Source organism: Carassius carassius, chromosome 30 (genome assembly GCF_963082965.1).
Source record: "Carassius carassius chromosome 30, fCarCar2.1, whole genome shotgun sequence".
NCBI lineage: Eukaryota > Metazoa > Chordata > Actinopteri > Cypriniformes > Cyprinidae > Carassius > Carassius carassius.
Window position 1 is genome coordinate 15,090,445 of NC_081784.1, and position 121,896 is coordinate 15,212,340.

At 36.3% G+C, this 121,896-nt stretch overlaps 3 protein-coding genes and 2 long non-coding RNA genes across 8 annotated transcripts; 3 read left to right on the plus strand and 2 right to left on the minus strand.

The window, feature by feature from the left end:
- Positions 1-5,338: 5,338 nt before the first annotated feature.
- Positions 5,339-17,205, minus strand: LOC132110728 (uncharacterized). Of its 2 annotated transcripts, none has more exons than XR_009424675.1 (6): positions 17,137-17,205; positions 9,405-9,599; positions 9,153-9,267; positions 7,436-8,001; positions 7,324-7,401; positions 5,339-5,658 (listed from the first exon to the last, which is right to left on the minus strand). It is a non-coding gene; the product is annotated as an uncharacterized LOC132110728 (long non-coding RNA). The 2 variants fall into 2 exon arrangements; XR_009424674.1 differs by lacking the exon at positions 17,137-17,205 and adding an exon at positions 10,003-10,136.
- LOC132110727 (mitogen-activated protein kinase kinase kinase 21-like) lies at positions 15,659-33,502 on the plus strand. 2 transcript variants are annotated; one of them, XM_059517569.1, is made up of 11 exons: positions 15,659-17,311; positions 21,668-21,848; positions 22,655-22,803; positions 23,374-23,549; positions 24,706-24,946; positions 25,193-25,315; positions 25,709-25,813; positions 26,294-26,444; positions 26,611-26,705; positions 28,239-28,931; positions 30,888-33,502. In XM_059517569.1, exons 1-11 carry the CDS (start codon positions 16,549-16,551, stop codon positions 31,271-31,273), a joined length of 3,063 nt encoding a protein of 1,020 aa, XP_059373552.1. In that variant the 5' UTR covers positions 15,659-16,548; the 3' UTR covers positions 31,274-33,502. The 2 variants fall into 2 exon arrangements, with proteins under 2 accessions (XP_059373552.1, XP_059373553.1); XM_059517570.1 differs by lacking the exon at positions 25,709-25,813 and having other exon boundaries at positions 15,661-17,311.
- A 497-nt stretch (positions 33,503-33,999) lies between these two features.
- LOC132111160 (uncharacterized) lies at positions 34,000-35,912 on the plus strand. 2 transcript variants are annotated; one of them, XR_009424744.1, is made up of 3 exons: positions 34,000-34,287; positions 35,271-35,306; positions 35,472-35,912. It is a non-coding gene; the product is annotated as an uncharacterized LOC132111160 (long non-coding RNA). The 2 variants fall into 2 exon arrangements; XR_009424743.1 differs by lacking the exon at positions 34,000-34,287 and having other exon boundaries at positions 34,613-35,306.
- A 1,123-nt stretch (positions 35,913-37,035) lies between these two features.
- On the minus strand, positions 37,036-38,580 carry LOC132111161 (interleukin-22 receptor subunit alpha-2-like). Its single transcript, XM_059518321.1, has 5 exons — positions 38,511-38,580; positions 38,166-38,298; positions 37,875-38,053; positions 37,467-37,636; positions 37,036-37,233 (listed from the first exon to the last, which is right to left on the minus strand). Exons 1-5 carry the CDS (start codon positions 38,578-38,580, stop codon positions 37,084-37,086), a joined length of 702 nt encoding a protein of 233 aa, XP_059374304.1. The 3' UTR covers positions 37,036-37,083.
- A 7,132-nt stretch (positions 38,581-45,712) lies between these two features.
- Positions 45,713-114,625, plus strand: LOC132110729 (DNA primase large subunit-like). The gene is made up of 14 exons (XM_059517571.1): positions 45,713-45,865; positions 46,246-46,397; positions 46,496-46,608; positions 46,946-47,040; positions 47,289-47,409; positions 48,169-48,264; positions 48,652-48,789; positions 70,484-70,551; positions 73,157-73,229; positions 77,920-78,105; positions 101,752-101,878; positions 102,988-103,070; positions 109,455-109,523; positions 114,211-114,625. The coding sequence occupies exons 2-14, from the start codon at positions 46,253-46,255 to the stop codon at positions 114,421-114,423; spliced, it is 1,527 nt and encodes a 508-aa protein (XP_059373554.1). The 5' UTR covers positions 45,713-45,865; positions 46,246-46,252; the 3' UTR covers positions 114,424-114,625.
- The last annotated feature ends 7,271 nt before the right edge of the window (positions 114,626-121,896 follow it).

The following is a 121,896-nucleotide window of genomic DNA, read 5'->3' on the forward strand; positions in this document are numbered from 1 at the left end:
TGTTTCCCATAGTATATATGCACATTTTGCTTTTATCAACTATAGTTCCAGATCCATGAAATTCCTCCGTTCTCATTTTAGTTCTTGGAGGAATTATTGAATAAATTTGTGCTTGCCATACTCAGGGATGTAAAGATCAATTTACAACAATCGTCCATGGGTCAATTAATCATCTCATTAATGGTGAAATATCAGAGGAAAAATATAACGTGCCAAAGAGTGAACACGGCAAATTTTGGTTGTTGTTTTTTTAGTTCATCTAGAGAAAGAACATTTTTCTTGTCACTGCTTTTAATGCATCAGTAACCAGTTCAGAATCCTTGTAGTGCTTGTATGTTAATATATACCAATGACACATCTGGATCACAACACGTTTCAAAACAGCACTGTGCATGTAAAATACTATGTAACATCCCTGACACTTTCTTTAGTCACTTGATGTTACATTACTTAGGCAACAGTATAAAAATAATCAGCGCTGTCAGTGATGGTGTTCATGAAGTGCATGCAAAGTGCAAATGTAAATACTTGTAGCCATCAGATTCCACCATTTAATCTCAGAGATGGACAGTAACAAGCTTGTGCCAACCCTCTATATTGTGAGTAAATCACTCGCATATGCGATTAAATGATGTCTAATATAAGCAGTGGCTAATAAATTCTCAGATTTTACTCGCCAGTGTTTGAGTTGGAGGCTAAGTAAAGGTTTAGCACAGATATATTTTCACTCGCCAAACACTCTCTGACTGAGCGCTTCAGAGTTTCCCTCTCTGTCAAACGGTTTGTTATATTTTTCACTTAATCTCAATGTATGCGCAGCGCACCTGTGTTTGTGTTTTTGTACTTTGGCGTTATTCACACGTTACTCTAGTGTGAAGGCGCACACCTTGCGTCGCTTCCTCTCATGCGCGAACGGCAGTCTCATTGGCTGGTGCTCACTTATTATCGTCCCTGTTTTGATTTCAGCAAATCAGTTCCCGTGAATGGACACAGCCTGATTAATATTCATGAATCCAGCAGCTCGTTCATCCTTAGTGCAGATCAGAAACACTGAATGACAAACAAAGCACCACCACGACACCAGTCCTAAATTCAGTTAAAATGTCTACGCATTCATACATGGTTACCAAGTTAATTATAATTACTAAAGTTCTATCATTAAATAGTGCTTGATAATCCAGATATCAAATTATAATGCTTGACTGACTAATGTTAAGAGTGTACTTTCAGGTATTTAAAAAGCTGTGCCATTTTAAAAACATATACAGCATGAGTGTGTATGTGTGTGTGTGTATATATATATACAGTATATATATATATTCAGTGATGCGCGGGTTGATCCAAAATGAGCGGGTGCCTGCGGTCACCCGGCTGTTGCCCGCGGTTACGAGTTATCCAAAAATATTTTTAATGATATTCGGGTCGCGGACGGTCGGGTCGTTTGAAATGAAGATGCCAATTAAACCTTTGTAATTAATATAGTACTAGACACAATTTTGAAATACATAGGCCTACACTTTATTGGCTGAATAACTGACGCGAAGATGATGCACGAGCTCAGTCTGCAGGTAGAGATGGAGGCGGCAAGAGAAAAGGTGAAGAGGCTGTTTTTGGTAAAACATGATTTTGACGACTTCATTAAGTTTTGTTTTATAGAAAACTCTTTTTAAAAGATTTTCGTTTTGTATAAATTTTATCTTAATTTTGATCAATGTTTTATCAATCAATTGCCCGTACCTATTTTATCAATAAGAAGCAAATATATAGCAGACAATGTAACAAGGCGCCGGCAGGATCACTTGCATTGCATGTGAACTGGAGGGCGCCGAAACTCAGCTTGTGCCTCACAGATTTGAGAAATATAGGCTATATATTACATAAAGCTTGAAATGTCTACTTTTAAACGAAAATATTAAAACCAAAATTACTCTCTGATTATGTAGGCTAATCCATATGAAATGTGCATTTCTCTCTGGCATGGCGGGTTCCGCATCGTCAACTTCATCTTTGCAGCAACACAGAAAACACCAGTTTATTACTAAAAAAGTAATGAAAGAGAAAGAGAAATAAAAGATAAATGCGCTCTCCGCTCACGAGCTCTGATCGGAACAAACCCAAACCTCACTGTCTGCTGAACAGAAACATCAAAATAGACATAGCCAGACTTGACTATTTTAGAACAAATTATGAGCTTATTGACGATTTTTTTTATAATTCTTGACAAAATTAGAATATAAGGATTTGTTTTTTTGCCTAGTTCCTACGTCTATGGCCAAATGACGCTATGATGAGCATTTACTAGTTTAAAAAAATGCGGGTCAGGAAGCGGGTTGGGTACAATATTTTCTTTTCCTTTTTTTGCGGTCCGAGTTGCGGGCGGGTTAGTTGAAAACGTCGGTCGGGTGCGGGTTATTAATACATTGACCCGCGCATCACTGATATATATATATATATATATATATATATATATATATATATATATATATATATATATATATATATATATATATATATATATATATATAAATATATCAGTCATGCCGAGTAACTAAAAAACTAACTAGCTAATGGCGATTAAATTGCCAAGGTGTCCGTAAAGGGTTGTTTTGCCCACTCTCATAAATCTTTTTTTTTTTTATGGCCATAAACATTTTTTGCCTGGTCATTTGTTTTGTTTGTTTTTTTTTTTTTTTTTGGGGGGGGGATATTTTCCCTTATACTTACATTTGTACACATGGCAGATTTTTAGTTTTTCAAGAAGACATCTGTAATGTACATGACTTGAGGGCTTAGGAGTTGGACCATGCTGGGCTGTTGTGGTCTCATGTGGTCTCCTCCGGAGCCTCGTGGAAGGATGAAGTGGAGTCGTCTTGGCACTTGTCTGTGCTGTGGACCTTGGGTCCTGTGGCAATGGTGGAGCATCTATGCTCTCATACGCCTCTGATGTCCACTGCTGAAAAGAAAGAATTGTTAAGAATTTCAGCAATAACTTTTTACTCTAAATTCCAAATCTGTAAAAGTCACTTATTTGTGATAGAAAATAGATATTAAATATAATAATAAAAATTGGTTGAAAGTAGAAAGAGAAAAAAAGAGGTGATTAGGTGCATTCAGGCTCCAAAATTATCAAAAAAAGATGTGAAACCCTACTAAAGAAAGTTTTAACCCCAGACTTGTGTAGTTATATCTACCACTCAAAGGTTTTGGGTCAGTAAGATATTTAAATGTTTTTAATAGAAGTTTCTTATTTCTCATTTACAACCCGAATTCCGGAAAAGTTGGGACGTTTTTTAAATTTTAATAAAATGAAAACTAAAGGAATTTCAAATCACATGAGCCAATATTTTATTCACAATAGAACATAGATAACGTAGCAAATGTTTAAACTGAGAAATTTTACACTTTAATCCACTTAATTAGCTCATTTAAAATTTAATGCCTGCTACAGGTCTCAAAAAAGTTGGCACGGGGGCAACAAATGGCTAAAAAAGCAAGCAGTTTTGAAAAGATTCAGCTGGGAGAACATCTAGTGATTAATTAAGTTAATTGATATCAGGTCTGTAACATGATTAGCTATAAAAGCTTTGTCTTAGAGAAGCAGAGTCTCTCAGAAGTAAAGATGGGCAGAGGCTCTCCAATCTGTGAAAGACTGCGTAAAAAAATTGTGGAAAACTTTAAAAACAATGTTCCTCAACGTCAAATTGCAAAGGCTTTGCAAATCTCATCATCTACAGTGCATAACATCATCAAAAGATTCAGAGAAACTGGAGAAATCTCTGTGCGTAAGGGACAAGGCCGGAGACCTTTATTAACACAGTCCGCCGTGCCATCAGCAGATGCCAACTAAAGCTCTATCATGCAAAAAGGAAGCCATATGTGAACATGGTCCAAAAGCACCGTCGTGTCCTGTGGGCCAAGGCTCATTTAAAATGGACTATTTCAAAGTGGGATAGTGTTTTATGGTCAGACGAGTCCAAATTTGACATTCTTGATGGAAATCACGGACGCCGTGTCCTCCGGGCTAAAGAGGAGGGAGACCTTCCAGCATGTTGTCAGCGTTCAGTTCAAAAGCCAGCATCTCTGATGGTATGGGGGTGCATAAGTGCATACGGTATGGGCAGCTTGCATGTTTTGGAAGGCTCTGTGAATGCTGAAAGGTATATAAAGGTTTTAGAGCAACATATGCTTCCCTCCAAACAACGTCTATTTCAGGGAAGGCCTTGTTTATTTCAGCAGGACAATGCAAAACCACATACTGCAGCTATAACAACAGCATGGCTTCGTCGTAGAAGAGTCCGGGTGCTAACCTGGCCTGCCTGCAGTCCAGATCTTTCACCTATAGAGGACATTTGGCGCATCATTAAACGAAAAATACGTCAAAGACGACCACGAACTCTTCAGCAGCTGGAAATCTATATAAGGCAAGAATGGGACCAAATTCCAACAGCAAAACTCCAGCAACTCATAGCCTCAATGCCCAGACGTCTTCAAACTGTTTTGAAAAGAAAAGGAGATGCTACACCATGGTAAACATGCCCCGTCCCAACTATTTTGAGACCTGTAGCAGAAATCAAAATTGAAATGAGCTCATTTTGTGCATAAAATTGTAAACTTTCTCAGTTTAAACATTTGCTATGTTATCTATGTTCTATTGTGAATAAAATATTGGCTCATGTGATTTGAAAGTCTTTTAGTTTTCATTTTATTAACATTTAAAAAACGTCCCAACTTTTCCGGAATTCGGGTTGTATTTGATTAAAGTAGAACCAGTAATACTGTGAAATATTTGTACAATTTAAAATAACTGTTTTCTATTTTAATACATTTGAAAATGTAATTTGTGATGGTAAAGCTGAATTTTTAGCAGCCATTACTCCAATCTTCAGTGTCACGTGATGCTTCAGAAACCTTTTGTAACATTATAAATGTCTTTACTGTCACTTTTTATTATTTAAATTCATCCTTGCTGAATAAAAGTATTAATTTCTTAAAAATTTAAATAAAAACTGACCACAAACTTGTGAATAGTAGTTTATTATTAAAATTAACCCATGCAAACAAAAATATGAAACTGAGACTAGCTCATAACTGTTCATTACAAATGTCAAATAATGATCTTTTTAGGGGATACAAGTACTGTACATTATAAAAAAAAAAAAAAAATGCAGATGGACGGTGGATATGAAATATTTAGTGTCTGGTACAAATTTTTTTTGGTACACATTTTCAGAGTTAAATAAGGCAAAGAAGTGAAAGAACACTGCAAATTAATATGATTAATCTGAAATGTTATAGTGTGAAGTGTTATAAATATGCTTTTTTTTCAAAGTTCCGATCAGCTGGGGACAGGGGGCCATTGGCCCTGAGGTTGCACTGGGCGACTGCAATATTCCCGGTGAGCTGTGGGGAAAAATACCATTTGATATTAACTAATATGTTAATTTTCTTACAGACTTTAGGACTATAAACTGTACAGATTCATAAAGTATGTTCTGAACTCCGTGGTGTCTGGACTAGGAGCTGTTTTGGCGGCCGTGAAAAAGGCTTCGGCTCTGGGATGTGGTGGAGTTATGATTCTGACTTAAGGAGGAACCAGCACAATCCACATCCTCCATGTTCATGCCACTGTTACAGCTGGTAAAGTTATCTTTCCTCTCCCTAGAAAGTGCAAGCAAGGTTTAAAAAAAATACTTTTTCCGACTAGAAAAACAGAGAAGGCCTGTTAAAGGAATAGTTAACCCAAAAATGTTCAAACAGCTAATTAAAACATCACAATGATTCACAAGTAATCCACACAACTCCAGTCCATCAGTTAATGTCTTGTGAGCTGTGTGTTTTTAATAAATCCATCATTAAGGCATTTGAACTTTAAACCATCGCTTCTGGACAAAATATGAGTCTATAATCCATAGTAATACTTCCTCCCCCTGTTGTCCTCTCACATCAAAATCCACCAACAGACTTGTTTAGAACTTGTTTTTAACTGTTTTAGCTTGATTTCTGCATATTTCTCTTCTGATTCAGGTTAGACTGATTTTTTGACTGAAAAAAGCATTACGGATAGAGCACTCATACTTTGGCTGGAAGCAACAGTTGGAAGTTTAAAAACGCCTTGGTGGATTTGTTTCTAAAAAACTCACAGCTTTTCACTTTAGGAATTTACATGATGGATTGGAGTCATGTGGATTACTTGGGAGTTATAGCTAGGCATTTATCAGCTGTTTGGACTCTCATTCTCATGGCACCCATTCATTGCAGAGGATTCATTGGTACAGTAGATAAGTGATATAATGCTAAATTTCTCTAAATCTGTAGTGGGGAAGTCATGGCCTAATGGGGTGAGGGTTTGACTCCTAACCCTAAGGTTGTGGGTTTGAGTCTCAGGCCGGCAATACCGTGACTGAGGTAACCCTTGAGCAAGGCACCGAACCCCCAACTGCTCCCTTGGTGCCGCAGCATAAATGGTTGCCCACTGCTCCGGGTGTGTGTTCATGGTGTGTGTGTGTGTGCACTTTGGATGGGTTAAATGCAGAGCATGAATTCTGAGTATGGGTCACTTCACTATTCACTAAATCTCTTCAGATTCTTCAGATCTTCAGGAAGAGTTGATCATGTTTCACAGAGCCTGCTTTGAGTTCTGTATGCTTCCACGCTCAGGATTGCGGTTCCGGAGGAAGATGAGCTCCTGCTGCGGACCAGGCCACAGCCCTCACACACATTCTGTATTTATCTGAATGTAAAAAAGAGTTTTGCTTCTGTTGTATACATTATAAATGCCTTTATTGCCACTTTAGATACGTGTACTTTCTGAATAAACGTATGAATTACTAAAATGTTACTCCAAACGTTACTCTCTTGACGTGTTATATGTAAATAATAAATAAATAGTTTTAGATATATAAAATAGTTTTGCTCTCTTGCCTTTATTACTTTGAAGCTGAGATGTCGTTTGTAGAGCATGATGATCTCATACTCATCCACCATGTGTCAGAGCGTGAGCAGGGTGTCTCGACTGGACAGTACTGCTCTTCTCCAGGCGGGGTCGCTCTTGTGACATATCACTAAACTGGTATCAATAGTTGCTTATGGCCTCGTAAAGCACGGCAGATTGTACTGAGCTTATCTTTAGCTCTATGGGGCTCTAATGAGGATAGCATCTCATCTATTGTTGATATCGAGTCCCTTAGCATGTGATCTTCAACTCTGAGTACACCTCACTGACCGAATTTGCAAGAATCCATCAACATCCACTTTAAGCTCAGCTGGGTCGTTTTCCTCAGTGTGGGAGTTCACATCAATGCCGGAAGAGCTGTTATTGGTCACTTGGGGGCTCAGGTTGGGCATCTCAAGTTCATTGATCCCAAATTCTTTGTATTCCTGAGCAGTGTCAGAACTGATTGGCTCTTTGGCAAGAAGACTGTCTTGATGTTTGGACTTGTCCTGAACAGAGCTCTCTCCTGCAACAGGTGTATCTTCTTTTTCATCACCTGCAGAGGGTTCCTCCACTTCGTGAGGCAAATTGAAGGTGATGACAGGAATTTTAACAGGACAGTATTCTCCCTGGTGGGACTGAGCTGACTCTAAGATGCTCTGTTTGACAGACTCATCCAGTTGAGCTGCCGTCACAGCTCATTGTGACAAGGATCTTAACCGTATCAATCTTGTCCAGGTGGGCCGAGGGACTCGAGTTGTCAACAAGCACCACAGCAATTTCATCTGAGCAATAATTCTCCTAAGGCAATTCTCCATCGTTGCCATCTCGTGTGATTTCTAGAGAGGTATTGTTGTTGTTGGGGTCAGTTGGGGGTTTGTCTTTTTCCTCTATACTGTCTTCTTCATTCACAAGGGAAGGTGGTTGATCATCCTTAGCATTATCCCTGTGGGCTGAAGGAATCTGCTCTCCCTGCAGGAGTGGGGCAGACTGGTCAGTGTTGGGACTGAACACATCCTCAGGGGTGAGTCGCTCCTCCGCCTCTGGCCTAGATCTTTCATCACTCTGACCTGTAAAAGCCAATCAGTATACAAACAGCATGTTTATAATGTCAAATGGACAAATAATTGAATTCAATAGCTACCAGGTGATGAACCCCATATGTTGATGTCACAAACTGATTTTAATGGTTCAACCAAAAATGTTAACATTCTTATGTCGTTACATAAGACTTCAGTTAATCTTTGAAACACAAATTAAGATGTTTACTGAAACTGAACAACTGGTTACTTAAGGTTTCTGATTCTTCATTGAAAGTCCAAGAATCCAAAACTTCCAAGGAGTCAAGGAATAGATTTTACATCTAAACAATGATTGACACACATATAACATTTAGAAAACACAGAAGCTTGAACATGTTTTTGTTCTAACATATGATGCATGCACAAGGCATTTTATAACATTTTTTGATCTTCTACGTTTTGGTGACCAGGACTTTCATTGAATGACAGTCAGTGATTATTATTTTATTTTATTTATTTGGGCTTTTAAAGATTTTTGGGTGAAAAATGAATAAAACACCAAACCAAAGTAAATTTGATCTGATCAGTTCTTAGTTTTTTATAAAATTACATTATTTTTTAATATATAAACTTAATATGTCATATATAACATTTTCTAAAGCATGTCTCTGTGTTTTAGATGCAGTCAGAGACTCACAATGTAAGCTTGGGCTTTCTGACAAAGTTGTCTGACAGTTTTTTTTGAGAGGTCCTGGCAGGATGTCACACTCAGCATGCATGCAACTGAGGCAAGATAGAAAGTAGTTAAGTTATTCCTCAGTTCATATGCAAGGCTCTGTGACAGAAACCTACAGTGATATATATGCAAAGCATGTTCCAAGAATTGTGAGGATCCCTTGCACTGCAGTGAAACCAGGCCATTTATATAATTAAAGCTGGTACCTATATTCTTCAGCTCATCAGATTTTGGTCACTCCTTCACAGTTTTTTAAAGCAGAGTAACAAAAAAATAATAATAAGTATGCAAAAATATTACACATAACAAAATCCACTGCAAGATTTGTGTAAAGCAGTTATGCTGCTTATGTGTTACTGTTATACTAATTACTATTGACATATTTGTGACATTCTGTAAAGATACATATTTTGCCGTTAGTGTAAATAATTATGGTACATAGTTTCATAAAAATATTACTCACTCCAATCAGTCCAGGGTCTGTTTCAGGCTGTTTCACTGTGACTTTTATTACTGAACTTGGCCTGTTTTTGGTCAATACAGATATGGCAACACTGTCAGGAACTGTGCTGCTCTTCCTGTAGATTAAAATGATTCAGACTTTAGCCTGGTCACAATACATCAAAATACTTTTGGCAGTTGAGTACACATGATTTAAGGACACTGTAAAATAACAATAAAATCTATAAATGGCACAAATGATTTTGGATCTTACCGATGGAAGACAGGAATTAGATGCATTGCTTTTCTTGTCTACACATTTCCTAATGTGAGGCACACTATTCTGGGCTATAATGTCGCCCTGATCAAACATCAGATGGAGGTGATAATTTACCATCTTAATGACAATGAAGAAAACTGTCACTGAGGTGCAGTAGATGCTGAGGGTAGTAGTGGTGGGTGGAAGAGCCTGACGAAGGAAGGGGCAAATTTAAGATAGATAAATCAGCTATAAATATAATTTTAGATGTGTGGGTTTGTTATTATTATAATTACCATCTCTTTTTTGTAATTTCTTGACCACTGACATATATGCATATTCTTTACTGTAAATGCAAAACAGTGCTTTGACACATGCATGCATTCTTCTGTACAGGTAATGATCGCATGGCAGCGTTCATCACCTGTACAGAAGAAAAATGCGACATTGCTAGCACCAAACAAACACCAAAATTGATTTAATATGCAATACATTTAACGCGTGAATCAATTTGATCTCTTCAGAGAAAAATTTTGAGTAAGGTTTCTGCAGCTGAATGATTCATATTTGCAAAACACATATTATCGGCGGTCTGCGGCATTGTATCACTCACCAAATGAAGAGATAATGAAAGCATGAGTAAAAACATCCATAAATACAGGTGATATGAATTGCTGAATTTATTCTGCAATAGATCATGATACCATCCGCCGGTCAGTGAAGCACAGACTCCCTGACGTAGCGTTTGCACAGCTTGAGAGCCCATTTTTGCAGCAATGGTCGCAACAGATATATCATGCTGTAAGCTGCAAATTAACACCGCTGCCGTCCTCGACTCGACGCCCCTGCGCGCGATTACATATTTGCAGAAGCTGCAATCTACATCCTTCCTCGAAGCCATTTAATTTTCTTTTTCATCGTCCACGCCTTGGTTGCCTATTTCCAAGCATAAGGGGATTCATTTTGTGCGGTGAAAGGCGCCTAGCAGCATCCTCCTGTCCAGTGTTGGGAAGGTTACTTTGGAAATGTAATAGGTTACAGATTACAAGTTACCCTGTTTAAAATGTAATAGTAGTGTAACTTTTTCAATTACTTTATTAAAGTAATGTAACTAATTACTTTTGAGTACTTTTTGATTACTTTTCTAAATTTGTGAAAATTAAAGAATAATAAATAAAAGCATATACATCAACTTAAATACAGTTATCTAATAAGCATGTGACGTATTCTGTGTAATAAACTCCTGAAACATTGGTGTTTTTTTTAAACTGCTGTCTCTGTATATGATGATAGTTTTCTCAAAATAAGTAAAATGCACATGAAGTGACACAGAGCAGTTCAAGAAATTATGTTTATGTGTTTGTGTACTCCTATATTGAGGCAGCAGAGGTTGAAAACACTGCGAGCTTCAGTAGGCCTATGTGTAGTAAATGAAACCATGTCTTTGCCATTAATTTACAGGAGGGGCGGACTGGGAATAAAAATCAGACTGGAAAATTCAAACTCATACAAACAAATTCAAATGGACAAAACTATTTTTTGTATGGACCTGACATAAAAAAGGTTTAAATCTTTAATTTGGGGACATGCAAAATAATTAAAAGTTCTCTCCTGAACTGCACCTTCACTTCCATTTTTCTCTTCAGTCTCTTTATTTTGTCCTGTTATCCATCTCTCTCGTGACTTTAATACTCAAGATTGAACAAAACTATACTTTACGATACAATACTACAATATCTTTACAGAAAAATCCTAATACTGTACACAAGTCATGTTTTTCCCTTACAAAAAATTACCATGCTTTTATTAGCCTATATAAAAGTAAAATAACCTTGTTTTTTTTTTTTGCAAATGGATTTGTATTTATTTTTAAATAAATACATTTGTAAAATAATTTTACATTTTTGGTTATCACAGTTAAACAATAGTAACCATTTTCTCTGGATTTATAGTTAAATATTAAAATTTTAATTTTCGTAAGGGTTGTGTTGTTGTCTGTCCGTAGCTCCCCCTAAACCTATAAAAAATCAGATTTTTTTTTCAGCTAAATTACTACTGTAACATTACAACTGATAATAATGATGTCCTTTATATAGTATTTTGAGTGATGACTGATGAGCAACGTGCTGCTGCTTGATTAAATAAATAAAAAAACAAAGACAAAAAACCATCTTTACAGATGAAACTGACCCGAAACCCTGAACAGTAGTTCTGCTTCTCTGCTCCAGCTGTGCGCTTCCACACTCCATCAGAGTTATCACTCTATTCTCTCTCTCTCTCTCTCTCTCTCTCTCTCTCTCTCTCTCTCTCACTCACTCACTCACTCACTCTCTCTCTCTCTCTCTCTCTCTCTCGCGTTGATTACTCGGAGTCTGATCCAAACTGTTTGGCGGAGGCGCGGAGAGCGCGCGAGTCATGACTAACAATTCATGACTTATTAGAGATTTAATTATCAAATGGCGGATTCGCAAATGATCGCTTTAGTACATTCGGCAGGCAATTATACAATAATGATATTAAATAGTGGGGTAAAATCGGCTGCCAAGCCACCGGGAATTGTCCCGGTTCTCCCGGTGTCCAGTCCGCGCCTGATTTCCACAGACACGCAGAATGTGCAAGTCATATATTGCATTTTTGGGGCTTAATATTCACAGACACTAGTCGATGTCATGTTTTGATTCAAGTGTACTGACCTACTTTTGATTTAGTCATCCAAAATGTGGCATATTCCGTCCGCGTTAGGCATTCCGTTTTTATGACTGGATTCTACGAACCAGACTGTGTTTCCGCATCCCGGAAATTATTAGGGCGGTATGTCTCAGAATAGTCAGTGCAATTTGGGAAAGAAATCAGTTAAATCTTTATGTGGATGTGTGTAACTATTCAAATGTAATCCCCTTTGTAATCGTAAAAAATTTCATAAGTAACTGTAATTTAATTACTCATTTTTTCTTAGTAACTGTAACTAATTACAGTTACAATAATTTTGTAATTAAATTACGTAACGCCGTTACATGTAACTAGTTACTCCCCAACACTGCTCCTGTCCTGCTCCAGCTTCACATAAGCGGAGAGGAGAGAGAGGAGAGTGGAAAGGACTGATTCACAGTGAAGCTCTGCTGCTGACCGCGACGCGCGCCCCTCCACTGGTGCCAACTCTCGTGAGACAACTAAGCAACCGCAGCTTCAAAACCAAGCACAATATTAGTTAATCATTTATTATCATCAATATTATTCATCAATTATTTATTACCAATAAATGATCCTGCAACATATTAAAATTATATATATATATATATATATATATATATATATATATATATATATATATATATATATATATATATATATATATATATATATATATAAATAAATCAGCAATCAAAGTGGGATGGCTTGCACTATCCACTCTTCTCTAATCGCCTGAGAAAAATGGCATTGGAGAATTGTAAAAGGAGAAAAAGACAAAAGCTTTAATGGGGAGCTGTGACATAGGGTGGGGACACATCCTGTTTTTTTTTTTTTTAAATGGTATTAGTTGTGGATTTAATGTTTTGGTTACACATCGCAATATGTCACAGAAATCTGAAATGCAAAAAAAGTCCCACATTAGGGCAATTCACTATAGCCACATTTTTATAGCCAAAGTAAATATATTCAAACCACATGTAACAACTGTTATTATCATTATGAGCCTACTTCTTTTTCATTATAGCCTGTGGTAATGAAAACATAAAAAAAACCACTGTAAAAAAATATTAATAAATAAATGAATTACCTTATAAAGAAAGGTCCCTCCTCTAATAAGGCTGATGATACATGGGGCAACTTTCTGAGCAATTTTGCCTGGCAACTTTTTTTGAGCAATGTTTCTTGGGCACTTTACCATTAAGAAATGGTAACAAATTTTTATATGGATACTTTAGATCAGGGGTTTTCAAACTGTGGGTCGCGACCCACTTGTGGGTCACAGAATGGAACAAGGTGGGTCGCACAAAGTCACTTGGCTGCAGCTAAATTTGCGTTTCAATGACACACACACACACAGTTCAGTCTAGGGCTGCACGAAAGTGACGAGTGGGAACGGTGCGAGGCCGGTGGAGTGATTGGAATTGAGCGACACCTGCTCGACTCACCAGTCTCGAGAACCACGGAGGAGATCGGAAGGATACAAAAGAGGAGCGTCCGTCTCCCCGGCAACTCACTCCAGCCCACCGCCTCGAGCATCCTCCTTCGCCCTGCTCGATGGCACTGCGGATTCACCTCAGTGCCGAGGGATCTTCGGCACCGCGTCCCTCCTTCCTCCCAGGCTTCGGCACCAGTCTAACACATTAAAAACTTCTCAATCACGGGAAGGAGGAGGCGGGAACCGGGAACCCACTCGTCACAATGATATAGCCCACCAACATTAATAAGGACTGCAATATCCTTAGTGTGATTTTCGAATTGCAATTAAGTCCGCGTGCTTTGCGTGTTTTGAAGCGCGGGCGCGCACGAGTTGTAATAACAGTGAAGGTCTCAGAGCAATGTCATTAAAAGGTTCAATCGGTCCGCATTATTAAAAGAGAAAAACTTGCTCACTTCAATACACTATATTCCGCATGAGATTGCATACACCAGAAAACAAATGTTACGAAAACGGTTTCAGGTAGGCCATGTTCATTCATTTCTATCGTCCGTTTGAGCTCTGTGCACTTTTTTCGTTCGGGAAACGGTTTGTAAAAAGCATTTCACATGTACAGGGTGAGCAGTGCACAAACGCAGGGTTAATTGTAACACTACAAGATTTAAACATTTCCACATAACAAAATGCACAAAAAAATAATGCAATACTCCTTGACGTATCATCTCTTTTTAGAGAAAAATTTGCCAAAGTTCAGAAATCTTTTGAAGATATTGCTGAACATTAATTTAACCATTGCTAAAATAAATTTCTGCCTGAACTTAATGTCATCCAGTTTTTTTTTTTTTTTTGTTTATTTAAAACGAGACACATGTTTATTATTATTTTTTACCTATTTCACAATTATTTTAATCTCCAAACAGTTTTAGATAGTTCTGCTTTGCTTCTTATGCTTTTTCTAAAAAAAGTGTTGGATTGTGCTCCGTTCTCACCGACACACACGGAAGGATCGTGAATGCATTTTCTGCAACAAAACACAGCAGCGCAGATTACAGTTCACTGGAGTGAGCCTGTTTAACGTTTTTATGGACACTACATATTCTAAAGTCTGTAAACAAAAATTAAAACTTAAATATTAATAGTGATTTTTTTTCAGGTGTAGGCCTACTCTAAAATAAAAAGGTTTTTTTTCTTAAATACTTCATTTCTGTCATCAAACTTTTAAGTAAGATTAGGCTTAAAGTAATATCAACCTTTTTTTTTCCTCAAATATTGTGGTGGGTCATGAAATAGATTACACTTGTCTAGGTGGGTCGTGGAATGGAAAAGTTTGGGAACCACTGCTTTAGATCAGTCGTCACCCCTGGGTCTCACCTGATTGCTCTTTGGTGGCAACATTAGCCAAAGTTGCCCGGCAACATTGCTCAAAAAGTTGCCCTGTGTATCATCAGCCTAAGTCTACTATTGCTTGGATTGCCTACAAATTTAAATAAACTAAGTTGTTTGTCAGACTTTTCTAACAATCAATCATGTTTTTTTTTTTAATAAAAAAGTACAGGACAGCTCCTACAACTTTACTAGCCTATATATATATATATATATATATATAGAGAGAGAGAGAGAGAGAGAGAGAGAGAGAGAGAGAGAGAGAGAGAGAGGAGAGAGAGAGACTGACTTAATAAACAACCTTCATTTGTAGCAGGCAAATAACGTTAAAATTATATAAATATAAATGTATAAAATAGAAGTTTATTCAAAAATATTTCTGACACATCTAAAATAAGCATTGTTAGTTAATGATAATATAGGACTAGCCTACTGCATGGTATAGGTAACAAAAATTACACGTATATATGCACGAATATATTAATCATAATGAGATTAGGCATTTGCAATGTGCTTTTGGCAATGCTATTTATGTTTGTTTGTTTATATGTATTTAAGTGTAACATTACAGGTGTAGGCCTTTAAACTATACAAACATGTTTAACAAGACCAATCAGGCGCATACATTTATATTAATCTATTACAAACTGTATGTTATAAAGTGTAGGGTAAAGCAGGCTGATTTACCCATTTGCCTATAAATCTCAAATACTAGCATAACACCGCAGTGTCACGTGAACTCCTGCAAGCAATCCAGTTCCACCTTTTCCTTCTCTCCTCTAGGGTCAGTCGAGTCGGAGGAGCGGACAAGCGATGGCGGTTCTCTCATAGACTTCACCAAGCAAAGTTTTGGCTTCTCTGAAAGGTCTTTGAATCGACGCGAGAGGGGAAAAGCCGTCAATTTTTGGAGTACTGTTGAATGACTGAAAAGCGCACTTGACTGACTCTGCTGCGTTTACTGCTGTGCGCGCGCGAGGTGTCCTTGGCGACGGCCGAATTTTGGGAGCCGCAGTTACTAGTTTGTGAACTTCGGAGAGAGAGCTAGCTAGCTGGCCCGCTCGTGTAAAGTTTTTCAACTAAGTTAGCCAGAGAGTGTCTATGGGTAGGATTTATACATGTAGACGCGCAAGTTAATTAGCAACTTATCTTAGTCAGTGAAATAAATCGTGTGTATATTTAGCTTGATTCATTCGCTTGGGATGAGCAGGTACTTTGCACCTGTAGCCTCACGGGTTGAAAACGCGCTGGAATTTCCCGGTTGGGTATGTTGTTTACCTTTATTTTTTCAAACATTAAATTAGTTTGTACTTCTGGTTGCGCTGAAATCGACAGACTGATAATGTAGCATTTACTCTCAAAAGTCAACTAAAGAATTAGCGTCGCAAATATTACGGCTAATGTTGATGTCCCAGCTTCAGAGACACTTCGCACTCCCAGACTGGTTATCTGGCTTACGTGGAAACAAAGCGATGCGTCTCTTAACCTCTATTAAGCCGGATTTAACCTGATCCAGTAATGATATAAAGTGACCTAGCTGGGGATCTTAGTAACTTTTTTGTGTGCACGTGTCATTGATGAATACGACCACTGGACTAGTTTACTTGGATTTGACATCACGGCACCCTATGGTGCTCCTGCAGGCACCGAGACATGGATGTTCCCCAGGCCGTTTTCCCAAACGGTGAGGGGCGCCTGAGCCTCCAAGACCATGTCTGGACGGAGTCCTCCAGCTCGGGGGCTTGGGCTCACTCTGCTCCCGTGTGTCCCCGCTCGCTCTGGACCGCGGTGTTTGACTACGAGGCCAGCGGGGAGGACGAGCTCAGTCTGCGGCGAGGAGACGTGGTGGAGGTCCTGTCTAAGGACGCAGCCATATCGGGAGACGAAGGCTGGTGGACTGGGAAGATCAACCATCGCGTGGGCATCTTCCCATCTAATTATGTTACTTACCAACCAGTCATTTATAGAGCGGTAGGGGCTCGCAAGAGTGACCCGTCCGCCCCTGTCCGGATACCGTTCTCTGAACTTGTTCTACAAGAAATCATCGGCGTCGGTGGGTTCGGCAAAGTCTACCGGGGGACCTGGAAGGACCAGGAGGTCGCAGTGAAGGCAGCTCGACAGGACCCCGACGAGGACATTAAAGCGACTGCAGACAGTGTTAAACAAGAAGCTAAACTTTTCTCGATGCTTCAACATCCTAATATTATCAGACTAGAGGGGGTGTGTTTGGAGGAACCTAACCTGTGTCTGGTCATGGAGTATGCCCGAGGAGGGACTCTGAACCGCGCTTTGACGGGCAGAAGGATCCCCCCTCATATCCTCGTGAACTGGGCCGTCCAGATCGCCAGAGGCATGCAGTATCTCCATGAGGAGACTGTGGTTCCCATTATTCACCGAGACCTCAAATCCAGCAACAGTAAGAGAATTAATTACTACAAACACACTCATTAATGCCTTCTTATCTTGACCAAGAATTGCAGGTATTTGCTCTACTGTAGAAACACACACGAGGTTGTCACATTGGTATTTCCTTTCGCAATTAGAACGTTAATCATTAATCGTTTACAAAGCTTATCATTAGAACATCAACCTTTTTTCCATATAAGCCTGTATGTGTTTGGATCCTAAAGGAGGGGGCACCACGTGCTCATACTTATAACATGGGTCGTCTAGGAATATTCTGGAAATATTTAATGCCACCTGTGTGTAGTGTAGGGAACTGTGGACTCTTGACTTCTAGCTAAAAGCAATATGATTCTTAAAGGAAACCACTAGCTGGTGAAATCTAAACCCAGAAGTAAAGCTATAAAATTGATGGATGTTCTGAGATTGAATGGAGCCTTTGTAGTTAATGTTAAAGACACTGGATCCTTCCAAGTCCTTCTGGCAACTTATTTGCTCATCTTAGAGTACAACCTAAGTTGCAAGCTTTTAAATATTGAATTAACTTCTATGCTTACACTGTTTCTTAACCCTTCCTGTTGTTGCTTGTACTGTTCTAAATTGTTGTATTACTCATTTCTAAAGCTTTATATAAAAGCAACTGCTAACTGAATAAATGTTAATTTATATTGTAGCAAAATTAATGCATTATCACATTGCTCTGTATATAATGTTGGGTTTAAGTCTGCATGCATAACTGTCCACTCACATAAAGTTATACTATATAATAAATCTCAACAGCCTGATTGTTTTAGGTTATCGTTATATTTAATAAATGTTTAACAAACATACTACATATAACAAATATAGCTTTATGTAAGTATATCGAATGTATTTGTATATTGAAAACCACCTGCGCTTCAACAGTGGATTTGAGTCATGTGCTTTAGCAGAGTTCTCGGCTTAGAGTTGCACAGTCAACAAATGATAAACCACTAGCTATCTTCAAGCTTTTCAAAAGAACTGTAGGAATGATTTCTCCTGTAACCCTGGGCAGGTTGTGAAGTTAAGAGGTTGGAGTTTGAACAGCTGGTGTCCTCCTTGAGAAACTGCCTATCTGCTAACAAGGTTCAGAGAAATCAGATCTGGAAATATGTCTTCATAAAGGAGCACTAAGTCTGAATATAAATATATTATAGTGTTTGAACCCCCCCCCCCCACACATATATATATATATATATATATATATATATATATATATATATATATATATATATATATATATATATATATATATATATATTAGTTAGTATTGTCATGTATAACCTTGTTTTACAGATGTTTATTGAGAGAGTTTCTTTCATGTAAATGGGGATATTTGCCCTTTCTCTAAAAACAATACTATAGCTGCAAGGGATACTGAATGACAATGAGATCGTCCTATCATGTTACCTTATCTTGTACAGATTTGATCAGCTGGTAACATTGACCTGATCATGTAAATCTATGCAGCAGCTTTATTCCATGAATTTATGAACAAGTGGTTTCTATTATACAAGGCCATTCAAAAAGCTCATCAATGCTGCATTTATTTGATACAATACAATTAAAAAGTAATATTGTGAATTTGAAATATTCAAAATGACTTTTTTTGTTTTGTTTTGGTTTTGTTTTAATATATTTTCAAATTTAATTTATTCTTGAAGACAAAGCTGATTTTTCAGCAGCCATTAATTCAGTCTTCAGTGCCAAATGATCCTACAGAAATCATTCTAATCATTTAGATTTGATGCTCAAGAAACATTTCATATCAATAATGTTGAAAAAGTTTTTAAGTAATTTTAAGAATTATTTGATGAATAGAAAATAAAATGTATGCATTTTTGTTTAATAAAAGTGTTAATATTGTTTAAAAAAAAAACTTTGAATGATAGTGCAGTTGTTTTATCGGTCTGCAAATGTGTTAGTTTCTCTGTTAAATTAGCAGAGTATATCCAGAACAATAAAATAGACTGCATACCACTATCAACAATAGACTCAATGTGGCACCCTGCCCCCGTTCAGCATGGCAGTGCTACTGTTAACGCAGCTCAGTTTGTTCATCTCTCCACAGGACTGTGACAAACAACACTGGCAGCTTGCTGACCTTAATTGAAAAAATAACGTGTGTTTGCTCAGTTCTGCACTCAAGACACCCACCCATCGTGAGCTAGACCCTTTCTGCTGTGTTCTTAAGGGGGATTCTTTGCCCATTCAGGTTGCAGTACATTGTTTAGCAGGTTAAAGGTACAGGGTAAACTTTAAGGGAGCCATAAACGGCGAAGTCAAATAGTAGTCTCTCAAAAAGTAAGACATGAAATCAGATTTGGTTTGTGCCCACTCTTGCTTATCTGATTAATGATTATCTTTAAGATATAGCAAATAGTGAGTGAAATGATGTTTTTGTGTTCTAATCTTTTAATGCCTCTCTCAAAGGAATGTCGCTAACGTGGGGGCAGAAGCTTAACATAAGTTTGCACAATGGAATGGTCAAGCACTGGTTGCTAGGTGACTGCCACCCTGAGAAAGCTCCGACTCCTGGGCCTGAAAGGCTTATTTTCATTATTTTTAATCTCCTCAATGGCTGCTGTTTTCTCTCCCAAGACAGGGAGCTTCCCCTGATTGGGGGCAAGGAATATTGCAGCTGCCCCTGCGAAACTCGGCTATGTGCCACACTTCAAAACTAAGTTTTGTCATTTCAGGCACATTAAGTGAAACGTTAAGGAATCTCAAGCATGTGTGCTTTCCAAAATACACGTACACACAAACACACACATACTTGCATTTGTGGTTTATGGGGACTCACCATTGGCGTCATGGTTTTTATACTGTACAAACTGCATTTTCTGTCGCCCTACACCTAAATGTACCCTTACAGAAATCTACTGGCAATTTTTGAATTTCATAAAATACAGTTTTTGGATGTTTTTTTTTTTGTTTTGATTTTTTACCTTTTGTTTTACTAAGACACAGGAAGTGTCCTCGTAAAACATGTTTAAATTGTAGTACCCTTCCCATGTCATTCTACACATCTGTGTCCTCATAAGCCCTATATACCAGCGCACACACACACACTCACTCTCTCTCTCTTTCTCTCTCTGACTGACAGCTTAGAGAACAATGGCCTTGTTTGAAGATAGAGACTCAGAGAGAGACTGTGGCGAACATTCTACAGGCAGTAGTTATTCTCATGATCTAAAGATGATTTTCTGGTCCATAAAACGGACACCATAGAAATCTGAGCAATGAAAAGACGTAAGAAAACTGGGGGCAAATCAGAGCAGGATTGTTTTGAACTGGTGGTACTATATATTACATATTTTGATTCAGGTTCACAGAAAAGAGTGGATTTTCTTTTATTAATAAGACAGCATTCACATCCAACCAACTAGTTTACTGAAACGTATAAGATATTAATGCTGATTGTGTAATAGGTTGTGTAGAGTTATATGTTGTTTACTGTTGTGTTGTTGTTACTTCATGGAAAGCAAACCTAAAAGTGCACAAACCAACAGCTGAGATTAAATTGAAAGCATCAAACAGGTGAAACCTGTTCGAAATGGAATCCCAATTTTTTCATGTTTGTCCCAAAATGTAACATTTGTGAATTTTACCTGAGAACTTTCTCAGAACATTATTTCAAATGTTATATTAACAATTTGAGACAGTTATACTAAATGTCTTACATTACAACAGGTCAACTGTAGTCAAGGCCATTCCTCACCACTGTATGCTGAGTAAAGACTGGGAATGGTAGAAAGTGTTTAATGATGAAATGTGTGGCACTAATAAAAATACTAAGTTACCCCTTCGGGTCATGAAAGGGAGTCAAGGTAAGATTAATCAGACATGTAGTTATCAACTGATGGTCTGCATATTTATTACATTGATTAAATTGGATAAATGTCAAGGACAGAACTGGTGAAAAATAATCCTACTCCTCCAGACCTCAGGACATACCTCACTTCAAAGCAAGCTGGCCTACATTCCCATGTTGTTTGTCATTTGGTACGAGACTGTATTGTAAACTAGAGCGACTTGTATGTCACTCTGAGTTCTTCATGTAGGCCTGTGTCCTTGAAGATTTCACTTCATGATGAAAGAGTAGAAATATGAGCATCCTTTTAGCATTTCTATATTATTGTTCATTGACAAAAAATGCTCAAATGCTAAGGCTCGCACATTGAAAACATTCCCATCATACCTAAAAAGTGGCTGATCTGAACAACCCAGTCACTTCTTTTTTTTGTCTTATTTCAGTTCATTTTGTCACTGCTGACTTTTACAATTAATTTAGAACTAATATAGTACAAATAAATAAAAATTTCCTGTTTTTTTTTTTTTATTTTAGTTTTATTACTTGAAAAAACTGAGAATGATGACATTGGTCGAAAAACCCTGAAGATCACTGACTTTGGCCTGGCCCGTGAGTGGCACAAAACAACCAAAATGAGTGCAGCTGGCACTTATTCCTGGATGGCTCCTGAGGTCATCAAGTGCTCTCTGTTTTCCAAAGGGAGTGATGTCTGGAGGTAAGCTGTTATTATAACTTAATTGCAATGTTGAGCACAAAGCCTGTTATTGTCTTGAATTAGTTACTACAGGTTAGACAATCACTCAGGCGTCATATGCGCACTACCAGCTTTTCAAAAATGCAAGCAGGGTAATTATCCTTCATCATTTGAGCATTTTTAATACATGTATCATATTTTATATAATTACATACTGTATTTTACCCAATGTTTGTGTGCCATGAATGTACATTCACATTAGAAAATTGTGTCTTTTAGCTTGCTAGCTCCAAATTGTATTGGAAGTGTTATAAATCAGTCCCTGGAGAGAATAAGAATCTTTAGGTCAGTTTGAACTAGTACTTGAATTTGAAGACTCAGACTTTTTCAAACGTTCCCACGCCACTTTGGTCAGACATTGCTTTCAGCATGCCAACACACGACTGGTTTCACTTCTCTCTTCTTTCTTTCCTGACATTGCTAGAACATTGTTTTTCCCTTGCTTTGCTTTTTAATTATAATTAGGTTAAGAAGAGAACTCGAGTCATTTTAGAAATATTTGCAATTATGAAAGTATAAATGTATATATTATAAATGTTTTCTTTGGGATCAGTTCGCCTACTTTCATAATAGGAACAGACCATACATGGGAACACAGCTGCACTCAGCGTACAACCTTTTATCAGGGAAAAAGTGCAGAGTGCACCAAAGATGCCAGTCTTGCTAATATTATTGTACATAAGTGCTGTTCATTCAGCCTATTTGTGTGATTAATACCAACCCACACCACACTGACACTTCCTTAATGCATTCTATCCTCTGTCAAGCTATGGAGTCCTCCTTTGGGAATTACTGACTGGAGAGGTTCCTTACCGTGGCATTGACGGTTTGGCAGTTGCCTATGGAGTGGCTGTTAACAAATTAACCCTTCCCATTCCATCTACCTGTCCCGAGCCATTTGCCAGGCTCATGGAGGGTAGGTCTGTTGGTAGTTCACTGATGGTGCTCCTTTGATTATCCAGTGGTTCACTATTTGTTATTAACAAGCTATGGCATTTTTTGATGTTTGAGCACTGATGCCATGGGTTGCTTGTGGGTGTTCACTCTAAAGTTATTAGCAGTCTGCATATCACAGATGATCTATATTTAATTCTAATTTGACTAGTTTTCTTTGTTTTCTTGTCGCTAATGAAGTAACATTCTGCTGTCGTTATAGAGAATACAGCAGTGCTGGTTCATTAAAACATCCAGATGAACAATCTGTTAAAATATAGTTTAAACTGGCTCCTACTGCCAAGGAATTAACATTTGATTGAGAATTTTTTTTTCTGTAATCATGAGCATTAAGCAACGAAACCTGTCATGCCACTGGACATGCCAACATTGCCTAAATCAGCAGTTCTCTATTGAAATGAATGGGATCATGCTACTGTGTGTCGCTGGCGGTGTGAACAGGGTTTAATTGTGAACAAGTCCCACTGCAATCAGCAATGACAGTTAATTGAAATGATAACCTATAGGATTCTAACATATTCTGTGCTCATAGAATGCTGGGACCAGGATCCGCACATCCGTCCGTCCTTTGCTTCCATCTTGGAGCAGCTGACTGCCATAGAGGAGGCTGTGATGGCCACCATGCCGCAGGACTCCTTCCACTCAATGCAGGAGGACTGGAGAGTGGAGATTCAAGAAATGTTTGATGAGCTACGCACTAAAGAAAAGGTCAGTTGATCAAGATTTTGTTTGCTTGTCTATTTCTGAACTTGTTTTACATTATCTTTATAGTTTTGATTTCTATGCCAAACACTGCACAGACTGTTTTGTAATAAGACAGTGGACCTATTTAGTTTTTTTGGTTCAGATTTGAACTTATCCTCTTAAACCCATCTATTACCAATGAAATGTCCTTAAGCGTTTGATAAAGTTAATATGATAAGCTGCTTCCAGTCCTAGCAGCTTGCTGTGTTGAACAGGATTTGCCATTGGTTGATCAAGAATGCTGTTTCCTGCAAGTCAGCTAAAACTTGATGTAGAAACTCTGAATTTTGTTCCACGTACATTCTTGATCAGTGAACTTTTCCACTGCAGTAAGTAAAGTTTTCTCACATAAATATTTTTATTTTTTCGTGATGCGCAAAACTTTTCCTTCCTAGTAAATAAACAAATCGTTAATTCATTAATTAATTGTCTAAATCATTCAAGTGCGTTTCTTGGCAGACTGCCCCAAAGCTTCTTACAGAAGTTATTCATAAGAGATTTGGCAAAACGGCTTTACCCCATGTGGCCGGAAAACTGTTCTGATGAATTCTTAACAATTCTGCCTGCAAGTTTTATATATGTGTATTATTCTGTTCAAAATATTTGGAGAAATAAACTAACTCCACCATGAAAGTGATTGATTTCCATTGCCATATTAAAGTTTAAAGTGTAAGTTACAGATAGTGCTGCTGTTGTGTGAATAACTCACTCACAGGTCTCACATTATAGTCATATATTTATATTTAGTCATGTTTGTGGTGCTCAAGGGTAAACCCAAGAAAAGAAGATTTGAAATGAGCTGTTCAAGGCAGATATGAATCTGAGCTCAGTCCTCCAAGGCCAAAGGAAGTGAAACTGCCATTCATACCATTGATGTTTTTTTTTTAACTTGTAGACACAGTGGAGTCACAACATGAGAACTGTTCAGTTTTGCTTCACTAGGCAGTGATTCAGTATATCAAAAACCTTGGCCATAGTTTGTTTGGTCATGATTTCAAGAAATTGGTCAATCGAAAATGAAATTCTGTTATTATTCCCCACCATTATGTCATGTTTGGATAAACTGTTTATAGATTCTTCACAAAATGTACTTGATCGTGAATGTTCTTCACAATAACAGGAACTCCGTTCACGTGAGGAGGAGCTGACGCGAGCAGCCCTTCAGCAGAAGTCTCAAGAAGAACTGTTGAAGAGGAGGGAACAGCAGCTGGCCGAGCGGGAAATTAATGTGCTTGAGCGTGAGCTCAACATCCTAATATTCCAACTCAACAAGGACAAGCCCAATGTTAAAAAACGAAAGGGCAAGTTCAAACGCAGTCGCCTCAAGCTCAAAGATGGCAACCGCATCAGCTTACCCTCAGGTTAGAGCTCTGTGAATTTGCAGTTTAGCATGAATATTACATTAATGTTTCTCAGTAAAATGTTTATCATGACTGACAGATTTTCTCTCGTAGTATTAGAGTTGTGAAGTAAGTTGATGTTATTGTAAATTGTGTTATTAAATGTTATTGTAAATTGTGGCTGACGAAAATAATTAGTAGAAAATACTAATTAGTTAGTTTAAAGTTTAAATACTAATAAGGGATAACCTTATTTGTGTTCAACAGATTTTCAGCATAAAATCACAGTTCAGGCTTCTCCGACTATGGACAAGAGAAGAAGCCTCAACAGCACCAACTCCAGCCCTCCCAGCAGCCCTACACTGATCCCTCGCCTCAGAGCCATTCAGTGTAAGTGCCCCCTCTTTTCACATATTCATACAGCATCTGCTAGATTGATAATTTCCAATACTTTTTAGATTTTGGGTTAAAAAACCATCAGACATATTGCTGTTTGCATATAGATGTTTAAAGTTTTAGCCATTTAACTTCTTAAAAAAAAAACTGAAAAAGAAACCAACACTTACAACATTTAAACCAACACCATTGTCTTAAATTAATATCAGGATTGGCCCATATCCCTTCTCTGTTTAAATGTTTGCTAGTTTCAATACAGTAAAACAAACTCATGTACACTAATCAATTCACTTGTGAACAGCTCAGTGTGATGAAAAAATCTATCCAGGTCATTGCCATTCTGAATCTTATGTTTGTTGCACGTTTGTAACATTTTCTTCCCATCAGTGAGCCACCCAAGTGACACTAGCCGAAGGGGCAGTATGTTTGTGTATCACCAGGATGTGGATATCACAAGCGAGTGTAAACCTCCTAGTGGGTTTAGGAAGAAAGGCAAGGAAACTGTGGTCCTGTGAGACAAAGCCACCCCATCTAACTGTGTGTTGGTGTGATTCCTGATCACTACTGCTCGGGCTTCACAGCATCTCTGTTTGTTTTGGTGACTTTGGGATACAAATGGTTGTCATAACACATTGCTTGATGCTTTTGAATTTTAACGGTTTGTAATGAGTTTGCTTTGACTGCCTTTGGGGATCATGTATAATTTGGTAGATCTTGAGCTGGTGCTTCAATAGTTTAAGGTCAACCCAATATTCGTCCTGTAGCTCCATTAACAATTTTCAAGAATGATTGTAATGATCTAACACTTGTTCACCAGTGATAATTGACTAAAAAAGCTGTTGCGCTACTCAGCTGTGAAGGACTAATATATTGAATCTCAGTCTGTGTTGTGATAAATTGGGAATGGCAGTTAAGAAATGTTCTGTTAGTATCAGCAATTCTGTTTCATTTTCTATGTATCTTCATCTTTAGTGACCCTGGATGAGAGCAACAGGACATGGGGTCGAAGCACCAATTACAAAACTGAGGAGTTTGAAGATGTTAAGAAAGGGTTTAAGAAGAAGGGCCGCACTTGGGGACCAAGCTCTGTGCAGACCAAGGAAAGAGGAAATTGTGCTGAAAGGTTAGAACTGGTGTTTATTTTTTTGTGACAAAAATATTACCTTTTTCTTGTGTGTGATATAAGCATGTAATGTATGTTACCTTTTTTAACGATTCAGTAAATCTGATGATTCAAACGTGTTCTAATGAGTTATAAATTGTGGGTGTAACTCTCATTTTTTCTTCAGAGTTCGACCTCTTTCAGATGGAAGCAGTCCTTGGTCCACTAGTCTTATGAGGGCCCAGAAATCTGTTCCTTTGGCTGCATTATTTGCAGAGCAGGGTATGTAAAGAAGGCTCATCTTCCATTTATTTTTTCCATATACTCCATTTTCATCGCTGTTTTTTATATCTTATATCTATGTTACAAAGAAATGACATTAATGTTGCTTTATTCGAAATAGCTCCATACCCTCATTCACTATTTCCTAAATTAGTCCACTAATCTAGTCCAGTTGAAGGAGTGAGTGAATCTGAATGCTGAGTGCACCGGAAGGGCTGCTGCTTTTGCAGAATTTGTACTTCCTGTTTAATAATCATTTGAACATTTCTAAAGCACTAAACCTCAACCACATGAGCCAACTCGATAAATATAAATGACACCCAATAGAAGATTTAGAAAAGACTAACCATATATATATATATATATATATATATATAGAGAGAGAGAGAGAGAGAGAGAGAGAAAGAAATGTTGGAAGGGCATGTAACGGAACAGATTTTTAAAATAATAAAAACAATATTAAAAAAGAAATTGGTCCTGTCTGTTGTTCTTTAATTCCAGAAATGATGTCTGTTGACATTTTACGTAGTCATGTCGCCAGAAGTTGAGTAATCACTGTCCTTTCAATTGTGTACATGATATACTAGTTCAAAAGGTCGGGAGCTACAGTAGGGAGCTGATTGAGATGCACCCTGTATGATATTACGCTGTACTCCTATTGGGTCAGCGGTTTGGAAAATGAATGGATGGATGATTCAGCTGCAGGTGCCATCTTCAGGCGAGACGCTGGAATTCATTTGGCACAACCCTCACAGTGCATCTTGTGTTTTGCATTTCTGTAGCCATTAAATGTGTACACCGGTTGTACACTTGTTATTGAGGTGCATTATGGGTTTGACTAAATGCACTCTGTAACATCCCCTATGGTTTCAGACCCCACAAATGGCTGTCCACAAAGTAGTGCTATGTTTAAGGATGTGGGGGAGATTTCAGACACAGCTGCTGTGTCACGGCACCCATTTATGTGCAACCTTCTGCGTTATTTTGGTGGAACACAGTCATTTTCTATCTTCTGACATTTACTACTACTCTGATTTAATTTAATCTCTAATTTAATCTGATTTCTTCTGATTTAACTTTAAATATGCACAATTAATAAATCTGCACTTTTTAGGTTCTACCTCGTTTCTATCTAATGTTGTTTTTCTTTCTCTTTTTTTTATTTTAAAGTTGAAAAACCTTTTTCAAAAGTCTCTTATGATCCTTGAGGCAACATTTATTTGACAAAAATATAGTAAAAATATAGTAAAAAAGTGCTGTTAAGTGTTATTTGAATATACAATATTTTAAAATTTTATTTATTCCTTCTTTATTCCTGGCAAAGCTGAATTTTCAGCAGTCATTACTCCAATCTTTAGTTTTTCACGTGATCCTTCAGAAATTATTCTAATATGCTGATTTTTTTTTTTTTTTATTGTTGTACTGCTTGTGTTTTTGTACATCACTTTTGATCAGTGTAATGTGTCTTCGCTGAATCCTTTTTTTTATTTTTTATAACTGTTAACTTTAACTTGTTTTATGTTGTTTTCCCAGGAACCAATAAAGGTGAAGTATGCTCTGCTGATGGATCTGACAACAAACCAAAGCAACTGAAGTTCCCCAACCAGGTTTATATTGATCTACCTCTGTGGAAAGATGAACAGGGGGAGAGCCAGGGGCCGGCTGGTGGAGGTGAGAGCCAGGAAGACCCAACAACATCCACCAGTTCCACCAGCACCACACCACAGCACACACCCACCAACAGCCTGAAGCGCACCACCACACACCGACGCACAGACACTGTTCTCTATGGCTGTGCCTCCATCCTGGCATCTGTCGCATTCGGCTTCGACCTGCGAGAGGTTTGTAAGAGTGCTGCTAATGAGGAACCAGAGCTACGTGAGGAGAAGAAAAAACGAGAGGGTCTGTTTCAGCGTGCCACCCGCTTCCGCCGCAGCACCAGCCCCCCTGGTGGCCGCACACACAAGGATGAGGTTACCGCAGGACCCGTAAACCTACTCGCCATGTCATCGATTTCTGAGTGCAACTCCACCAAGTGCCTCCTGCAGTCAGATTTTGAGGGGTCTGGGTATAACCCAATGAACGAGACTCCAGCTAGCAATTCCCAGACACATCAGCATACAGACACTAGTGATGTTCTTCCCTCAGCCCCTGTACAAGATCATACTTCTGGATCCAACTCTCGGCTTAGGAGAAAGAAGTCTAGTCCTGCTGTGTGTCAGACCAGTGAGTGATCTTTTAAAATTCTATACTATTTTATCAAAATAATTTATCAAATAAAATATAGTATCGATCATTTTAAATGATACAAGTAAATATATAGACATCATAACATTATAATTTACACTATGAAAAATTTGTATTTTAGATTACTTTGAATGGTTTTTAATAGAGATGAACCGATTGACCGGCCAGGGACCAGAATTAGCCGATTTTCTGCGTGATCGGCCTGGACCGGGTACTGGCCGGTCAGTCTGCCAATTCGGAGCCGGTCCGTTTTGACATCACACCTATGTGCACATGCGCATGTAAACATGTCATCAGCATGGAAGTTCTTCACTGTGAGTGAAGAAGATAAATTTCTCAATTTGTAATATGTCTAGGGCCAAAGTAAACAGTTAGAGAACCACAGGGCTCGATTAATGCTTGTCTGGGACAAGTAGATTTTTTTACAATCCCCGTGAGAGAGAACTTCACTTGTCCGACCGGACCATAAGCCTGATTACAATGCCAATAACAAAAATAACCATGGAAGTACTGAAACGTGGCCACTAAAACATTTCACGCAAGAATGATTTTATTGCATTTTATGCACCGATAATGTATTCATGTTGTGCCAGATGAGGCTCGTGTAGCATGAATGAGAGAAACTCATCCAGAAATCAAAATGAGCGCAACAGCACACACGTTGTAATTCACAGAAAGTTATAGATGCGCACTGCGGTAGAAAAATATTTATAATCTATAATATAGGTTAGCAACATTACACGACCAAGATGTTTTCCAGAATATCAACATGATTGCAGTGTGACTCTAATTTTATACAATAGTATTTCAATAAACAAGTAGTTAAAATTAAATAAAGTAAAATTTAGATTATTGACTGTTTCACAAATGAAAATAGTTCCAATCAAAGCCACAGCACAGTGTGTCTCCAAGCAGCACACAGTGGTGGTGTACTGAATGAATCCACATTTTTGAACGAATCAGTATGTCAATGATTCAATGAAACATTCATAACGACACTTGCCTTGTGAATGCGTTTATGGCACCTCAGCTTCATCAATCAGTCTGTGTAATTGTATCTAATGCCACTTCAGATGCAGCTTCTGTGTTTCCTGCAGTGGAAAGATGGATTTTGTTGATAAGGATTTCAATTGAACAGTTTTTTTTTATTATTCTAATTGAATTAATTGAAACAATGTAAACATTTGATTTGAAAGATGACACATTTTTATAAGATTAGGGGAAAAAATGACAATTTCTACACGTATTGGGAAATATCTGTTTTTTTTAAATACAGCAACTCCTTTTCAGTTTGCTGTTAGTTCTACTTCTTTCCAGTCACCGAGCACTTTTTGAGAGTTAAGTGAGAGAACATCTGTAACGTAGTCCAGATTGGGGGAATTGTAATGTTTAATTTCTTTATGGAAATAATTTTTGCATTGAAATTTTTTTTTGTTTGTATATGCTGTCAATAGTTCTTAGAATGAAAATCGGAAACAGCCAAAAAAAATGCAATCGGTGCATCACTAGTTTTTCATAATTTGTGTTTTATTAGATGACAAAAAAAATGAAAATGAGTACGGAAAATTAAAATATTGAATATCGGCCAATGCAGGTTTTCTTTAGATTTTATTATATTGTTGTTAAATTATATATTTTATCTGACAAATATGTTATCTACATTTTCTAAAAATGTAAAAATAAATGGAAAAGCAGTATGTGAAATTCAACTCTGAATACCACTAGATAAAGATAATTAAAAAAATGTAAAACTAAAAACAGCTGATAAGCATTACGGTAGCAATATCTTTAATGCATTTAATTTACGCTGTTGATTTAAGGGATTAAAAAATATATAGACAGAGGTTTTGCTCTGCTCATTACTGCATTAACCCATGACAGTGAAGTTTTGTTTTCAAATATAGTTTATTAATGATGTTACTTTCTTTGCTTTAGTTAATGGCAACAGTAACTTCCAGGCCAGTCCACCTGATTCCTCTACCACTTCCCTGAAAAAGAAGGCTGACAGAGAGCCTGCTCAAGAGAAGCAAGCCCCTGGGGAACCAGTATCTAGACCCAGGCCGCTTTCCCTTAGAAGCAAACCTCACTCCTGGGGTCTTCTAAAGAACCGCAATAAGAGCTATTCTCTCGGGCACTACTCTGGGGAGAAGAGTGCCCAAAACCTGGACATGGTCCTCCCCTCAGAGGTCAAAATGGGCTGCTCTTTGCTGGATATGGACACAGAGGGTCAAAAACGAGACTGCACTGTTCCCCTCTGTCGAATACAGAGCTCACCAAGTAGACTATCTGTCTTTGCACTGGAGAATGAGTTTTTATCCTGAAATAAGCTGCATCTGGAACAATCTTACGTTTGTCTTGAATCTGTCTGTTCAACATGACATGAAGTTGTTTTTTTTCCCCAAGATTAACATCATGGCCTTTCATCATTATTTGAGCCAATGCTGCTGGAGATATTCTGTGGTACTTTTTTTATTTATATGCTGTTTACTTTGATTTGTAATTTAATATGAAGTGAATGATCGGCATTCCACTGAATTTACAGTAAGAATTGCTGGTTTGTAGTTTTTACAAAGTTACTTGATTTGTAAACCTGATGAGCAAGATCTCAGATTCTGTTAGAAACTACTGATTTTTAAAGTGTTAAGGCATTTTTGTTATTTGATTTCATATCACGTAATGTCATATGAATGGCATAAACAGGGCCCACAGTGTTTATATAAATAATAATAGTTGTACAGATGAAGTGGAATAGCTAATGTAGCTAACAGAACTTGTTTGCTACTGTACTACTTGCTCAAACAGTGCTTTCAAGTTCCCTACATGGTTCATTATTTTTCCTTTACAAATGCATTACATTTTCAGGGTTTTGTCTTTTATGATTCCTGGTGGTCAGCATAATTTCTTTCTGATCATTTGATCATTGTTTTTTCCTAAAGTTATATTGGATAGCCAACTCCTGGATTCTCTCCTTTTATAGCTTTAAGTCAGATTAATTGGATCTAATTATGTCTTTTAGAAGTGTACATGTCTATAGCTTTTTAGGTTGCATAACTCAAATGAAAAGCTATATATAGATGTTTCATTATGCTGCCAAATAGAGATAAATGAATTAGCTTTATTGTTAGTGTCTATCAATATTGCTATTATTTTACAAATCATTCCAGTCTATACAAACTCTAAAAAAATTATTTAATTAATAGATTTAAGTACCAGGATGCTACTTAAAAACTGTTATCGTCTGAGTAGCTTGTTTTTGAGTTTTACGCTGCTGTAGGTTCTCTAAAACTTCAAAACAGAAAGTAAAAAATAATTGATAATTGATAATGACATGAAATCAAGATGTGGTGTACCTTTCCTTAAAATATACTTCAGCTTGAACTGTCTGTAAGTGATTTAAACTGTTTCTGCAAAACCCAAATGCTTCAATGTCATTCTATGTATTCAAACTGTTTTCCTAATCATCACCCTGTATAAAAGACTGAATTATTAGCTTGTTCATTGTTTATTGTGGACTTCAGTCTCCTGCATTTTCATTTTCTGTCTTCGTGTCGCTTAAGATATTGTTTTGTATCTTCGAAATGTGGAGATTGAGATTCAGAAAATGCTTAACTGAACAAATTAAAACTGTGTGGTTGTAGGGTGTCAAATGGAAGAGTACTGTACTCTTCGCTTGTTGGAAAGATGTGATTAAGAAACAACTCAGTATTGAAATGCTTGTTGTAGTAAGGACTATAATTACTGTAATTATATCATTCAGGATAAATGTATTGTCTGTTCAGAAATAATCACAGGTATTCCCACTGACTCTATGTTGTGATGTTTTAAAGGAAGAACAAAATATGTTTTGTAGCACTGGAATTTTTGAGTCATGTAATGATGGTTGTTCATTACATTTATGCTGTTATTGTTTTAAGACATAATGATTACTGTTAGTTTAGATATGCAACTGCACATTAGGATTCATAAAAACAAAGGACTTGGAGAGACATTGTGGTGCCTCCTTTTTATGTCTTGCAATGATCATTACTAGATGAAGTAACAATAATATGATGCCTGTTTTTGAAGAATTCATGTGGTGTTATTGTCTAAGCACAATCATTTATCTTGTTATGGGAGAACTGCAGAGATCAGACCTTTTTTTTAAAAGCAGTTTTATTTGGACCGGTTCCGAAACGTGAAGGACACAGATGTGTGAATGACAGAAAACCTTTAGAGAAAGCCACAGATGATTTATGTTTTCACCAAAGTTGAAGTCTTGGATTGTGAAATGATTTTGAAAGATTGTTACATGGTACACAATGCACTGCTGATAGTTTTACTGGTTTGTTTGTGTCTGCTGTATTGAGCTCTGTTTTTATCCAATGTTTTACTCAAGTGACCAGTTTAAATTTGTTAAAAACTGTTCTGTTCGGATGTGGACTGTTTTGTTTAGCTCCAGGAGGGCTCAAAGAAAAAAAGGGCTGAGCCCAGAATCATCTCATATATATATATATATAAAAAATTCTACTATTTTACTGTACACAAGTGACCAATAAATACTTTATACAACATTTAAGCATTTCTTTTATAATTTATTTAGTTTAGCAATTCATTTGTTGTGTTTCAACACGGTGTCTTATTAAATTACTTCTGTTTGGTGTTCAGTTCTCTGCCCTAAAGGCATTATCAGTTATTAGTTCATGTTTTTATTTTCATCATTCATTACACTGTAAATGATTTCTGTTGTTTTCACAGTATTATTGCTGTATTATCAGAGAAAGCTTACTGTAGAAACTATTTACAGGACAGTTGCTGTCAATTTATGCTATTCTTTGAAAAAAAAAAACAGAGTGGGAAAATACAGTAATCCTTATATTACTGTTAAATTGATGGCGGTAATAATTCAACAGACAAGGAATTTTATTTATTAATTATATATTTATTTATAAGGAATTTTATAATACATCGTTTCATAAGGTAACCCATATATTAAGGCATTTAGCATTCAGTTAAAATGTTTTATCTGGGTGTTTTTTAATTGCGTATATTTATGGTTGCCAGATTTTGACACAAAAACCACTTAATCTCATAGGTTATAGCCAACAATTTTGTGGGTGGGAGGTAGTTGTAGAGATGTATATGTCAAAAATATAGGCTAGGTAAATAGATAAAATCAATTCCCATTATATTTTTTTTATATTATTATTTTGCTTTCTATTAAACACACTAATTACATAAGAGAGGAATCGTATGGGATATACCTGGCAACCAATCATCTAAACCGTCAGCCTGCACTCATTTTCCAATTCATTTTCTGAGCCTTTGAGGATGAGCAAGACCAACAAGAACCAGTCAGGTGAGATATACAATTTTATTCAATATCTTAAAGATGTGTATTTCTAAAAGTTTCACCCCAAAGGGAAGATATTCGTTTTAACGTTACCACTAACGTCTACGTTAAATAATCGGTGGTGAGTTTGATAGTAGTCTGTAACACAAACATTCTAACGTTAACGTTAGCCCAATACTACTTATCACAAGGTTTGCTGTTAATGTTAGTTAATAATTTCAAGTTAAGGACAAAGTAATCGAAATGTTCTTGTTTCTGAACATTTGTGTGTAACTACACCGTGTGCGTGTGTCCTGTCGCGATCGAGGCGCGTACAACCACAGCATTTCAGTCATATTATACATTTATTACGTGAGTACAACCGATGTACTCACTTAAAGTGAATACACAGGCAGTGAAAGTCGCGACGGATTAATTCCCTCGTCTCGGTATAGTCCTTCTTCAGACCAGACGTTCACATGATTCTGCTCACTCGTTTTCATTAACTTCTTCAAGTGCATTAATATCTGAATACAGCCACTGCCAACGCACTGCGGATAATTTAGTTGTGTATTTGATATTGTTTGATATTCACGAGAATGGCTATTATAATCCCTGTATTTTTGTCACTTTGGGTGCTTCTCATTTCTTATTTGTGACAAATCAGGTTCTCCCTCGAAATCGGGTCTCTGTTAGGACCCCCAAGAGATCTCAAATTAATTGTAATATGTAAATAAATAAACAATAATAATTTAATAGATTAGCCATTTTTTTACAAGTAATAAATGAAATGCACAGGTTGAATAATTAATACTAGGATTCAAATATTTAATTTACTAAAATTATGTTAAGTTTTTTTTTGTTGCTATTTTTAAGTTGCATTTAAGTTGTTAGCTTGTAATTTGTTCAATTTGTTTTCTTTTCAAATTATTTATTTTGATTTTATATATTGGAATTATTTTGTAACCTTTTTATGTTTTAACTGATCCATGTTTCTCTTTGTCTTACAGGTAAAAATCCTTGGTGAAGTCACCAGATATGGATGGGTAAATACTGCATCTAAAGTAAAAATTGTTTGGAAATAAGATTAGAAATGCCTTTATCTTGCAAAGTGTGTAAGTACTCTGTAAAGTCTATTCCAGAATTAGTCAGACATGCTAAGGAACACAGGAATCTTGCAAAATAATAGATTCTCTTGTGGATTTTTCCAGTGTCCATGTAACTTCAAAACTGCCGTTGGCCTTCGTACACATATGTATCGTAACCATGCAGTGATTACACCAAGTGCTGAAAAAATCACACAGTGGTGTTAATATGACATGCCAGGTTATGGGATGTTCTTTCACTTCCACATCTGGGGATGCATTGTGAAACGAATATCTCTGTGTAGGTCTATGCAGTGTTGAATATGTTTTTCATTTCTTTCAGCGTGTATGTTGTTCGACATTGCAGCGTGCTGATGAGTTAATAAAGAGGTAAGTCATTTTCAAGTCTGTTTATCACATTGATGTCTGTCAAGCTGTAGTGCAACTTAATTTTTGTGTTTTGTTCTCTATAGGCAGCAAAAACCTGGGATCTGCATTGGCCCTGTCAAGTCTGGAGTGTGTTTTTCCGTTTAATGAATTAAATTGTAATAAAAGTTTTTAAATGGACTTCTGAGTGTTGTCATAATTTACGTGACATCTATTAATCAATAATATAACTGTGTGAAATTTTGCATACAAGCCTTTATATTTCATTATTTTTTAAGCATGTAACAGATTGTAGTTAGTTATATGTTGTGTATATATGCGTATATGTGAATATAAAAACTACTGTAATCAATTATACTGCATAGTAACTTTACAGTATTTTAAAATACAGTGCAAAAACATGAACTGTAATTAATTTTACAGTATAAATATACTGTAAGTTATTATACAGTGTGTTGTGAACTACTGTAGTCAGATTTACAGTAATCTTACCATGGAATAAAATACTGAAGCTTGCTGGCTATTTGTTGCCAGTAAGTTACTGTTGATTTTACGTAAAAATTTTTACAGTGTAGCCTTAAAGCTGAAGTGTGCATGTAACGTAATACTAAATATCTTCAAGTAAGCCATTAGTTGATTTTCCTGAGAAAAACACACATACACAGACACAAAAAAAACACTTTCCGCTGCTGCTGACTCAAACCAGTGGTGTGATTTAAGGGCGGCACTATCTCTTTGTCCATCCAATGAAAGATAAGAGTGTTCAGGAAACCTGTATGTAAACAGTCATTGTTTTGGCTGATGGTGCTAGAGGTGCAGAAATTACACGCTTAAGCTATAATATAACCTAAATACAAAGCCAGGCTTATAGTCAGTTTTACATGGCCTTGGTTAAAAAATTGCAGACATTCCACTATGTAGTGTGTATGTGTGTAATTTTTATCTTGAACAAAGGTCCAGAAGCAGCTCACCCTGCAGGCAGAGAACACAGAAATGTTACAGTCGAAACCAGAAATAATATGAATACTCTAAAAATACACGTGTGTCTTGTAAGTGGAAGAAGAGCACACTCAAAGTTCTCAGAACTGAAACTCTAAGCAAATAGACAATCAGTCTAATTTATCCCTAAGGTGGTTGGAACTTGATCTGAGGGTGTCTCAAGAGTGCAATCTCTGTCTCCCATAACAAGTAGTCTGTGCTCACTTTGTCTACCAACCATCAATGCCCGGGAGGGAACTTGGAGAAAGGACAATAGTGGAAACTTGTCACAGACACCATCATTTATCTCAGTTGTTTCCCTTACTAAAGAAAGCATATCACGTAAGGCTTACCTGTGGGAGACACTAAGCCCTCAATGAGTGCTGATGCAGGTGCTGGGACTCCGTAAGCTTTTACGGCCTGAGCGAGGAGTAACGGAAATAGCCTGAAGGCAGTAGGTGGTTTTCGGACGTAGCCCCTCTATCACAAGCTCCTTGGAGCAACTGTCTGTTTCATAAACATCCTATTTGGGAAAGATGGGACTGGTTAAGCATTCTGAATTTGAGGAGTTTATCATAATTATCATAATTTTAGGACATAGGCTGCCAGACAGTTATTTTAAAACATTTTGGAAAAACAATAGCCAAATGAAGTGCAAATTGCTCTTATGCATGTGCTATTTCTTTAAATCTATAATTTCACATTCATTTACTATACACATTGAACTTGTACATTTCTAAGTAAGGGTTTTCTGACCTCTTCTACATCATTGTGCATTAGGTATATTCTAAATGTCAGTTTCTGCAGTTTTGTCACTCGTATCCTAGAGCCATTTTGTCCTCGCAGAGGTGTCCTCGGAGGTTTGATCTGAACTGAAATGATCCGTCCTGTCATGGTCACCTTTATATGTGGTGGGCTAAAACTGGCTGTAATTTAGAGGAAGTTATTTGGTGAGAAGTTCCACAGGAAGACAAAAAAATATACATAAATTGTGCTCTTATGCCACCACAGTCACACTGTGTAATCTTTCTTCCTCTTTGATTGGCACATCTATTTAAAAATCAACCATATGCGGAAGGAAGATGATTTCAAATGTAGACAAATGTGCTGAATTATAAGCTTTTCTGAAGGACAATTATAATGAAAATGATACAGTATACTCACTTTCCCACTGAGGGTAAAACCTGTGGCTAAGGACCCATGATGAGAAGCCCTCAGAGGAGAAGGAACGGACCCTGGCATAGTACCATTCTCTGGGATCTGACATTGCCTGACTCAAGTCACACTCCAGCAACCGAATGCCTTGACAGTACTCAGAATTAGTCCACTCTTTATCTCCATATCTAAAACCAAGAGAAAAATCACCAATATGAAATGTTGCGGATTCATTTTGGGTGTTGCCGATATTGGCAAATTAATTTCTAAACATAATTTACATTCTATATGCACACTTACATTTTAGACTGAACAAAATATGTCAGGTTCTTGACAGCTTTTTGTGGATGTTTCCAGTGCAAGACATTTCTAAAGTCCAAAGAATGGAACTTTACTTCAAGGGGAGCCAAATCATCCTGCAGAGAGGGGCTGCCTTAAAGATAGCACAAATGACACTTTACATGGGAATACTGCACATGTGGATGTTCATTGCTTACATGCAGGCTGCCAATGGCCAAGTAAAGAACTTAAATTGAAGCTAAATAACTGTTTGTATCAAAGTGTATAATTTAACAGATAATATCAGAAATATTAACATGGTGCCATCATCGAATTTCAGTGCAAGAAACAAGCTATTAAACTTACAGTCTGCCCAATGGAGAAGGATAATTGCAAAAAAAAGTTCCAGGCTTTGACGTCCAGTCAGCGTATACATGTTAACAGATTAATGAGTCTGGTGGTTCCACTCCGAGCCCTTTTAAACTGTACCACTTCTCCCTTTTTTTTCAGGTGCACCTGCACATGTCTACACACGCCATGTATCATATATCTTCCAAATTTCCTTCTGTTTTTATACACAATTTAATTTAGTTTATTATATTCCCCCCTCATAAAACGCTTGCCAACGGTGGCGTCTATTGATGTTGCGTCATCCGGTAGGTTGTTGTTGTGTCCCTTCCTTTTCTTTTTCGGCTGTTGTGCTAATTATTTAGTGCAAAAAAACAAAACAAAAAAAACACCCAAGGCATATGTGCGACCCGTGTGTATTCGGACCGGATGAAGGCCGACAATTGAATAGGTTTAGCCTAAATTAATTTAGTTTAGTATATTCAAATTTTTTGTTATGTTTGTCAAAATGATTAAATTGGGATTTTTTATATTAATTAAGTTTCTTATTTTTAAACAAGCAGTTGTGTACATCATTATGCACAACACATATATGCATTGTGCATAATGATGTACACAACTGCTTGTTATATATAATTACAATATATAATGAAGAAAAAGCCTAGCAGTACTGACACTAGAATAGCTATTATTCATTGATTTCCCACAGCACTGGCAACACTTTTCTGCATGGTAACCACAAAATTCAAAAACACTGCAGAACCTCCTCTAAATGTCCAACATAAGATTAAACAGTAACATTTCTTTCCCTTTGCTGAATAACACTTTATCCCTAAATGTACTCTCCTAATGCAGCCCCTTGGAAAGCATGATCTACTGAAAAATTATAATAAATAAATAAATAAGAATATCAATTGTTAATAACATCTAGCATTAGATATTTAATCCCTTTGTGTCCTAAGTGATCAAATATATTTAATGGTGATCACACAACAATAATAGACTTTTAAAACTCTTGAATAAATGCTTTTCCCCCCGCACTTTGTTTTAAGTAGTTCCTCTGTAAGCATATCGACATCATGCAGAAGTCATATGAAGTCAGGGAATAACTCTCTCACAGTCACTAACCACACATTAACGCATGATGGAAACAAAAAGAATGGGTTTAACTTATGCTTGAGATGCACGTCTGTTATTTCAAATATAAATCAGACAGAGGTCTTCTTCATTCACAGGAAAGAAGCAGAGGTCTGAACAGGAAAGAGAAATGCATGCACTATAAATTATAATTAAATGTGATTTCCTCTTTAATGTGTGGTTTGAAATGCATCTACCTGCTTGTGTTACCCTGTAAGACTCTGACCTTTACCTTTGTTCCCCAACCTATTTTTTCACATTTTCACTTCACTTTTATTGTTCAAAAGGGCATTTACATATCTGATATGATGAACAATGTCACGTATTATCAGCTAAATGCCACGCTTTCTACCTGTTGTACCATTTTTGTCACAGTTGGTTTTTAATTTCCACTGAAATAAGAACGTATGTGATGACCCTAAGATCTTTAACAGGAAGAGTAACAGTTTGGCAGTGGAAAATGATATAAATTGGTATGTAATTCCATACATACCACTCACAACTTCTGTTTATCCCAATGTAGGTCAGTAGCGTGCCCTTGTGTAAAAGAAGTACATTTTAGCATATTTTTAGAAAGAGTTTATGGAAAGAGTATACTTTAAAAAAATCACATCTTTATGCAATTTCATAATTAACATCTGTTGTCTTTGAAATATCGTTAAAGCGTAGTGACAAAGATTTAATGTAATTTCTATTCTATTTCAATTTTAAACATTTGCCTTTTTTAAATTTTAAATATAACATAAAAAAAACATTACAGTTAAAATTATAATCAAGTACTTTACATGTGCTTTAGTATGTTCACCAAATCAAAAGAACAACTTTTAAGCATGACAAGAGATTTAATAAAACAATCATTATAAAATTTGGAATTTGTGGTAACACAACAACAAGGTTCCAGTTGATAACTCTATTTAATGCATTAAATAATATAAACTAACAATGTACCATATAAGTTTATGTTAAGTAATGTAGTTATAATGTTAACAAATAAACCTTATTGTAAAATGTTAGCAAATGTACTTTAAATTCATAAATTTCAATTTGACAATATGGCACACTTTTAAGAAAAGTGTACTTAATTGTATTACAATGTCAAAAAAGTGTACTCCCTTGAAGTAAACTTAAGTAGTCTTTAATTTTATGAATAAAAGATTTGCATGTACAGTTTTTCAAAAACATTTTCACACGTGTGAAGAAATTATGAAAGTTTAATAACTGTTTATAATATTTGCATTTAACTAGTAACTGATCAACAGAACACAAATATAATAAAATAGTATACATCTTTCTTTATGATGCTACGTACATACAGCAAGACTAGGAAAACATTTGCCCTCCAATCTCAGGTGTCTTTCAGCTCTTTTGTGTGTCCACCATGTGCTCATTGACTGCATGGGAGTCTATAGGCCTCCAGATGGGAAGGGTCAAGTCTACTTTTGTAGGTCTATTAAAATACCTTTGACCCAGTTGCCATGGTTTCATTATCATTCCCTACAGCTGTTCAGAAAATACCTTCCCCACGCTGTTGTTCACGCCATTTCCCCCCATTTCCCCCCCTCGTTTGTGAGGACTGTGCACTCACGGTGAGCAGTTTTCCCTTCACGTCAATTCCCAGGAAGAACAAAGACAAGGTCCGCTCACCTTTAGTGAAAGAATCTAAAAAAGTAGATGATTTGATCACTGCCTGTGAGTGACTGCATTCTGAGGAAGTACAGAAATGATCACACAGCAAAGAAAAAAAAAGTTTGATTTATTTCTTCAGGAGATAAATAGAAAGAGCTCAATCCATTTCTTTCTGATTGGAGTTTGTTTTGGTCACCAGATGCTTTCAGTGTCATGTGTTCTGTGACTTCCCAAATCAATTCAGAATTGCAAGTTCACAGGACCAACAAATAATGAAATGGCTCAAATTAAAGCAAACTGGTTAATATTTGATTATATACTTCCAAAATGTACTACAAACCCATTTCCAAATAAGTTGGGACACTGTACAAATTGTGAATAAAAACAGAATGCTATGATGTGGAAGTTTCAATTTTCAATATTTTAGTCAGAATACAACAGATGACATATTAAATGTTTAAACAAAGTGAATCATTAACGAAAAATTAAGTTTCATGGCATCAACACATCTCAAAATAAGTTGAGACAAGGCCATGTTTACCACTGTGTGGCATCCCCTCTTCTTTTTATAATAGTCTGCAAACATCTGGGGACTGAGGAGACAAGTTGCTCAAGTTTAGGAATAGGAATGTTGTCTCATTCTTGTCTAATACAGACTTCTAGCTGCTCAACTGTCTTAGGTCTTTGTCGCATCTTCCTCTTTATGATGCGCCAAATGTTTTCTATGGGTGAAAGATCTGGACTGTAGGCTGGCCATTTCAGTACCCGGATCCTTCTTCTACGCAGACATGATGTTGTAATTGCCATGTTGGAAAATGCAAGGTCTTCCCTGAAAGAGACGACGTCTGGATGGGAGCATATGTTGTTCTAAAACTTGGATATACCTTTCAGCATTGATGGTGCCTTTCCAGATGTGTAAGCTGCCCATGCCGCACGCACTCATGCAAGCCCATACCATCAGAGATGCAGGCTTCTGAACCGAGCGCTGATAACAACTTGGGTTGTCCTTGTCCTCTTTAGTCCGGATGACATGACGTCCCAGTTTTCTAAAAAGAACTTCAAATTTTGATTCGTCTGACCACAGAACAGTTTTTCACTTTGCCACAGTCCATTTTAAATGAGCCTTGGCCAAGAGAAAATGCCTGCGCTTCTGGATCATGTTTAGTTATGGCTTACTTTTTTTACCTATAGAGTTTAACTCTATTTTACCTATAGAGAAACTCCTTTCTGATATTGCTCCACTATTTTTCACCACAGCATTGGGGGAATTGGTGATCCTCTGCCTATCTTGACTTCTGAGAGACACTGTCACTCTGAGAGGCTCTTTTTATACCCAATCATGTTGCCAATTGATCTAATAAGTAGCAAATTGGTCCTCCAGCTGTTCCTTATATGTACATTTAACTTTTCCGGCCTCTTATTGCTACCTGTCCCAACTTTTTTGGAATGTGTAGCTCTCATGAAATCCAAAATGAGCCAATATTTGGCATGACATTTCAAAATGTCTCACTTTCAACATTTGATATGTTATCTATATTCAATTGTGAATAAAATATAAGTTTATGAAATTTAAAATTATTCCACTCCATTCCATTATTCCCTTTTTTTACTCAATTTTTACAGTGTCCCAAATATTTTGGAATCAGGTTTGTAATTTGGACCAATTTGATATTAATATGTACCTTTTTGAGAGTGAAAGCACATCTCTTTATTTGTATTCATTTATCAACCATCACGTGAGGGATCATTTACGTAGGAACAATGAGTAGAAACTATTTTCCAATATTTTTTGTCATTTATACTGTGCGGTATATTTGTATCTTTGCATAAAATCCTTACTTTTTAAAAGGCATTTTCTATTACCACCATTAATGTTGAATGTGCAGAAAATCAAATAGCTTTAGTTGGTTGTACTTGACATTTAAAGTTTTTTTTTTTTTTTTTTGCTCGAACTTCCTTGTTCTTTGCCCTTTCTCGCTGGATGACAGACAGAGGTGTAAAAATACTGACAAACTGAATGCAAAGTAAAAGAATGCACATTGTATCAAAATGATCTAGCCAAAACGTACTTGAATGCAAGTCTGGAATAGTGTTTGACCAGATATTAAACTAAAACCTGTTACCAGACATTTCATTTTAATTTCAGAAGCTGGTTTTGTATTAAAGATTTGAGATACAGACTGACTGTCGACTATGCTCCCATTTGAGTCAAGTTTGTCAATCTTCAACAAAGTCTGTATTTAAAATATACTTTATGTCAGATTGTGTTGTGATGAATGACCTGTTGTGTCCAGATTTACAGCTGAATTGATGTCATTGGCTGGAGAAGTTCAGCCTTGAGTGTAATTTGATTTGATTTTTACATTAGCAAAAGAGAAAGACTCTAGTCATGATGACCAGCATAAAACATTTCCATTGTGATATGGAAATGTAACTCAGTAAGAATACAGGATTCAGTTTCACTAGAATTCAAGTAAGTACTTAAATCTCTTAAATAATACAAGGAAGTACAATTACAAAGTATTTACACCTCTGCTGTTCAGTCTTTGATGTAAAAACACCTACTTTTGTTTTAAGTTTGGAGAGAAATGTAAGATTTTTATTCAGCAAGGATGCATTCAATTGATCAAACAATTTTACAACAAATGTTTTAAGACTTAGAATATAGAATGATTTCTGAATGATCATGTGACACTGAATACTGGAGTAATTATATTGAAAATTCAGCTTCACCGTCATAGGAATAAATTACATTTTGAAATATATTGACATAGAAAATAGTTATTTAAAATTTTAATAATATTTCACAGTATCCTACTGATTTTACTGTATTTTTAATAAAAAATAAATAAATAAAAAATAATAAAATGCAGCATAAGAGACTGTTTTGAATCGTTTGACTGTTTCGTCAAATTTTCTCACCAGAACGAAATCTCTAAAGATCCTGTTACATGTCAGTTACATTAACAAATATATTCAAACAGTGCCAGCATTCTCATTTGGTTCCTGCATTAACATAATGTTTAAAATGACATAAGTTTATAAGAAAATAAACACCTCTACTCTATAGCCAATGGAGGGCAGTATAAGCAAAGAGCATCATCCTTGATGAGAGCATGCGGATTTTAAGTATGAACATACTGTTTCTTTTGTTCTTGTATCTTCAGTAACATTAAAAGGTTGTCTAAACAAATAAATTCTGGACGTAAAATTGCAGAGGGATCAAATAATGTGGTTTAGATGGAGCAGGCCCTGCAGGAGAGGTGAAAGCACAATGAGTTCTCTCACAACAACCCTTAAAGATTGATACAGTCAGCTGCTCTGGCTCAGTCACATGTTTACTGAGTGGTGTGTGGGTTTAATAAGGAAGTAAACAGATCTCTATAATGCAGAACAAGCTGTTGCTGGTATATTAGACTGCTAATAATGGTTCATCTTTTAAAGCCAATGGAAAGTGGTTGGCACTTTATCCAAATGTTAATTTTCAGAAAGTATGGACAGTCTCAAACTAAATTTTGTTTAATAATAAAATGAAAGAAGTTCATTTTAAAATTATTCATTATTATTACCCCTGCAACAAATATTTAAGTAAATTTATGTCAAGAAGAGGAAGAAACTCTTTTACTACATTTATTATCTTTCTGTCCTTATACTAAACAATTCTGGCTTAAATTTTCAGCATCTTTACTTCTTGTATTCTTTCGTCTATCTAACATTTCAGCAGTTAAGGTTTTCTTTCATTCTGTGGTTTCTGACAACAGGGAGCTAGAGGATGTCCTGGACTCTATTTGTATGATTGGAAAATCATGTTCACAAAGCACAATGCCTTAACTTGAAACCTAATTGTAAAATATTTACTTCTGATTTACTTTTGCTTTACTCATCACTTCAAAGAATCTCCTCTAATAGAAAAAAAACCTTAAAACATCTAATATTATAAATAAAAATAGTTGTAACTTTTATGATTGTATATTTATTTAATTGCCTTTTAATTGTTATTGTATCCTCACATGTGTTTTTGTTCTAATGTGTATCTGTTTCTTTCTGAAATTGCTAATAAAAAATATATATAAAAAAATATTCTTGTGTTGAATGAAACTTGCTGTTGTGAAGCAACAAGCAATATTCAGAGCAAGGCAATGCTCACTCCATTAGATATTTATGGAATAAACTTAAACAGCCTTTTTCTTATTACAATGATTCACATTAAGATGAAGAGAGCTAGAAAGAGCTTAGTGACCACAAAAAATGAATGAATGAATGACAATCAATCAATCAATCAATCAATCAATAAAAGATAAAATGGATATGACAGTTGTCTGTAACATTGCTTAGAACAATATTGTGGGAATGGAAACATTATTTAGAAATTTCACTCAAGTTCATCTTGTTTTCTATGTGGAAATTATATTATTATTATTTATACAGTCTATGGAATTCACCTATACAAAACAGAACACAACACAGCCCCCGGAAACAGCAGCCCTTCGTGCAGCACGATTGGTGAATTTTCAGAGTGACGTCATATACCCGCGCTTTGTTTGGAACGTCAGCCTGTTGTTGGCGGGATTCAGGCTTCGGGAAGAGACAGACAGCCACTGTTTTGAGATGTTAGTTTGTTATTAAATGACAGTTACATATAATAAATATATAGTTAAAGACACCTGATATTATTGTAACGTACGTATTTCATGTTAAATACACACGAGGACATTGGTGACAGAAAGCAAATCATGTTACTTAAATTATAAACTATGTTAGCTAGTTAACCTAGCATTATACAGGTTCAGGAATTATAGTTACTGTTTATGAGAGCTGTAACGTTACTGTGGTGTCTGTGTGTTTATTTATTGATCGTCAACTACTTTTGTCTTATTTTTATAATCGCTGTAGGTCTGTCAGTGCTTTTCTATGTGTCGGGTCTTAAAGATGTTAAAAGATCTCACAATGTCCAGTTTTAGTAAACGTATTGTTAAAACTCTGTGTCTAGAATTGCAATGCAGTTTCCAGGCAGAAGAAAGAAGCTGATCGGCAGCTATCAGAATGATCTGTATGATCACTGTCTTCAGTTCTATGGACAGCCTCCCCTGGAGAACATCTCTCTCGCTGAGTTTGAAACCTTCGCAGTGGAGAGGTTGAAATGTGAGTCATCTGCATGCTTCAGGTGTTTTTGAATTACATTTTTTTTATGTTTCAATAATGCATTTGTGTGTATAATTATGATGTGCATTTTTTTCAAGTGCTCAAGACTGTGGAAAACATTGGAGTAAGCTATGTGAAAAATTCCGATCAGTACATCAAGAAATTGGAAGCTGAATTTTCAAGTCTGAACTTCCCACTCAAGACAGAATTGGTGAGAACATGTTCTTCATATACACAGTTTTTTTTCTCATGCTGCACATTCACTACATTCATTTTGTTAATGAATCATTTTGTTGAATCATAGAAGAAAAAAATCTTCAAAACATGCAATTGTCTATAACGAAACAAACTATCCTATGTACGCAACACACATACACAACTTAAGAAACGAAGATGGATATTTCATTTTACTATATTTTGCTCATAAGTCTTAGAATATTTAAGATTTAGAGTTGTCTTTATGCTTTCAAACTCTTTAAATGAGTACACTCGCTTTATTTTATAACTCTTTTTCTTTTTTCCCCAAACAATCTTCTCTAATCACCCAGGGTGACCGGAAGGTTCAGGGAGGAATATCTGAATATGAGAAACGAAGAAAAGACCATATCTCCCATTTTATTCTACGCTTGGCGTATTGCCAGACGTAAGTGTTAGTCATGTGTAAATCAGGATGTACTGTTTGGTTTGGCCAATTATCTTTTTCTATATATGATTTTTTTTTTTGAGCTATGAATGTTCATTTATGTAACATTTATAATCTAAGTTGAAACTAAACCATTTGCAGAACTACATGCAGTCATATTCTTTTAAATATATATATTTAGGTTAATTTATTGGTAATTTTTGAAATGTAAGGTATAAATTAAACCATATACTTTTATTTCTTTTTAGGGAGGACCTGAGACGATGGTTTATCCAACAGGAAATGGATCTTTTCCGTTACCGATTTGGTGAACTTACTCCAAAGCACAAGACCGACTTTTTGCATAAAAATAATTTGAAGTACGAGACGGTGAGACTGCTTTACATATTAATTTAATTGTTGAAACCTCCCACAATTCACTTTTTTTTATTTTATCAGAAAAATCTGTGTATTGTTTTAGTTTACAAAAACTGAAAAAAATATTGATAAACTAACTCTGTCTATTTTCATAGTAGAACTATTTACAGACACAATATGGAATAGTGATTTCTCATCTGTAGGTGTTATTTTCTGTCCAAATCAGATTCAAAACTCTTGGCCAGCTTCCCAATTTTATCGCTGGCCAGTCACTTTGTCTAATGTTTTGTAACTAAAACATGGAAATTGTTTATTGCATGTGCTTGCTAAATCTTCATTTCACTTTTTATTTCTTATTTGAAAGATAAGATTATTTGAAAGACACGTCAGGGCCAGAGGAAGATCAGTGTGTTTTCATGTACAGTCCTGTAGGGGGCAGTTCTACATTAAAACATTGTTCATCTCTCAGTTCATGTCTTTCAGTTCCACTCTCTTAACAATCCTAATATGATTTCAGAACTATGCCTGAATGCTTATGTTTTCTAGCCATAAATAAATGCTAATGCCATTATGCTACTGCATAAAGGTTAAACAATATATTTTGTCATAACCTTTTTACATGATAATTTAAATCTGCTGTTTTTCTTCCAATGTACTCTCTGAATTGTGGTGATAAATGCCTTTGTCTTCGCCAAATATTGTCCTTGCTTTAGCTCTTCTACTTCAAACTAAATGTCAGCTGTGCAATTTTTTTCCCCTTTCATTTCACAGGTAAGTGCAGAGGAAAAGAAAAGCCTAAAAGACAAGCTCATCACCTCCAGTTATGGATTAAGTGGAATCACAGTGGAAGAATATGACTTCTACAAAGTAAGTTAATGGTAACATCTCCATTATAAAAATTATACAGAGTTCTGAAAAGCTATTTAATGCTGAGTCTTTGTAACTTAACTCTGTAACTTAGTATCTTGTAAAAATATAAGACGGCATGATAGAAAGGTTCATTTTAAATCATTACATTTATTTTAAAACAAGTTAAAGTTTATATTGCATATTCCATGGCTTATAAGTGCTTGTCTAAACTAGAATGAGGTTTTATTAGAATTTATTTATTGACCGTCTATGTCAATTTAAAATATAAAATATAAAATATGAAACCGTCTATGTCATTTAAAATAAGGATAAGCTGTAACACTTCGACATTATGAATGTACATTAGATTTAAAAATTACCAATAAAGTGTTTTCTGTGTCAAAGGTCCCATTTCAGGATGCCCTGGATTTAGTGCGCACAAGGAAAGTGTACTTGCTGGCTGGAAATGCATACATTCCCCACCACGAAATTGTCACGATTGTCCTTAATGACTTCCGAACAAGACTGTCCAAAGCACTTGCGGTAAGTAACAAAATTGGAGCCCCATCACACAACAATCGGTGTTCACCACTAGAGATTCATTTGTAAGTGGCGAGATGGATATTTTAAAAGAAGCCTGTGCTATGTTACTTTGAAAGAAGGCATTAATAGAAGGGATTTTACATTTGGTTTTGATTGAGAGTGGTTTCAGATTCACTCCGAGTTCAATGATACAAAACTACACATATTTACCTTGTATTCCTTCAATGAAACTCATAGGGTTTCTATTTTGAAGGGTTCATGGGGGTTATTGTAAGCTGCAGAAGCAGAGCTTGTAGCTAACAGTTAGAGTTGATGGGGGGCTGTGTTAAGGCGGTCTTGGAAGTCTAGAAAGGTAACGCAATCGAGAGGTTATAGCAGTCATGCGATTGCTTTTTTTTTCTAAGTGTAGAAGAGTGGGCGTAAGAGATGATAGTTTGAAGAGGCTTAACGTACAGTGCTTGATGGCACACACTGAGAAATCATGGGTCATTTCCACCTTCAGACGGAGATTAAAAGGCGACTAGACGATGGAGGAGGTCATAGGGAGGGTTGTTGGTCAGGAAATCAAAAGCAGCTTTTCTGTTAGCTCCTGCCAAGATTGCTGTAACCCACCATGGAGGCATCTTGGTTTTTTTCCCCAACCCTGCCAAATGGCAGCAAAATGTGCTTCTCTGCAATAGGCTATTATCCTTTGAAAGACTACACGTGTTTGTATTCCTACCATTGAGTTTCTCCCATTGCATCATGATTAGAATGCATGTTAATGTGATGTGTGTCAGGATATTTCCAGCAGACGGCACGTGAGGGCATTTCATGCTTGAGCTTTGCTGATTCCTTGTTGTCTTTTGTGCAGCAGCACAAGCACAAATACTAAAGTATACAGGACCAAACAGGTTCTAATCTTTTGAAAATAGTTAGGCACAATGTACTGGAAATGCTATATTGAAGAAATGTATTACAGTACATTTATATACACAGACTTATGGGGTCTGTAAGTGTTTTTTTTTTTTTTTAATTTATTTTTTTAAATAATTTGATTTAGCAAGAATGCATTGAGCTGATCAAAAGTAAACCATTTATAATGTTATAATATACTAAAATTAAACGCCGTACTTTTAAACTTTATATTCACCAATGGTTTTACACAACACTGATGATAACAAAAAGAAGAAATGCGTCTTGAGGATGTTCGCATATTAGCAAATCATCAAATTAGAATGATTTCTGAAGGAGCTTGTAACACTGTAAACTGGAGTAATGATTATGTAAATTCTGTTTTTATCACAGGAATAAATTGCATTTAATTGGTCAGTAAAGGAAACTTCTTTCAAAAACATTAAAAAAATCTTACTAACCACACACATTTATTAATAATATTTTCTTTGTGTAGATAAAGCAGTTTAAAAGATCTACAGTGATCTGTTTTTCATCAAGGTTTTTGTAAGAATGAGTTCATCTGTTATTTTATTATAGGTTACGTATAAAATAACACTCTAAATATAAAGTGCAGTTTAAATATATCATTCATCTGCAGAACGGTGTGGTGGCTGTTAAGGTAATAGCTGCCTGTTTGTCATCTTCCCTCCATTAATATCTGAGATTCAAATGTGAATGTCTGATGGTAAACAATGTAGTAGTAGCAGCAGGTTTAATTTCTGCTATAACTGGAGAAATTAAAATGTGTGCAGGATATAGGGAACAATAATACATTTGGGCAGCTTTGTGAACTCCGATTACTTAACAACATTAGTCTGCCCAGCTTGGGTTTAATTGGGCATTTTAATTGAAACTGGGGAGCGGTTGTGTTCGGTTGATCGCTGGTAAGTGGAGAAAAGACAGGCTTTGTGCATTTAGTGCTGGCATGTAGTCTGAATACATTTCCTTGTGCTTCTGGGATTGAGCGTTCTTTGTGCTAGTTGAAGATGTTTTTTAGGAAATGTGTTTTGTGCCATACTGTTTCTGAGTTTTGTGTCGTACCTGAATCGTGGGCATGAAGATGTGTCATAGATGGATGATGCAAAATTAAGAAAGCCTCATCTCAGCATGGTAAATTATCTTTCAGCTTGGCAGATTTTTCTCTTTTCGTCATCTACATGCCATCTCGTCAAGGCCGGCCGTCATAGTGAGTCTGCCAGGCATTTGGACAGCTGGTGGGAGGGGTTTTATTTCAGCAGCATGTTCTCTGAGAAAAGTCATTCAAATTATTATTTGGTAAGTTCTTGTCCGACCGCAACGGAGAACAGACACTGCTAGTCAACGGTCTCGCTCGTGCCAGTATATTGAAGCTGGATAAGCCTGCAAAATAATACATCCTGGCTAATGAAAGCATATGCTGCCTGCCTATTGTTTTTCATTCAGGATGGCAATTCTGGAAGAAAATTTAAATGTCAATCTTCATATTCCCGTCAAATCCATAAATCAGGCTTGGAATGGGTCTTTTGTGATACTCCGAATCATTTCCAGTGAGATTGTCTAAAATCAACTGCTTGGTTTTAAATCCTTAGTTTAACTCTAAATGTTCATGTTAGTAGAGCTTCCACTGACCAGAAATTGGTTGAAACCAGCTTGTACTGCATTGCCATTGAAATTTATTTTGCACACCCATTTTAATGCTTTTAAAACATAAAAGCCCCCCCCCCCCCCCCCCCCCAGTGGTAATTTCCACTGATTTGTCACCGAGATCATGTTATTTAGCTGGCTAACATACTGATAAAAATCAGTTTAACATACTGATACTCATGACACATGATAGTCTTATAGCTAGTGCCATATTTTTTTTTTTTATAGAAGTACAGTGTTCAGCTGATGAAATGTTTTTCCAAAAAAAAAAAACCTTTCAGTATACAAAAACTCCATAAAACTGTTTTAAAAGGTATGAGTTGTGAAAATGACCTGGTCCAGGACCTTTATATAGTGCGTGCCATTGTAAACGATGTAAGACCATCCCTCACTGCCTAGTTTCATTTGTGTTCAATTCAGTATGGCGTTTCACCTGATTAAGGTCTATAAATAGATCTACAGATGATGATGGTCTTTTGCAATTTTAGTGCTCATACCCCATGTTTCATTGGCTGCCTGACAAAACTGCTGAAATTAGTTTCTTTGGAAAATTTCAAAGCTTCTCCTGGCAGGCAAGCTCAACTTGCAAATTATGATTTAAAAGCCTTGTGTCCTGTTCAGTTTTTAAAAGAGCGGTCACCAGCCAGCAGAATGTGGTGAAATACAAAGGTAGTTATTTAGAGTTAATTGTGTCCATGACGAACAAACAGAACATCTGACATGGGGATCCGTTCTTAATCAAAGCTGAGCCTGACATTTAAAGCTCTATTTCCATCAAAGTCGATGTAATTCCCTCTCGTTGTTCAAAAGTCATCATGAATGAAGCGGCTCACTCTGCAAATATTCAACACTTTTTGAAAATAAGACCTCTGGTATAATCAGACTGTCCATTGGTGGAAATTATTATTAGCCTGAGCCTTATAAAGCGTGTTAAAGACTTCACCATCTCACTAATTCTTTTTCTGTCATATTGGTAATGAGGGTTGGTTTAAAACTTCATTGTTCTTGACTTTCTCCCTGTTCCTAGGATTCTTTTTTATCTGCTTTTCAGGGCTCAATGATAGTTTTTTTTTGCTAGTCAGGTCATTATTTCGGGTTTTAAGAAGTTCAAATGATTTATTAGGTAATTTTTACAAAAATGAAAAAAGATGAAAAGAAATTAATATATAACCACACTTTTGCTGGACAACAATGGTATACTCTGATTTATCATTTTAAACCTATCCAGATGCTTCTAAGGTATTGTAAGTCTTTCAAGTATACCAGCCATATATAATATTATCATGGTGATATTTACATTAGCATAGTTTTCAACAACAATGTTCACTTCATCACAACAAACCAGATGTTTAAGTTTGTATCACATAAAAAGATACATACATGCTTAATAAATGTATGATGTAGTGACTTTTCAGTAGTGGCCCCGGCCCGGGCAAGTGTCCACTCCATCAACATCGTACTATAGCAGCTAGCCATTCATATTGCTAAGCTTTGCTTTAAAAATTGGTGCTGCTTGTACTCTAGAAAATGTGAAAATTTAATTGGTAAGTTATATATTTTTACTCTGGATGTTTTATAGATTTAATCACCAGCCAAGTTTGCTGACTTAATCATGTCAGTGTTTTTTTCTCTCATTTAGCAGAGCCAGTCCTACTTATGAATCTAAGAATATCATAAGTGTCCTCTCTGTGTAGTTTTAGATATTTGAAAGTTAGGTTAGATTTTGTGTTCGTTCGAGAGTTATCTCCATAATTAATTTGGCATAAAACAATACATATTTAATTAACTCTGTTTAAATACTTTAGAAAGGAAGTTCTAAAAAATACTTTCCCCAGGGATGATAATAGGATATTTTTTTTTTCTCATTCAGGCTCTCATGTAGGTTTCTATGTCTGCTGTAAACACTACCATTTTAAAAGTTTGAGGTCAGTAAGATTTGTTTAAAGAAAATATGTAATCGTTACCAAAAAAAAAGTTTCAAAATAAATGCTATTACATATACATTTAAATCTTACTGACTCAGTAATTTACTTGAATGGTACTGTAGTGTTTAAGGAAATAAATGAGATGTTTCATGATCTTATATTCTCATGGCACACCCCTTGATTGAATTTTGACTGCAATAGGCTTCAGCGAGTTTATTGTGCTGCTTTGTGTTTTTAAGCCTCAACATGCTTACGAGTGCCTTTATCATATCAGCCATAAATGCTAATAAATAATCCATCATCAGTTCAATCATAGATCCAAATAAACCTGATCATTTCACATTCACCTTTTCAGCCTGTTTTTTTTCTTTTGACTATCAACCAGAAATTACATTATATACTTATTTTAGCCGTAATTGCGGTGCATCTCTAATAATTGTATTTATTGTAACACAGTAATGTTATCCCTTCCATACCTGTGCTCTATTGAAGTAATAAGATTGTAAAAGGCCACCAAAGATATTCACTTTTAATTCTTTCCCCACTGAGTGATTTTAGGTTCTTCTGTTTAAATTTGTAAAGGTTTTTTTTTTTTATCACCAGGTTGTGAAATATTACCTTGTTGTTAGGCATCACACACTTTTTGAAAGTATAGCTTGATCTAATTGAGTGTCACCTAGGTAGAGTAGAAAAACACAAGCACTTCCACTCTGCCTGCCAACGAATTGAAGCTGTCAATCCAGAGCCCAATTTTATCCATTTAGCTATAGCTGGCATGACTGACTAGGGCTTGGAGGTGTCGATGGATGGATGGACACATGCTGAAGAACATGGCAATAGCAAACTCTCAGTCTTGCTGGGTCCTTCAGTAACTGAAAGGCCATCTTGAACAGTTGAAGGTTTACTTTCCCTTGTCCTCTTGGGTGATTAGCGAGCAAGCACAGCTGTTGTGTGTCCAGACGAAGGGCTGATGTATTTCTCACTTCATTATCAGATCAATGCGGAGGGACTCTGATAACAGCTTAAGTCAATAAAGCATGGGGATTGGCTCAGATATTTTTTTTTTTGGAAAGCGGTTATGCATCCATGAGTAATGACGATCTCTTTCACTCTGAATAGTCCAATATTAACTGTATCTTAATTAAGTCAAGTATTTGAATAAAATTTCCTCATGGAAATTAGTCAGTTGGCTTATAAATGAACTATATATTCAGCAATGTGCTTGTGCATTAAGCAGTAAATTATAACAGGGTTGTTAAGGGATGGATAAATGCACTTTAATGATTTTGAATCGAACCTTCAGTGCAAATCAGCATCTGTTGTACTGTGCACAAATATGTAATTATGCATGCTCAAAAGACATTGCTGGACTGCATAGAGTGCAAATGTAAAGTGAATGTTACCTGTCATTTTTTTAAGTACTGCGGTGAAAGCGGTTATTAAAAAATAAATATAATTTAATCATAAAATTACTTTTGTTTTGCATTAACAAGTGAAGTTAATCATAATATTACATGTTTATTTCTTGGTGATGCATATTTGATAGTAAAGCTTGAGTTGGGAAGCATACAAAGTGTACTTTTATTAATAACACTAAAGTGCAAAATCAAATTTTATATGGAAAATTCATGTACTTTACTCTTATTAAATGTACCATACTTTTTCTAAAGTATTATACTGAACTGCTCAACTTCAGTGCTCTTTACTTGTATATGTAATCAGTCGCAAAATGAACACGTTTGTGCTTTACAAGACACTTTGTGACTTTTCTTACTTTATACACATGAAAAGTGCAAAACTTTGACAACATTTGATTTCTTGATTTTAAATTTTATAATTGTGATTTTATAATAACAAAATATAAAGCAAACAAGTGGAAATTAATGACTAATAAGTAGGTCTGCACGATTAATCTAATTTCTAATCGCAGTTACAATTATGGATGCCACAATTATGTAATCGTTGAAATAAAGTGGAAATTAATCATTCAAAGACCACTTATATTATTCTGCGTGCCTAAGATGCGTTTTTTTTCTTTCTACATGTTATCATAAGGGTTTTTTCCATTATTTTAGTTTTAGTGTAAGATTATAAAACCATTCATATTTGTACTTTCTTATAGACCTAATTTAAAGAAGAAACCAATCCGATTGGCTTAATACTATAGAAAAGCACAACGTTTTTCAGTTAGTGTGTTTTCACCTTATTTATTTTCATATAATCATCATTCAATGTAAATTGTGATAATAGTAATTAATAATCACAGTTACAATTTCAAGGGAATAATCGACAATTATGTCATAATCGTGCAGCCCTACTAATAAGCCAATAAGTGCTCCTCTCCTCCCATATACTGGTTATAGTAGTAATGATGTCTTTATAAATTTTATTTTAAATAAGTGTTTGTTTACCGCAAACTAGACTATATTTTGGTCATCCCATTAAAATGACACTTAAATTGTATAATTTTAGAGCTTTAAAGTGCTGGAAATAGTTGTGAAATACTTGAAAGTCATTGAAAAGTGTTTGAATTTCTCCCTCAAAAGGTTGTACAAACCCTGAAATAAATAATGTAAAAACATTTGACTATTTCTGACAACACAATGTTTATAATTAGCGTTATTACTTCTGTTTTTTTGACATACGTCAACGCTGTTTGATCTGTTTATTTTCTGCTCAGAAATTCTGAGCATAATTGGAATTCTTAGATCCTCGCAGCAACCTTATTATTTATTCTGCAGTGAATTCAACCGCGTTTCACTGGATCTCACAGCGCTGTGCAGTAACTGGTTCCCGAGAGTTTCTCATATGCAGCGGAAATGGCAGGACTTATGAGTTGGGCTTACTAAATTTAGTTGCACCGGCAGAAGAAATGGTCGCAAAATGCAACCATTTTGTAGCAATCTAGTAGCAGGTTTAAATACCATGTGCCATTTCATGATGGTTTGTGCAGCATTTTCTTATATATATAAGAAAATGCTGCACAAACCATCATGAAATGGCACATGGTATTTAAACCTGCTACTAGATATATAAACACACACACACAGTACAGACCAAAAGTTTGGACACACCTTCTCATTCAAAGAGTTTTCTTTATTTTCATGACTGTGAAAATTGTAGAGTCACACTGAAGGCATCAAGGGCTATTTGACCAAGAAGGAGAGTGATGGGGTGCTGCGCCAGATGACCTGGTCTCCACAGTCACCGGACCTGAACCCAATCGAGATGGTTTAGGGGTGAGCTGGACCGCAGACAGAAGGCAAAAGGGCCAACAAGTGCTAAGCATCTCTCGGGGAACTCCTTCAAGACTATTGGAAGACCATTTCAGGTGACTACCTCTTGAAGCTCATCAAGAGAATGCCAAGAGTGTGCAAAGCAGTAATCAAAGCAAAAGGTGGCTACTTTGAAGAACCTAGAATATGACATATTTTCAGTTGTTTCACACTTTTTTGTTATGTATATAATTCCATATATAATTCCACATGTGTTGATTCATAGTTTTGATGCCTTCAGTGTGAATCTACAATTTTCATAGTCATGAAAATAAAGAAAACTCTTTGAATGAGAAGGTGTGTCCAAACTTTTGGTCTGTATATATATATATATATATATATATATATGTGTGTGTCAAAACAGTGCATCCTCTTAGAAAATCTATTCCCACTGCACTGCAGGTAAAAAGGTTAAAAAACGTTCTGTGTCCATCTGGTGTACTGGCCAAATAACATTAATGGAAACTAGAAAGGTTTTCATTGTAATGCAATGGCATCTAACTGGAGAGGCAGCATTTATATCAGTGAGACCTTATTCAACCAAACATCTTGAGGCAGTGAGGTGAGAATGTGTAGTTAAAAACACATCCGCTTCTATATTTTTAATTGTCTTTCAGTCTCATTCTATATGTTATACCCACAAGTTTACAGTCCAGTGTTCTCGTGCTGTTGATTTATGTATGTGTAATGCCAGGCTGGAGATCTCTCCCACTCTTTGCTGTACCAAATGTCCTGATGAATGCCAGAGGAGAGAGATGACCTCCTTGTGGGATCCAGATAACAAGATTGATTCGGGTTCTTTGTCGGCAAGTCTTGCCTGGGATGTAATGGTGTGAGCACTCCACACATTTAGCAAAGCTCCACTTGTAGTCTTGTCTTCAGTGTCTCCCCTCTTGCTTAAATGCAGAACAGGGAACGTTTTAAGTTGTTTCCTGTCTTTAGGGAAGATGAGAGCCAGAGGCATGTTTTGTACAAACAGTTCCAGAGTACAGAAGCAGTAATCATTTTATAAATATTTCTGGCATTGCACACAGGTTTCATGCCACGGATATTATGAGAAAAATATTGACGATTAACAAGATTTTTATTTATCTGATTTGATTTTATTCATTGTTTTGCCTGTACAGTAGCTGCAAATTATTTGTGAAATAGAGTAATTGAGAAAGCATGATGCATGGAAATTTGCAAAATAGTTTAGCAATGAAGGTAAAGATTCATAATGTGCAATTGGAAATGTCAAACAGGTGAATGTTCAGGAAGACACCAATATACAGAATAATGCGTTTTGAATTGAGAAAGGAGCTCTTTATTAGATGTTAATGATCTTGTGTGAATTATTGATTTTCTTACAGACTGGACTTACTTTTAATTTATTGCATGGATTTTATACTGCTAATTCCTCTATTTTAGCCTTGAGGATGTTAATGTGACACATTATGGATCGTTAAAGAACTGGAAAGTGGCAGCAAAAGTACAGCATTAGGTCTTTCTCTCTTTGTGGAGGTGAAATCTTTCCAAGAAAAAACCCTTCACACACTGTGCTCCTCTCAACACCACCCACTTGTGAAACGCGGTTGTCGCTTCAATTTTCCAATTTTCCTCTCACAAAAAGCTAGGGCTTCTGAAAGGCACTTGAATATAAATATTTTAGGCTTGTAATTATTTGAGGGGGAAGCATTGATGTTTAAATATTAAAGGCTTCATCTCTTAGTATGCTGTGACAGTATTTAAAGGGGCTCTCAAACTGTCCTATTGCACAAAGTCTCAGACGTCTGTTATAGCATCAGATTATAGCTCAAGTATGGACGGGTAATTGTATTTTCAGCTGTTTTATTAGCATCTTTATTTCTGGTTTGATATTAGATCTACATGCTTGACATTCTTCACACTTCAGTCGAACACTTTAGGATAAATTTGCAGATTTTTGATGATAAGACAGTCATGTAATTTAGTTTATTTCTTTTGCACTCATAGTGATGGATTCAGCCTAGGAGATAGCATTAAGAATTGTATATTGCATTTCTCTCTATTGTTTCAGAATAGCTCATATACATTTTATTATACATTAAATTAATGTTTACCAAAACTGATGTTGAATAAGTTTCGGTTGTCATGTTGCACCATTGCGCAAACTCTGAATTTGCAGATGAATGATTTTAATTTCCAAAAAGCAACCACCATGATAAATATTCTATTAATATTAGAATTATAGAAATATAAGAATTTTTTTACTATATAATGGGACCTTTTCTTATTTATTTTAAGTATATTTTATGTTAATAATAAGTACAAAGTCCGCTATTAATTCAATGATCCTCAGCATCTAATTTTTACTTGTACTGTGTGTGATGTGTGCATTTTGGCAGTAAAGGGCATAAAGCCATTCTTCTAGATGATTTAAGATTGATTGATTGATGATTAAGATAAAAAAATTTTTGCCTTTATGTGCCATATTTTTTGCCGTGGTGTTAAACACTACAATTACTTTTTGCAATTTTATAGACCCTCTATAAAACCCCCATTAAAAAACTACAACAGCTGCTGGAAACTTGGATATATGAGGTAACCTCATTTTAAAAATGTGATTTCAGGACCTGGAAATGTCCATGTGCATTTAACTTTTTTTTTTTTTTGAGCTATAAAATATTTTATCAGGTAAAAATCCTTAATACTTAAGTTATACCAGTACCCTGGGATTCGACTAACTTCACAAACATTCCTCACTCCCTGTTGTGACTTTTTCCCATTTTTCCTAGAAATTACTCATAAATCATCATGAATGTACTGCTTCTCTAACATTATATATATGAATACACTTTATATGAATGCTGGTTTTTCTTCTGCTGCCAGCAAGCACATTGATGCTTATGTCTGTTACACTCAACATCAGTATTACTCCAAATATATTTTTCTGCACTTTATTTTCTACTAAACTTGCATTGTCCTCATTGTCTGTTGCTCTTTGCAGTCATATCTGTATTGTACCCAGTGTTGGGAAGGTTACTTTGGAAATGTAATAGGTTACAGATTACAAGTTACCCTGTTTAAAATGTAATAGTAGTGTAACTTTTTCAATTACTTTATTAAAGTAATGTAACTAATTACTTTTGAGTACTTTTTGATTACTTTTCTAAATTTGTGAAAATTAAAGAATAATAAATAAAAGCATATACATCAACTCAAATACAGTTAGCTAATAAGCATGTGACGTATTCTGTGTAATAAACTCCTGAAACATTGGTGTTTTTTTTAAACTGCTGTCTCTTTGTATATGATGATAGTTTTCTCAAAATAAGTAAAATGCACATGAAGTGACACAGAGCAGTTCAAGAAATTATGTTTATGTGCTTGTGTACTCCTATATTGAGGCAGCAGAGGTTGAAAACACTGCGAGCTTCAGTAGGCCTATGTGTAGTAAATGAAACCATGTCTTTGCCATTAATTTACAGGAGGGGCGGACTGGGAAAAAAATTCAGACTGGAAAATTCAAACTCATACAAACAAATTCATGGACAAAGCTATTTTTTGTATGGACCTGACATAAAAAAGGTTTAAATCTTTAATTTGGGGACATGCTAAATAATTAAAAGTTCTCTCCTGAACTGCACCTTCACTTCCATTTTTCTCTTCAGTCTCTTTATTTTGCACTGTTATCCATCTCTCTCATGACTTTAATACTCAAGATTGAACAAAACTATACTTTACAATACAATACTACAATACTACAATATCTTTATAGAAAAATCCTAATACTGTACACGAGTCATGTTTTCCTTACAAAAATTGACCATGCTTTTTTTAGCCTATATACAATAACCTTTTTTTTTTGTTTTGTTTTTTGCAAATGGATTTGTATTTATTTTTAAATAACTCAATTTGTAAAATCATTTTAAATTTTTGGTTACCACAGTTAAACAATAGTAACTATTTTCTCTGGATTTATAGAAATATATTAAAACGTTAATTTTCGTAAGGGTTGTGTTGTTGTCTGTCCGTAGCTCCCCCTAAACCTATAAAAAAAATCTGATTGTTTTTCAGCTAAATTACTACTGTAACATTACAACTGATAATAATGATGTCCTTTATATAGTATTTTGAGTGATGACTGATGAGCAACGTGCTGCTGCTTGATTAATTAAATAAAAAAACAAAGACAAAAAAGCATCTTTACAGATGAAACTGACCTGAACCCCTGAACAGTATAGTTCTGCTTCTCTGCTCCAGCTGTGCGCTTCCACAGTCCACTCTCTCTCTCTCTCTCTCTCTCTCTCTCTCTCTCTCTCTCTCTCTCTCTCTCTCGCATTGATTACTCTGATCCAAACCGTTTGGCGGAGGCGCGGAGAGCGCGCGAGTCATGACTAACACTTCATGACTTATTAGAGATTTAATTATCAAACGGCGGATTCGCAAATGATCGCTTTAGTACATTCGGCAGGCAATTATACAATAATGATATTAAAATAGCGGGCAAAATCGGCTGCCAGGCCACCGGGAATTGTCCCGGTTCTCCCGGTGTCCAGTCCGCAGAAAATCCACAGATAAAATTAGATTTCCTGCTAATAAAACAGGAAATCCACAGACACGCAGAACGTGCAGGAGTCATATATTGCATTTTTGGGGCTTAATATTCACTGACACTAGTCCATGTCATGTTTTGATTCAAGTGTACTGACCTACTTTTGATTTAGTCATCCAAAATGTGGCATATTCCGTCCGCGTTAGGCATTCCGTTTTTATGACTGGATTCTACGAACCAGACTGTGTTTCCGCTTCCCGGAAATTATTAGGGCGGTATGTCTCAGAATAGTCAGTGCAATTTGGGAAAGAAATCAGTTAAATCTGTATGTGGATGTGTGTAAATATTCAAATGTAATCCCCTTTGTAATCGTTAAAAATTTCATAAGTAACTGTAATTTAATTACTCATTTTTTCTTAGTAACTGTAACTAATTACAGTTACATTAATTTTGTAATTAAATTACGTAACGCCGTTACATGTAACTAGTTACTCCCCAACACTGATTGTACCAATGACTATAGAATACCCAAGACATGTCACTCGTATAGTTTTGAATGGGGAAATATGACACGCTCAATATGGCTGTTCAATCACAGGATGCCCCGCCTTCTGAATGAAAGAGCCAATAGCTAATCTGTAAAGGCGTCTTGTCACTGCAGCTGCCGTTAGAAGCATCCCGGTTGCTCTAGAAACAGCGTTCTTAGACGTGCTCTTAGGACTGTGCATGCACACTTGCTGATCTGGCCTGAGAAATAAGCTTTTTATAACGCTATTTGAGCAAAAGTAACAACATTTATGACAAAGCTGTTTTCAGATTTCTTTGGTGATTTTCAAATATGAAATTTAATCCTAACTTGGAGAATTTGATGTTTCCCCATTCAAAGAGATAGGAGCTGCACTTGGATGCTCGAGAGGCATTTCAAAGATGGCCACTGAGTGACATGACTTGTCTTAAAGAGACTTCCATATCTTAGTTCTTATTTAAGTTTTTTCTAGTGTTTATTTACATTTTAGTAGTTTATTTAATGTAGTTTAATCCGTGTTGTTTTGTCCAGTCTTGCAGTCTGGTGTTGTTTTATATGAACTGCGGTCCTGAAAGAAAGTTGTTTCGATTAGCTGTGAACACATTGTGTATGGTTGAAATGACAATGAAGCCACTCTGATTCTGAGTCTAAATCACGAACAGCTGAAAACGTCATGGGGCCTTTGAATATTGTTATAGACAAATAAGAGGCTGAGAACCACTGCTCTGACTTCCAAGAATTCAGCCTGTCTGTTGTCTGCTTCTGTTTATTCATAAAGTGAACATGTCACATAGGCATCATGGGAAATGTAAAATTGACCTCCAGTGAGACGTAACCTTCGAGTTTGCTCAGTCTGTTCATCCCTCAAGTACCTCTCTTCGCACATTGAGTGAAGGCCACTAAACTGCACAGTAGAAGAAGAGTGGAATTGGATCACTGTTTGCTTTTCATATCACACTGAATACATTTAAGGACAGAAGATGATGATGCTAGATAAATGCATTAACTCGCCTCAGTACAAACTCTACAGTACATGGCAGTGTGTACAAAATACAGACCCAGCACATATTTTTTCGGTGACAAGTTTAGTAGAGTGAGATCAACATGAATTTAAAAAAGGGAAAATAAAATGTCCATATTAAGTAGGGATGGGCATTTTGGGAAATTTCTCATTTCGATCATCGATGGGTTTCAAAAACGATTAATCGATTAATCGGGGGTGGGGCTTCTGCAGGGGGGCGGGGCATGGCCATAATGTATATAATGAAAAAAAATCTGAAGATTGTTATGAAAATGAAAAAAAAAAAAAAAAATCTGACATGAAAATCTGTCTATGAAAACATGAACACATGAACATATGATTAGGACAGGTTAGATTATGATTATGATGAAGCAATGTTATTAATAAAGGAGTAAGAAATATCTGCCTGAGGTGAAGAGTATACCAATAAACGGAAGCTAATTCTATGACACATCCTATGATAAATCAGATAACTGAGATACATATCAGACGTAACATAAAAACTTGTATCAGCTCGCGCGCGCGAGCTCCCTCTGATGCGTTTTCATGACAGCGCGCTGAAAGATGGGCAAAGACAGATTTTACTATAGATTCCTATAAAGTTCTCATTATAAATGTATGGCAGATTTGTGCTATATTTTCATCTACGTTATTAAGTGTAATAGTTGTAATTAAGTTTTATTTTTAAGTTAAGTTTTATTTTCCATAAACCACCTGAGCGTTTTCGAAGCCATATGAATTGCATTATGCCCACAAATATGACGGAAAAAAAGCTCGGCTGTATTATTATAACATCAATAATAAAATAAAAACAATAATAATAGAAAAATAAAACATTTAAGAGCAATATCATTATCGGGCATTGCTTATATGAGCATGAAACGAATCGCTGATATGCAGCGATTTCAGCATAATTGTTCATGTTAATTAATCAGACGTAGACTAGCTCTTGCAACTTTATGCAGATGTGAACTTGACCGAAAGTGCGCTTTACAAACACGAAAGTACAATAAATTCACATTAGTTATTTTTTTATGTATTCTAATATTTAATTAATATTTTGTATTCAATTTGCACTTTCTGATCAACCAAAATATTATTTAACAGCATGGAAATCACTGATTATTGCTAAATAATTGAATAAGATTTAAAATATATTTAAGATAAAAACTATGACAAACAAATAATTTTGATTTTCGTCATCTCTACGATTATATTTAATGTAATTAGGCTACAAATATATCCAGTGCATTTTTATTTTATATAGACCATAAATTAACACACAAAGATACTTTTTTTGCTACTTTATTCAACTGCATTTTTTTTAACAAAACATTGTCTTCCAGTATAACTTTAGCAGCATATTTTGATTCAGCGGTGAAACGTAATTTTTAAAAGATAAAGAAAAAAGTTCACCAAGTTTAACCAAACAACTATTATAAGGTATAAAACAGAGACCAAATAGCCTAGATATTTTAACTATGGCTAAAACTCAAAACTAAAATAATAATTTTTTAAAAATGGATATTATATTTACCACGACCAGTGAAACATTCAAATGTCTATTCAAAAAGATAAGGCAGTCTACACGCTCGGATGAGAGCCGAGTGCGCAGCCTGTTCACATTTAGTGGAATAAATTTGCTCCGCTGGAACAGATGTTGCAGGAACAGCCAGGTACCACTGGACAAGTAAACATTCTCTGTCCTTGAAACTAATGGGCAGCAAATCTTTCACCACCATTTCAGCGAATAGCTTTGTCGTCTTCTCGGTTCTGCCTGCGTTGCATTTAGGTCTTACAGCAAGTGATTCAATGCTCGTCTGAGTTGCCGCTCTGTTATCGCCAGATATTTTATGTACACATTTTAGATGATAGCGCATTGTATTTGTTGTAGATTTGTGTGACAGCTTGGCGCTACACAGCTTACCCTGAACTGTATTTTCATCGTTCTTCTCAAAGGGAAGCCAGCCATCACTACGTGACTTTGAGGCCATGATTATCTGTCTTCTTACGTCTTTTGAGGCAATCAAGTGGGAAGGTAACCAATCAGAGATCAGGGCGCCGCCCAACGTGCTGCCATAACCAATCAAAAAAAAAAAATAATAATTTCGATCATCGTTTCCGTGATCGATCATCGCTGTCGCGGTCGAGTACTCGAGTACTCGGTCACTGTTGCACATCCCTAATATTAAGTAATATAAATAATATTACCAACATGTACTTGCTATTTAGGGTTTGATTTAGTTGCTTGTAATTACACAGATTTCTAATTCATGTAATGTAATTTACTGTTGCTACTAGAGTAAATAAATGTAACAAAGACATTAATATATAAAATTATATTGCTGAAAATAATAATAGTCCTCTTCGCTTGTCTCAGAATGCGTCTTTTGAAAATTCACACAAAGCGACTCTCACTCACATGAGCGAGCACTGATTTGCCTATGATTTTGGGCTTTGTCAGTGATCTCCATTAACTGTTGGCGAATGGAAAATCAGGGCTTAAATGACGTTGTATATGGGCGACATTACTGTTGTTACAGTTTTTACACAGTCTAAATAAGTCATTATACATGAAATAAATATAACTGTCTTTATATTTTAGAAAGCGGGTCTCCTGCAGTCGAACATCATGCAGTATTTTGGAGATCTTGCCTTTAAAAAGTTTTAAATCCCCTGCTTTCATTTTGTCTACCCAGGTCTGGCTGAAAGTCTTAGGTGATGGCTGCTGTGCATCATAGCACCAGTCATACACAATTTCATAGGTTTCATCGTGCCTTCATAAAAGAAAAATGACTTCTGATCTGAGTGTCCAGGTGTCTGGTTTCCTCACAAAAGTGTTGCCCAAGTGTCTTTTGTGTTAAAATGCTTTGGTTTCCTTTTTGTAAAGTCAGTCAGTAATCTGTGCGGACCAAAGGATAGTAAATGATCCTGCAACATGCATCAATTCACAGCGGTCAGCCGGCTGTATGGTCTGCCAAGTTTTAATGCCAACTCTGCAACTCTGCTGCTGTCCCTGAGCTCCAGTAATTTGCATCGAATGACATTTTGCTGTAACGCTAACAAGAGAAGCCGTTGTTTTCAATCAGTCAGCTCGTAAAAGGCTCTTGAAGTCAGCACAGGTATTCTGTGGAAAGTGCCTGAGATTATTGTGCTTACACAGCAAGTGTGATGCTGGTCACCAAGGTTAACACTGAACAGAGCTGATCCTCCCTATACGCAAAATGCACAAGCTCTGTAGGGTCCCCGAAACAGCAGGGGCCCCACTTGCTCTCAAAGATGATTTAATTTTAGTTTCATTTTGAAATTTGGCCAGCTGTTATGAAATGTCATAAATGATATATATATATCTTTTTTTTATGTGGTGTCTTGCTTGAGACTAAAAAAACAAGTTGAAAGCGCACTGAGCTGTAGAATGGACACTGTTTCTCAGCTTGCTTCAAGACGGAGTGAAACACGGACAAATGCGATTCATTCATTCGTTCATTACTACTCATACCCCCCACCCCCGCCAACATTTAAGTTTTTGTAAATAACATTTTTAGCAAAGGCAAATAAAAGCTGAGCTTTTTGTTTTTTTATGCACATAAAAGCTATGCTTGTTGTGGGAATGGTTTCATTTTTAACTAAATCTACAGTGCAACAATGCATAATTTATTTTGTTTGTTTAAAAAAAAAATCTTCTCGTGTTAGACATGCATCCTACATCTCTATATCTTTGTTGTTCAGATTCCCCTCAGTAGTTCCAGTTAATCTTGTCAGTTATTGCTGATTGCTTATCAAGATGCTGATGTCTCCACTAACAAAGGGGAGATGACTTTTGCACCCTTGTTCCAGACTATGCTAATCCAGCACTCAATATGGCCTATCTGGGGATTTATGAAAGCAACAGTGGGCTTTCTGATTTACGGCTTTACACAGATCCATCTTCAGGAACACGCAGAAAGGTCTGATCAATATGTTATCATCAAATCCAAACATTTAAAAGCTCGGAGCATGGTTGTTCAGGATTTAAGCAGCTTGCAGGTTGCACAAAGTAGCTGGCCATTCACATAAACGTTATTGTTGTTGCAGGCTCAGGGGTTTTGAGAGGTTTGTCTTCTCCAAGGACTTCTTTACCACATAAAGACATTTAGGACACGAAAATTAAGCCATTCTCTCATGTGCTGAACCATGTGATTCTTTCAGAAGTTTTGCTCCGAGTTTCTGCTCTCAGTAATGTTTTTTTATAAGCTGCTTATGAAATTGTATGAAATGGCAGTCATCCAAATGCTTCCCTTTAAACCCAAAGCAGAGTTTAATATGAGTACGAATTCTAATGAAAGTTGTGTGTGTGTGTGGGTACTGTATAACAATATAAATAAGTGTAAGTGTGTGTTTGTGAAATCTGCAAAACCTGCTCTGCTCACTATATCCGTATGTGCTGTACACTGCTGATCTTGTTAGATTGGTTTCTTGTGCTCATAATGCAGTGCAGTGACTGTACCTTTCCTCCACTAAAGATCACCAGATTCCTTTCGCATAGAGATGAACTAAGCTGTTGGCGCTTTTGCTAACAAGCAAAATCCAGAGTGCCTAGCTGCTCCTCTGAGAGTCCAACAAGCCTCTGTAGGACCACAATGACGCCAATTAGCCACTTCGTCTTCTCACCATTTGCATAGCCTCTAGCAGTGTGCGCAAGGGCTATCTAGGAGTTGAAGTCCCTGACAAGCAGGCCTCTGAATTATTTCTTGTATATTTCATCACAGTTGAATCACCATCTGGACCAGTCCGCTCATTAGCTTTTCCTGTCTGGACAATTTCACATGTTTTCCGTTGCCAGCTCTTTAGTCAGTGTGACATGTTCAGAGGGAAGGATTGTTTCAAAATAAAATAGCTGTTTTTATTTCTATTGGTGAACCACAATTGATTTTGAGGTTTTGATGCCAATGTTGATACAACATACTGTTTGAGATTCAAAGTCGAGATGCACAATAAAATTCCAGCACAAACTAATATTAGATAATTGTTAAACTAATATTGCTATTGAACACACTCTTTTATTAAGTATTTATACACTGCTGTTCAAAAAAGTTTAGACTTAGTAAAAAAAAATTGTTTATTCTCATCAAGACCCTATACCATTTATTTGATCAAAATATAGAAAAAACAGTAAAATGTTCAAATGTTTTATTTGAAAAAAAAAAAATGTCACAACGTGATGCTTCCTTGATGGATAAATGTATTAATTTAAATATTGAATTAAAACTGTTTTAGTATTTCTCTAGTAAATGTTAGATGCTTTTCAAAAAGATATTCAAGAAAAAAAAAACAGTAATTAAAAAAACTGAAAATACAATTTAAAATAAAACTAAAATGATTGTCTTAGTGTTAGGTGCATGATTATTAGACTTGAAGCGTTTAATACACAATCAGGGTTGTTTTTTACTTCCTACCTTGAAGGAGTGTGTGTTTTAGGTCTGTACAGACCTTGACATTGGGTAAATGTGCTGCAGTATGCATAATATAGACGTGTCTGCAGAGTCATTGGTTTGTTCTTTTCTGCTTATCTCTGTAGTGACTCCAGCTGAAGTAAATTAATTTTCATATCAGGCTTAAAGCTTCAAGTTGGCATGTTTGATCATTTTCTTTTCTGTCTTCACAGCCTGTCAGCTGATGATGTTGTATCCAAACATAAATGGAAAGTTAGCAGATATGCTCTGTTTCTGAATGAATGGACACACGGTACAGTATTTGCTCAGCTGTAGTATATGGATGTCCTTGCACTACTTGTTTCGACCTAATGGGGGAGTTGTCTTTCCAATTCTTCTTTATTTGTCTCAGCAAGCATTTTTTATTGCGACATCTGTTCCCTTGTAATGTGTTTTAAGCAACCAACTCGATAATCAGTTAAAATGGGAGCCTCACCAAACTTTCCATAGTGATTAATTAGTACACTTTGTGTTTCTGATTTGTTAGTCTAGTAACAGAAATTGAACAAATTAGGTTCTAGTTTTAAGGGCACTGACATGAATTTTATTCTTTGAAATGTCCCGATTTCCTTAAAAGAAGACAGAGATGCTGCAAATATCTCTCTTTATAACAAATGACACTGGTTCGATCCAGACAGAAGGAAGCTAAGCATATGTTTAGCTGTGAACTAGTAAAATATTAGTGAATGTTACTGTGTCCTTTGGTACCAAGAATATGTTAGTCATTTACATTCCTTATGGCCAGGTCCTGCATGTTATTGTGTGCATGCAATTATTTTGGATATATTTTGTTTGCTTTAAATAAAAAAAAGCTAAATTGCATATTTGTTGATCCCTGTCTTGGTGAAGTCAGTGTAAACTGGCAAGACAAAAACATTTGTGTCAGAGTATTATTGTGCATTGGACTTTGTAGTGTGAATTAGTGGAGGCAGGTATTTGTATATGTCATCATTGCTGATGCAGATGTTTTTACAGGATATTCAGCGTGGGATCCATGAACAATCTCTTCGAGTTTAATTCAGTTGCTGTAGAGAAAAGTCTTTATGATGGTGTCGTGGTAATGTATTCCACAGTGCCATATGTTCGGGAACACTGTGAAAAGATGATGTATAGTTTAAATGAACTTTAAGATACACTCTTGGTTGCACTTCATATGTTAATAGCTGCATGTAAAAGCTTTAATGTACTTGCATGTCTTTACACATGGGATTGCTTGGAGTTGCAGTAGTGAAGAGATGAGTGTGACCTTGTGCAAATCACATCAGGCTCCAAGCTAGCGTCCTATCAGTGTGTTATATACCTGACAGGCTCAGCTGAAAGTGATTGTCATGCTCAGAAATGGACAAAAGTGACCTGGCTCAGGGCCACCGCCACCATGTTTCTCAGCAGGCCGGCCCTCTATGGCACTTTCCTGCTTCTCTGTTCTATTTCCGGCCAGTTATCTGGACCACCAACATGGCTGTTGTGGAGTAATGACTGTGCCTGGTTTTCTTTGAGCCACCTTGGCTGATGTGTGTTACTGTAATGGCTTCTCATGTCCATGGAGGACAGATAGGAGATATTACTGGAAGTGTCTCATTAAATGAGCATGAAATTGAAAGCTGCTTCCCATCTGACAGAGTTTGTGCTGAGCTTTTATCTCCGATGACATATGGTTTGGATTTCACTTTGATAATACAAAAGGATAAAATGATTCCTGAGTCTCTTTTATGGAGTTTGTATGTTTTCTCAATCTCATTTTCAGAAGTGTCATAATTGTGCAGAAAAAGACAAAAAACAAAGATAAACGAGTACTTTCCTGGATGTTTCATAATATTATTCGCAATGCATGAATGAATGTCATCATTGATAATTGATGCACTTGTTTTAATGAAACTGTGTTGTGGGGTTGGATGGTGGACGATCTAGTTTTAAAGGTTGTGTGTCAGTGGTCATTGGACTGTAAAGTTGGCTGCCTGCGCTGCAGTTTGTCAGCATCAAAAGGTTGATCATCCTCAGACCTCCTTATCTCTTCATCATTGTCTCTGTTTTGCTTCAGTCAACAAATATCCTGCAACTTTAGCGCCAGCATTGATTTATGATCTTGTGCTTAATATATTTAAAAACATTATTTACTGAAAAAAACACACAAACTGAGATTTGATTTGATACAATTTCAACTACTAAACACTCTTTTTCTTTTGTGTTTATCATTTGGTTTGTAAGTTATGTTATGTATTTTTTGGCCATCTAAAAGACTAAGAAGCTCATTGGGTACCTTTTATTCATTATACTGTTCGGATAAAATTCATAGTTCATTCTCCAGTTATTGACCTTTTGGATTTATCTTTACTGCACTGATGTAAAAATTGCTTTAACCTCTTACCCTTAACATATTTGTAATAATTTTTTCCCCTTCTAGATGACTGCACGATCCCTGCCAGTGGTACAGTCTGATGAACGACTCCAGCCTCTTTTGAGCCACCTCAGGTAATTGACACCATTGGAATGTGTATATCTCTTCCGACTTTAAAATATATTTTTTATTATTGCATTGTGATTATTACAGCAGCTTTGTGAAAGTCAGCTATTTCATTCGGACATATCCACATTGATCTTCACTCTTTTTGTTTCTTAAAAAAAAAATAGGAGAAAAACATTCAAACAATATTCCTTAGTAGTAGCTTGCAATTCTCTTGGCTACCTAAGGATAGGTCAGACGGTCAGCTCAAGGCCAGCTTTGACTCCGACTCCTTTCCTTTATCTCTTGCACTTGCTTTCATTCAGTCTCTTTCATTAATGCTCTCGGCACAGTCCCATTATGATGCACCAAGTGTCTTCCACGTGTGAACTTGGTCTTGCATTTTGGCTGCAGCCCAGCAGGGATACCAGTGTAGATTAAAGCTGGTCCTCTCAGTCACTGGCCATACCACTTGCACAGATGACCGTGTCCCTCCACTTGCTTGCAGTGAAGGGGAACAATGGCAGCATTCCCAACAGTCAATTCATTTGCTTTTTGATGGACTCTGAATGAGAGCATTTTAATTGGATGTGTTTTTAGTTGCTGCAGAGGATTGGATAGTAGACTCTTTTACTTTTTCTTAGCACTGGGCAAGCCAGATAAGAGAATGTGAAGGGGCCTGCGTGCAGCTGAACAGTGAGGGATGTAGAGGAATGGGAAAGCAGGGCCTGCAAATGGTTAATTTACATACATTTTTTTACATTTATTCATTTAGCAGACGCTTTTATCCAAAGCGACTTACAATTGCCACATATGTCAGAGGTCGCACGCCTCTGGAGCAACTAGGGGTTGAGTGTCTTGCTCAGGGACACATTGGTGTCTCACAGTGGATTTGAACCCGGGTCTCTCACGCCAAAGACGTGTGTCTTATCCTCTGCGTCAACACCACCCTAATTATTCATACCCTCACACATGGCCTGAGCAGATGTGGCACTGTTTTGTGGGACCAGAAGAAATCTGCTTCTTTAAACAGGTCCCATTTTTGTATGAGCTACTCCTGAAATTGTTTTGTTTTGGATGTTGTGTAGTATATGCCATCATCATGATCTCACCATGTCTGTTACTGTAACTAAAAAGCTGTTCTATTTTAATATGTTATAAGGTATTTTTGGGTAATGTGTCTATACTCCAGTCTACTGTCTCACATGATCCTCTGAAATTATTCTAATATGCTTATTAAAAGGATAATTTCTTATTATTACTTAGGGTGTACTCACACTAGGCACGGTTGCCATGAACCGGGCCCGAGTACGATTGTCCCCCCTCCCAACTCCCCCTCTGGCCTGCACTCACATAGGGTTTCAGCATTCGTGCCGGAGCACGCTTACGTCATTATGGTGCGATGGTTTCGGGATAAACAGGAAGAGCGGCGCTCTCTGAACACAATGGAGTCCATCGCTCTGTTTTCTTTGTGGATAATTTTGTGTCGTTTGGTCCATGGTGGTCCACAGCCCTCTCACAGCCTGTTGTTAAACAGATGTGTCGCCTTAGTGGCGCAAAAAATTTTCACGTAATCGTGCTGCTCGTATGAGGAGGTTTGCAAGGTACCAGCTGAGCTTTTGGAGCGTCGCAAAACCGTGACGCCACGCGTCCTGTTCCGTGCTCCAGCACGGTTAGCGCTCACACTGCATGCGAACCGCTCCCGAGTCCAACTGAACCATGCTCTGGCCCACCTATTCCAAGCGGGCCAGGGCCGGCCAATCGAGCCGCGCCCGGGCACGGTACGGAGCACTCACACTAGTCAAACGAACCGTGCTTTGGTGGTCAAACGCACTCGGGCACGGTTCAAACTGGCTAGTGTGAGTACACCCTTACTCTATCTTATTATAATTTTTTAAGTTTTTGCATGAATAGAAAGTTCCAAAGAACAGAAAAATTTCTAACAAGTATTTTGTGACCTTTTTTGTTTTTAATCAATTTAATTCATCCTTGCTGAATAAAAGTATAAAAATAATTTTGAGTGGTAGTTTAAGCATTCCAGTTAAAAAGAAAAAGAAAAAAGTAATCTTTCCATTTACATTTACAAAAATATATTTTGCAACATTCTTGCACAGTCTCTCTGTGTGTGTGTGTGTATGTATGTATGTATGTATGTATGTATGTATGTATGTATATATATATATATATATTTTTTTTTTCATCCTGTCAACATCATTCAAAATAAATATTTGTGTCCTGTTCCTACATTTGGTCCAAAATAGAGGGTTAATGTGTTAGGTATACCTAGGGCACCTTTGATCATCTTTGAGGAAAATTTGCAACAAATTATATAAAATTTGCTTCAGTGGGCTAAAACTTTTACTTGCCTAAAAACACTATTTCAGTCTCTAATATTGCCTCCAACTGAAATACTTTTTAAAAATGTGCCATTGCTAAGAAGCTATCAGGTCTGCATCTTGCAGAATCTGCATTGTTTAGAACTATGTGTTCCACTTGCAGTATTTTGTTCCTCCACCAGAACACAGAAATGCATTTGAATAAGATGCCTATTAGTCTGTGTTCTACACTGACCTTGTGATTTCTTCTTCACTGAGATTGGCTCTTATAATTTGTTCCCTTATTCTTTTGTTGTAGCCATGCCTATGTGGGTCAGGACTACAGCATTCAGAAGAACATTGGAAAAATTTCTCTTGAGCAGATTGATGCAGTAAGTAACAACTATAGTTCTTGACAGAGTTGCATTAATTCTCTAAAATGCTATATACAGTGCTCTACACTAATATTGGCACTCTTTTTAAATATGAGCAAAGGCGGCTGTGAAAATTAGTCTGCATCGTTTATCCTTTTGATCTTTCATTAAAAAAATTGACAAAATTCGAACCTAATATTGAAGTAAAACAGTTGAAAGTGGGGTGGATTCCTACAGAATCTCTCCAGATTCTTTAGCTTTACAGCTCCATGTTGATGCTACGTCTCTTCAGTGGGGTACTTTTTAACCCTGTTTGTACTAAAGCCAAAGAGCTATTTTTTTTTCAGTTTCTTCTGACCAAAGAAACCAGTGCCATTAGAAGTTCCAGCCATGTTTGACATCTGAATATGCCCCCCCCGAACAACATGTGGTAGGGGTGTAACGGTACCCAAAAGTCACGGTTCGGTTCATTTTCGGTACAGTAAGGGAAAGAAATTCAAACATTAAACTGCAGGTTGTTTACTAATATAAACTTTTTTTCAACAATTTGTTTACACTTTTTTTCATAAAATATATATAAAATAAAAGAATAAGAAATAAAATACTGCTGCAAAGTTCTCCACTTAATACAATACTCTCAGTCTCAAACCAATATCATATAATAAAATATAATGAAAAATATAAATAAATATGATTACAGTGAAGCATTACCAATCACAGCTTGTAGGCCTGCTCATATTTAAAAAATATATTTAACTTTTCCAAAGTGTAAAGTGCAGCATCAACAGTTTCAGTTTTTAGACCTGCTCAGATTTCGTTATTGCGTTGGACCGATCGGAATTAAGAGCAAAGGTCTGTTTAAATACCGACGGGAGCTGCGTTTGAATTACAATCGTTTTTTTCCTAGTGGTAGTGATGTTCACACTCGCGTGATGCCTTTTGGAAACCTTAGGCCGGTGACACACTGGCATATTGCACCTGTCAAACATAGTCTATTTTGCCGTCAATACTGTTGACGGTGTCCTTTATCAGTAGGCTTTATATTTATGCTCAACATGAAGTATAGATATTGTTGTCGTGAAGACAAGATCCTGGTCTGTCGGCGGCCTCCCTCTATGTCACCTACAAAAGGAGCAGCAGCGCGCCAGCGCCACGTCAGGCATGATTCTGGTGTGTAAAGACACAGAAAACGCGAAGCAGCTGTAACGCAACTGACACGCAGCAGAAACGCCACACTCACGCCACGCAGCCAGTGTGTCGCTGGCCTTAGAATCAGCTGCAGGGGGGATTTGCCCTGAACGCGGAGACTTCCGCCACTTAATATGTTCGTTTGGAAACACGAAAATGTACCTATGTTCCCGCACACAAAATATTGCATTCGGTCAGTCGGTACACACGTGCACCGTACCGAGAGCCCTGTACTGAAACGGTCCGGTACGAATACACGTACTGTTACACCCCTAACATGTGGTGATGTAGGGGCTTTTTTGGATTTCTGACCCCAAGTCTCAACTAATCTCTGCAGTTCTTTGCAGTGCTGTGCCTTAAGATGATATAGATGCATGTCATCTTCCAGGCAGATTTGTAACATATTTAGTTGATTGGAACCCCTTAATTATTGCCCTGATGGTGGAAATGGGGATTTTCAATGCTTTAGCTCTTTTCTTACAGCCACTTTCTATTTTGTGAAGCTCAACAATCTTGTTCAGCACATTAGAACTATATTTCTTGGTTATGCTCCTTGTGATAGATTAGTATAGGGCTGCAACTAATGATCATTTTGATAATCGATTAGTTGGCTGATTATTTTTCCGATTAATCGGATTAAAACCCCTGTTTCATTTATTTAAATTTTTCTCACAAAAGCACACTATTCCACATTCTGCCCACTGTGCCAACTGAATGCTATGAAAACCTACAGTGCTTAATAATTTATTAGAACACCTGTCATAAGACAAATATAAATATTTTAGGAATCTGTCGACGGAAACAAAGCCCAAAATGCAATGCATCAAGTGGGAGGAGTCAGTCAGCTGGAGGAAACTGAGAAATCAAATCCATTTAAAACAGGTGTGTGTGTGTGCACGTGAGTTGAGAGTTGTGTCCACTTAGTTTTTGTTTGCTGAACCAAGAGTAAGAAGTCTGAACTGCCTGGAGATAGTAGATGTTTAAAATGTGCAAAATATGAAAAAACAAAACTGGAGATGACTGTCTTAAGTACTCCTGTTAAAGACGAGATCGAAGAAAGCGCATCATGTTTGTTTCCTTTATTTTATAAAAGCACAATGTTTTGTTAATATTGCGAGTGCACACAAATAAAAGTAGACCCTGTGCAATTACGAATGATTACTCTTATGAGCAAAAATGATGGCGTATCCACTAGGGCTGTGCGATTAATCAAAATTGTCATAAAATTTCTAAATTGCTTTATAGCACGATTTTCCGCAGCCCCGACCTCCCGCATTATGCTTTCTGAACCAATCAGAATGCAGCGCGCCTAAATGGAGCACGAGAACAGTACAGACTGGGCATATGGCTATGTAACTCCAGGTTCACACACGGATTAGAGCGTTCACACTGCACGCGGTAAAAGATGCGAAAGATATGAACAATAAAGGTTAAAAATAGAGCATAGAGAGAGTTGTGAGTGCACATTATTTTAATGTGCTTTCGTGTTACAAAAATGCGCTCTCGCTGCTGTTTTTGCACCGCATATTCATACTATTTACGCACTGCAGACAGAGTACGTGTGAACCTGGTGCAACAAATATATTTCAACACCTGAGGCACTGCTTCAATGAGCTCTATGACCAATGCAAAGCAAAAAAAAAAAAAAACACCTGGACACGGAATTTTTATTTATTTTTATTTTTTTTGTCATATGTCTAGACATTTTATCACACCTTTACTTACTGATTATTTTTACTTATGTCTGTTCTAGAGACATGTTACAACTTTGATAAAGCTCTAATTGGTTTTCTTTTGGAAATATGTTTCAAATTCATACTGAATGCATTTATGACTGTAAAGCATGTCTGTGTGTGTCAAAGTCATGTTTAAAATCGAAATCACAAAATTTGATCAAAGAATTGTGATGATTTGAGAATTTATCAAATGTAGGCTTTGATCAGCTCACTGTCTGCTGCTGACTGTTTGGTTGTTACTTTAAAAAAACTAAAACTTATATTTAATGAACAAAAAATGCTCCAAACATTTTTCTAAATTAACTTAATAAAAAAACTAAATGAAATACAATCACTTTGCTATTGCATACAAAACTGAACTATTTTAATAGCTGAAACAGTAGTATAAGCTGTTTAGGGAGAAAGGGGAAAAAAGACTGGCTTGGGCCGGTAATTCTTATAAGCTGTCGGACATTGGTCAGGCTAGGGTCTGAGTGTATCGCGCCTAATTTTGAGGGCCGTGCAGGGCTCTAAGCCTGATTATCCCACCACCAGGCAGATCAAGGGCTTCCTCCTGCAAATACCTTGCGACTTAAGTATATGCATGATTCTTTTTGGGACTTTTTGGGATTTTGTGTATTTATTGAACATTATCTGTAGACATACTGAAACCTAGCCTGGTAATTAAAAATAATCGTACACACACACAAAATAAACTTCCCATATGTTTAATGGACTGTTCCTCTCCCTTGTGCAGGAAACGTTTTTTTTTTTCCTAGAAGCCCCTTGAACATAGGATGGAACAGTGACGTCTGCAGATGTAGGGCTGTACACTGTGCATTTTACATATGAGTGCTCAGACCTGAGATATAGGCTATATATAAAAGCTGTTTCTAAAGCTTTTGCTGTGTGGATTATAAAAATAGGCTAATAAATATATTCAAATATCAGACAAAATTGCGTTGCAGCAAATCCTTTAAATTTTAAGGTATTCAGAACAGAGCAACATAAATATCTGAATATATAAGCAGCTATACAATTATAGGACAAAGTTTTACACATATGCCATTATAATTTGTGTTTTATTTTTTAAGTGTACCGAATTATAAAATAAAACGCAAATGTTAATTGGGCTGTTTTAGGCCTTTCCTTATTTTTATATTTTAGACATCCGTCTCCTCATTGTATGTGCCTTTAGAGAGAAATGCAAGAATTTCACAGTGAAAGAGTTTCTATTTTCGATTTGAATTATTTCATTTAAAGTAGTAATTTAACGCTTTCTATATATTTTAACATGCCTGTGAGGCACTTCCCTGAGTTTAGGTTCATCACTGTGAAGCGCTCCTGTTCAAGCCAGATATGGCAGAAAGCGTTTGTTTTCTTTATTTTACATTTAAAGTTTTTTTTGATATTGTGAGTGTACACAAACAAAATTAGACCTTGACAGTTTGGAATGGCGTATTACTCTTATAAGCAAAAATGACTGCCTATTTTAAGTTGTTTCCACTGTTGGAAAAAAAATGCAAGTGATAGCCCTGCCGCCTCCATGTCCTGCAGCTTCCACTCTCCGCACAAACGATTGGATATGCATCTAACAGCACACATTTATCAAGGTTAAATGTTTAAACTAACAACTATATTTTAGCTCAGGGCTGGTTGTTGGTCCAATTAAGTGGCTCATCAGCACATGCAAATTTTTGTCCTTCACTTTTTGCTTTTATTTGAACATTATTTGATGCATGGAAATCGCTTATAAAGCAAGCCATTTTCAATAATCAGTCTTCTCTTCTCTTCGCTTCCACCAGCTCTCGGGCAAGTCGTTTCCTCTGTGTATGAGGCATCTCCACAAGGCATTGAGAGAGAACCACCACCTGCGGCACGGTGGACGCATGCAGTATGGCCTCTTCCTCAAGGGCATTGGCCTTACTCTGGAACAGGCCCTGCAGTTCTGGAGGTCAGAGTTTGTCAAAGGGAAAGTCGATGCAGACAAGGTAACGCTTCAACTTTAGCTTGTAATCCTTCACTTTGTCCCGGTTTTCCACAGGTTTTTGTCCCCAGGCAGTTACTTAAGCAAATGTTTGTGTTTCTGGGAATTCTTTGATGTTCTACTTTTTTTGCTGATGCCATTCTCTTTCTTCATCCCTCAATAACTCTTGAGAGGGTCACCCAAATGAACGAGAGAAGATATTAGAAGGCCAAGTTATTTATTTTGATGCTGGAGATAATTTGCCAATCTTCCATCGTGTCCTTAATTACAATTCTAGAGGAGCACGTAAGATCTTATTTTTTGCGCATGGTACATTAAACAAGAAAATTACACTCCCCATCTTAGACCTATGTTTCCCTCCTCCATGCACTCCACAAATGAGTGCTTATTCCCAGCTGATGCTCAATCAAGGAGAAACAAATTAATTTCACATCCTTACCTGAGAATGACCGTCCTGTCGGGCATGCTTTTGAAATTATCGTCAGTCTCACGAGAGCTCAGAAATAACTTATTACATGCTGAATTTCTCTCTGCCTGCTCCAGCTGTTCTGGAACTCCCAGTTTTATGTTTTCTTGTTTCTTTTGGGATTGTAGCTGCTTGGTTTTTGACAGTTTTTTAGGGATGCACCAACATTACATTTTCAGGCTATAACAAATGATAACGTGACACAAAATAGCTGTTGATTAAAAGTTTACAATATGGACTTTGCATATTGGTGAACTGAGCAATTAAACTAACTGACTACCTAAAATTTATTTTCTTAATTATCAGTCAATCATTTATGGAGTCTCATCGGTCCTTGTGCTGTGTGGACATATGGTCTTAAAAAGTTATTAAAAAAGTCTTACATTTGATTTGCAGATGATTTAAACCATGACTTATCATATGATATTTTGGTGCTTTCTTATTTTAAAATACTAATTCTCATTTATTCTTCTCCACGAATAAGGAATATTTTTTCCTCTTGCTGTTGTAATTCTAACCATTGAGAATTTGTGTGTAAACGTTTCCTTCAGTTTTTTTCCCCTCATAAGCATTACAGGATTTATTAGACGGTATTTGTGTCAGAAGCTCAGATATCAAATATGCAATTGATTTACTTTAGTGCACAAGTGTATGACTGTCCAAGAAATTTAAAGTGACAGAGCGTTGCTAAGCGCTGGCATATTTTCTGTGTCAGTGGCAGAACTTCAAGGGAAATCTTCTGAAACTCTCTGTCTGCTTGGATGCTTTGGAAAGATGTAAAGTATTCATGACTGATACAGGACAGCATTTTGTTATTATGTAACCTATACAAATCCTACTACAAATCATTTATACTATTTGCATTTAATATTCAGTTAATTTTTGGACTGAGGCAACATGATTCAATTGTACCACCACAGTGAATGCAAACAAGTACCCTGAAATGGTTTTTGTCATGTTCTGATAAATGCATTATTCATGGGTAGATACACACATGGGTAGATACTCTAGCAATAACATGGTAGTTTTTGATTGGTCTACAATTGAGGTGAATATCAGCATCTTTGGGTCATATTCTACAGAGAAGTGCTTTTTCTAATTTGGAGGAAAAAGATGTCAGTTTCCTTTCGAAAAAGCAATGAAAAAGGATCAAGAGGACAGACAAGATGGGAAATGTTTTACCAAGCACCTCTACAAATCAAAGTGTAAAATAACCACGAATGGACTTTAACAATGTAGTGTAACATTTTAAAATGTTAAGATTGTTCATCAAATGATCTGACTTTTGGCATTTATAGTAAATTAAAGTGTTCATATCATCACCAAAAAAAAAACTTTAGAATATAGTCGTAGTAAGTTTGATCTTAACAAAAGTGCTGTTCCACTATTTTCAGCAGCCTTGATTCTCGAAGCATTTTTCCCATAGGAATTACAGGATGTTACAGAACTGTTTTGGGACAAATTGCTTGTAGCAATTCTCTGATTGTTAGAGATTTATTAATAGAATCATGGGTAATTGTTGTTTTTAACCAGGAATGAAGTAAAATAGTATAGACTGATGGCTTAAACCAAAAGCATATGCCATTGATAAACAACCCCAGAGAGCATGACAGGCCTATCTTTAAGTTATCGTTAAACATAAATTCCACTATGGAGTGATGAAAATGAATGTGGTTTTTAATTCCGGCACCCCACTATAGCACTGTATTACATATATACTGTGTAAATTCATTATACATGCTTTTTTATTTAATGCCCTCTACACACATTTTTTTGGTCTTATTCTAGTATGTGGATAAAATCAGGAGACACATGCCACCCTACATGTAAAGACCAGTGCCCCTGTGCAAAGCAATTACATTTTCTTGTGATATAATGCCAGGAGCTGTGTTTTCAAGCACTATCCCAGTTCTTGCTGCTTTACTTCCACACTTGCCTCCATAGCAGTAGCTTAAAATTGGGCCCTGAAACTTCTGTGCACTGTCGAGTGGAAAAATCTAATATTCATATCCTGTGTGCCCTGTTCTTTGTTTTTGTCCTTGCTCTTAACATGTTCCCTGAAGCAAAATTCAAGTACAGATATAGTGAGCATGGAAATGAATGAGTAAATTTGGATGGGCATGTCAAAGTAGTCTAACCCTGCAATGGAATGGCTTTCCATCCAAGGTGTTTATCTGCCTGTGGCCAAAGTTGGTGGGATAGGATCCAGCATTCCCGTGTCCCTACGTAGAAGCAGTTTGAAAAATGGATGATTGGAAGTAATTTGAATCTACATTAGGGCTTCACGATATTGGGGAAAAATGACATCGCGATATTTTATATTTCTGCCATATATATCGATATGAAATCTAATCTATTTTTTTTCTTACAAACAAAAAATGGGGTGAGCACACTTACATTGTCATTTTAAATGATTTAAACATCAGAGTAATATTTAAATTAGAGTAAATTATTTGTTTGTAACTTTAGGATATGGTTTGAATTGTTAACATATTAACTGACATGAACTTAGCACGAGCAATACTTTTGTTACTATATTAATCTTTGTTTATCTTAGTTTATAAAAACACAGCTGTTCATTGTTTGGTAATATTACTTCACAGTGCATTAATGTTAACAAATACTGTACAACTTTTGATTTAAACAATGAAGGCTATAGCCTAAATGTTGAAATTAACAATGCTGTGTAGAAGTGCAGTTTAGTAATAGTAAATGTTAAATAATGTAGTTAAATAGTTCAATAAATATAACATTATTGTAAAGTGTTACAGATTGTTTGTATAAACCAATTCAGACGTCTCATGAGTTCAGTGTTGGACAGGTCAGTTGTTTAAACCATTCATTAAATTGAATCGGTTCAAAGGAATCATTAGTTCGCGAATCAGACGTGTACGTTTTTTTTTTTTTTTTTGACATCATTGTTTCAATTGATTTTGATTTATATATGCGAGCGGGAGAGAGAGCAAGACAGCACTCGTGTTGTTTAAAGACGGTGAAGGTGAGCGTGCGCACGCGGCCGGGGTGCTCTCTCTCTCTCTCTCTCTCTTGCTCTCTCTCTCTCTCTCTCTCTCTCTCTCTCGCACGCGCTCTCTCTCTTTTTGAGATGCGCCCTGTTAAACTGACAGGACTTAAAAACACGCAAATGATAATGATCACGTTCGTCAAGGGCGGGGGAGCAGCTGGCCCATACAGTTAATGAATAACGGATCAACTATGACAGCCTACATCGCACATCCTGCGATGTGACTATCGTGGATTCGTACATCGCGATATCGATGCTTAAACGACACATCGTGCAGCCCTAATCTACATTATCTTTTACATTTACATTTATCTGTCAAGTTTGGGGTCAGGATTTAAAAACAAAACAAAAAAACGTTTATTCAGTGAGGATTCATTAAAAACACGTGAAGGTATTTACAGCATGTTTTTTTTTTTTTTTTTTATAAATGCTGTTCTTTTGGTACCATATTAGCTTATATGTTGATATTGTATATTTTTCATTATTTTGATATAAATTCACTTTTAGTAGAGTGTTTAGTAACACTGTTCAGTGTAATTTTTAGCAAATCCAAAAAAATAATATATATATATACATTTTTGTGATTTACATTGTCATTTTGTTATGCTTACATTTGAATTGTAGCATTTAAATGACTGATTTTATTTTTCAGTGTTTTATTTCTAATTTCTTTAAACAAATTGGTATAGAATTTTAATACCGTATTACCGTAATTACTATTACTGTAATGGTACAAATTGTCAAAAAATTTTTGGAACCGTTCATTTGTAAGTAAAAGCTTTCACAGTTTGCAGCCTCTGCTAAAAGTTGAAGTAGCTCTCCTAAGCACCAAATATTTGCCTTGCTGCACCAAACATGATCGAGTTTAAAGAGGTGCTTTTGCTTTGACTACTGTTAAGCCACTTTTACAGACTCAAAAGCAGTCAGAGGTTGTACATTTACAAATATTCCTTCTCTTAGCCGCCAACTATTCCTCTGGAAGAAGTCAGGAGGTGAAAAATAAATAAATAAATGAAAGAACACATCGAGACAAACACATTCTCCGGTGGTTACGCATCGCCACTCGCAAAAGTGCCCTATTTCCAGGGTGGCTGCGTCTCGCTCAGTCTGCCCTCTCAGGTGGAACTCAGTCCTCCCATTCACAGAGAACACATTCTTGCTTACAAACCAGCGGATGGTGGAGTCGGTGGGATGCAGGTCACAGCTCTGTGAGTGATATATGCAAGGTGTCAAGGAAATCAGATGACATACAGCCCCCATTAGGATTCCACTTTCACTGGAAAATACATTCATACCAACATCTCAGTCTGGACCACTTGTTTTAATTTAGTAGTGGGAATAATCTATGTTTTTTTTTTTTATGAAGGAGTTGTTTCGATGTTGTTTGGCCTTCACAGCTTTCTGTTCCTATCTGCTTTGGCATGCATGAAGACTTGCGGCCATTTAGCACCAAATGTTCAGATACGCTTCTAGTTAACAGTAGCCGTGTGTTATACATGCTTTTATGCTCCCAGAAAATTCAGCTTTTATTCTCCCAGAAAAAAAAGCATTCTGCTGTTTTGATAAAATCCAGTTATTTTTTTTGTCTTATTTTTATTATTATTATTATTTTGCTCCTTTGGTCCAAAATTATTAATTTGCAACAAGATTGCTCTTAGTATTGCTCTTTAGTTGTTGGTAAAGCAACAGCAATAAACATAATAAATAATGATGACTATAATTATAGTACAAGCAATTGCGTGTTCACCTGACAGCGTTCTGTATGCAGCACTGAAATGGTTTACATGCAAAATATTGTTACGAGTCATTGATTTTTGGATGAATAAATTACTGTTTACACAGAGGCTGATCCGTCTGATTGCTGCATGAAGCACGGGACCCTGACGGCACCTGATACATATGCGTGGCATGGCCTTTGTTTGGTGTCTCATTCATGCTGTGGGCCAGGAATGGCTGAGGGCAGGCCGTTATGGACATCCATGCTCCTTTCTGACTAAATAGTTGCAGTTAACTTTCATTTTGATTGAGTGAGCACAATGTGAGGTGCGCTGTAGTGATGCTCATTAGACTCCCACATATCGCTACGCTCTCCACTCTGAAGGACATTTCATAAGCATGAGAAATTCTACTCTTCAGCCATAAAAGAGAGTCAGGATGCTTAAATGTAACTTGTGTATATAAACTAGATTTTTAATATTTAAGGCCTCTTCACAGCAGCATAGATGTTCAGCACAAAAATCCGGGCAGATTTTCGTATGTTAATATTAATGTATGTTGTCTGTTAATATTAATGTATATTTAAAAAAAACTGCAGATTGACTGAATGAAATTCATTCTCTGACAGTAGGTGGCACTTAAAGAAAAACAAACCATTTGACTCATGAAGGGAAAGTCATACAGTATATACATGTTTTCAAAGAGACAATAAAAATGTTTTTATCAAACAACACCAAAGGTAAGAGTTCAGAGAGCCACATCTGGAATTTTCCTCCGCTAACTCGCTGTTATTTGGAAAAAATAGTCATAATTTTAGTGTGAATCTTATTGGTTGGCCAGCTGTATTCACAGTGCGATTGAAAAGATATTAGAACTAGAGCTCGTATTCTATTGTATTTTGTCATGCCCAGGTCACTTGTTGAATAGAACCCATTATAATCAGTGATGTTGTCTACACTGGATGCAGTAATCTGATGCCTCATTCTATTTATGACGTGCTGACACAAAGTTCAAATGATTTTCAATGGTCGCTTTGTCGCGTCCTGCTGCAGCACAGACATGGTGTCAGCATATTTCGTCAGTAAGGTAGCAGATTGAAAAGTATTTTTCTGCAGTCCAATAGACGGCAGTGCGGTGGTGGCTTGAGTCTGTTGAATGGTGAATTAATGCTACGTTGTCACCTAGTTGGAGAGACTCAATGCAAAGTAAATAAACAACAATGTCCTCGTCCTTTACTCTCATAATGAGCTTATCATATTAATTTGCTACATTAGTAGGGTGCAGAAAACATGGACCGAATAGCGGAATCCAGTCATAAAAACAGAATTTACTGTGTAACGCGGAATTTAATTGGATTTGTCTTATTTTTGATGAATAAATAAAAAGCAGGTCAGTGCATATGTATATTTATATTTTTCAGTAGCTTGCTTGCCTTACACAGTTACCTTGTTTAATTTCTTAATTCAAGTTATATATGTATTTTTTTTTGTTCTATTTGTGTTTACTGTTAAGTGCTCTGATGTCAGACTCACTTTGAATAATAAAGTTTATTGTTAAATACCCTGCCTCCACTACATAGGCAGATGTTTGTCACATCATAAGTGTTTGATCATCACATTTTGAGTTATTGCAAAAAATGTGTATATATATTCTGTATAATATATATATTCTGTACATGTAGGCTGTATACTGTATTCTATATACAGTACCAGTCAAAATATTTGGGCACCTGAATGGGAAGTGTGTCCAAACTTTTGACTATACTTTACTACAATATAGCCTACATGTAAAGAATATCAGCCAATATTGGTTGATTTTTGCTCCCTAATATCGGTATCGGCATCGGTTGTTTTTGTGGTTGTTTTTTGCTCCCTAATATCGATATCGGCATCGGCCCCCAAAAAGACCCATATCGGTCATGCTCTAATTAGAACCCCTCTCCTTACAAAAACTCTGGTGCATTAACAGCCTGGGAATATTTGTCTCCACCAGAACAGTTGAATTAACAGCTGTTTCAAATTTAAAATGTTCATTGGACCGAAATTTGTCTCTGAACATTCATCCTGGTGTGAACAGGCCTTTACAGTTGCAAAACTCGGGCTTTTGCAAAGTTGTAAGAGTTGAAGATGGTTAGCAGGGCATTGCTATGCAGTTTCTGTGGTATTTTAAGTATTAATTTGTATTTCTGTGGTTTTTTAGGTGTTCAGGTAGTTGCTAGGTGGTTGTTCACTGCCCCAAATTCCTGTGTTTATTGTTGTCTCTAGATATATTCTTGGGTCCAGTTGTCAGTGTGATTTCACAGTGGGTGGGTCTGCCTGTGTGATGCCACAGAAATAGAAGCTAAACTTGACACAATGTCCTGCTGTGGATGGTTAGGACAGAAACTCAGGTTTACATGGAAAAAATAATTCATCTTGTAGCTTTACCGCATTGATCTTGGTTAAGATAAATTATTAAGTGTCATTTTTGTTTTAATGCTTCCTGGTTAAATATGATTAAAAAACTGTTCCTCATTATATAAATTTATTTAATTGTAAATGAACCTTATTGAAATATTAATTCCCTCACTAATTAACAAGTATCAAGTAGGTTTGTATTTTTATTTTATGCAACAAACTTCAAAAAGGAAGGACAAAAGTGAGGAACTCCTAAAGATCCAGAGATTTTCTGCCTTCAGATTATAATTATAGACTTTAATCAATAACAGAAAACTTTTGCTGTGAATAATCCAGACATGAGTTGCTTTAAGGATGCCTAGCATTTAGAATAATTACATAGCAGGTCATCTTGAATTTTTCTCAAATCTTTTAAAGTGCGTCGTAACCACTTTTAGTCTTTACACAGTGCTGAATCAATTAACATTCGCATGGGGTGAATAATCTTCTTTTAATGAACATTAGCATACTAAATATTCCATGAAAAAACAGAGGTAATTACAATACGTTTGAGCATTTTGCCAGTAACCTTTAAGGCACATGAATCACTGTTTGCCTTGTTCACCCATGCTGAGGGGGGCTTGAAGGATGAATGCAGGGAGCAGGGCATCTCGCACCTCACTATTTCTATTTAATTGAACCATGATGCCTTTTTATTATTCTACACTAACAGCCTCAGCACAAGAAAGTACAGCTTGCAGATTTGCAGCATATGAAAATTATTCCTTTGCTATTTTCTATCCTGTAATCATTTGATTTTGTTGTTTTCAAGTTAAACCTGTTTATTGTAATCGGAAAACAAAAGAAATCCTGCAGCCAGAAGTATCATTTTGTCTAAGATTGAACTTGGCATTGGGATGTTTTGTCAAGGAATAATGGAAATCTTACCCAATCCTGTCTGTGTACTTTGTTCTCACATTCTTTTCCTCACCTCCGTCTCTTAATGTTTCCCTCAGGGACAGCGAGGAGTATAATTTATGGAAAAAATTTCATTCCCCTTCCTAGTGTCAAAAAGGTAACTGCTCTACCAGGAACTGAGATGGTGACAAAAGTGGCTGCGTTGTTTACCGGTCTGGCTGTCTGAAACAAACCCCCCCCCCCCCCCCCCACAGCAGCTGCCTGTTTAATTAGAGTACTGGGCCCCCAAGAGACCAGCAGCTCCTCCTGCACACTGTATGGAGAAAACCAGACCCTCTCAATAACTCAGGTCCCTAACTGTTCACGCTGTTTACTCAGCCAAGTCTGCACACGCCACAATAGCTTAACGGTGCTAATTGACATTGGAAAAAAAAGCCAGTGAATAACGGAGTAATATACAGGACAGGAACTGTGAAGAGATATCATTATGCATTTAGACAGTAGAGGTTATTGGTTTGGTTGTTATTCTATTCCATCACTATTATATATATATATATATATATATATATATATATATATATATATATATATATATATATATATATATATATATATATATACCGTATTTTTCAGGCTATAAGTCACACTTTTTTTCATAGTTTGGCTGGTCCTGCGACTTATAGTCAGGTGCGACTTATTTATCAAAATTAATTTGACATGAACCAAGAGAAATGAACTAAGAGAAATGAACCAAGAGAAAATATTACCGTCTACAGCCGCCAGAGGGCGCTCTAAGCTGCTCAGTTCTCCTTTAGTCTACACTGAGCAGCACAGAGCGCCCTCTCGCGGCTGTAGACGGTAATGTTTTCTCTTGGTTCTTGGTTCTAAATAAATGCGACTAATAGTCCAGTGCGACTTATGTTTTTTTTCTTCATCATGACGTATTTTTGGACTGATGCGACTTATACTCAGGTGCGACTTATAGTCCGAAAAATACAGTGTGTGTGTATATATATATATATATACAGTTCAGACCAAAAGTTTTAACACATCTTCTCATTCAAAGAGTTTTCTTTATTTTTATGACTATGAAAATTGTAGAGTCACACTGAAGGCATCAAGGGCTATTTGACCATGGGGTGCTGCGCCAGATGAGCTGGCCTCCACAGTCACCGGACCTGTACCCAATCAAGATGGTTTAGGGGTGAGCTGGACCACAGAGTGAAGGCAAAAGGGCCAACAAGTGCTAAGCATCTCTCGGGGAACTCCTTCAAGACTGTTGGAAGACCATTTCAGGTGACTACCTCTTGAAGCTCAACAAGAGAATGCCAAGAGTGTGCAAAGCAGTAATCAAAGCAAAAGGTGGCTTTTTTGAAGAACCTAGAATATGACATATTTTCAGTTGTTTCACACTTTTTTGTTATGTATATAATTCCATATATAATTCCACGTGTGTTAATTCATAGTTTTGATGCCTTCAGTGTGAATCTACAATTTTCATAGTCATGAAAATAAAGAAAACTCTTTGAATGAGAAGGTGTGTCCAAACTTTTGGTCTGTACTGTATATATATATATATATATATATATATATATATATTTATATATATATATATATATATATATATATATATTTATTATTGGTGGGAATAGATTAATTTTCTAGATTAATCTCACTGTAATCTTGGAATTAATCTAGATTAAAATGGCTCGTTTGAATTCTGACAAAGGCATTCAGAATATGTGTGCTACCCAAATAAAATAAAGACTAAAAGTAGACCAGGGGCTCATCTCCTGTTTCCAAAATGCATCACAAAGTGCTTGAGAAAGCAAACAACTTGACGCCTGTTTCACACATACTCAGGGCCCCATTCCACTGCACACGACATTCGGACACGATTGTCGCATTTCTCCCTCTAGCGGCAGTCGCGCAGAACTTTCAAAGTGGTTTGAAAGAAGTAAAAAAATTTGATCCGAAATTTCCGCATAGACATGTGATCGGAACTCCACGCAGCTCCCGCACTACTTTCCATTGGAAATGAATGACTTCCGGTCTGTCGCTTGTCGTTCGTCGAAGACAGTGGAAAGGCGGCTTCAGTCTGCAGTGCATATGCGTTTCGTATTTTTTTACGCACCCATGTTAACGGATTCCAGCGTTCACGCGGTTGCGGTCCGTCAGTGTGTTCCAGGAGCGTTGCATCTGCAGCAGTGCAGCAATCGTTCACGTACCGAGTAGCGGACTGCAAACGCATCCTGTGTGAAAGCACAATGAGTATGAGTCCGTGCTGCTTCTGCACCTCATACAAAACTCACATGGACTGCATACGCAATGCAGACGGGGAATATGTGAAACAGGCGTGCGTCTTGTCGAGGTTTCCATTGGGAAGCTTCTTAAAAATAATAATTCCCTGAAGCAAACCCGGCGGCTTCAGCTGCATCCATGTTAGCACGTCACTTTGATGTGGTAATTTCACATTTCATTTCACTTGTTGGCCCATACACACAGGTTTAAAGACTTGTTCTCGCCCCCTACAGATTCGGCAAGGCAAACATCTGCGCTAAAATATCAAGGTGAAAGTCATCATAGCTCGCGTAGTATAGACCCAGCTCTCAGTGTTTTTTTCAACATTGATAATAATAAGTATTGAATGCTAAATCTCATTAGATTGATTTCAATCTATAACAGGGTATTTGAAGATATAGTAAATTATTTTCAATTATAATACTATTTCAGACATGTTTCTGTCTGTCAACAGTATCAATCTATTGATTTAGATAGATTGATCATAGATGGATAGATAGATATATACTACATAGCTAGATATGTAGCTATAAAGAAACTGTATGTGAATAGATAAAGTGTGAAATGCTCTTAAAAACTCCCCATTTTATAGTATTTTTACATTTTTATGAATTAAAAATATATATATATAAAAAGTCAGACAAACAACAATTGTATCGGAGAGCAAAAAAATCCAGTTTTCTTTCATTGTCAAGTGTATCTTAGGTACAGCAACAGTATATCTATGGCACTTTATCCATTGTTGTCATTGAGATTCAAAGCTGGCCCACAGACAGGCGAAGAGCCATGCCCAACCTCTCTTTTCATCTGGGTTTGTGATTAATGCCTCGACCGAGACATCCATCCTTTGAACTCACATGTTGTCTTCCTGTTCCTTCTTTTTACAGAGCAATGTTAAGATATTTTTGTGGTTTTCACTCTGTTCCACACTCCATTCTTTAGGAATATAAAGCATTGCCTTTTGTCAGAGATATGAAAAGCTGATTGTATCACCCTGAGCAGTGAATTTGGACTTCAATAGGTTTATGTATATTTTTCACTGTTGCCATCCCTGACACGCTTTGCATTTTCACAGATTATCTCATATTAGCAAGTCAGTATCTTTTATCATTCTTGCCACTCTGACATCAATGGCATCAATTTAACATGGACTTTTACTGCAGTCACAAAGTACCGCTTTGCCGATGGTCATAAGAAGTTCCCTTATTGTCTGTGGCACGTACATCTGTGTGTTTGTTATAAAAGAGAGATTTCCTATGATGTTATCTGTATTCCCACAGGGTACAATATGAGTTCAGTGAGCTGTGTTTTAGCAGCTTTGCCAGACACCTACTCAACACTCTCCTGAGCTCTCCAATACAGTGGGTGGACTGTCACAGCTTAAATCGAGTTTTGCTAGCCTTTTGTCGCAATGTACTCAAACTCCTTTTGTTTGGCCAGTTCATTTTTAGGTGCCGGTCAGCTGTAGAAAAATGGCTGCAATAACTCAGTGCTTTTATTACTATATCCAGGACCTCTGTTTTTTTTTTTTTTTTTAAAGAAATCCTCAATGATGAAATATATAGGGAAAAAAATGTATTTTATTCAACCGAAAAACACAAAATGCAAAAAATGTAGGTGCATTTTGAAATAAACTTCATGAAATTAAATATATATTTTCATGTAAACACTGCAGAAGGTTTTGCCACAAACTCAACTGACAAGTAATTGCACAAAAATTATAAATAGTATAAATAAAAATAAACAAAACAAATATCCCTGTAAAGTGGAAGTGAAGCAGTCAGTCAAGGTTATTATTTAGTAAACTGATTTCCACTTTAATAAAAAAATATATATAATAAGCATGAATAATGTATGTGATACAGCATTAATAATATGTGAACAGCATATATGTACATGACTGTGTTTTTGAGAAAAAAAAAAAAAAAAGTTATGCATGGTTAGTGAAAAACTAAAAATGTTAAATCCCTTGAATAAGGCCATAAAACAAATACAGAACATTGGTTCCCGGGACTTTTGAGAACTGGAGCTTGTAGCCTAGAATTATTCTTCTAAATTATGTGAAAATCATCTTCTTTACTCACTTACAGAAAACAATATATTGATTAAAATTTTCTAAGACCCTTTTGGTTGGTAAAAGTCATAAGCGAGTAGGCATCAACTATCATGAATAACATTGTGATTTACATCTGAGAAGACAAAGGCCCGCATAATGAGCTGCATAATGAGCCTTTCAGTCAGCTGTGTCACTGAGAGGGAGGAGTTACAAGAAAGATTGTGAGGACAAAATAAATGTATGTAATTTTATGTTTGTAGTTTATTTAGGATATATTTAATTACCCCACAACATAATTTAATATTCACTTGCGAGTGCAGATAAACAGTTTATTAGGAACAATCAAACTTTCAAGGCTGAATCTTTTGCATCATTACTCCAGTCACACAATCCTTCAGAAATCCTTTTAACAATCTGATTTTCTACAGAAAAAAAAATGTATTGTTATTATTATTATTATTATTATTAATGTTGAAAAGAGCTGAGAATATTTTTCAGGTTTTTTGGGGGGGCTAAATTGAAAGAACAGCATGTTTTGTTACATTTTTTTTACATTTTAGTATTGTATATTGTTATTGAAACTTCATAATATTTCACTTGATTATACATTTAGTCAGGAATTATAGTTTGGAAAAAGTCTAACTAGTAAAACAAAGTTTTGTTGTTATTATGTCTGTATACAAAAAAAAGTAGACCCTTTACAGATTCGATTGATGTTTTGCTCTTATCTGTACAATCAAAACTGAAAGTGAAATTAAATTTTTTTTACTGGGTTATCAGGAGAAAATGCCTCATAACGCATATACGCGTTAATCGACTTCAGAGGGTTAATCAAAATCATGAAACGTATACATTTTCACATCAATTTATTAAAAGTTTAACAAAAATTACAAGTTTAGGGCCTTATTAAACTTTTAACTTTTTCTTACTATATTATTTATAATTTTTATTGTTGCCTAATTCTGTGTTTTAGCATGTCTAATTATTTGAATGCATAAACAACTTAATTTATTAATTGTTTATTAGTTTATTAATTTTTGTAGTAGTACAAGCAGTAGCCTGGCTATGTACATTCTACTGAAAAATAGTACTGGACTTTTATTTAGACGGGTAGCCGCGAATACCTTTACAGTTCTAGATAAGTGATATGATGCTAGTTTTACTCAAATCAAACGGTAAAATGCTCTTGAAGTGACTCTCAGAGCCATTTTGGAGATGTTGTCCGTGTGTTTCCGTCCTCATTTAGTGAGACGGCAGAAGCTTAAAATCACCATGAGCGTCACATGCGCTTCAGTGTGTGTGTAAACCGAGCGTCTGCGCAATTCATTAAAAGAGACACACAGAACATGCAGGATTCATATTTAAATCGACTTTTGCGGCTTTATATTTACAGTTATATATCGTGATTTGATTTAAGTGTAATTAACTACTTTTGATTGATTGACACATTCCGTGACATTCCTGTGTAAAACTGTGAATTCTGTTTTTATGACTGGATAAAGACTACACTGCGTAATTCTCCTGCTTATCATGAGTCCACTTGCCTGAACATAAAATATCTTACATACCACCACTGGTGAAAGGGCCAGTGTAATGCAAATATATTTGAATGGTCTGGGAGGATATCGTCACGTTCTCGTGAGACCAGTCAGATCCCTCGAGTCACATCAGATCTTGCGTTAGGTCACACACCTAATTTTACATACAGTATTGTTTATATATTTTGAAAGTTGAGGTTTAAAACTGTTTAAAAAAAAAGGTATTTAAATACATTGATACTTTTTTCTATGTACAGGGTCAGTAACTGTACAGTTTTAAATTTACAGTACAATAAAACATTTAGCTAAACCTTTTCTATTTATAATTTTTTATTCATAGTTTCTTGTTTTCACAGAGAAATCAAATGATAATTAGCAAGAAAATGCACGACAGAAGCATTTCAAATTCTCCTTCCTGGTGCATTCAGTGAACCACATTATGAAGCACTGTCATCACTTTCAAGTGTAATAATCTAGCAGTCAATTTCCAGAACACATCTGGAATGAGACGAGCCTGAATCCAGCAAGGAACAGGGCACGCCAGGAGCCTGTTTTATAATCTGCAGAAAATGACGACTGATTAACTAACAACATTTATTTTGGTACAGATTTACTTTGGAATGGATATGAAATGGCTCAGATGTGCATTTGCATACATTAAGGGAGAGGCTGTTGACATTAATACAGTAATTAGTTGCATTCTAATGAGCTGATGGTGCAGCCAACAGCAGCGAGTTGTCTGACAGCATTTACTGTAAGTGGGAGTCAGCAGCAGATTGCTGTGAGCCAGGGGACCCTATATGATGATTGTTTTGCCATATTACAAAATGTACTTACTTTGATCCATTGTGTGAACATTTAAAGTCAGTGTGAAATGAAAAATGACCCCATTTACTTTTATAATGCACATTCTTTATAACTTTCCTGCTTAGGCAATGTGGGCAGCTGGATAATGATTAATAGTCAAATAGCGGTAGCACTTTATTTTACAGTCCTGGTCCTCATGTACATACTATGTACTTATTATAGTAATTACAATAACTATGTAATAACTAGGTACTAACCCTGAACCTACCCCTAAACCTAACCCTACCCCATGTAGTTACCTTGTATTACCAGAACTTTCTTAGATAAATACACTGTAAGTACACTATAAGTACATGTTAGTACACGTACTGTAAAATAAAGTGCAACCCAAATAGCTATTCAGGCATTATTTATCATTCAGCCCTATTCCTGTATGTGCACTCTAAGAAAAAACATGTCAAAAATGGACCTTTAGGTATACAGCTGCTAGTCACTGGGGCAGAACCTTATGTACCTTATTTACTGTAAAGAGTTCATAAGGAAGTCGTGGCCTAGTGGTTAGAGAGTTTGACTCCTAACCCTAGGGTGGTGGGTTCGAATCTTGGGTGCTGGCAATACCACGACTTAGGTCCCCTTGAGCAAGGCATCGAACCCCCAACTGCTCCCCGGGCGCCGCAGCAGAAATGGCTGCCCACTGCTCTGGGTGTGTGTTCACTGCTCTGTGTGTGTGCACTTTGGATGGGTTAAATACAGAGCACGAATTCTGACAACCAACCATATTTGGCTGAATGTCATGTCACTTTTAGTTCCTTTAGGGTAGTACCTACTATGACTAGCTTTTGTACCCCTAAAGGTGTTTTTTTTTTTTTCTCTGACCACTTTTTACTACCCAAATACTGTTACTGTTCACACTCCTAGACCCTACCGCCATCGAATATCCTGTTTCACTCAAAAATATGTCACATTATTTAAGTAAAGTAGTTTTCAAACTGCCATTCGCATTGATTTTTAAAAGAACAAAATATATGAATAGGTCATTTTTTGTCTGACTTTGAGTGAATATGGGGAGAATTTCTGCTCCATAAAGGCAGATTAGATTTAAAGCTCACATTCAGAGCAGATCAAGCATGGCTTTGACTGTAGTGAGATTTAAATGTAAACCTGGATGGGATCTCAGTCAACCAGGACAGAATTCACAGGTTAAAAATGAATTTAAATTGGACAAAATGGATCACAAGAAGAGTGGAGTTGTGGAATAGTGATATGATATTAAAACTGAAGGGATTGCTTGAGTCTATAGACCCATCATGCCATTCATTTGTGATGTAAGTTGATTTTATGGCCTGTTTAATTGCAGCCTTGTAAATAGTCACCTTGTCAAGTTCACAGGTTTTATTACTATAGTAATGGCATCTGAGTGCTGCAGGTAATTATTACTTCCTCTCTCTCTCTCTCTCTCTCTCTCTCTCTCTCTCTCTCCCTCCCTCCCTCCCTCCCTCCCCCATTTGCTCTATTTTCTCTATCTCTCTCCCTCTCTTAGCTGAGACATAAACAGCTCAGGAGGCTAGGTTACCCTTTTGGATAGTTACCAGAGTGTACATGATTGGTATATTGAGTTCAGGCCTGAGATTGATTGCACTGACCCTCATCAAATGCAAACAGTGTAATGGTTTCCTAAGCATGCGCCATATTTCTCAAGGTAGACAGGGATGTACACAGCAGCTCTCGCACAGAAAAAGCTGCACAAAGCACAAATAAGACCCGGCAATACTCAAAGGAGATTTCACGTCACTTAATTTGTATGATAATAGCCACATGAGGCTAGGGATGTAAGAAAATATGAATACACGAGTATCGAGTATTTTGTTTGGCGATACTGTATCGATTCTCAAAAACGTAATGTCGATAATAAACGAATAAAAAAAAATCATACAAGATTCATGGCACTTGTTTCGTTTTGAGTTTATTTCCTGACCGCTAGATGGCAGTCTTCATCTCTGAACAAATCCTGAGTGACAGGAAATACTAGTATTAGAGCACGCCACTAATGTTAGCGTTAATTTTGTTCACTGCTAGTAAGGTAGGGTGAAAGATTTGTCCCAGTTCATGTTTCGGTGTACAAAGCTGAAGTGTGCCATCATTTGGGCTTTTGTGGTAACGTCCACTGCAGGACTGTTGAGCTGTTGCCGCCTCGGTTCCGCTGCTTACCACGTCCCGTGTAAAGAGGCTTGTGCGGGGCGCAGCAAATGGCAGGGTCGTCCCGCGACTGCAGTTTCTCTCATTTTGGGGGCGTTTTGTGCAGTTGGTGTGGCGCTTTTCGACGGCGGCAAAGTTAATTTGACGTTTGACAATCTTTAAAAAATTTTTTTTTTGTTCGTTTTTTTTTTCAATTAAACTCTTTGTGGCTGTTATGATTTGAGCCCAAACTAACTCAGATAAGTCATAAATCTATGCCCTTTACGTTGCACAAGGCTTAATTTCTATGAATTAAAAAAGAAAAAAAATTTAATTAAACAATTTAACTACGTGACATTATAATATAAAACCAATACTGAAATTTTCAGAAAAACATCCCTGTTATTGCACAAAGTTCCATTTTTTTTATTACTGTTTAATGTGTTTTATAATAATTGTACAACTTTTGATGTATGCAATAATATAAATCCATTAAACGACAACACCATTTGATCTAAAGGTATCAAACCGACTGTAAAATATACAGAATATTATTCAGTATAATGCACAAGGCTTACTTTTTAAGATTATGCCTTAATTGTTTTTATATACAGTACTGAATCCATATTTTTCAAATGTTTTATATACTGTACCCACTTTAATTAAACTCTGACACCGTTTGAGATAAAGGTATCAAACCAACTGTAATATATTCAGAATATTATTCTTTATAATGCTAAAGGATTGTTTTTTTCAGATTATGCCTTCATTGTTTTTATATTGTTTTATTTTATTAAAGGATCACTTTTTATTAAAGGCAAGCACTTTAATTTATCCCCCTTTACTCATACTGCACAAAAAGTTGTTCAATAACAATGAATGTTACAGGGACTGATTATTTCAAATGCAGATCCAATTGTGTTCTGGTTAAACAATTTTTATTTATTTATTGCTAAGGTTTGCATATGGTGGTGTTCACACACACACACACACACACACACACACACACACACACACACACACACATATATATATATATATAATTAATAATATATTAGGGCTGGGCAATATACAAAAAAAAATGATATCTCGATATTGTCAAAATTTTTACGATATTCGATATATATCTCGATATGTTTGCATTTGCATTTAAATAATAAAAAATAAAACATGATTTTCTTTTGCCCATTAAAAAAAAAAAAAAAACTATTTAGATTAAACAGCTAATTTAAGCAGTTAAAAAATCTAGACCAAGAGATCACTTACTGCTTTTTATTAAATGAATACATGTAGGCCTATATGTAGCTGAAGCAGTGCAAATTAAGTAACAGTTACAGAAAGTGCATTCTTCTTTTTAGTGCATGCAATTCACAATTTAAACTATTCAACTGGGATAAGTATTTTATTGAATTTTTTTAACAAGTTTTTAAGCTAAGAACACAAGTCTGTCAACTGTCTGTGGTTTTAAGAGAAGCTCTGTGGCATTAAACTATGTTCCTACTGACACTAAAAACCCTCTTAAATGGGGAGCTAGTTGCTGAAGCACATAGCTATTTCTTATATATAAATATATATAAATGAATACCAAAGACTTTTGCATTCTCTCTGTCTATATTATGGAAACTGGTAAACATATCAGTGAAATTCCCCAATAGTAATTCCAAATGGCCATAGCCTATGTTTCTCTATTCAAACATCAGCGGTCGAGTAAGTGCATTTATTTTGCGATCACAAATGCAAACAATACAGTTGAGATCTCACGACAGAACACAGACTGGCTGAACGACGCTTTCATTAGATCGCTCAATTCCAGCTTGTTAGTGTTTCAGGTTATCGTCGGCGGCTCTTCCGCAATGAGGAGTGAGCACGTGCGCATGGTTGCCAGATTCCTTAAAATAAGCAAACACCGGGCAGAAAATGTATCCTTGTAACAGTGGAGCTCTGATTCAGAGATTTAAACTCTTGTTATCTGGCAACCGCTATCATTACAGCTCTCGTAGTAGAGGGGCGTAGAGCAGTCAGCAGTTACAGGTTCCTTTTTTGGACATTCGGCGCGTTCTTTTGGGAAAGTATGCTTGAATTTGAAATATTCGATATTCCTGATATATTCAAATTGTACATCGTCGTCAAAATTATTCCGATGTTATCGCTAATATTCGATATATCGCCCAGCCCTATAATATATACTATTCCTAAAATAAGAAATATCCCAATATATCGCCTTGCTTACAGCAGTGTTAATTTTGGCAGGCATTTTTGATTTAGTCTTAGTCTTGAAATTAAAATGCTTAATAGTCTTAGTCACATTTTAGTCATTTGATTCTTTCATAGTTTTAGTAGACGAAAAGTCATTGCATTTTAGTCAACTTTTAGTCAATAGTTACTTAAATAAAGCTATAGTTACCAAAATTTGTTTTGGTAGCTATTTTATATGTAGTTTTCAAATTAAAATAATCATTAATTGTTGTCTCTAGACCAAATCAATTAAGTTTATGAGAAATTTGAATCAAGGACAGAATTTGGAAAAACTAATAAATTATGACAATTTTTATTTTTGGGTGAACTATACCTTTAATGGAAGTGAAAAAGGAGCAACTAATAAAAATATTTTATATATATATATATATATATATATATATATATACAGTATATATATATATCGTGCGCACATGAGAGAGAGCACTTCTATCAGTGTGATTTTGCCTTCACTAACTTTAAGTTAATCAACAACGAGTTGTGACTTCCGGGGAAAACGGAACGTCTGGTCACCTCATCCCTACTCCTTCGGGTGCTGAGGTCATTGTTTCAGATTGCTAGCTCGCGTTTTATTAGTCTTTCCATCCACTGCGGCTGCCATACTGAGACTAGATATGCAGATATCAAATAGATATCAAATAGCATTATAGTCCAGACTCGTCTAGTTAACGAAAACGCTGCATAAAATTCGTCATAATTTCGTCATCAGATATTATTTTTAGCTCCTCAACGTCTAGTCTTAGTCAAAGAAAAAATTTTCGTTAATGAATATTTTTCATCGTAGTCTTCGTTAACGAAATTAACACTGCCTTACAGTATCGCAGTGTATCGCAATATACCATATTGCAACCCCTGTATCGTGATACGTATCATATCGCCAGATTCTTGGCAATACACAGCCCTACATGAGGCAACATCTATATATTTTTCTTTTTCTTGTCCTACCCATGTTCTGTGCAAACAAAAAAATTTGGATTGAAAATCTGGGATTCCTAATTTAATTTAAACCTGGAAATATAGGAAATAAAGTGTTCTGCACCATGTCTAGGTCACTAATCATATAAGCAAATTTGTGAGATTGATCATGTGATACCCTGCACAGATGGTCAGATGTTCTTTTTGCATTCTTGCTCTTTAGATAATGGAGAACACATTCACCAGGTTTGGATTTTTTGTGGAATTGATGCATTTTGCTGCCATCCAAGCGAAAGAGGGACAAACCTTATACTATAATTCTTAAGTTATCATTGAATCTTTTTTTATGGAAACAACCATTCTAATTTATAATTAAACGTTTATTTATTTATTTATTTTTTTAAATGCTTTTATTCAGCAAAAGGATAAATTGTGGATCAAAATGGACAGTAAAGACATTACAATCTGCTGGCCATTATTATAGTTAACTATGTGAAGTGATTTGTAACTGTAATGCGGTCAAGAGAGCTGTCTGGAACTACGTTTGGTGTGCGTTTCCCTGAAAATAATTGCACACCTCAGAATGTTCGTCAGCCAATCAGATTCAAGCATTCAACAGCTCTGTAGTAAATATATATATATATTCTGGTTTTAAATTCAGTTTTCTTAGAAAGACTTGTGATTTCAGTTCATTAGTCCTGCAGCACTTAATGTCTGATGTGTGACCCACTTAACAAAGTGCAGTAAACAGTAAAACAATTGCGGTACAAATCAGTGTGTTTATTAGATTAATACATTTCTGATAATTTGAATACAATTACTAGTCTACAATAGGGCTGAAACGATTCCTCGAGTAACTCAAGTAACTCGATTACAAAAAATGATCGAGGCAAATTTCTCTGCCTTGAATCCTCTTTTAATTTATTTTAAATCTCACGTCAGGTTCTTTCGCAATTATTTTTTTTAATGTGACACAATGCGTTTACGTCACCCACAAAGCGGAAGGAGACACAAGCGCTGCATCCGAAATCTCATACTGCAAGGAGTCAGCAGTGTTTTGATTTGAGGGCGCGGGCAAACGTCAAGAGAACGTTGTGGCATGTGTCCATTGCAAGATAGAGCTGGCATACCACAACTAGTGGCCTATGATTTCCGCGATGCAGAAAACGCAGAGGGAATCGCGGAATCCTGTCATAAAAACGGATTTTACAGTTTAACGCAGAATGGCATTGAATTTGCCAAATTTTGAATGAATTAATCAAAAATCGGTCATTGCACTTACATCAAATCACGATATGGGCTAATATTTGTAAATATTAAGCCGGAACAGTCTATTTAAATATGAATCCTGCATGTTCTGCGTGCCTCTGTTAATGAATGGAGCAGAAGGGCGTCTTCCTTTATTACAGACACTGAAGCGCGCATGACGCTCGCTGTGATTTCAGCTTCTGCTGTCTCACTAAATAAGACTTAAGACTACTTAATAGATCTACTTTGATGTTATTGATTCGTTCACATTAAACAGGAAATAACAGCAACAACTCGGCCACGTTGCCCCTGAAACCCCCACGCTCAATTAATACATGGTAGATTCCCACCCTAAGCGGAACCAATAATTCCTGCCATTGTTTCTTACCAGGACTCTAAAAATCACGGGACAAACGCTACACGGCAACAATACACATAGTTTACAGGTATTTCATTCACTCTCTGATCAATAATTACAATAAACTCTTGTATCTCCAAACAGTCTCGGTGTGGGTTTGTGTGTATGTGTGCGTATTAACGTCCATGTTGAACGTGCGGTCCCTCCGTGACCGTCACAAGACCCAGGAGTCTTATTTTCTCTTGCATAATTAATATTGCACTTTAATTAAGCAAAAACACATTTTATCCAATTACTCGATTAATCGATGGAATTTTTGGTAGAATACTCGATTACTAAAATATTCGATAGCTACAGCCCTAGTCTACAACATCCAGCAGCACAGTGAACTGTTTTGCACAGCTAAATAGGCTAAATGGATACTGCTGACATTGCCTCACACACTTAAGTTCACGCCAGCTCTTACATCAAAAAATATGACGGAAAGTAAAAAAAAAATTAATAGTTTCCATGGATCTAGTCCTTTCATCTGTTTGTTTGATGTTTGAATCTGGTCTCCTCTGTTGGAATAGAATTGGCTATATGGTGCTGTCACAAAAAAAGGTCCTTGTTGAAATGCAGTCCTAATACTGCGGTCCTGAAACTGCAGCCTCCAGTATTGCAAAAACACAGTATTGGGGTTGTTTTTGTAATGTGAAAATTGACCCATGTTTTTACCCTGCAAACAACCAGAGCTGTAAATGTGAACTGGTTGTTCAATAAAAAGAAACTGCATTATAAAAATCTAAACTGTAAAATGAATTTTGTAATAATTTATTGATGATAATTGTTTAAATAAATGTAATAATTAATACTTTTGACTCATCCATTTTATTAAAAAAGGTTTAAAGGTTGAAATGTGAATTTTATCATTTTATAAAACTTTTAGTTTTTGTGAAAACTGAAAAGTAAATCATGATTTTTACTGCCTTTTTTCAGTTTAATATGTTACTATAGACATATGGTATTACTTTTATCTGTATAGGTCATAAAAATGGCTTAAATTTGAGCTTAAAATCCTGCAGAAACCCTGTCCTTTACTCTGTAAAGTTTTTTATTTCTGCTTGAGGTTGCAGCTCTTTAACAGAATGGTTTTCCTTTGCGTGTGTTAATATTTTTTATTTGGTTTGATAGCGATGCCTCAGAGACAAGAGATTTGTGCGTAGAGAGAGAGTGGGAAGTGGGGCAGGGGAGCAAGTAAAAGATCAGCCACATTATCCATAATCCAGTCACAGCTGGCTGCAGTTTGGTGACACCACTACAGAAGGTCCCTGCTCATAGCTCTATATTTCATAGCGGAAAAAGCCCTGCCACAACCCACTTGATGTATGACAATGTCTTCGTTTCACCTACAACCTCCCCACTATTCCTACCTTCTTCCCACACGCTTTACTGTCCTCTCCCTTAAACTCATGTTCTCTCTCTCTCTCTCTTTCTCTCATCTTTGTCTTGCTCTGCAGTTTGATAAAGCATATGCCTACAGCGTCCGCCACATGTTTGGGAAGGAAGGCAAGCGGACTGACTACACCCCTTACAGTTGCATGAAGGTGATTTTGTCAAACCCACCCAGCCAAGGCGACTACCACGGTGAGTCATACTGAGCCAGACTGTTGGTTTTAAATGCAATCGGTCGCCCCGAGGCCCGGGTTTAGTACTGCAATAAAGAGAATTAGAAGGCTGCTTAGTATGCAGGTGGTCTTGAATAAAAATAAAAATAAACTCTACTATAAACAGTCAATCAATCATTTAAATATATATTTTGATATATTTTAATCAAAAGATTTAATATTTGAAAGATACTAATACGTTTAATCAGCAAGGATGCGTTAAATTATTCAAAAGTCACAGTAAAGACATTTGTGTTACAGATAATTTCTATATTAAATAAATGCTGTTCTTTTGAACTTTCTATTCATCAAAAATTATTAAGCAGAATAAGACATCTTTCTTGAGCACTAAATCAGAACATTACATTGTAATTATGTAATTATGAAACTGCATTCATATTATTTTATTTGGGTCCGAACCACGGTTCGTTGCATCATTAAGCCAGCTGTTGTTTATCCCATTGCTTAGTAACAACGGCACAGGAGAAGGCGGCAAAATGCATAGCATTGCTCTCTTCATTTTAATATTTATTGTTTTTGAACCGTTGTACATAATTTTGAACCGTCGTACATAACGACACTTACGTCTGTCTTACGAGTGTACTGCAAATGCTCTAAAGAACACTGAAGGCGAACAGAAATGAGATACAGCACTCTGCTTGTAGTGCGTCACTCAGGCTTGTCAGGAAAATGAGTGAAACGCAAACACATTTTTATCAAATTGTACATCATTAATAGTGGTTCACTTCCACGATTTAGTACGATTGCTTTCATATCAGCAGCAAACCGTACCGAAACTAGAACAGTACCCCAGACCACCCCTTTTAAGCGGACTCGGGTACAGTTAGTGGGTGGACACCTGAGTTCAGAAGACAGTGTTCACATCATTCAAGCGTACCAAACTCTGACGTCACTTTTGTTTGGAAACACGACCCCACAAGTAGTACCCCCTACCTGCAGGGGCCTTCAAGGGCACACAAAAAAACACATTGGTTGTGTTCAACTGTCCTGTAGAACATATTTTCAGACACTGGTTTGAACTGTGATGCTTGTAAACCCATTTTCTCCTTCTCTTCATCTTCTTCACAGGGTGCCCATTCCGCCACAGCGACCCTGAGCTGTTGAAACAGAAGTTGCAGAACTATAAAGTCTCCCCTAGTGGGATCAATCAGGTTTGTCCAACAACTAACACACACTTGACCAGATTCAGCACAATGTTCAAAAGCAGAAAGAGTGTAAAGGGCTTTTTAAAACAACTTATCCTCTCCATGACCACAGACAAAACAAAATCTACCAAATAATGGGTTGAAAAGACATTAGTGTGATGTTTAAAATGATACGATTGTGTAGTAATCACACAAAAATGGCATGATTCATCCCTGAAAGCCCCATCCTGCAGCACTTTTGGAATATTAATGAATCTGCTGTACTTCTGGAATATCAATGGCAAAAAGAAATAACGCTCAGGATTCTCCCGTGTAATGACAGCTTCAGCTCTGTGTTGATTACTTGGACCTTTGCTGTATCCAGTGATTTTTTTTGGATTCTTTAAAGTACTCTTAAAAGTCATTTCAGCTGATTTTTTTTTTTTCACACATTAAAGCAGCTCAAACAGCCAGGCAGGGAAATGAGATAGACCAGCCTTGCTGTGATGTTCTCATGGAGTTATAATCCTTTGACGCTAATGTAATTAATGGACTGGTTTTAAAAAGACCATTAAGTTCAGCATTACAAGGCTCTTAAAAAGAATATATACATAAAGCCAAATCTTGCATACTATCTCTGGTTTTACTGTAGCTGATATGACTGAAGTTGGCTATCAAAAATTAATGTCATATAAAAAAAAGATATTTTAATGTACATTATATATTTACATTTATATTATTATTATTTGTATATTATAATTATTACTATATTTTGTATAAAAATTGGGTATTTGAACTAGGGATGTCAATTTTTGATCATTTCCATTATCATTGTTTAAATTAATGGTCAATTTATCGATTAATTGTAAACCTTAATGCTGCAAAATGCATCTATTGCAGCCACGCAGTCACCGGCATGACAGGATGTGCAAAAGACACACACACAAAAAACTTTCTCACTTGAATTAAAGGGGTTTAAGTCTGAATAAAATGCTAGTAGCAGGATTCTAAAATGAATAGATGTTATTATGAGCATTTGATAAAATGAAGAGAGCACGCCATATGTTTGAGATCATTTTACTTTGTTGACTGTTTCCTATCCCGCACGGAGACTGCTGAATGCGCCTCTTTAAATGGTTTTGTGGTGCTCGTATTTTAAAAAACAATTGCAATGTTTTCAACTGACATTATAGCATTTAAAATAGAATTATCCCAAACATAACTGTGGCGTGCGTTTGGTTGTGCTGCGCAGTAAGTGAACCGCTTCCATCGGTGCTGCTGCAGCAAAACACATTGTTGCTCACATTAAATCTTTTTATATGATTATTACAACCAGTACATAATTTGATCCTGCTGGATTCTGTTCTGGAAAATGTCAGATTTGGAATTTTTGCATGCGTGCATACGAGGACAGGCGAGCATGGATTTGGCTAGATTTATTTGGAGGTTATTTCTCATGTCTCATTCAGTACAAATCCAAATGTTTCCATATTTGCAGTGTATTTGAATGTTAAACTATTATTTATAATGTAAACTAGGCTTTATATAGTACTTTACACACATTTGCATATAGACGGAAAAGATCGTCCTCTTTACATGCGCAAAAACATCATTGTCATAACAGTAGAGTGAAACGGTATACTACGGTCAATTTAAACTGACCAGTGTAACCTTTTAAATGTTTAGTTGACTATTTTATTTTGATAATGAACAGACTGCGATGTAAGTTTGAATTGCTGGTATACGATCGAAACAGCTGAGACATAAAAAATCCAACAAAAAAAAACCTTTTCCGCAAAAGTGTTTACATTTGTGAACACTCACAATAAAAACAAGATTTGTGCTCTTGTAAAATAAAGCAATCAAACAGAATGGGTGTTGTCATAATTTTCTTTCCGTGAACTTATAGAGCACTGCCACACTTCTGTTTTAAATCGTTATCTTAATTAAGTCAGATATATTTCGCATATTAAAATAAATAAATATATAAATATATATATATATATATATATACACTGTTTTCGCATCTCTTACTGTGGTAAACATGGGAAGGAAAATTAAAGATTTTCATGAATTAAGAATGTGTTCTATTTATTAATTTGTTCCCTTATTTCAGGTAAATCATGGGTTATTTATGGAACAAAATTATGAAAAAAATGAAGATATGCATATGATGTTGTAATATGTTGAAAATTATATTTTTTAAACAAGTTCTATAAAGCATATAGATTAAAGTGTGTGAAAATCATTCTTAGCTATTTTAGAAACGTTAGCTTGTTCCCCTCTGTAAGGTGTGCTGGATTTTTTTTCTTCTTCTCACATGCCTTGTCCACTACCACCCATCGTGCGGTTGAGGGAAATGGCCGATGGCTGCCTAATGCACTTCGACATGCCAACCCAAGGGTACCACATTTCCAATCCAATTAAATTCATAATTTCATTGGAGACCCCAAGCAGTGTCCTTATACACTCTCAGTGTTCAGAGTCTTAGACCTGTGGGCGTATGAAGCAACAGCTTGATGTTCACCCCAGGAGCTCGTGCAGCACGTGGCCCTCTCGCTGTAGAGCCAGCCCAGTGCGCTGGATAATTAAAAACCTCAGAAAATCTGAAAAGCCCAGGTAGTAGGGTGATTAAAATGCAGAACATCAGCCTTCTCAGTCAGCCTGCCTATTGACAAAGTGACATTACAGTCAAAAGGGCGAGACTACAGTCTGAGCTCACCTCTCTCACTCACAGTTAGAGCACGTCAAAGCATGACTCTTACCTTAGGAAGTGCCGAATAAAGGGTCGAGTTGCTTGGTTCAAACAGTGGAAAAAGAAGGGAGAACATGTAGAGTCATGCGTAACATGCATGTTACGGATTTAATCCCATCATTTTCACGCCACAACTTAATACTTGAGCATCCCCTGAAATCATAGTCTTATGTTGCACCTGTTTGTTTACTATCAAGTTACTAAGCCACAAATATAATAAAAAAGTCAGAACTAAGTCAGTTTTTTTTTCTCCAATGATTTTGCTAGCAGTATTAAATTAAGTAGCGTCATAAATGTTGCAATTTCAATGTTCTTTTTTTTTTTTTTTTGACAATTGAGTTTTCTTACAAGAATGCAATTTTTCTAGCATTTTGATCCTTCCTTGACACTGTATAAAGTGTTAATCATATCTTGATAAAGTTTCTGATTTGAACTTTGGTGTCAGAAAAGTATTTTGTAGCTTGTAAGTAGGGGTGGGCAATATGACTAAAATCTTATCACAATATGATACATTTTATATCTCAATATCGATTTTTATTTTTATATAGTTATTTTTTCTTTTAATAAGGTTTTTTATGATATTAAGATTTGATACCATAGACTTTTCATAATCCTTGTCACCAACGTAAATATCAAAGTAATACAAAAAAAAAACACTCAAGCTCACTGGAGATACATAAAAAGTCAGTGATGAATTAAGAACAAGAAACTAATTACAAGCGATAGGACAAAAACTACAATAAATGAGAAATACATTGTGTAAATGAGTTACCGTATTTTTCGGACTATAAGTCGCACCTGAGTATAAGTTGCATCAGTCCAAAACTACGTCATGATGAGGAAAAAAACCTATATAAATCGCATTGGACTATAAGTCGCATTTATTTATAACCAAGAACCGAGAGAAAACATTACCGTCTACAGCCGCGAGAGGGCGCTCTATGTCTTCAGTGTAGACAGGAGCACTGAGCAGCATAGAGCGCCCTCTCGCGGCTGTAGACGGTAATGTTTTCTCTTGGTTCATTTCTCTTAGTTCATTTCTCTCTGTTCACAAAAATGTGAACAATTCTGTGTTTTTTCTGTCAATATGGGGTACTGTGTGTACATTGAGGAAAACAAATGAACTTTTGAACTGATTTTAGCAAATGGCTGCAATATAACAAAGAGTGAAAAATTTAAGGGGGTCTGAATACTTTCCGTACCCACTGTATATATACTGTATATACGCATAATCATTAGCATTACATTTTTTATTTATTTTCTTCTTATTCTATTTACAAAAGTGATTTAGTCAAGAGCAGTGAGAGATTTTCATGAATGACAGACAGGACGAATATTGGACAGCTTCCCCTTTAAGACCGAAATCCGGATCCCATATATTGTTATATATATGCTTTCTCTCGCAACTGTTTACATTCCCTTAAGACCCAAATGACTGTTTATGTGGATACTTGCATTTGGACGCATTTAAGTGTTTATGCAATGGTTCAAAGCCAATAAAATGGCAAAAATGCTCATGAGCTCTATTAGCAGTTGATGCGCGGCTTACGCACTCCTCTCACACAGAAACAGAGACAGTGTGCTCATATAACTCTGTTGTTTGTGTTTTAAGGGCCTAAAAACAGTTGTTTTAAACCACAGTGCTTAAAAACACATGCAAAGATTACGTTTTCGTCATCTGCCTGCATCCCCGTGTAATGCATGTAAAGCCGAGTTCAGACTGCACGATTTTCAAAGACGTCGGGTCACTGTTCTTTTCACACTGCATGACTATTTTGGCGACAACTCTGTCTGGCATGCAAACTACGTTTCACAACCAAACCCATGCGAGATGTGACAAGAAATCGCCAATGTAGTTCAGTCAGAACACTTTCCACACAGCATGATTTTGAATCGCCAACACGTCCAGATATTTAGCATGCCAAATATCTCACGGGCATCTGCGACTTGTCGGCGGTTCTCTCAGATCGCATCTTTGCTCATTCACACTGCGTGATAGAGCACCGATTTGCCTGTGATTTCAGGCATTTGTCGGCGATTTCTCAAAACCTGTCGGCGAGCCAAGAACTGGGCTAAAATCGTGCAGTCTGAATGCGGCCTAAGAGATTTAATTTAATGAAAACGTATTGCCGAAAACAATGTTTTTGCTGCACCACGAAATAAACGATAGAGCATAATATGAAACGATAGACTTTTAATTTCGTCCATCTGATTTATATCGTCATATCGCCCAGCCCTAATTGTAAATTCAGATTTTATGGACTTATAAACATATAGGATGTTTATGTTAATGTTTTTCACAGCATACATTGCCCTCCTATCTGGTGTTTTTTTTTTTTTTTTTTTTTTTTTTTTTTTTTTTTTAAACCATTGCTTCCCATTAGTGTTTGTCACTGGAGCTTAGAGTTAAGTGTTGGATGGTGTTGGCTCTCACATTTAAGTCCATGTATTATGCATTTCAGCTCTTTCCGCTGCTAGCTGAGGTAGAATGCCATGCTTTACCACAGGGAATACATGGTGTTAAAAGCATCACCTGAGGGGAAGTCTGAGCAAAAGAGAAGAGGAAAAGAGGAAAGAGAAGCAGAATGTGTACCACTTGTCCATCTCCCTTTGATGGCATTTTGCCTCTGTCTTTCACCTCATAAATGTCTGCTGTGTCAGCGAAAGTAGCACAATGCATTGTTAACAGTGTTATTCATCTTTATTGCTCATCAAAGACTGCTTAGATATTGATTTGACATTTTGGCCTTCTTTGCACCTGCCATTTAACATGCATTGTCAGCGATCAGCTTATAGTTGGATGTCACATGACTACATTATAAGTCTGATGTGAATGTACTTCCAGATTCATCGTGTTTGGATTCAGAGGTGGTCAGGGACAGTTCTAGACTATATTCTTCATTGAAACATAAATGCTAATGGATTTCTGTTATCTAAATACACAAGTAATATGTAATACTGACACTGTTTGTGTTACAAATAATCATTATCCGTTACTTTAATGAGGCTTGGTTATAAATTTTCCATCAGGCTCAGTTTTTATCTTGTTGTAATGCTTATTAATATACCATCAGTATCACAAAAAACAAGTGTTGTGACTTTTTTTTTTCTGCTAGAATTCTTTACTCTGGGAATGTTTCTGAAGTATGGAAGCACGTTAGGCCATATACCTCATTTTTGATCTGTCAGAATGGCAAAAAGCATTTCAAGCTGTCCGTCTGTGTTTTTCAGTATGCACAAGCTCTACAGTGTGAAATGTAAGTGCCGTTTTCCACCTGGACATGCTTGAGACATGAACGAAGGTGTAAATAAAATGTATTAAAAGAACATTCAGTTACTGACCATGGCATGTTAATGGCAAGTTTAAGGTGGCTTTGACATCTGATGCTTTTTGTCATTTTGTGGAGCCAACATGTGCGGTTTTTCCACTTCCTAATATTTGATCTTTAATAATTCACACACATTACTTTTTAATTTTTTCACTTTTTAGAGCATACATGTGTAAATGTATTATAAATAATAAAGTAAAGCCTTTTTCTTTTTAAACTCTCATTCATTATCACTGTCTCTGGTTTCCATTTATTTTTAATTTTTTTTGGTCTTCCTATTCCTCTCTCGCTTCCAACCGCTCAACACTTTCTTTCTCTCTTTCACAGATTCTGGAGCTGGTCAAGGGAATGCACTATCAGCTGGCCTGCCAGAAGTACTTTGAGATGACACACAATGTAAGGATACTTTTTATTTTGGCCTGCTCTAATTGGGCCTGCTTTTGTCAGCTCAGGGACAGCCCTGCAAAGTCTTTTACAGAGCCTGACCGTTGTAGTCACATCTGCCATTAGCTTGAAATCCAATATAATCTTAACTTGTGAAGTTTTATAAAGTACTTAAAGATTCATTAACCCTCTGATAAATGGTATCTGCTACAAGTACAGATCTTTTTTAACCATTTACAAGCAACATGGGTAATTACATTTGGCTCTTAATTCTGCCATAATTCTGTATGTCGTTTTTGGCTCCATTCCAAATGGTGCACTCGATGTGAATTTGCAGACCGGAGCTTATCATTGCTTGTGTCAGTGAAATCCATGGACCCGTAGGGTGCCGCATTTGACATTTGAAGGCGTAGGGTGGCATTTAGGACAGGGTCTTTGTCATAGTGTTGTTTTATTAATAACATCAATTCAGCATTGCTGAAGGAAATGGTAATTCACCAAATATCTCTGGAATATGTACATTTTATTGTAATGGACAGATGTGTAATTCTCTCAGAAACAGTTACAGATTGGGATTATATATATAAAAGATCTTTTTCATTTCTGATTTAATAATTATGCATCAAAGAGTTAAGCCTTCAATATGTTAAGAACTTTTATCATCTAAAGCTTTCTGGTGAAGACCAGATCAGCATTGTCCAAGGTCATTAATATATTCAAAGCATGTTTAAGGCTAATATTGTAGTTATTTTTTTCAGGCCAAGTGAGCACAAACTCTTATTAAATGATAAATGTGCTAAACCTTTGCTTTTTCTATTTGAATTGCCCTTTGAGATTGGACTTTTCAAGGGCTTTGCGGTTTCAATATGCTTTCTTTTGACAGGGGCATAATAGAGGTGGATTTGTGTGTCAGAACTGGTTGAGAAAGCAAATGATTACAGCTCTATTTAAATGGTTATCTAATGGATTTCCTCTGAGTCCTTCTTGGGGTTTTTTATATTGGGGGGGGGGGGGGTGGATATGACTCATGCAGTAACTTTTCTGCTTTTTAAAAAAAAATGTATTTATTTATTTATTTATTTATTTTTGAGCGGAGAGAAATATTTCAAAGCGATGTGAGTCAAGATTACCTGTGTGACACCTGTGCCCTGTCCCTCTGCTGAAAATGCAGCCCAGCTTACAGGTTGAGAATGAAAATGTGCACACACCATCTGCTAGGTGACAGGTTAATATGGAGAGGAGGAGAAGACCGTTTTGGATATAAAAGAGATTGGGAAACCTTTCAGATGTTTGTCAGCAGTGTGTTGCTAGATGGATTTTAAACAGGGAGGCTTAGCAACAAATAAATTTGTGAGGCATTTTTCATTATCTACCAGAAACTTGTAGAGAACTTCTGCTTGTAATGCTGATGTGAAATAATCTATTTTATGAGTTTTTTTAACCTGTTAACTCGGTGGGATGCCTATGTTTACTTCACTATATTACAATTAAATCCTATTCTAATCATGACAAACTATATATCGTTGGAAAGGTCTAAGACTCCTAAATAGATATTTTCCCAATCTTTTTTGTTAATAATTATGTAGGAAAAGTAATAGATTAATGTATGGCAAGTAGGGCTGGGACAACGCGTCGAGGTCATCGATGACGTCGACGCAAAAAATACGTAGACGCAAAATATGCGCATCGATTCGTCGACCTGTTTTTATTTCTCTAAAAAACGTTTGCAAAACGTTTACCTTATGTGCGCTGAATATATGCGATGGCCGGATCAACATTCTGTCCAACGTTATATAACCAATCCAGGGGTTTTTCTGCATTGATCTTTTTTTTTGGCGGCTGTCAAAGCCTTATTTGATCGGTGAGTGATGTAGAATAGAATGACTGTGCTGCGCCTGACAGGGCGCGTACGAGAGAGAGCCCCGGCTGTGCGCGCGCACTCACAGTCTTCAAACAACACGAGCGCTTCTTGCTCTCTCTCTCCCTTGCGCATATTAATCAAAATCATTAAACACCATAGAAAAAGGGCGGAACGCCAAAGTTTCACGTGGAGCATTCGGAGATTTTTTTTTTTCTACATGACAGGCTGCTGGCTCCCACTGTTAATTTTAATTTTTTATTCTGAAAGAAGAACTTTTTTTCAGTAAGCTCTAGGCCCTATGTGTTCAGTAAGCTTGTTTCAGTAAGCTATGTGTTTTCAAGGCTTCAAGGTTTTATTGAATGCTATCTCTATACAAGTGCAAAGTAATGCATTCTTAGTCAGTCTTTTATTTTGTAATTTTAAGAGAAATAAACATATATTGCAATGTTAAGGAATTCATGTTTTTTTTCATTCAGATATGTAAATCAACATGTATAAATTGTTAGTAGTCAATAAATGGGGAGATAATCGAAATCGAATCGGCCTGGAAAAATGAATCGTTAGATTAATCGATGCATCGAAAAAATTATCGCTAGATTAATCGTTTAAAAAATAATCGTTTATCCCAGCCCTAATGGCAAGAGTGCACCTCAAAAACCTTCATCATAACAGTTCTGACCTTTTGTCAAAAAAAAAAAGTCGTCTTTGTTGCCTTTTTCTCTATCACATTTTAGAAATCATCAGAAATTATATATCACTTGAAAACTTAAAATGTCAAAGTTCATCTTTTGAAACCCATTTTAAATTCAAACATTGCATTACCATGAAAATGGTACATCAAAATCATGTTACAAAATGTTTTCAGTCAAGAATTATAAAAATGTAGGTTTGGGTCATGCACTTTTAAAAAATGAGTCACAGTTAAGAGGTTAATTAATTCATTTTTGCCAATTCATAGTAAATGCTTTATTCGATTTTCTTTTCACTTTAATTTTCAATTTATCATCTAGTTTTTGTGTTTTAGGGCTGCTAAAGAAAAATAAATCAATAAAAAAATGAAAAAATTTTATGATGTTATATTTTTCATCACTGTTTTATAGTATATTTATGTTATAATATCCTACGATTTTTGGCCACATTGAAAATATATACACTAATGCTCATTAAGACTGCATTTATTTGATAAGAAATAAAGTAAAAAAGAAAAAAAATGTTTTTAATTTTTAAAGTCAGCATTTATTTGAAATATAAATATTTGCATAAGTATACATGTCTTTCCATACTTTAATGCATCTTTAATAAAAATCTTTAATAAAAATAAAATTCTTGACTCCATATAAATATACTCCAAATATTTGAATGGTAGTTCATTTGAATCATGAAAATGTATTTTAGTTTAGTTAAATTTCCTTATTTATATTGTTTTTATTATTTTCATTTCCGTTCTTGTTTCAGTTTTCATTATTATTAAAAACACTGCTCAGGGAAAAATCCTACATACATTTCTGTAAACACTTCTTGCTGTTGTTAATGCTTAAGCTCAGAGTCAAAATAAGTAAATCAAAGAGTGTGTATAAATTTCTAATTTCTTGCACATCTAGATTTATTCCCTGGATAAGAAGTGTTTATAACAGTGTTTGTGTCTGCGCCACCCCTCTTTTAATGCCGTAATACACTTAAAGTGTCATTGATAGGATATAACGGCTTTTAATGGCTCCTGGTGAAACGCCATAGCTTTTGCATCCCAAGGACATAATTTAGCTCCTGGCCCCGGGGCGCTCGGGACTGGGGTCATTTCTGATGACTAATAGCCCTCAGCCAAACAGTGTGAATGGCTTATGATGCGGGAAAATGAATAAGATGGCTTCCCTGATGAACAGCCTGCAATAACAGGATTTGAAAGATAAACTGCCCCCTCCCTCCTACCAACCGCAATGAAAATCACATCTCTGAAATTCATGACTCATATTTTAGGGTAGGTGAATAAATAATCCTCCGATGTTAACAGGCACAATAAAACATTCTTGTTGGAGCATCAGTGGATCCGCACAGCCTCACCTTTCCTCCGTCTGATACAGGATGCCACAACCATCTTGGCCGCAAAAACACGCTTGTTGGATTCATGCGTAGGAGACTTTCATCACTGCCATATGCGCCCTCCGCTTTCATATCCGCGACACATAACAAATAGACGCTTACATTCCTCCCTCCCCGGCAGCATTTATTTAAAGGTCAAAATGTAATGCTTCTCTGATGAAATATTTACACAACCGCAATAAATCAAACAATAGAGAGAATAATGAAAAGGAGGAAGGGAGCTGAGAGAGGCGGACTTCGGAAGGAGGAGAGCTTGTTGCGCATCTGCCAAATGATCCATCTCTGGGCCTCGGCTGAGATTGTTTCATGTTTATGCATATTTCATTTGCCGCAGAGTTGCCGGGCGAGGGTAGTCCACTGTAATGTGTTAACTCCGTGTTGAATCCGTGTAATGGATCTTTCTGTCCACAGCTTAACTACCGCAGGGACCCCGTGCACTCGATTCAGAGAGATGGGTTTGAAAGTTTGATTCATGAGGAGTATCAGGGGCGTGCTGTGATTGAAGTATAATTAAACAGCCATATCCTCTACATTTAGAAACAAATGATTTGGACAGCGTTCTGAATACAATGCAGCTTTCAGGAATCCATCGGCGAAAGGCTTTGCCATAGAAGAATGGAAAGAAGCGATTGCATAGTAGCCTGAAAATCCCAAAGCAGTTATTTAAACAATAAATACAGTACACACTATTCAGAATGCAAGTATAGTCATTTGCTTACTAATCTCTGTTGTTTGTTACAGGTTGAGGATGCTGGGTTTTCTCTCAATCACCCTAACCAGTACTTCACCGAGAGCCAGAAGCTTCTGGGTGGAGGCCGGGAAATCAAGAAAGAAGTTGATATGTCACAACAAAGCCAAGAAAATCCTGCCAGCATGACCCGTCCATCTCAGGCAAACTCCAAACAGGCCCACGAGGAGATGGGGGATTTAGACTCCTTCTTTCGGGATGAATGATTTTGTAGAACTTGTATCAAATCTGAAACTAGTAGACCATATAGGGCCCTTACTTACATTCACTGTATTTGATTCAAATTGTGGTTTCAGTAATAGAAAGATTTCACCTGGTTGTTTTTTCCTTACCCTTTTGGTTTTTAGAAAAAATAATGAATAAAATAAAAATAATCTGTGCATTTCATAAAAGCTTTTTCTGATTTTACCTTTTTGTTTTACTTGCTACCAGCATTGAAAACTCGCCTCAATGTATTAAGTAATAACCTGTGTAATGATCATCGGTTTAATCGCTTCGGTTTCCACTGGTACAGTGATGTATCAAAAATGTATCATGTTCTCCACAAAATTTCAAGAAGCACAGCTGCTTTAACCTTTGATAATAAGAATATTTTCTTGAGCCACAAATCAGCATATTAGAATGATTTCTGAATGATTGTGACACTGAAGACTGGAGTAATGATGCTGAAAATTCTGCTTTCCAATTAAATATAGATTACGTTTTAAAATATATTAAAACAGAAAACAGTTATTTTAAATTGTAGTAATATTTCACAATATTTAAACAGTTTCAGAATTTACATTTGCCTTAAATTTAATTCACCTTGATTTTTCTTTCTTTATCATCATATTGGAGGAAGAAGTAAAGCAAAGTCACAATCTATTACAACCTCAAGGGCATGGAGGATGTTTATTTTGGCCTCACATGAGGTTCTTTCCATCTGCCGTTCACATTAATGCTATCTGTAAACCCTTCCTCCTTACTTCGGACTCTTAAACATAATTGCGCTTGAAATGAACTTTTTTTATCTTTTTTTTTTTAAAGGCAAGCATCAAGTGGAGCTGCATTTGTTATTTGTATGCCACAAATGTTATTTCTAAGTGTCTGTTGTGGTGGCGCCATTGCAATGCAGTGTCACATTGTTTTCTTCTGAAATGTCCTTGAACATTGAAATATGCCCTTCACATCCCACATCAAAACCCTCCTCCTAGTTTTGCCTTACTTCTGACTCCCTCCATAATGGTTTATTTCTTGCCTTCTATTTCTTACCGTGTACCCTGGACAAGCCAACTTGCTAAATTTAGAGGCAATTAGACACACTGTGGAGTTAGACCTGCATCGTGAATGCAAATGTGTCCCCTTGGTATGGCAAAGACAAGTAATAGTACCATTAAGGGACAAATTTAATGAATGCTCTTACTTTTGAGTGTGCATATGGTTTCAGCACCATTGTTATTCTCCAAATGTGTGCACACTTCTTTGTTATTCTGGGTTGTTATATTTTAATCTCTGGAACAACCTGTAGTTTATCCAACCTGAAGTAATGATCTCTTAGGTGAAACCAAAAATCTGCTGTCAAAGAATAACCCCGCTCTAGTTCAGTCCAGTGATACTCGACGCATAATGATCAGTGGTGTGACATATCTTCACCCTTTTCCTTTTGAATTGCAGGCAAAACAAAAACTCGAGCATTGAAAACTTTGTTGCTGCATTCATTTTGTTGTCTTAAACAACCATAATGGTGTTGAAATGCAAAGAAATTGCATTTCCATGCTTGAAGACAGACTACTGACAGGATGTGAGCTTCATTTTATCTGACCTCGGGTCATAATGTTGGGCTATGAAGCATGTTGTGACAGTGGAGCCGCACTGCTGTCTTCGCTTCAGTCCTTTACCACGTCTCACTAGCGGAATGAAATTAGCTTTGGAGCTTTAGCTTTTTTTAAAATGGAGCTTGACAGACAAGGGATTAGAGCACAATAATATGGATCTGGATATAAGCAGAGCACAGCTGGGGTATTGACAGCAAGATACCTTCCTGTTTTATATTGGATGAGCTATACTGCATTTGACAAAGCTTTCCTCATTACACAATGTTTTTAGTTTTGTCGGATGAATTTGCAGTCATTTAGCCATATTAAAGCAGGTTTGGTGTACATTCAAAGTTGAAAAATTGATTTCCTGTTCATTTATGTTTTGGAATTTGAATTGAATTGGCTACAGGATGCTGAACTAATTATGCATATTTATTTATTAATTATGCATATATATATATTTATGTAGAATACTTTTTTTTTACTTACTGTATTTGACACAAATACTGTCCAAGGAAAAAATTATATTAATTAGAAAAAAGTCATTCAGTTGAATTTAATGTGTTTTTTGTTGAATATATTTATTAAGTTGGCTTGAGAAAGCCAACTTACTGAAATCCTATTTAAACTTATCATTATTATTTTGGCTTGGCAACAAGCCAACATACTGTTATGCTATTTATACTTCTTCTTCTTATTTTTCTGATCCTAAATTTCCAAACGTATCTCCTCCTAGGGCTTCAAAAGCCACAAGCTCCAAACTCGGGGGACACCTGCGGCATAGTGGGGTGCTTGTTGCTATATCTTTTCAGAGTGATCAGACTTAAAGTTTTTTTAAATTAATTTTAAAATGTAAAAATACATTACCCATAGACTTACATTGTCTGAGAAAAATTGCGCCCCTACAGTTGCAATACCCGGGAGAGAAGGGTGCTCAGTCTTAGGTTTAGTTTCACTTTTAAACCGGTTAAAAATACAAGTAAATAATACAATTTCCCTCAAACTGACAAGCTAAACCAACATATCTGATTATTACAGGGGTCAGGGCTCATTAATAATTGATTTCTGGTCAGAGAGCAGTCAGAAAGACGAGAGAAGAATCACGCTCCTCAGCCGAGGCATTCTCACTAGGAGCAAATTTATTCTTGTTTAAGACCTTTTAAAAATAAAATATTATGGCGATTGCATGCAATCCACTCATTAGAACACACCAAGAGCTAAATTCAGATGTTTCTGAATTGTTACAATGATAAAATGATATATTCGCGGCAGCCAACTGCCCGTGAGGTCGCGATGTATTCTCTGAACACTTGAAGTCCAGAATATACAGCCTTTTACATTAAAGGAGCATTGCGTAGGTTCTGAAATTTCTAACCGTTACTAACACCAGTGGCCGTTAGAGGAACTGCAGCTCGTTCTCAGTACGCACGCTCTTTTTTTTTTTTTTTTTTACTTACGAGGAGTGTCCGTGGGTGTCTGAATTGTGCTGGAGGCTGGTCGCTTCTTTCCATCTGCAGAGTCCATTTGAAAACACTATTGCCGCTGCTTACTATAATGGCTGGCGTGCTGTATGGTTGTAAGCCCAAGTAGACAAGAAAGCGCATGACCTCACATTTTGTGAATTTTCGCGCCAATTCGGGCCCGAGTCCTCCACACACAATTGAGCCTACAGGCTGATAGAGGCAACCGTGGTGGACAGTCGAGGTGTCATTCTTTTTTTTACATCATGGTTGGCTCATACATGTACAAATGAAAACTCTATCTTAAAGATTTTTTTTAAGTAAAAACCTCCACATAGCTCCTTTAAAACACTGCAGCGAAACAGCACAAAACAATTAGAAAAATATATTATACACATAAAAATTAGTGTTTATATGCAGGGTTCGATTTGCCTGGGGGGATGCGTGGGATTTCCCCCTTTCTGGTCAATGTATCCCTGCCTCTGCTGCTTTATTTTTTAAAATAAATTTATCCCCATCTCAAAGTGATCAGTGCTACTACACAAGTTTTGTGATCCGTCTTGCCACTAATCACGGATCTGTGGTTTGATTAAAGTCAATTTTATTTTAAAATGTGCTACTTTGGCTGGCTCTGCCCGCAGTCTCTCTGTATTCACCACTCTGCAGGCTTGCTCAATGTCCCGCCCACGGCGCTATCTGATTGGTTACACCTCACGAGTAATAGCCTATCAACACTTGCGAAACGGTTGAAGCCGGTCCGCTGGGCAGTGTTGCCAACTTGGCCACTTTGTCGCTAGATTTAGCGATTTTTTTTTTTTTCAAAAAAAGCGACTAGCGACAAACCTAGCGACTTTTTGGACAATCATTATTTCTCTGAGACTCTCTGGTGCTGCCGCACGAATGCGATCTCTCTTTCCCAGCGCGAGCTTCTCTCTGCATCTGCTGTTTCAGCTAGCGCAGAGAAGAGCAGCACTTTCAGTTAAAAAAAAAAAGATACTCTGTTGCTTCTAACTCTATTTTACAAGCAAGTATAGCCGACATCAGTCACAGCACAACCACTGACTTTTTCGTATGCGTATTTGATTTCATTAGTGCAGATTAATGTTTGAGAGCTGGTTATGTAGTCTTCATGGACCGCGTCTGACAACAGAAACATTAAAATATAGTGATAAAACAGTTTTATTGCGAATTAAATTAAATGGCTGAATTAAATGCAGTATGTGAGAATAGGGAGGCAATATAATACGACGCACTTACGTCATAAATATGCTAATTGGCGCATGACGTCACGAATTAAAATGTTTCAAAACACCCCCCACCACCCTCTGTTTTTTTCAGGGGGGCAGGGTTTCATATTTTTTTGAAGCACACCTGGGCGCCGCCATTTGCTAGCGGACCCCCACCTGCTGTTAGCATTCCATTGACTCCCATTCATTTTGGCGTCACTTTGACAGCGAATAACTTTACATCTGAGGCGTTTAAAGACTCCATTTGTCCATTAATTATTTCTAAAGAAACACGAAAATGTATAAAAGGCTCCTTACCTTGTATCTTACGGTATGGTCCCGTAGAAGCAGTTTTTCTAAAATAAATAGGCTAACGATTGCGTCATAACCAGCGACTCTCTGTCACACAGTAGAGAAATTACCGTATGGACAGGAGGAGAAGCTCGCAGGCAATCTTTTACTGTCTTTGAGGCTATCGGGGGGACGTGGAGGCATAAAGTCAAGGGAGATAATTAATCAGAATACTTACCAAAATTTACTCCTGTTCACACTCGCCTTCTGTGCAAGATTCGGTGGGTGATTCAGATTTCTCTTGGCACAGCGATTAGAAGACTTACAGGTTGCTCACGTGACATCTACGTCATCAAGCTCAGTTTGAGTCTGTGCAGTACACCCGACCCCCAGGAAGTGTGTGCTTCTAATTGACTTCATTCTTCTCAGTTGAATCCAATGGGGTCTCTGTGTCCATTTCTTTTACTGTCTATGGTTTTTTTCACAAATCGCACCCTGTTTATATGTGCTTGTGAGATTTTCTCTGTCAGGCTGAGCTGAACATCACATCGATTGCTCGGTGCTACACAACATTGTAAAGTCATTTATATATATTTTTTAAGAGCTTCTTAAAATAAAATATTACTCCGAATGCACACAATTCACCAATTAGTACACAACAAGAGCAAAATCCAGGTGTTTGTTGAGCCGTGCAAAATGAAATATTATTTGACATAGAGGGAAAAAAAAATCACATGACAGCCGCGTTTCGGGGCGAGATCGGACAAATAAATACACATTTCATTCACACTGACAAGCTAAACCAACATATGTTATTATTACCGGGTCAGATCTCATTAACAAATTATGTCCCTGGAGAACAGAATTCAGGTGTTTTTGAGCTGTGTATGTGTGCAAAATGAAATATAATTTGACGATACAGCTTATGAATACTGGAAGGAAAAAAAGTCACGACAGCCTTTTAAATTAAAACAGTGCAGCGAATCAACACAAAACAATTAGAAGAATATATTATAGAGATCAAAATGACTGCTTGTGTGATCTTTTTGTCTTAGGTGAAAATAACATCGATCTCTCCAGCTTCAGAGGACAGTGATTCTGGCTTTTCGTCGGTAGATCGGACAAATCAAGTACACGATTATTTCAAAATTTATAATAGCTTGGCGAATATAAACGAAAACAGCCACGTGAACATAAACTGTTGAGAAATAAATTGAAAATGGGTATTGATGCTGGATTGAATATTAAAAGAGACTGCATTTACCAGCTGCTTTCAGTAAATTAGATTTTAATGGGAAATGAAGGCCACATTGCTTATGTTGTCCACACGATGGCGCCACAGGGTAAATACTAAATACTTCAAGATATATTCAGAAACAAAGCAGTTGGTAAATGAAATCACTTTAATATTCAAATCGAGTATCATGGTCAACTTCCAATTTATTTCTCAACAGTTTGTTCAATAGCCAATTCTGTCGAAGCTATTGTCATAGTATAGGCTTTTTATTAGAACAGAAGACAGCAAGGGTCCATAGAAAATTGCTTGGTGAATAGAAACGGAAACAGCCATGTGAACTAGGGATGGGACGGTATGAAAATTTAATATCACGATTATAGTGACTAAAATTATCACGATTATCAATATTATCACGGTTTTGTTGAAACGAGATGAAAGTGTTCAAAAATAGTTGATGCTCACACTGAAAACATTTCAGCAAGTTTTATATTTAATAATCAACAAACAACTAATAAAACAAGCAACTCTATGCATTTAATTTAAAGAAAGATTAAATTCTGTGGCATTTCCTTCCTTACAATGAAAAGTGTAGAAGCATAGAAAAGCATAGAAAAGTCACTGACTTTCGCCATTCCTTCTCGAAAAAAAACAAAAAAACATTGTGCGCTGCGCTTGCGTCAGACTGTTGCTGGCTGGACATGATTTAATAGTGAGTTATTAAAACCGCGATAATCAAACACGGTTTTAATGATAATTCATTTTTAAACGATATTACTAACCTTCAGCACATTTTATCACGGTTATCAATAAAACCGGTTATCGTCCCATCCCTAATGTGAACATAAACCTTTGGTATATAAATCGGAAGTTGATCATGATACCGGATTTGAATATTAAAGTAACTTTATTTTTATGCACAGTATGTATTAACTTTAATACATAAATTGCCTCTTTTCAAGTAAATTATGAGTCCTTCTGTGAGTACTATTATATGCACAACATGAAAATAGATAACTAATATAGTGTCCCTTCTTTAATTTTGCAGTAATGTGTGATAACTTGAGAAATATGTTGTCAGTACTATTAAAATAAGATCAAATTGAATGGTATTTAGGAGATTATAGTTTTTGCATTATTACTATATTAGGCCTTATTGAAGTTTATTTAAAAAAAAAAAAATATTTATTATTTTTTTATTCATGCACATAAATAAATTTGAAATATTACATGAGTTTGAATGAGTTTAAATTGATTAGAAATATTTCATAGAAGCATAGTTTGATTGAGTCTAATGGGATTTGGAGCTTGGCTCATCTGAACATCCTGTCAATTAAAGTCTATGGGATTTTTATGATTTTTAATATTTATTTTTATGAAAACCGTAAGTCCAATCAGTTAGAAAAGATAAATCCCAATATAGTAATTATGCAAAAATGATCATCTCCTAAATACCATTAAATTTGATCATATTTGAATAGTATTGCCAATATATTTATCAAGTTATCACACATTACTGAAAAAGTGATGAAGGGGCATTATGATAGTTATCTATTTTCATGTTGTGCATATAATAGTACTCACAAAAGGACTCATAATTTACTATAAAAGATACACGTCCATTGTGCAACTGCATCATCTATACAAACCATTGTGCTTGGACCCCTTATGA

Bases quoted from the DNA above. Each gene is read 5' to 3' on its own strand.
- LOC132110729 (XM_059517571.1), top strand. From the start codon at position 46,253: ATGCAGTTTCCAGGCAGAAGAAAGAAGCTGATCGGCAGCTATCAGAAT. The intron at 47,410-48,168 runs GTGAGACTGCTT...TTCATTTCACAG, and splicing joins ATAATTTGAAGTACGAGACG to GTAAGTGCAGAGGAAAAGAA. The intron at 109,524-114,210 runs GTAAGGATACTT...TGTTTGTTACAG, and splicing joins ACTTTGAGATGACACACAAT to GTTGAGGATGCTGGGTTTTC.
- LOC132110727 (XM_059517569.1), top strand. From the start codon at position 16,549: ATGGATGTTCCCCAGGCCGTTTTCCCAAACGGTGAGGGGCGCCTGAGC. The intron at 22,804-23,373 runs GTAGGTCTGTTG...CTGTGCTCATAG, and splicing joins ATTTGCCAGGCTCATGGAGG to AATGCTGGGACCAGGATCCG. The intron at 25,814-26,293 runs GCAAGGAAACTG...CTTCATCTTTAG, and splicing joins TAGTGGGTTTAGGAAGAAAG to TGACCCTGGATGAGAGCAAC.
- LOC132111161 (XM_059518321.1), bottom strand. From the start codon at position 38,580: ATGTATACGCTGACTGGACGTCAAAGCCTGGAACTTTTTTTTGCAATT. The intron at 38,054-38,165 runs GTAAGTGTGCAT...TCTTGGTTTTAG, and splicing joins TATTTTGTTCAGTCTAAAAT to ATATGGAGATAAAGAGTGGA. The intron at 37,234-37,466 runs GTCAGAAAACCC...TTTCCCAAATAG, and splicing joins TGCACAATGATGTAGAAGAG to GATGTTTATGAAACAGACAG.